This window comes from Lineus longissimus, chromosome 15 (genome assembly GCF_910592395.1).
Source record: "Lineus longissimus chromosome 15, tnLinLong1.2, whole genome shotgun sequence".
Lineage (NCBI taxonomy): Eukaryota > Metazoa > Nemertea > Pilidiophora > Heteronemertea > Lineidae > Lineus > Lineus longissimus.
Genome location: NC_088322.1, coordinates 7,572,518 through 7,695,240, shown reverse-complemented (window position 1 = coordinate 7,695,240; position 122,723 = coordinate 7,572,518). Strand labels below are relative to the sequence as shown.

The following is a 122,723-nucleotide window of genomic DNA, read 5'->3' as shown; positions in this document are numbered from 1 at the left end:
TGGTTTATGTCAGGATGGTCTCAAGCCGATCCGGGTTTAAAGGGACAACTAAGGTATGAAATATGTCAGTTTTTCTTTAATACAAAAATTGCTTACAGCAGGACCGTCCGTCACTTCACCAAACATGATATTCTAAAAAGACATTAAACTGCAATGAATAATGTATTAAAACTGCCCTGACTGACAAACTATGTCCAAAACTGCCTGACAACCCTTGCAAAAATCATCAGCAGAGATAAGAATTAACATAACATAACATAACATAACATAACATAACATAATTTATTTCTCTCCAAAAAACCCTTTCGGGTATAAGAGGTTACATGATTTAACATTTACATATGGTGGACCAAGCTGATGAATTCTTTACAAAAACTATGAATATTGTCTAAGTTTACCCGGGAACATTTAGTCATAAAGCGATGGAAAAATTCATGATAAAAAACCTGAGGTAATTCTTTTAAGTTTGGAAACAACCTTACTCGCATGTGACGGAAATACGGACACGTAATAAAATAATGAAGTTCGTCTCTTACACAAACCTGGTCACAAAGACCACAAATATTTTCTGCAGTTTCATTTCTATACATTCTGGTTACTGTTTCTGGGAATTTTATAGATCCAGTACGAAATTTACAAATACTGACCGTTTGATATAATGGTAATTTTTTAACATAGGGCTCCATATTCAGGTTTTGTTTAAACATTCTATAAATTATACATCTGAAATCGTTATTTACCTCGTTTCTCCATAGTTGTTCACACTGGTCTCTCATTATCTGTTCAACTACAATTTTCAGTTCTCGTAGGGACAAAACCTCGGGAGTATACCAAATTTGAGTGAGGCCACAGCCGTCTAGAACAGTTTTCACACTTTTACACCAGCCTTGGTTTAAATAACCCTTGTCTAAATGCTCCCTAGTTATGTTATAAAAGATATAAGCCCATTTATCTGTTTTTCCAATTCTGAGTCTGTTCCAAAAAGATAACATTCGCACGGCTATGTGAATCTTCAAAGAGTGTCGCCCAAGTTCACCCATTACCATTACTGTAGTTATCGTAATGGAGTAATCGTAGCAAATATTTGCAAAATTTAACTTGTACACGGTCCAGCAACTCGGTGTTTTGGTTACCCCACACCTCACTACCATATAGCAAAACTGGTGTGACTACTTTGTCAAATATGTCTAGACTCAATTCGACCGTAAGAGAAAGTCTTCTACACGCTCTCAGTACACCAAACATGGCTTTCATACCTTTATTATATCTATCTTTTATTGCCCTCGCAAAATTTCCATTATATGAGAATGTTACGCCTAAGTATGTGAAATGGTCTACCAACTCGACCCTACCCCCATTATATCTAAATTCCGGTATATTTACTCTAAGCTTTCCCCGAGAAAAAATCATTGCCTCGGTTTTCTTAATATTTACGATCAGATATGTAATATATTTATAGTATATTTAACCACTGGTTTATGTCAGGATGGTCTCAAGCCGATCCGGGTTTAAAGGGACAACTAAGGTATGAAATATGTCGGTTTTTCTTTACTACAAAAATTGCTTACAGCAGGACCGTCCGTCACTTCACCAAACATGATATTCTAAAAAGACATTAAACTGCAATGAATAATGTATTAAAACTGCCCTGACTGAGTTTCACAAACTATGTCCAAAACTGCGAGGAGGTATCAGATTCTATTTATAAAGATCACATTTGGTTATTTATTAATAAATAAAAGGTTTTATGAGAGAACGTGGCATTAATTCGGCCTCAATAAGATTTAAAGTCTGAACTGGTGACACAGGATTATCAAACATGCCGATATCCAAGATGGCGGCAATTGATCAATTGAAAACAATCATCATGGTCAAAATAAATTACACAGATCTGATGGGGTGTCTATAAACCGAAGATTGAAGACCGAAGACCGAAGACCGAAGATGGAAGATCTATAAAACGAAGATCCCACCAACTATAAAGCGAAGATCCCACCAACTATAAAGCGAAGACCCTACTATAAAACGAAGATCCCACCAACTATAAAGCGAAGACCCTACTATAAAACGAAGATCCCACCAACTATAAAGCGAAGACCCTACTATATAAAACGCTTTTTGTAGTTAATAAAAACGTGTTACGTGCGAAACGGGTTCATTGGCCGATCTGGCCGTCTCTTTCTGCACACAGGGTGTACGCTTTAGTCTAAGGTGCTTGCAAACAGGTCGAGCACGCCGCCATACAGTATACAACCTATTTTTAGCGTACGGTAGCGTAATTGTTAAGGTATGATCTCAATGATCCTATTTATGCAAGCGGAGTGGGTTCGATCCGCGCATAGGTTGCTTTTTGTCTTTCAATTTATAAATTCGTTTTTATTTTTATTTTTTTATATATATTTATAAATACTCTGTGTTTTTACCACAAAATTACGGTGATTCCCCACGGTGGGTTTGTCGGCCTTTTAGGTATTTTTCCGATCAACTGCTGTGACATTGTTTGTTAATTCTCTTCTGATGGGTTGCTGCGTTGTTATAAAAAAGGTGTTCGGGGATACACATAAAGTTGAAAGCAACTTTTTAAAAGAGTGCAAGTTGCTCGATAGCTTATCACACAGAAACGTCTCATCGTTTATAAGTGTGTGCGAAAGGCCGTACTGCTTCATGTCCAACTACGAATGCTTTGACTTTGGCCCTCTGGGCTATGACAAATCTGTCAACAATTTGTCCCAATGGCTTAGTGTGATTGACTTCCTGGACGAGGGTCATAACATGTTTGAGCTTTTCCCATTGATAGCAAGTGATGCTATCACTGGGTTAGCTGATTTGCATGGGAAAGGTGTGGCCCATAGGGACATAAAGCCACAAAACATTCTGATTTCGAACCGACATTACAGTTCCATGGAGGGGTTTAGCACTGAGTTCGCAAAGGCATACGAATTTTGCCCTCTGGTATGCAAACTGACAGACTTTGGTGAAAGTAGGTCTGATGTAATTCAAACTAACACGTTGTGTGATTTCTCTAAGACTGTGACCTTGCATATTAATAGGGTCTTCGCTTTATAGTTAGTGGGGTCTTCGTTTTATAGTAGGGTCTTCGCTTTATAGTAGGTGGGGTCTTCGTTTTATAGTAGGGTCTTCGCTTTATAGTTGGTGGAGTCTTCGTTTTATAGTAGGGTCTTCGCTTTATATCAGGTGGGGTCTTCGTTTTATAGTAGGGTCTTCGCTTTATAGTTGGTGGCAGTCGTTTCCTCCTATAAATGAAAGAAATCATATCAATTCTTCCTCAAAAGCAAAAAAAGGCAGTCGTTTCTTCCTATAAATGAAAGAAATCATTTCAATTCTTTCTCAAAAGCAAAGAAAGGCAGTCGTTTCTTCCTATAAATGAAAGAAATCATGTCAATTCTTTCTCAAAAGCAAAGAAAGGCTGTCGCTTCTTCCTATAAATGAAAGAAATCATATCAATTCTTCCTAAAAAGCAAAGAAAGGCAGTCGTTTCTTCCTATGAATGAAAGAAATTATATCAATTCTTCCTCAAAAGCAAAGAAAGGCAGTCGTTTCTTCCGATGAATGAAAGAAATCATACCAATTCTTCCTCAAAAGCAAAGGAAGGCAGTCGTTTCTTCCTATGAATAAAAGAAATCATGTCAATTCTTCCCCAAAAGCAAAGAAAGGCATTCGGTTCTTCCTATAACCGGAAGAAATCATGCAAATTCTTCCTAAAAAGCAAAGAAAGGCAGTCGTTTCTTCCTATTAATGAAATAAATCATATCAATTCTTCCTCAAAAGGAAAAAAGGCAGTCGTTTCTTCCTATGATTGTAAGAAATAGAGTCAATTCTTCCTCAAAAGCAAAGAAAGGCAGTCGTGTCTTCCTACCAATGAAAGAAATCATCTCAATTCTTCCTTAAAAGCAAAGAAAGGCAGTCGTTTCTTCCTATAAATGAGAGAAATCATTTCAATTCTTCCTCAAAAGCAAAGAAAAGCAGTCGTTTCTTCCTATAAATGAAAGAAATCATGTCAATTCTTCCTCAAAAGCAAAGAAAGGCTGTCGTTTCTTCCTATAAATGAAAGAAATCATATCAATTCTTCCTCAAAAGCAAAGAAAGGCTGTCGTTTCTTCCTATAAATGAAAGAAATCATATCAATTCTTCCTCAAAAGCAAAGAAAGGCTGTCGTTTCTTCCTATAAATGAAACAAATCATATCTCAATTCTTCCTCAAAAGCAAAGAAAGGCATTCGGTTCTTCCTATAAATGGAAGAAATCATGCCAATTCTTCCTAAAAGGCAAAGAAAGGCAGTCGTTTTTTCCTATCAATGAAATAAATCATATCAATTAATTCACAAAAGCTAAGAAAGAAGGAAATCATGTCAATTCTTCCTCAAAAGCTAAGAAAGGCATTCGGTTCTTCCTATAAATGAGAGAAACCATGTCAATTCTTCCTCAAAAGCAAAGAAAGGCATTCGGTTCTTCCTATAAATGAAAGAAACCATGTCAATTCTTCCTCAAATCCAAAGAAAGGCAGTCGTTTCTTCCTGTGAATGAAAGAAATCATATCAATTCTTCCTCAAAAGCAAAGAAAGGCAGTCGTTTCTTCCTGTGAATGAAAGAAATCATGTCAATTCTTCCTCAAAAGCAATGAAAGGCAGTCGTTTCTTCCTATAAATGAAAGTAATGATTTCAATTCTTCCTCAAAAGCAAAGAAAGGCATTCGGTTCTTCCTATAACCGGAAGAAATCATGCCAATTATTCCTAAATAACAAAGAGAGGCTGTCGTTTCTTCCTATAAATGAAAGAAATCATATCAATTCTTCCTCAAAAGCAAAGAAAGGCATTCGGTTCTTCCTATAAATGGAAGAAATCATGCCAATTCTTCCTAAAAAGTAAAGAAAGGCAGTCGTTTCTTCCTATAAATGGAAGAAATCATGCCAGTTCTTCCTAAAAAGGAAAGAAAGGCAGTCGTTTCTTCCTATAAATGAAAGAAACCATGCAAATTCTTCCTAAAAAGCAAAGAAAGGCAGTCGTTTTTTCCTATGAATAAAAGAAATCATGTCAATTCTTCCTCAAAAGCAAAGAAAGGCATTCGGTTCTTCCTATAACCGGAAGAAATCATGCCAATTCTTCCTAAAAAGCAAAGAAAGGTAGTCGTTTTTTCCTATCAATGAAATAAATCATATCAATTAATTCACAAAAGCTAAGAATGAAGGAAATCATGTCAATTCTTCCTCAAAAGCTAAGAAAGGCATTCGGTTCTTCCTATAAATGGAAGAAATCATGCCAATTCTTCCTAAAATGCAAAGAAAGGCAGTCGTTTCTTCCTATTAATGAAATAAATCATATCAATTCTTCTTCAAAAGGAAAAAAAGGCAGTCGTTTCTTCCTATGATTGAAAGAAATCATATCAACTCTTCCTTAAAAGCAAAGAAAGGCAGTCGTTTCTTCCTATAAATGAAAGAAATCATTTCAATTCTTCCTCAAAATCAAAGAAAGGCAGTCGTTTCTTCCTATTAATGAAAGAAATCATATCATTTCTTCCTCAAAAGCAAAGAAAGGCAGTCGTTTCCTTCTGTGAATGAAAGAAATCATGTCAATTCTTCCTAAAAAGCAGAGAAAGGCATTCGGTTCTTCCTATAAATGAAAGAAACCATGTCAATTCTTCCTTAAAAGCAAAGAAAGGCAGTCGTTTCTTCCTATCAATGAAAGAAATCATATCATTTCTTCCTCAAAAGCAAAGAAAGGCAGACGTTTCTTCCTATGATTGAAAGAAATCATATCAATTCTTCCTTAAAAGCAAAGAAAGGCAGTCGTTTCTTCCTATAGATGAAAGAAATCATTTCAATTCTTCCTTAAAAGCAAAGAAAGGCAGTCGTTTCTTCCTATAAATGAAAGAAATCATTTCAATTCTTCCTCAAAAGCAAAGAAAGGCAGTCGTTTCTTCCTATAGATGAAAGAAACCATGTCAATTCTTCCTTAAAAGCAAAGAAAGGCAGTCGTTTCTTCCTATAAATGAAAGAAATCATTTCAATTCTTCCTCAAAAGCAAGGAAAGGCAGTCGTTTCTTCCTATAGATGAAAGAAATCATTTCAATTCTTCCGCAAAAGCAAAGAAAGGCAGTCGTTTCTTCCTGTGAATGAAAGAAATCATGTCAATTCTTCCTCAAAAGCAAAGAAAGGCAGTCGTTTCTTCCTATAAATAAAAGAATTCACTTCAATTCTTCCGCAAAAGCAAGGTAAGGCAGTCGTTTCTTCCTATAAATGAAAGAAATCATGTCAATTCTTCCTCAAAAGCAAAGAAAGGCAGTCGTTTCTTCCTATAAATGAAAGAAATCATGTAAATTCTTCCTCAAAAGCAAAGAAAGGCATTCGGTTCTTCCTATAAATGGTAGAAATCATGCCAATTCTTCCTAAAAAGCAAAGAAAGACAGTCGTTTTTTCCTATGAATGAAAGAAATTATATCAATTCTTCCTCAAAAGCAAAGAAAGGCAGTCGTTTCTTCCTATGAATGAAAGAAATCATATCAATTCTTCCTCATAAGCAAAGAAAGGCAGTCGTTCACTCCTATAAATGAAAGAAATCATATCAATTCTTCCTAAAAAGCAAAGAAAGGCATTCGTTTCTTCCTATGAATAAAAGAAATCATTTCAATTCTTCCTCAAAAGCAAAGAAAGGCATGCGGTTCTTCCTATAACCGGAAGAAATCATGCCAATTCTTCTTAAAAAGCAAAGAAAGGCAGTCGTTTCTTCCTATCAATGAAATAAATCATATCAATTAATACACAAAAGCTAAGAATGAAGGAAATCATGTCAATTCTTCCTCAAAAGCAAAGAAAGCCATTCGATTCTGCCTATAAATGAAAGAAACCATGTCAATTCTTCCTCAACAGCAAAGAAAGGCATTCGGTTCTTCCTATAAATGGAAGAAATCATGCCAAAATTTCCTCAAAAGCAAAGAAAGGCAGTCGTTTCTTCCTATGAATGAAAGAAATCATATCAATTCTTCCTCAAAAGCAAAGAAAGGCAGTCATTCACTCCTATAAATGAAAGAAATCATTTCAATTCTTCCGCAAAAGTAAAAGAAAGGCAGTCGTTTCTTCCTGTGAATGAAAGAAATCATATCAATTCTTTTTCAAAAGCAAAGAAATGCAGTCGTTTCTTCCTATAAATGGAAGAAATCATGCCAATTCTTCCTAAAAAGCAAAGAAAGGCAGTCGTTTTTTCCTATCAATGAAATAAATCATATCAATTAATTCACAAAAGCTGAGAATGAAGGAAATCATGTCAATTCTTCCTCAAAACTAAGAAAGGCATTCGGTTCTTCCTATAAATGAGAGAAACCATGTCAATTCTTCCTCAAAAGCAAAGAGAGGCATTCGGTTCTGCCTATGAATGAAAGAAATCATGCCAATTCTTCCTAAAAAGCAAAGAAAGGCATTCGGTTTTTCCTATAAATGAACGATATCATGCCAAGTCTTCCTCAAAAGCAAAGAAAGGCAGTCGTTTCTTCCTATAAATGAAAGAAATCATTTCCATTCTTCCTCAAAAGCAAAGAAAGGCAGTTTTTTCTTCCTATGAATGAAAGAAATCATGTCAATTCTTCATCAAAAGCAAGGAAAGGCAGTCGTTTCTTCCTATAAATTAAAGAAATCATGTCAATTCTTCCTCAAAAGCAAAGAAAGGCAGTCCTATCTTTCTATGAATGAAAGAAATCATGCCAATTCTTCCTAATACGCTAAGGCAGGCATTCGGTTTTTCCTGTAAATGTAAGAAATCATGCCAATTCTTCCTAAAAAGCAAAGAATAGCAGTCTTTCTTCCCATGAATGAAAGAAATTATGTCAATTCTTCCTTAAAGGCAAAGAAAGTCATTCGGTTCTTCTTATAGATGGAAGAAATCATGCCAATTCTTCCTCAAAAGCAATGAAAGTTAGTCGGTTCTTTCTATCAATGAAAGAAATCATACCAATTCTTCCTCAAAAGCAAAAAAAGACAGTCGTGTCTTCCTATCATTGAAAGAAATCATATCAATTCTTCCTCAAAAGCAAAGAAAGGCAGTCGGTTCTTCCTATCAATGAAAGAAATCATATCATTTCTTCCTCAAAAGCAAAGAAAGGCAGTCGCTTCTTCCTATCATTGAAAGAAATCATATCAATTCTTCCTCAAAAGCAAAGAAAGGCAGTCGGTTCTTCCTATCAACGAAAGAAATCATATCAATTCTTCCTCAAAAGCAAAGAAAGGCAGTCATTTCTTCCTATCATTGAAAGAAATCATATCAATTCTTCCTCAAAAGCAAAGAAAGGCATTCGTTTCTTCCTATAAATGAAAGAAATGATATCAATTCTTCCTCAAAAGCAAAGAAAGGCATTCGGTTCTTCCTATAAATGAAAGAAATCATCTCAATTCTTCCTAAAAAGCAAAGAAAGGCAGTCGTTTCTTCCTATAAATGAAAGAAATCATCCCAATTCTTCCTCAAAAGCAAAGAAAGGCAGTCGTTTCTTCCTATAAATGAAAGAAATCATCCCAATTCTTCCTAAAAAGCAAAGAAAGGCAGTCGTTTCTTCCTATAAATGAAAGAAATAATGCAAATTCTTTTCTCCAAAGCAAAGAAAGGCAGTCGTTTCTTCCTATCAATGAAAGAAATCATATCATCTTCTTCAAAAGCAAAGAAAGGAGTCGTTTCTTGCTATGAATGAAAGAAATCATGTCAATTCTCCCTGAAAAGGAAAGAAAGGGATTCGGTTCTTCCTATAAATACAATACAATACAATACAATTTAATATTTATAACGCGCCTTTCCAGGTCGCCCTGCTCAAAGCGCGGGAAAAAAACCTCCTACTAAATACCGTAGTGTTTTTTGAAAAGCCAGGATTTTAAAGCGGTCTTGAATGAATTGATGGTTGGGATTGATCTTATTTCAGATGGTAAATGAATGAAATCATGCCAATTCTTTCTCAAAAGCAAAGAAAGGCAGTCGGCGTTTCTTCCTGTGAATGAAGGAAATCATGTCAATTCTTCCTCAAAAGCTAAGAAAGGCATTCGGTTCTTCCTATAAATGGAAGAAATCATGCGAATTCTTCCTAAAAAGCAAAGAAAGGCAGTCGTTTCTTGCTATGATTGAAAGAAGCCATGTCAATTCTTCCTCAAAAGCAAAGAAAGGCCGTTTTCACTTCATGTACGGTGACTCGAAACGGATATTACATGATTTTTTTAACATGAAAAAAAATTCCTGGAGTATCTCGAGTGATGGACTAATCATCTTGGTCGCACGAGGTACTATCTCGACCAATCGAGATGATAAGTCCATCGATCAAGATATTTGAGGAAAAAGAACTTTTCTCATGTTAATATAGTAAATCACGTGATGGCCATTCTACGGTGACTGGGACGGACAGTGAAATATCTCGACTGATGGACTTCCGACTGTGATCGATCGAGATAAAAAATAATCACGTAGACCTGATGTATTTTCCAAGCCACAGGTACCGTATGTATCTAACATTGCTTGCCTCTACACTCTAGATCGTCTGAAATTTGCACGCACGGGTTTTACCATACGCTTGTCTGTAAAACTGCCTCGCGACGAAAGTGAAAATCACTTACATGTACAGTAGAACCTCTCTATTAAGGACACCCTTGGGACTGACAAGTGATGTCCTTAATAGAGAGGTGTCCTGATTAGAGAGGTCAAATTGAATGGAAACAACCAGTTTGGGACCAAAACTGGTGTCCTTAATAGAGAGGTTGTCCTTAATAGAGAGGTGTCCGCTAAGACAGGTTCTACTGTATATGCATTATATGAGTCTAGCTTTAAAATGTAGTTGCGTATTGTGGCGAGCAGGTGTATCATCCTCATCAGCAAATCCAACGCCTACATTATCAGCAAGAAATAATCACTCTTGATATAAGTTGTCCCGTAAGCTTGCATGGGTGAACTTTCTGAGACAGCCTGTATTTAAAATGATATATAAAAATAAAAAGTTTTCCAAGTCGATCAATATCAATCATCACCAACATTTTCAATTTCTTATCAATACCAATTTCAATAAGGCCTTTTGATTTTTTTCCAAAGCTATTGACTGCCGGATTTTAGATACAAAATTGACGATCTGAATACGAGTATATTCTGCTTTCTGCTATCATTTATTATCTTAGCATCATTAGTACAGACAACTGTATTGGCGGATGTAACGATGTCGCAAATCCTTCATTGTTTTACCGTGATCAATACCATAACATTCGTAAGATATCATATAATTCGTAGTTGGCATCAACATGTGACGTAAAACTGGCGGCGCATTACCAATCCTGCACACTCTAAGCTGTACTCGTGACTGCCGGAAAGTGGCCTATTTTGCGAGGAAAGACGTCATGACGTCGCTTTAGCTTCGCGGTGATTGGACGGCTGATCGACTGGTATAAGGCATACGTTCCCGCGCAACCCTTACCAAGCTTACGATCGACGAAGTTCAAATGTCTGCGGTGTGATCAAACGCAATATTCGTAAATCGGCTTACGTACTTAGTTGCACGAGGAATCGGGGAATTCTTCCGGAAAACCTTCGTCTCGATAAAATACATTGGCATATACTTCGTATGGGATACTTCCGAGTGGTCGTTCCAGTCGTAGCTATTTGCCATGGTTGCAAAACATGCCTATGATCATACTGAGTTAACATAGAAAATAAAGTATATTGAATTCGACTGACCCAACATTGTTCTGTCCGATATCTAAGAAATCCGTCACACAGATCATCAACAGTTTGAATTTGGACTCGGAAGACCTATCCGTTAGATGCGAAGATCAGGTTTATGCGAGTCCTAGGTTTAGTGTGGCTGTGTATTGGCGGCAGAATGATGGATGTATAGAGCTGGATTTGCATAATGTCTCAACCACCTTCTCGCGACAATCAAGAGAAGAACGAACAGGTTCAAACGAGGATTTCGAACGAATTCTTTGTTATTTTCATTGCAATCCGTACTGATTGACTAACGAGAGTAGCAACGCGTTTTTCACTTTAGTCAGTGTCGTGTTTGGAGTGAGTGCATCAGTGTTGGGAGATGTACGCAAGGTGTGTGAATTTTGATTGTGTTTGTGCATTTACGACTATAACCTGTTTCGGTTGCCATTTCGTCGGTTGACAATGAGGATCGCGAATGGGATTCAAATAAATACACCAGTTGCGGCCACATTAGATTCGTCGGAATAATTCGTCGAAATATGTATGGGTCAAAGGCACTCTTTCAGTTAATTTCTCTCCTTAGTCTTACTAGCCACGGACTTCAGCGAGTGAATTTGTGGTCACTTACCGGTATATCAATTTGAATCACCACCGTTATGATATCGGTGCAGTTGCGGTTCTGTTGGAAGCTGTTTTCACTGGAAAAAAACAACGAATTCTCCTGCTGTGCTGGCTTTAAAACGACATGAGCAATAAATCCCGTTCGCAGGGCTGCCCTTCGCTTGTTGTCTTCATAAATGTGTGACGGTCATCCCTGGGAACGTGGTAAACAGAAACCATGTGATCGACAGACAACATGGCGTTGTTAGAACATCTGTGATGCCCTCAGTTCCTACCGTTGATAAGTGCCTAAAACCGAGAAGGCATCTAAAGATGGCCTGGCGAGATAGGCCTATCTGCATCAAAATTGCAGCCAGCAAGATCAATCTCCCAATAGTTGGACGCCGCTTCATTTGCCCCCCCCCCCCCCCGTGAACCGAAAATGACCAAATGTACATACATGAGTCGACAGCGCTAGTCGATTACTAAGCAACAGTTACCAATAGCGAAGCTTGGAAATTGCCAACACTAGGATGTCAAGTCATGCACAAAAAATGCAGCCGCGCGCACACGCTGCAACATGTGTTGCAGATAGCTGCATGGCAAATTGCAGATGTCCTGCAGCAAAAGTTGCAGCGTGTGCGCCGGGCTTGAAAGTGTGGTCTCGTAGTGATGGACAGGTTCTGGTAGTTTATCCAATCAAGCTGGTGGTCCCTGTTTTCTTTCCAAGATAGTGGCTCACCATCTGGTTGGGTTATACCTCAGCAGCCACAGCGATACTAAGTATACAGGCATCCAGCATCTGATACAGGCTCACCCACATTGGTACAAGAACGGCGTGAGAAAGTAGCTTCAGTCCATTCTTGGTAAAAAAATATCATCACCAAAAAAGAAATAAAATCTCGGAAAGAATGACCGTGGAAGGGATTGGAACCGGCGACGGGTAGTCTGATTTGAGGCTGTTGACGCCGCATAAGATAGTTTGTCCACGTAACCTTTGTATGACCAGAGTCTTTCAAATAAACTCTGATATGACGCAGCCATTTTCAATATCTAGAGAAACTTTGAGAACTCGCCTAAGATAGAAGTGATTTCTCAGGTCTCTTGTAGGTTTTGATACATGCCACAATTTCGCCGAGTTTTTGCGAGGGACTGTAGTTTTCGATATCTTACTGGGTGTGTACATGACTGTGTTGGCGTTGTCAGCAATTTTCAACAGATTTTCCGCTATAATGTTTCGCGTAATCATTCCCAATGCCCTCTCCCCATCAACAATCCTTTATACACCGTAAAAAAGTAAAAATTGACTCCTCTTTGACTTTATGATTGAAAGAGTTTTGACACAAGATAGTGCTGATGTAATGTTAGATACCAGCAGTAGATGCGCTTAGCGGTATATTTTCGAAATGTGATCTTGACCAGACAGTCTCCAGAAACTATTCTCCCAGAAACAAGTGCTATAGGATCAATATATCGGCCATTAAAACTAGAGGTACATAACATGCATAATGATGACGCTAATCGAAAATAAAGATGGCAGCCAAATTCATAATTGCGAGCATTTCAAAAAGGTTATTTTCGACTGGAGCATTTTAGCACCAGACTTTGTCTACCAGCAGGTCTTCTCCGTATTGGCCTGTGCTACCCTTTGCCACCAGAGAAAGAATTGTTCGACGCTCAGTACTGTACCTAATCGGCATCACATCACTTGTCAGCTGAGTAAAAAGGAGGGAACGTGTATGGAGAAGGAGGAGGCTGTAAAACTCCGAGGATCGCGGATCTATCAGAAAAAGGTATTCATATTCTGTCGAGGTACACTCTTAGAAAGAAAGACTTTTAGCTTTTAAAAGCTTTAATTCTTTATCGGCCAACACAAATATGCAGTGAAAAAACCGTAAAAGATTTTTCACAATAACGAAAGCCATTTCGGTTTTTTAGTTTACCTAAAAACCTCTACGGGGTGCATTAGTCCGTCGGCTTATGTTATTTCTATGCGTCTTTCGGGTACAGTAGTTGAAAATGTCAGGAGTTGTCAGAAATGACCTGAGAAGTAAAAAATCGCCCGTTGCCTTATTCTTGTGACGCTATAATGCGGCCATCTTGGATTTCAAAATGGCCGCCAATTATGACACTTTTTCGGCTATATCTCGAATTCTACTGCCGTCACGCACGTGATTCGAACAACTACCCCTAGGTTTTTGGGTCTGCAGAATCGAATGAAACCATCGAAATCGAGGCCAGGTGGACGCCATATTGGATTTCAAGATGGCCGCCCAAAATAAGTTTGGCAGCAGGCGGTTTTTAAATTCTAAGGTAATTTCTAACAACTACTGTACCCGAAAGACGCATTTAAAGCCATTTTGCGAACACAAGCCGGCGGACTACATATTTTGGTATGCCGAAAAAACATTTTAAGCTTATTTAGAAGTTCAAAAACCTTTATTTCCATAATGGTGTAGTGTTTTGATATCAAATTGTGATTAAAAACACTGTCGCGCACTGCATGGAATCATCAAGAAAAGATATCTTTGGACAACTTCAAACTAATTTTCGGCGATAAATGTTGATGTACAGTACCAATGCGAATTACATTTAAATTATAATTCTGTTTTGGAAAATCCACAAAAACAACCTTCTCAGCATTCTGATTCAATTCCTTTTTTTCTTCAAACTGTTTGGAGGAGTCCAAGCAATCTTGATGATGAACTGACAATTTAAACATTTTGTAATTTGGTACCAAAAATGATGAATATTTTCCCATGGTGACGACGTCACGCCCGGTGGTTTGAATTACGAAATCTACGTTTTCGGCAGTAAGATTTGTTATCGTACTGTTTATTTATGTTGTTTATTACAAACCGTTGAAATTGAAAAACATATATTATCAAATTAATCCCACATGTCAAGATTACCGTGTAAGGTTGTTACACTCCTTATTAAAAAAGAGTTTTCACAGAATATTTCTATCACGTCATTACTAATTACTTAGAAACAATCTACCGGTACATGCAATCACATTTTGTACTATATTTTTCCGGTGGTTGTAATTCCCCAGCCCAGTCTGTGGCTAAGTTACCACTCCACTCGAAGGCGTCCTCTCATTCCGGCGTTTAATAAACTGAATAAAAAAAGACTTCGGGTAGAATTTCATCCAGTGTGGTCTCTGATAGTTATAACTTACACGGAACAGCCCGTTCCATGGACTAGAGTACTTGGCTATGGAAACAGGGCTGGTGATCACGCCTGTCGAGTCGTCTATAACTGCAAATACTTTCTGACTTCACGTGTATATCATCTCATCCCGGTGGTAGCAACAAATTATCTTCTCATATTGCATATTGACGAGTCAAAGAAAACATACGTTATTGCCAAAGTAAAACTCCTTGATTTCAGAAAAGGAAAAATAGTTGGAAGAATAGTTATTCCGACGATTGAGAAATGTTTAGCGTGCGCTCATGATGCTAAGGGTAATATAGAGATTCATCTGTTGACTCGGGACATGCTCCTCTTCGCATTTGCGTGCGTCATAAATCAGTTATTTCGAGTGACTTTATATAATTCCATGCATAAATACGTTGATGGTAAACTCGAAATACAGCTGTCAGTGAATTACACAGCAAAACTGAACCGAGATAAAATGTACTGTTTTAAAGTCTTACACAACAATGCTGTATTCCTTCTTGCAAACAACGCCGGCAAGGAAATGAACATCGTGATATACCCCGCGATTAATTACAGGGGATTTAATCATACTTCACAGCGACACATTTCCACTATTTGGCCAGGTAAATTCTATCTCACCAAATGTGGCATTGAATTGGGGACATTTTACTTTTTTGGGCGTTACTCTTGACGCAAAAAGTCACATTTAGGTGGGATTGAAATTAGTTGTTTTCCACAAAATGGGTTTAAAACCAAAACTAAGGAAGCTAGACAAATTCATTTTAATATACCACGGATACAGGGAAAACTTAATGAGCAAAACGTAGCAATTGATGCTATTTGGAATATACAGAGAGTTCATGAGACACACCGCAAATACATTATTGTAGAAGCACATAAAAGGATTTAACTTCATTTTCCCGACATAAAAGCATATCTTATAAGCAAATAAGAGTCACTGATCAACATGCTGCTATCAGTAAACATATTTTGAAATGGTTAAGTACACATTTGTCGCTGTGGAAGCTAAACACCACCCAGGGTACCTGTGGTTCGTATCACTGATATTCCGTAATATGGTGAGCATCTTGTAATGTCAAAATCATAGTCGCCAAGACGCTTGGTTACCATTTGCGGGGCATTTTGTGTTACATGAGATTTAAAATATCACGGGGCTTCAATTGTACCTCGAGTTTGCTTGTAAAAAATCGAACAAGTACATGAAAAGGAAACCGATATAAGGTAACTACTAATAATAATTTTATGAGTAAATAGTAGTTTTCTTTAAAAATCACGCATTTTTATTGCATCAAGGAATGTTCAAGGATGCTTTTCGGGTATTTTATAGGAAAAGAGTAGAATCTTGTATACCAGGTTTCGAGAGAACATAAAATTTATACCACCGCTGGTAACGGAAAAAGGCGATGCGGATTGGAAATTTATTCCAAAATCGGGAAGAATATGGTCACTTCAGAGTCCAAGAACAATGCCTTATTATCGATTACTGGTTTATGCGTTTGATAGGAGGCGCTATAGTATCTTGCACAACACAACGTTTTATCGGAAAGTTTTTGGACTTGTAAAGAGGCTTTATAAACAGTTTGCCCTAATGTACATCTCGACACATCAGCGCCGTGAACGACCTACATGTATCCTTTATGACACTGAACAGGGTCGCTTCCGAGGGAAGCTTGTTGTGCCAAAAATTGATCCCTGCTCTTTATTGAAATCAGTCGTGGATATTGGGATGCGAGAACGTGTTATTGCAATTAGTTGCAAACGCCGAAAAAGCAGTTTTGCTACTGTTTATCATGTCATCGAACTATATATTAACAAAACCGGGTACCTGGAACTGCGTTTGAATAGTTCCGGCATTCTTGTTCTTTTGAGTAGCACCTTGATTGACGTAACTGAGCATTTCATATACCAACCCCAGATTGTTTCTAGACTGATAACAAAGATATACGCGTTTTTTGTAACGAAAATGTTCCACCATGAAGGTCACCAAATTAAGGCGAGCTGGATTGAACATATTAATGATATCCAAGTAAAATTCAATTTGTATCAGGATGTTTTGTTTGTTTTCGGTGCCCCTGGACCCCATGCGATTCAACTAAGAAGGGCATGTCATCCGGTAGAAGGATTTTTCAAGGGCATGGGCGATAAGAATTTCTTTCAAGAGATAAGTACAGTTCTTCCGCTTCGAAATAAAAATATTCGTCTCTGTCATTTACATTTCAACCCTTTTGATGGGTCGTTGATGCACTTTATACTGACACAGAAGAAAACGTCCAGAGTACTGAGTTCAGTAGATATATACAGAATGTGAGAAGAAACGAGGAAGTACGTCTCAACGGAGATCTTTCTCTGAATAATGTCATATTTTGTCTATCAATGCGCCAATGCAAGACGTCACAGCAGTGGAGATACCAGCTCACACCCTACAACTGTCTCATTCACCATGATATTCAGTGCGACAATTCTGGCCCGCATGGCACCGATGTTGAGGAAAAGGGGCTAGGAAGACTGACAACAAGAGTCGAAAACACTAGCCACTCCATCTCCACCACTACACAGTACAGGAATGAAGATATATACATGTATTCTGACTTAGAGGCTACATATATTGGGTCAGCATTCTTTAGACAACGGGTATTCAGAATGACACAAAAGAAAAGGTTTCACAAGTCGATCAATGAATATGATTATTATCACCAATAAAAGTATTTTCAATACTTTACCAATAGGGTTGCTGCTAGGTCGATGCTAATAGGTCAACTTTAGCCCAGGGTCATCGTAATACTACTGACGTCCAGCGTTTAAGCTCCAGCTTCGCGATGTTTGGACGGCTGACTAGTATGGGACATGTTTACGCCTTACGATCGACGAAGAAAGAAGTACAAAGGTCTGTGGTCATCTCGCTGAAGGATTGGTCAAGGGAATGGGCGATAAGAATTTCTTTCAAGAGATAAGTACGACGACACCGTCGTTAGACGGCTTACTGGACTTTGCGCAACGAAACGAAACGAGCGAAATGGGGGAGCGACCATTATGTTTTACCCCGGTACTCTAGCCTTCGATCGAAGAAGGTACGACAAACAATTAATTAATCAAACCCTTATGAGGTTCATTCATTTGAAGTAGAGAGGGTAACGTACATTGCGTACACAAATCAAACACACACGCAGTGCTTGCATGCATTGCAGAGAACGACTTTTGAGTGATGACCCACACCCACCCAGGCAGCTGAGACACATGTCTTGTTGGACATACCTACCGATTTTTACTAAATAAAAGCATAACTTCATCACACTTTTCGGGGTTGAAAATGTACTCACGTAAATTAACAAAATTATTGGAAGCTCAAATGTCTGAATGTAATGTATGCGCGTAATGTATACTCTCAGCAAGCGAATAGTTGTGATCGTCGGTTTTTGATACGAATCATTTCCTGTATGGCCGTTACAAGCCGTTGTCTGAATATGATGTGAACCTGTTTACCGTTCAATGCTGCTCCCTGTGACGCTGTACCCGCAAATGTTCAATGAAAAAATGCTGGATAATGACTTACACGGCTTGTTCGCATCGTAAACATAGTGGTACCCGCGTAAACTGTATTTGCGTTTGGCCTAATTTTACAACGATTACTCCCCATGTAACCACGATCTAGGATGGACAGGCTGTGTATTATGAATAGGAAAAGTCACCTAGGTACCGTTGCGTAGAATAGTTTTTTGGCGAAATATTGCGCAAAGTCCAGTAAGCCTCGTTAGACAATAGCGGCACGCTAGTAAACACTACTCAAAACGCGATTCGCAGCCCCATATCATTCCTCGTTGCAACTTCTTGCTCGATTGCCACAAATTGTATATCATGGGTACATTCAAGTGCTATTACAGCAATTTTTTTACAGTTTTGATTTGACCTACTTTTCAAGGCCACAGGGGTCAAGTCCAAAAAATATTCCTTTTGCTATAATGAATTTGTCTACTGTTTGCTACTGTTTACTGTAAGAATCCAGGTAAGCACATGGCCCACGGGCCATTTCGTTCATGATTACTGTCCTTTGTGGAGTGAATGCCGCAGTTTTGGAGTATGGATATCGCCCAGGACATTTATGTAAAGGGATGTGTGCTTTGACCTTACAACCACGCTATGTTTTGACTGCTTTTCGGCCGATTTACAGTGATGAGCATCAGAGTGTAGTTGCGACTCAACCTAACGAATTCTCCTGCTGTAAGAGAATGACCACCGCCACAGCAACGACATATATATAAGCAGCCAATATTTCTACGGGGTTTTATGGACACGATATTTACTTGGCCAGCAGGATAATGACATTGCTTGCCACCATGCGCAACTACTTGTAGTATCAATCTAATGCAGGTCCATAAAACGATTGTTGCGAGGCAGTTTTGGGCATGGCTTGAGAATTCCAGGCAAGTCTATTGTTACACCCGATTTAAGTGTATTGTATCTTGCATTTCCGAAATTTTTCAATTAACCTGTTTGGAATGGACATGGTCCGACTGGAGGCCATTTTTGTAAGACAAATCAAACATAACTCATGCCCAAGTTGTCCCCCTAAGATAGATGTAATTGTATTTTTCGTTTGGGGCTCTGGCGAAGACCACCTTTCAAAGTGGCTTATTATAAAGCGCGAGTAGCGGAATGCGAAATCGCGAGATGCCAACCTCTGTGAGAGTACCATGCGCCACAGGATGTATTGCAAATATGGAACCTGAAAAGGCGAACATTCATGAGACCGAGGCTGTAGTAGGAGCTATCCTTGTTTTGATTGGCCCATTGAAATAGACACCGCAGTGCGATGTGTGGAATTTAACCTAATCTATAGCCTAGTTTCGATGGTCAGACTATCCCGCGCTATTTTTAGGGACGACCTGACGTTCACCAGGTGCATGCCCTGTGATATCGGTCAATCATGTGTATGGTGACTTGTGCTGCCAGGCGTAACGTGAAAATAAACTATACATGCAGCATCCTGAACCTCGTGGTATTATACTCACAATATATTTGATAAGTTGCAAAAACCTTTGTGGTCAAGATGAACATGCAGTTGCATGTATTGCCTTCGGCCCTACCATCATTGAATGGAGAAGTGGACAGCAGCATTTGAAATGGTAATTGTCATGGTCCGGGGAAGTAGAAAATCTTGTTGCAGAAAATAATGATTACTCATCTCGCGATTTCGCGATTTCTCGTCTCGCGATTTATAATAAGCCGTTCGTGAGGAAAGACTGAATAACTGCTAGAAGATTTACCCTCGACCTCATGCAATTCCACTTAAAAGGCATGCCGATCCATCGTCATCGTTTTGCGTATATACATGTACATCCTTCCTTGATAGGAGGAGATCTTAGGACTGATGTTCGCCGCCGGTAAGTCGGCATGCAAAAAAGGGTAGGTCTTCACGTTTGAAGGATTTGTCAAAAACATTAAAACATAAATAAACAGGGTTATAAAACATCAATAAACAGGTTTATTCAAGAGATACAATGTACGTAATAAAGTGTAAACATGTTTCCCGTTTTGGCTTCGAACTAGAGATATTTGCTTTACATTTTAACCCTTTTTGTCGGTTCGCTGATGCACTTTATGCGGATCATAAGACAGACATGAAAGAAAACTACCAAACTACTGAGTACAGAATATTCCGGTCCAATATCAAGTGCCAGACGACTTGGGCCGCTATGTCCGACTGATACGACTTGCGCGAGTCAATTCATAATTGATGCTAAAATAGGTCAACAGTCAAATTAACATCTGAGAAGGGCAGTGTATCAGGTTAGTGATTGTCGTCGAGCAGTTACATGCGCGTTATCTGTGAACTGTGCAAGGTCAAATGGAGTATCCGAACAGATATTGGAATCTACGAACGGGAATGACAGGTATTCATGCGTGGTCTTCACTGATGAGACGGATTTTTCATACTACGAAGTTGCTAGAAATTGGCAAAGGATAGGGGGTGTACGGTGTGCGAAAAAAGGCTATGTATTCCAAGTTCCCGTCTTTTCCATGAAACCAGCCGTTTTGCTTGAAAGGTTTCGGTCTCTGCGACATTCATTGTTTTGATACAAACAAATCAAAGTGAATTCAGAAAGCTACATTCGTTTACTGGACGATGGATTAATTTCTGTCTGCCGACGTCTCTTTGCAAATAATACATTTTTCAAAAAGATGGGGATACCAACTCACGCACAAGTCATACTTCACAGGCATGCCTAAGGATGAGTGGCCCCCCGCAAAGCCCCGACTACGCAATTTGGGACTCCACGTCCGAAAGCGAAGGTTTACGAAGGCCAGGATGGGGTCATATCGCAAATCAGTTTAAGTAAAATAGGTGAGTGAACATTCATTACATTTTCAAATAAGGTTAATTTTGTTGATGCCGTTTACAGACGGTCGGATAGATTACATTTATACTTGAAACGACCCTGGACTAGGCCCTAAAAAGGCAGGTAGAGCATCCGTGGCTCTACCATTCTTTTTGGCTCGCCGTAGGGGAGTCTATACAACACCGCTGTGTCCGTCGTCCGTCGTCGTCTGATGTCGTCGTCTGTATCCTGTTCCAAAAAGAGGGGCACGTTTCTTAACCGCTACAGCTATGAACTTGAAACTTCTTACACAGGACCCCCCTCCCCCCCTCCCCCCCCCGCCCAGGTCAGGTGGCCTCTGACAATAAATTTCAGTCCGATCTGATTCTTGGCCACCAGGGGGTCAGAAGTAGAAACCTAAAAAGTGTGATATCTCTCTTATGAGTGACTCGTTTTCAATATTTTTTTATGGTAGGTTCTCCTTGCAAGGATGCGTCACATATCTTACGGGTTTTTGATTTGACCTAATTTTCAAGGTCACATAGGTCTCATTAGGGAGTTTTTTTTTTTATTCATTCGCGGCCCCCCCCCCCCCTCACAGTAGTTCCTAAAATCATTGATTTCTCGGTCCCCACAGTATGTCAGTGTTGATTCAGCAGTTGTTTTGGCAAAGACATGTTTTTTTGGAGTTACTGAAACCTAGAGCGCTAATCAATAGGCGGCTAACAAGAAACTACGCATTTTACTGTTGTTTTTGATTTTTTTTGCAGCGTATCCAACTGTCTTTCATGGGAGAATGGTCACTGTAAGAATTATTCAGGAAGAAATGTATAATATTTGGGTTTTTTCGTGATTGTCCGGCCCAATTGGCAATATTGCCATTTGGGATGGTGAACAGAGCTAGGAGCAAATGCGACGCTTATGATTTATTTAAAGAAATAAAATGCCCGATTTAACATCCTGCAGAATCAGGGGAATCGGGCGTTTCCAGTGATATACGACACAAATGGGTTGTCCTCATGCATTCACTTTGGAAACGCATTTTAAAATAGATGTTACGTCCTGTTAATGGGCACGTCATCATCGCGTACATTTGGGAAAAACTCCCTAACGAGACCATAGGTGTAAATTTAATGATTCTTATGCAGATGGTACACCACAGGCACGTGGAAATAAGAGCTCAATAGCCCCCTCTCGACTGACACCCCCCCCCCCCCCCGTTGTGCACTTTCCAAACCGAGCGCTCTGGTATTCCTGATTATTCACTTGGCTCGAGGTTACCCATCTATGTGAAAACACGTGACACGATGGGGAAACCGGAAGCCGACGCCCCAAAATCTAGTTCATGACGAGTGAAATGCCGTCAAGTACAATTGTACCTCTGTAATGAATGAAGGAGACTGGTGAAAGAGTCTAAGCTCTTATTTCCACTCGCCTGTGGTTAGACCCTGCCGTTAGCATGCAAATTAGGCTGAATCATAACTAAGGAATTTATACTGAGCTAGTGGTCCTTGGTTGTAAAATCAAGACCGCTCGGGTAGACTTAAAATACCACAAGACCACAATCCGAGGCCAGTATGCCGCTTTAACATTGAATGCAAAATCAATAATTTCCATAGCGGTAAAAGGGCTTATATATTTGTCACTGTATAAACTTCGCAACTCTGAACTCGAACCCAAAGACTAAACTAAACTAAGATATATATTTACATTATTTATTATCCACGTCACTCTAACTTCTTATCTACAACCGACACTGAAACATTACAAAATGAGGTGCACAACAAAGTATCAACAAGAGTTGATACAAAAGAATCTTACCATGCTATAAGGTCAAGGGTGAAGTCAATTAAAATGCTCTGGCGCTTTTCAAGAGAAATGTCTTATTTAGCTACAGAGTGTGAAGGCTGACTTTCTTGATCTGCCAGGACTTACTCAAAACATCTAAACATCATCATTTATATACCTAATTACACACACCCCTAATAGGTAAATAGCCTAGCCCAAATATCAGGCTCTGAGCCAACTAGCACTCAGTAATTAAAGAAACAACCAATCAGCATACAGCTGTATTAATACAAGATTATCAGACAGGGACAGTTTTTAGTGATGTTGGTTCATTTTGTACGGCAGCAGATTAGTGCCATAAAAAATATAAAAAATAAAATATTATCTCTTTCTTCCTGAATAATTCTTACAGAGACCATTCTCCCATGAAAGACAGTTGCTTACGCTACACAAAAATCAAAAAAAAATCGAGGGTCAACCATTGAACTTTTGAGATATGTTGAATTTTGCACAAATCAGCGAAAAACGCACCAACGTACTGGACGGCATTTCAACACGGGGCCGACGCACATCCCAAGTTCAGTGTACACATACGTCGGCAACAACAGTATAAATGCGTAGTTTCTTGTTAGTCGCCTATTGAGTAGCGCTCTAGGTTTCAGAAGCTCCAAAAAAACATGTCTTTGCCAAAACAACTGCTGAATCAACGCTGACATACTGTAAGGACCGAGAAATCAATGATTTTAGGAACTACGGTTAGGGCTTGGCCGCGCATGAATAAAAAAAACCCTCCCTAATGAGACCTTAATCCTCGATGTTGCGTGCACTTTCGCATCTCGTAATAACGAGAAAAGATCTCGTAATAACGAGATAACATCTCGTAATAACGAGAAAAGATCGCGTAATATCGAGATAACATCTCGTAATAACGAGAAAAGATCGCGTAATAACGAGAAAAGATCTCGTAATAACGAGATAACATCTCGTAATAACGAGAAAAGATCGCGTAATATCGAGATAACATCTCGTAATAACGAGAAAAGATCGCGTAATAACGAGAAAAGATCGCGTAATAACGAGAAAAGATCTCGTAATAACGAGATAACATCGCGTAATAACGAGAAAAGATCTCGTAATAACGAGATAACATCGCGTGATAACGAGAAAAGATCTCGTAATAACGAGATAATATTTTATTTTTTATGGCACTAATCTGCTGCCGTAATTTTGAGCCAAAAAAAAGTGAAAAAAATTGTTTTTCATCACTCAGTCAGTTGAAAATTTTTGAAAATTTTCAAAATCAAAAAAAATTTGGGACATGCAGTTTTTAGTGATGTTGGTTCATTTTGAGAAAAAAAAAAAAAAAATTTTGTACTTTGAAATTTTTTCATCACTCAGTCAGTTGAAAATTTTTCAAAAATTTCAAAATCAAAAATTTTTGGGACTGCAGTTTTTGGTGATGTTGGTTCATTTTGAGGGGAGGAAAAAGTTAAAAGACGACGACGACGACGACGTTGAGTCAGTCAGTTGAAAATTTTTCAAAATTTTCAAAATAAAAAAAAATTTGGGACTGCAATTTTTGGTGATGTTTGGTCATTTTGAGCAAAAAAAGTGAAACATTTTTTTGTAACATTTTACCAACATTTTTACAACAATTTAGCAACAAGCCCTTCAAGACCCTGTGTACACTAGCAAGAAAATAGCAACAAATTAGCAACATTTTACAACATGTTGGTAAATTGTTGCAAACCTTTTAGCGGGAACAAAGGGAAAATAGATATTTGGAGGGAAAATGGATGATTCCAAGGAGAGAAGATGTGTTTTGAGTGCTTCTGCAGCAATTTTAGCTGTCATTGTTGAGAGGTGGAAGAGGCGGCGAAATAAACCAAAGAGAGTATGGACCAGGCCCTGGATCAAAATGAGGGTGGATCATGGGGCATATCACTGCCTGTGGATGATTCCAAGGAGAGAAGATGTGTTTTGAGTGCTTCTGTAGCAATTTTAGCTGTCATTGTTGAGAGGCGGAAGAGGCCGCGAAATAAACCAAAGAGAGTATACTATGTACCAGGCCCTGGATCAAAATGAGGGTGGATCATGGGGCATATCACTGGCTGTTAAAGGAGTTGCGGCTGACTGTCAAGCCATCATACAAAAACTCCCTGCGATTGGATGAAACAGCATTCGAAGAACTTTTTGAAAGGTTTCACCACCCATTGCGAAGCAAGACACTCACTTGAGAGTTGCTATACCAGCCGCTTGTTCAAGTCACATGACCTCAGGTAGATCACATGACGCAAATCCTTTTTCTGATTGGCTGAAGAGTTTGCAACATTTTTACAACATGCAACAAAGAATTGCATTGCATTTAATTTGCAACAATTTTACAACATGTTGTAAGACGCGTTTTGCTCTGTACACACTACGCAACATTTTTGTAACATTTGTTGCAACTGAAAATGTTGTAAAAATGTTGCTAATATTTTACTAGTGTACACAGGCCTTTACTAAAAACATCTAAACATCATCATTTATACCTAATTACACGCACCCCTAATGGGTAAATAGCCTAGCCCAAATATCAGGCTCTGAGCCAACTACCACTCAGTAATTAAAGAAACAACCAATCAGCATACAGCTGTATCAATACAAGATTATCAGACAGGGCCTACGGAAGGGGCCTAGTAACCAGCTGCTAATCAGGAAGATCATAAAAGGGGTCAAACAGCTTAAGAGATAAAGATTATAAAACAAGGGAAAGGAGCAATTAAGAAGGAAGGTGTTGAAACTTATAACGGTTAACGATACTGGGTGTCTGGGTTCACCAGGGCTAGAGAGAAACACAGAAATAATAATTACAGATATAAGTAGGCCTCATTACTAGTTTCGCAAGCCGAACATTCACTGTAGTAAGCCAGTGTATGTGTACATTTTGGTAGGCCCACGACGGGAGTAAGTTTCTTCAGGCCTTTACTTGATTGATCAGCAGCGTCAATGGCAATGCCACGGTAGGCCGTGATCAATATCTAAACCCCATTTACATTCCCCTCACAGCTCTTGCTATTCACATTCAAATTCTAGATGATTATAGAAGGCCTAAAAATTACCCCATTACGGGCCTAGAAATGTGTAGGACGTTAGGAGTGAGAAACTAGAGTACTTGAAAGACTCTGCTAGTCATCCACTGGATGCCATGCTTATAGCGAATGACTCGGTTCGCTTGATTGGCTCTCGTGGCTTGCTTATGATAGTCATTTTGAATTCAGATCAGAAAAATACATTGACTATATTAACAAAGAGCAAAAGGTGATATCTTTTAAACACCGTTTAATGCATACTGAAAAGCATGCTCCACCTTTAAATAAGCCATGATATTGGGCCCTGTGTTAACAAGCAAAGGCTAGTTAACATAATATGCTAGTATTCAAATAATTGCACACCAAAAATACCTTTATTGGGGTGATTGACACCGTCATGTAACTGGACATGTCACTTATTACACTCATACGGCTGTTGGATAGATATGTCATGTAGGATTCATAGTGACATGTAACGGACAAATTGACGGGTCACAGGTCATACTTACCACGTGATCCGGGTGTCCCATGGTACTCTGACGTAGGCGAGTTACCAGGGATTACTGTGCAGCCATTTTGAATAACTAATCAGGTAGTCCCCTGATGACAAGATTGAGGCCTTCTGGCAAACGCCAGCCTCCTGGCAAAATGCCAGGCAGAAGATGATATTGTAATCGATGGTTACTGAACCAGCTAAAAAGCCTTTCATAATCAATGTGTCCATTTTTCATGGATTTCCCAAACTGTACTCGGTCATTTGTAACATAAGTGATGTAAGAAAGGTACCAATGGAAAGGTAACCAAAATAATGTAAATTGTCAAAATCAATAACCTTGGCATATTAACCCTCTGAAATCGGATTACCTTTTTTTGATACGCGCAGTATAAGGTGAGCTAACATTTTTTGTAGCAGGTCGCTTATTAGCCTTGAACTCTTGTCATCAGTGTTAATCCTAACCAATTTTGAAATTTTCGTTTGCTTCCTGACCAGCATCTAAAGAACTGCTGTTTGTCACAGTTTGGGTCACTGTAGGAGTTTATGATATAAGTTTGAATACTTCTATTTTCGTGTCGTACCCCAGGACTAATGTGTTGTCCCTCATACTGATAGACGGGGGGGTTATACGACTCCGTCTCAGGGTATTGTCACTGAAGTTAATTCTGATCATATTCACTGCTTCGTTAGCTTCATCCGAGACATTTTGGCTGCTGTCATTTCCACTCTGCGCGACAGAAGCAGGTTCAGTACCACATTCCTGTTCTTCCCTCCTGTCCTCCGCTTCCAAGACTTGATATATTCTAATCTCATCGTTTGCTTTCATAAGACCAGAAACAAACACCTCGCCGGCACTTCCAGTACAAATATCGACGCAATCAAAACCCTCCACTCCATGTGACAATGATGACAACTGCACGAGCATTGATCCACTCCATCGATACCTCACGATCTTGTTTATTAATGTAGCCGCATACAATTTTTTCCTTGATCTGCTATACGTCGCTCTCATTGCGAAGCCATGAATCTGAACGTTATGGATGAGGTTTCCTTCAGTATTGAAGACAAGAAGATGAGAATTGGTTTCGTAAGGACCGCCATTCAATACAAACATGTTGCCTTCGTCGTCTGTTTCAATGCCCCGATTCTTTCTGACCAATTTATCACCAAAGCATACACGGATGTCCGATAATGTACCAGTGTTAATATCAATGGCCTGAATGGCAGGCTCGGTCCGTCTTAACACCATTACCTCTCCTGTGGATGTGATGGTCATATCTACTGCTGGCTCAATATCTCTCTTGATAGTCACCGAGCTTTTACCTGGCGATGTTGTATCATGCAAGCAAATCGTCCTCCCTTCTCCAGTCTGATACAACGAAACCACACGACCATCATCATAATGTTTTAGGCGACGTACCCTATGACAAGGAAGATCTGGTGGGAAGGACAGGTCAGTAACCTTTTCTACAGATGTGTATTCCGGCATCTGAATTTCCCCACCTAGGTGACCAATCTCCATCTGATCATCACCAAGTACAAATCTCACCATTCTACTCTCTATATGTAAGAATGAATTCACATCATCTCCATGCTCAGCTACAATGGACAGTTTCTGTAGGTCATCACTGACGTGTACCAGATTGGGGACTGTCTTGTCATCAAGCACTCGTTGACGTGATGTCACAGTGTGCGCTAGATCAATCGTTGTTTGTACCTCCGCCATGCCTTTCGCGTGCTGTGCCAATAACGTCTTCAGTTTGGCCAAGTGGATATTTCGTTGGTTTCGAAGGACTAGGCAGTATTCTTCATTCGTGTTTTGGACATCTGTCCTCTTCTTTTCAGTTTCGCTAAGGCTTTCCTCAACTGCGTTTAACTGCTCCTGAAGATTACGACGTTTGATGGAAAGTTCCTCGTGTTTCCTGTCATAAATGGCAATGACCGAATCCGTCTTTTCCGCGAGTTTACCAAGATCGGACTCAATCTTTTCGATTGCTGAATCGTGTATCTGTTGAAGGGCATTTTGGTGTTGTTCCTTCTTCATAAGCTTTCCCTCAAGTGTCACAACCTCGTCTGCCACTCTTGTCGTTGCTTCATCAACAACCTCCTCGTGTGACGTCACATCATGGTTCCCACTGCCAGAATGTGTGGATATACGGCAAACACTGCAAATCGCCTGGTTGCAACCTCTGCAAAACTTACTCAGCGTTTTGCCGTGTTCCTTGCAGATGCCGATCAATTGGTGATCGGCGGTCTCTGGGTTCAGGTCATGCTTCCTCGAGCAGGACGGACACAGATAGATGTTCTCGCACTTCTTGCAGAAGTGGGAGGCAGCATTTCCACATGCGATACATTTGATACCTGCGGTATTTTCTTGTACGTTTCGGTATCTGTCCATGATGGATTTCAAATGGAAGTTATCTTTTAAGTTCTGGACTCCCCCCGCTGGTATGCGACAGTCTTCACGACAAACGGGGCAGGAAAAGACGCCCCTTCTATCACTTGCCCGGACGAGGCCTGAGACACATTCTAGACACGCGGTATGGAAACATGGCCCCATGATCTTGGGGTCAACAAGCTCGTACAGATGGATCGGACATTTGAACTCTTCACTCAGCAAGCTGCTGGCAGACGCCATCTTGATGAGTTGTCTGAAATAAAGAGAAAAGGAAAAATCAGTGATTGGGTCATTTTGCAATCGTCCCTCACCCCAAACAGGTATCTAGCAGGAATACATTGCTTGAATCTCGAAAAGTGCAAGTATTCCTCAGAGGCCCATTTTCGTGTAGGCTGTAAAAACACTTTCTGCTTCCAGTTCCTTGTAATGGAAACACAAAGTAGATCATGTTTATCAGAGTTCATTTACAGGAGAGATATTCCATGGTCTTTGGTTACAAGTACGATTTCATTCATCCCAGGTTGATCTCACAAAGACAAAGCACGACCAGAATAGCAGGATAGACCTAGTTGATTATCCGATGTGTCTCGGTTTGATTTACACTATCTGGAATTGATACAGTGGGTGGCTACGTGTACCTTTAAACTTGCCACAGTTTGTCCTCAACGCTCACCATCCACTGCCTTTCTTCCTCCACTCCAAAACATGGCAACTGATGTCGGAGGAAAATTATAACTGGTCCTTGCACTTGGACGTTCGGAGTGTTTGGGTTGCGAAGTGGGTGTGACATCAACAGCTTTATATATACATAGTCGTCATTGCTATTCATCAAACCAGTTTTGTTAAATCCTATCTTTTCCATCGACTGACGATATTCTATATTTTGTGAACAAATATCATGCTGTTTCTATGAAGGGCTTGACGACCGTACGATTCTAAGCCTGAGCGAATGGTTTCATTTATACGGTTGATTCGTGACCTACTTTATATCAGATTCTCTTACTTTTTGTTAAAATCAAAAGAGTAGGAGAATATGATGATCAATAAATTCAATACACATGATTTCAATATCACGATGTTTTTTTCTTAATGTGGACAGTCTTTTAACTCTAGGCTTTTAGTTAGAGGTGATTTTTGTTGGCACATGTATTTGATCGTGACCTACTTCATATTCATGCCAATCTACTGAAGGAAAAGACTAGCATTGTCATTCACTGCTGGTAAGTCGGCATGCTTCATATTATATAGGCTTACGCATTTTGAATTAAAATTAGCACTTGACATTAAAAGCAGTGCCGTTCGTATTTAGTATGTAGTATCCCATCCCCACCCAAGTAACGGGGTATATGGTGGGATACAACCCCGTCCCTGAGTGATACTTAGTTTTATCCTTGTTCTCCTCAGATCTGATACTTGTGGCATGATGGTCAAATAGGACCATAAAAAGTTGTCGTACATTCTTTGATTCTGAAGCGTTACTTGGGAGCTACCACGGTGCTACTCCATATTGTCCAGTTCTCTACATGCACTCTGACTCTTGAGAATTTGTCTGATAGGGGAATAGCCGTCCCTGGTATTCTGGTTGTGACGCATTATACTTGGGTTCTACGAGGCCTTGTTTTCTTCACGAGATCTGACACTTGTGAAATGGTCAGATAGGGTAATAGCTATCCCAAGTGTTCTTGTTGTGAGGAACCTTACTTCGGAGCTACCTCGGTCGTACTCAGTATTGTTCTAGTCCTCTTTAGGTGATCTTAAACTTGGGAAATGATCAAATAGGTCAATAGTGTCTCAGGAAGGTGTTTTGTAGTTCTCTTTATGTGATCTGACACTTGTGAAATGGTCAGTCCCGAGATGAGGCACTAGCCGTGTCTGGTGTTCAGGTTGTTGTGAAGAGCTACTTGGGAGGTGTGAGGGTGCTACCTCGTATTTTCCTTGTTCTCTTTAGGAGATCTGACACTTGTGAATTGGTCAGATGGAGGACCAGCTGTGTCTGGTGTTCTGGTTGTGAAGCACTACTTGGGAAGTACTGGAGAGTGGAGTGCTAGTTCATATCATTCTCGTTCTCTTTAGGAGATCTGACACTTGTGAAATGGCCAGATAGGGCAATTTGTCAGTCTCTGGTCCTTGCAACTCCTCTTTCAAATAAAACCCAACCAGATCCATTTAATGATATTTACTTTATTTCGATGAACACAATGTTTGTGTCTCACTAGATAAATATGTATAAAACCTTTACAAAATATATCTTGAATATCAAAATCTTATCACAAAAAGATGGACGGTTTCAATAGGGGTAGCTTTCTTTGATAATCTCCCTTCTGGTTAGTAGAAGAGTAGTAACTAGCTAGTAAGTCAGCATAAAGGCCTTCTCCGCATTTTCAAATATTTTAAAATTGAACATGGATGTTAAAATTATTAATTGTGTAAGTACGCACAGGGTGTAAATTTTATCAGTGGACAGATTTACAAATACTATTAAGACAGAGTTTCAGTGAATTTGCATGCATTATATCTGCTTAGGGCATTGTGCATTTATATTTTTAATGAGCCATCTTCAAAAGTGAGGAAAATAAAATGGCGTTCCCCTTCAAGATTTTGACTCTCCCATTTTTCGAATATACGTGTACATACTGAATCTTTCATTGGCAAAACTTGATTTTTGAGAGTGCAGGTTACTGCAAAAGTTTATTCCTAAATTCCTCTGGTACCAGAGGATTACAGATAAATAGTTTTCATGGATTACCGTGGATTCGGAAATAGACAAAAGGAAAAATCAAAATTGATTAATTTAAAAACACCTTCCCAATGTCTGTAATGAGACAAGAGAGCTCATGATAACACTTGTGGTTAACATGCAAATGAGGCTGAGTTATGTTGTCAGCATGCAAATGAAGCTGAGCTGTGTTGTCAGCATACAAATGAAGCTGAACTGTGTGGTCAGCATGCAAATGAAGCTGAACTGTGTTGTCAGCATGCAAATGAAGCTGAGTTGTGTGGTCAGCATGCAAATGAAGCTAAACTGTGTTGTCAGCATGCAAATATGATAACAATTGAAAACGTCTTCCATCTTGACCAGACCTTTTATCACTATCATCTCCAAGGCCGTTGTGACATCACCCGTCCCCGTGCAGAAAAATCTACGGGGTTCACTGCAAGATGGTGATATCAGAGGATATTCTATCTGAGCCAGAGAAACCACAAAATTTGGACTAAAACTTCTAAAATCGAATTAAAATTATCAGATACTTGTATCATCAAATATTAAGCACAGCAGAAGCCTTTGTAGTTAAGAAAACAGCTGCTGCACATTAATGCACATTAATGCACAGTAATGTACACATAAGCATTTATTTCATAAGGTCTTTATTTGTACCACTGTACCTTAGGTGACCATCTTTAATCCAATCATATGCTATAAGTTGTCACAAAAAATATTCGTACATTGCATAATTCTTGAACATTCGCATAACAAAATATCACAGATATAAAAAGTTCCTCAGCAGTATTAAGCTACATAAATACATAAATACATGTATCACATTCATGCTTTGGAGTTGATCCCTTGACATGCTGTAATCCCCTTGATTTTTGCCTACCATTTTCATGATTATCATGAGAGGGTGTACAATCGCAAATGTCAGGGGTGCAAATATTTTAAAAACGTAATAATTTTTTCATTGCTAAATCACCCATTTGCAGGAATAAATGGCTGCAAAATCTGCATTGTGTGTACTACTAGCCCTTGCTGGTTTAAGCTTATCAACCACCCTGAAAGGTGTTTCTTGAGAGTTGGTGTCATAAAGGTATGCCCTGATAACCCTTTGATATGTCAGGAAAACAATGGGAATTTAGGCCTAGGGGAGTGCAGGCTTTGCTTGGAGACAATCCATAATTTATTTGGTAAGGCCAAAATTGTTTTAACTGCAAGGTATGGGGCAAAATAACGTGATGTGAAAATAAAATTTTGCAAACATCTAGGGGTTTACAGTATCAAGCTGGCCTCTCCATCAGCATTTTACCTTCAAGGGGGCTATACACAGGAGCTTGGGACCCCTTTGGTGGTCTCCAGGTAGCATATGACATGATACACCATAAGGGAACGGGTCTGGTTTGACTTGGTGATAAAAAATTTCTGACCAAAGCGTGTATAGCGCCGATGTACTAGTACAAAGTAGAGACACATATCAACAACTTCTTGTGAAACTGGCTCAATCTAGCTCAGTCCAGCCATGCCCAAGTAGGGCCACACAGACACTATCATTACATTTTGCTAAAGACTGCACCTTCAAAGCCCAAAAAGCTTTCATAGTAATCTAAGGCCCCAGAAATGGCTCCTTTGGCAAATCCAGGCCTAGCCACTGCAGCAGTTCAAAGTAGGACCATACAAAGGCCCGGTTAATGTCTTGCGTATGATCCATTCCTTTTGCCTCCACCATTAGGCCCCGAGCGAATTTCAATCTGCGTTCAAATTCCTTCTTTTTGCGTTCCAGTTCCTCGGCGAGGCGTCGCGCCTCTTCCATTTGTCGCCGGGCTTCTTCTTCTTGGCGTTGTCTGGAAGCAAAACATTTTTGAAAATTCAAACTGAACTTAGCCACTTCTGAGAAAATTATGAAAATTCAAAATGCCATTGCAAATTATGTCGATTATGATACCACTGACCATCAGGAATTGCCCATCAAGAGCTTTCTATCGAATGGTCATGTATGTGATGAAGAATTCAGATGCAAGGGCCACTAAATCTCAAGGGTTCTTCCAGTCAGTTTCAAAGGGATTTTATAGGTTTGCAATGAAACGCTTTGGTATTTAGATCTGGGCTACTGTCAAATTCATTTTACAATAATCATCTCAATTTCTTTCAGAATGGTGTTAAGCGGCATTTGTAGATATTATGGAGTTTCAGACAAGATTTTTAGACAAATCTGTGTCCAGAACTACAACTATTAACTGCTAAGATATTACAGAGTTTGAGGGGAGTGAGTCCGCACAAATTTGTCTGAGATGCTTTTTGATTGTTCCAAAATGGCTATTACGATTCTGGATAGAGAGAGAGGGTGGATAAGCAGGTTTCTTGGTTTGGCTAAAACAGCTATCAGAAATTGACAATGGCAGACAATTAAAAGGCAAAATGAGGAAAGAAATCTGACCCCCACCTTTCTAATTCCGCCTCCTGTCTCTTCCGTTCTTCTTCTTCTTGCTTCCGTCGCTCATATTCTGCTCGCTCAGCCACCTCCATCTGTGCCAGCATCTCCTCTTCAACGCGCCGGCGCTCAGCCTCCTCTAGTTCCCGTTCTCGTTGCAGCTCTGAAACCAGTCAAATAAAGCCCGTATAGCAACAATAATGACACAAATATAAGTAAATAGTTCTTGACTCTATAACATGTATACATGTACTTGGATTTGTTGACCTGGTTCTCCTTTCCAGAGACTCAACAGGGCTTCCTGCACAATACTCCCAGGCCAGCGACCATGACAATTCGACGTTGTGGCCAATTTTGAAGTGAGTTCTCTCCAGTCTGACATCACAGAATTAGCCCCCACACCTGGCACCTTCTTCTCTGTTTGACTCAACATAGTTCCTTCCATCGTTCTGCCATAATGTCCTGGGAGTCTTATTTTTCATCTGGGACAATCCTGTATCCCGCAAAAGACCATCCCTTTACCTTTTCTGATTCTTTCCTCCTCCATCTGTTTTCTCTTCAACTCCTCCAGGCGGCGCTGGTGCTCCTCCATTAGTTTCCTCTCTCGTTCCAGTTCACGCATGCGTCGTTTCTCCTCAGCTATAAGTGCTGCTTCTTCACTCTGTCTTTCCAGAGCCTCTTTTTCTTTGTTGAGCCTAAAAGGGTCAGGGGTCAAGGGTCAAGGTGACATTGAGTTTATGGTTTAACTATGGGTAAGGATCAATATTTTATGCATGAGATAACGCTGTCCTTGGAACTGCCGCAACAAAATATGCTTCTAAAATGGCTATTTTTGTCTGATTTTGAAGATTCAAAGTTTTACGGGGAGCAGAGGCATATGTCTTCATTTTTCTTCTGTCATACTAGGCATTTTTGAAGGTAAAACCCCTGCATTACCTTCTCTCCTCCTCCTTCCTACGCCTTTCTTCCTCCAGCTCCTGCCTCAAACGCTCCTGCCGTTCGTGCTCCTCCTTTTCCCGGCGAATCTGCTCTTCTCGTTCCCGCCGCTTTCTCTCGACGTCCTGGCGACGTTTCTCTGCCTGTGCATTCCTTTTGGCCGCCCGCAGCGCTTTGTTATTCATCTGACGGAGAAGGGCGCTTTCGTCCTGAAGGGAAAGATGGGTTGAGATGCTAACTTATTGATGCTGTCACACCTGTAAGGAGAGACTGGTGGGCTGCTTCAAAATTAACCCTGCACAACTTCTTGTCTACGTTTAGAATTATTTATTCAATGCAATAGGTGAATACCGCATGTACTATGTGACACAAAAAAGATTTCTTACTTTTGGTTTTGAATAACGTCCAAAATATTCAACAACAACTTACTCATTGATCTCGGCTGCATGTAGCCGAGATCAATACTTTTTGTATGATCTCACTACCAGCATTAGTAATTGTGTATTATCAAAAATTTATAAGGGTCGCTTGTATATTTTTGGTATTATGCATTATGCATTGCTGGCCCCGAATGAATCAAGCAGAGTTTCTGTATGTGGCAAGGGCGTGTCTGTTGTGTTTGGTTCCCAGATACAATAATTTTTTGAACACTTCCAAGAATCAATTCAAATCTATCCTTGATATTCTCATGTTTCCATGGCATACACATGCAGGATTTAGATGGCAGAGGGGATGATAGTCACCTTCTCACCACCAAGTGCCAAAAAAGCCAGGGCAATAGCAAGAGGGGGCACTGATGGGGGAGATTTTCAGAATCATGGAGGGCAGAAGAGGTATTTTGCTTTGCCCCCCCCCCCCCGCCCACCCCCTGCATGTAGCATCACACAAAACTGACTCCTATATAAATGATGTTATGAGGCATTTTTGGACAATGCCTTGCAAATTCCTGGTAAGCCTATATGGTAGCATACTGCATTTTAGTGCTCCATGGTTATAACAGTTGAAGTAGAACAAATAGGTTAAAAGGATTTCGTTAAATGCTATCACCGTTTGAATGATTAATTTGTGCAAGTTATCAATGAATAGCCACAGTATGTTATAAACAAAATGACAGCCATATATTACAAAATACACCTGTATTAAAACGTGAAATAGCAATTTCCTGTGTGCAACATGATAAAATCTGTCGGGAGTCTACACCACTTTATTTTGAAGTTCGAACTGCCAGCCATGTCCAAAAAGTTAAATTAAAGCCATTGAAAGTTGATTTATTCGTCATCAACAAATTGAGCTGCGGGTCACTCGAAGAAAGACCAGCAAGCGGTAGTCTAAAGATAGAAGAGTCCAGTAGATCAAGTGGCGACCGTCATAAATATGACTTGGGAGGGAAATGATAGGGATTCCCATTACTGGACGCTTATGGCTTCAGACAACATCTCACTAACTTTTCACCCAAATGACACAAAATCCGTAGAAAACACGTAAAAGGGGCTGCTTGTTGGATTATTAGGAACTTTACACCTCACTGGATGCTACCCGATGCACAACTGAATGCTGTTTAGTAGGTAGACTACCAAATCTGATTGAAGCAGAAATGGTTTTCAAATGTTGAAAATGTAGACTCCCGAACAGTCCTGACAAGTTTCACATTACCAGTGGTTAACAGAAATTATAGTCCCTGAAATCATGTGCAATTAAGAATAACAACAATTATTCATTATCCCACTCGAATATGATTAGAATTAGGCATGACAAAACATCCAAATTCCCAAATCCAGTTTACCTTCGCCGGTTTCAAACTACCGGATTCGGATTCTAGAGTTGTTTCATCAGCATCGTTATCCGTCTGCAAATATCATATATGACCTTTCAAAATCTGGGATCCATCAAACGGACGGTGATTTATCTTTACAGCAGAGACACACAAAGAGCTTTTACACGAACAGTGATGAGAGACATTGCATGTAAAAAGAAGATTTTTAGATGCACCACAAATCAGAAAAACCTAATCTGGGTTGGTTTGTCTACACCTGCATCTGGGTGTGGTCACCCAGAACCTGCATGCGGGTGTGGTCATCCAGAACCTGCTATCAGCATCCGGGTGTGGTCGTCCAGAACCTGTTTCCGGGCGAACAGGGTCTATACTATGACAGACCACAGCACTACTAAAACAAAATAGTCCATGTGAGAAGGTAGAAGAAGAAGAAGTGTCACAAAATGACAAAACTCATACTCAATGAATTCTACTTCTGAGGAAATCTACTTTGAAATCTGTATACACTAGACCTATGTTAATGACAAATCATATCAAAAGGATTTCTCATTCGGAAGAAATCTGCGCTGAAATTTGTATAAACTAGACCTATACGGTGCAGGGTGGCAAAAAGACTCCAGGACGATTATACTTCCACCACCCAGAGATCCAAAGCACCAGTACCATTGGATGGAGAATCTCTATAGAAGAAAAATTAGATCGAGATGTCTTGATGCGGTTTAGTTGTTTTAGCTCCAGAGCCAATTATGTGAGGCAAAGTCGGGAATGATTTGAGCCGAAAGACGAACTGAATTGGAATAACTACAAAAATTACTCTCAACCGTGGTTCACATTAAAAAAATATTGAGTTGAGAGAGCGGAGCGTCAACTGGGACATTTTAGCTCCAGAAACAATAGTGGGGGATTGTAATGTAAGTAGGAGGAAACCAGATAACCCAGAGGAAACCTTCACTGTCAAAGAGAGTCCCGCTCTCTATCCCATTAATAGAATTGAACACCGGACCACAGAGGTTACAGGCACTGACGTTTCCAATGCACCAATCAAGAAGACTTTGCTTCACAAAACAGGACCTGAAGCTAAATCTACATAACCGAATTACGATATCTTCATCTCATTTTACCAGAAAGATTCTCCATCCACCCATAAACGCACATTTTGTTTCCTGGGGAATGGTATGCTCGTCCATTTTTTGGGTCATCCTGCATCTTTGTGACTAGACTGTTAACAGCTCGCACAGACAGAATCTTACAATGACAAAGCTGACTCCTAATTAAATCAAAGAAATTCTAACTTTGCACTTTTAAAAACTAGACGATTACACCTGATTGTAGCATAACTAGTGGTACCACGATATTTTAGAAGCAGAACTGACTTAAATACAAACATCACTAGCAAGGGCACGTACATGTAACAACAAAAAATATTACACCGTACAAAGCAACCTTGGTCCCAGGTTCTCTACATTCCTATACACATATACCAGCACCCTGGGAACAAGGTTGACGCTGAAATCCTTAAAATTAAATGCGATAAAAGTATTCAAATGGATGTGGTTTAAAATGTGTTCAGAAAGATTACAGACACATCATGTGGCTTAATCAAGGTCAAATTCTAAGGTCAAGGTCAAAGGTAAATATAGTCACTGGGTAAAGTGCAAGATGGGATGTTGTGCCAAAAGTGGACAAGATTAAGCAAATGTACAGGGTGTTCCAAAAAACAAGCATCATTAGTGAATCATATTTAAGCCATTATTGAGACTTTGGAAAGATAAGACTGAAAATTTTAGTTCCAGTGACTCATCCGTAGTGACAATTTTTTGACACGAAGCATGTGGCAAATGGCAATTCTTCGAGGAAACGCACAAGACTGCCTTGCGATTGCGTGAAAGTCAACTGACATAAACTTTCATGCAAATCCCTTCAAAATACTGATATTTCATACTTTTTCACGGCCTAACATGCGCTGAATTGATTTTTCAAGATCACAGGAACCCATACCAAGGGAACTCTGGGCCTCTTTAGCGTTTTAAATCAACGAAGATAGACTTCAAAGTATTCTTAAAGGTCCTCTGAACTGGACCCCTGGATAAAGTTAGCCAAATAAATATGAATTAAGTCTGTCACTGCAGCTTCCAGCATGGTACCTACTAGGCCAATTGGGTTTTACTTCCGAGTTGATTTTAGCCTTTTATCCAATTTCAGTTTTTTTTGGGACACCCCATACATAGCAGAACAGGGCTATTATAAGCTTCACAATAATAGAACGATTATACAAGACTAAGATAACAAGGTCAAGGTCACACCGGCTGATAACATACCTCCTTCTGTTTCTGAAAATTATTCGGAAAAGAAATTCTAGGGATGAAGAGTGAGAACGCACGCTTAGCACCCTCACCCCCAGGTGTTTGAACTCCCTGGGGATGAGGTTGCTCTAACATCCTATACGGAGGGAGTGTAGGGAATAGGAGCTAAAACTTGAAATTTGCACTTATTTTAATATGTCATTTCCTGAATAATGTCCTCGGTGACATATTTTTAGGGTTAGTTCAACACTAAAATACATATTGCTGTCTTGAAGATTTTATCCAATCTATGCTTTAATTCTCTTTTTTGATGTCCATGTCTAGTATTTCCTTATGCCACACTTAACATGGTATTAACCCCTTTACCCCAACATTAAACACACATGATTTTCAATAGTGACTTCTTATTTATCAGTATTTCAAATTATAAAATTTATTAGTAAAATTTTTCTGAGACTTTCATTGATTTTATATGCAACTCAAGCGCAGCTAAAGGGCCTATACCGACATACGTGACTTAGAAATAACAAAGGTCTTGGGGTTTAAACGCTCTCTAAAACACGTTTGTAGGCATAGACCCAGGAAACAGTATTGAGTCTGTTACAAAATGTCGCGAAGAAAATGTGCCATTTCTAACAAAATCTTTAACATGTTTGAAGCACCCCACAAAGAAACGATTTGAATCGCTGCTTCCTGCAATTTGAAATGCATGCAACAATAATCACTTCTTTGCAGTGGTCGTGTTACACATAGGTGTGAATATATTTGCATGTAGATGTGATTCAAATCGCACGATTGTAAAGCGTGACTTCAATAATCTAGTTTAAGTTGCAACTGGCCTACCTAATCAAGGGATTACGAAAAGGACGAGGAAGAATGAATTCCTAACATCGCAAACAAATTACAAACAGGATTCAAACATAGAAGGAACCAAAGGAACTAAAGCAGGTTACTTCAGACTGACCCTGAAGAGGGAACATTCTAAAGGTATTTGTTCAATGCCGCAGCAAAAGAGGGCGCTAAGATGGAATGCTCGACTTACAGAATCTGAGAAATCTTCCGTCTCCGTTTTTAAGAGCGATGTTGCGCCCGATTTTCTGTCCGTGGTTTCGTCGTCGCTGAATTCGTCGCGTACTATGATGATGGAGGATCCCTCGGATTCGGGTGATGGCGTCCGCCATGACGGTGTCGCAGAGTGCTGGAAATATATGCGGTAATTCAGTAATAATGAGGAACGTTCTTTAAATATTTTTACGATTTTGAAATATTATTAAGATTTCGAAAATTGGCAGCACAACATGGTAGCATTGCCACAGATGTGCTCCACATGTGCTACAAAAGTGCTGCTTTCCATAACAAGCTCACTAATATGCGTGAAACACTAATGCAGCACTGGTCTAGCACTGATGTAGCCCTGTTGCGGCACCTTCATTTCTAGTGTTGAAATGAGTACTCGGTGAGTACTCGGTATGAGTACTCCAATAGTATGAGTACTCCAATACAATAATGAGTGTGCTGCGTTGGTGCTCAAATTTGAATGTGTGTGCTGCATTGTGTGCTCTATCCAAGCAGCAGCTTTCATAACAAAATATTACTGCGGATAATCACACATACAGAGTCCTCCTAAGAAACTCGGGGCAAAAACAGTGGGCATGCCTTTCCATAAATGTTTCCATATCAAAAACCTACCCTTGAAGAATGTTCTGTAGGCGGCCTAGGGGTTGGCTCTGCTGGTGGGGGTGGGGTGGGCTCCTTGGGTGGTGGTGGTGGAGTGGGTTCCCTTGGTGGTGGAGTTGCTGGTTTCTTCTTCTTTACCACCTTTTTCTTTGGTTCTTTCTTTGGTTTGGAGACTTTTGGCTTAGCCACTTTGCCTGTTGTCGGAAAGGAGGCAGGGATAGGTAAACAAGCAAGAGAATTTGCATACATCTGATTAGCAAGATAACTACAAAAGGAGAATGTAGACCATATACAGTGGAACCTCCCTTAGCGGACACTTCTCTATTAAGGACACTAGTTTTGGTCCTAAATTGGTTGTTTCCATTCAATTTAACCTCTCTAATAAGGACACCACTCGTCAGTCCCAAGGGTGTCCTCAATAGAGAGGTTCTACTGTATATATTTAAAGGGGTACGCCGTTCATAATTACTTGTGGTCCAGTTAAATAGAAATCCACTAATACACAATGCCGTAGTGCAGTTATTGTGAATACAAATTTGTTTAAAACTTGGTATTCATAGTATTTGTATATCAGCCTATACAACGGCAATGTTGAAATTAGTTTAAACTTGGTTTTCATAGTATTTGTATATCAATCTACACAACGGTAATTTTGAAATTTGTTTAAACTTGGTATTCATAGTATTTGTATATCAATCTCCACAACGGCAATGTTGAAATTTGTTTAAATTTGGTATTCATAGTATTTGTATATTAATCTACACAACGGTAATTTTGAAATTTGTTTAAACTTGGTATTCATAGTATTTGTATATCAGTCTACACAACGGCAATTTATATTCAGTATGCATTTTCGCACTTGGAATTTTTTAATTCAATTACAAATTCCAAATTTTTAATGAACGGCATAGGCCTTTAAGGTCTAGTCTGGTCTTATTGTGTAGCACAGATATGGAATTCCATAAGGCTGAGGGTACAAAGAAGTCACGTGTCCATAAATCATGTGACTTAATGTAACATCTAACAGAATCGTTGTTTTCATTTATTTTTCATTTTTGCTTTTTTATCCATCTACAGTTAAATGAGAACGATCAGACATTTGTTATCCTAACAACAAAAGAACTTCATTACATTCATATACATGTATCTCACAAAATCCATAATACCCAATCACATTGTCAACAAAATGTTTAAAATTGGTTGAAAATAATCTCATGAGGATATGATTCAGTTTGGCATCAGATTTTGCCTTAACTGAGACTTTTGAAAAGCATTATATGCAGCACTCATATAAATCTGATGCAAGTTTCATAAGACCTCACACTCGTTACCAGTTACAAGCAACATAAGAAGAAAAGAAAAAAATGTTAGATTCTACTGAAATATTAATATGTCATTTCTCTGCAAGCAATGCAAGATATTTCATGTTTCAAGAAAGGGTCTTTCCATCATAACACTATGAACAAACACTGTGTTGGCTAAATTATTCATTTTCTAGATGTCACCAGAAAGGTGTTACGTTGACTGTTACAATCCCTCAAAAACACACGTTATCAAAATACTCAAAATGATGAAAACGGCAAAATTATTGTTATTGTCACAACCACGTCACTCTCATCAAGTTCTAACCAAAGACGCGTGGTGTCGCCACTGGTGGTGTCAGTGAGGGCGGAGGAGGGGGTGGTGAGAAAAACTGCACTCCTGGTGATTCATCTGGTAGAAATAAAAGACTGCTCAAAGCTCCTTTTCCCGATCAGCGCCCCTCATTGTGGAGCATTGTTGCCGGGGAACAAATCGCCAGGTTCCGGGGTCAGCTTTTGATGTTTCTGACATTAGGCCAGCCATGACGTTGAAATCAACGGAGGCAGACCCCACAACTAGGCGAGTTTGGCCACTCCACTGCGAGAGGCGCTTATCTTGAAAGAGTGGAAATGTTGTTAGTTTAAAAGATAGGCCTACTCTAGCCACCGAATAAAATTCTGCTGAAAAAATGCAGAAGAGCACCATAATGCGCTGAAGCCTGTTAGACCTACCTACGAACAAATAGCATTTAATTTTATGTAAGCTTTCAACCTAAGAACAAATTTGTTCATGATGGCGCGAACAAATTCATATTACACTATTTTGTCAAAAACCGACATAAAAGTCAGCCAAAAGTATTGACTAATTAAAGAAGCATACAAGATGGTTTCTAAACCTATTTTCCAAATATAAACATTACCATATTATTTTCTTCAGCCTGGATAGAGCGTGCCTGCTAATACTGCAGTTCCTGGTCATTTATTAAAACCTTGTACAAGCAAGCAAGTTTATTCCTTTCTGAACATGCTGAAGAGTGTTGTAATGGACCAATTAGTTAATTGCCATAGCAAACTCTGTGCAAAAACCAAAAGCATAAAACGTGACCTAAAACCTGTGAAATTTATCAGCATGATGAAAATAAAGATTGGTTTATGATCAATTCGCGATTAAGTGTTGTCAAAAAGGTACCTAATTTTCATTACAAAGAGTTTGGAAAGCCGACATAATCACGCATCATCCCATAATACTCTGGAATGGTCTGATGAAACTACATCTGCGGCAATCGTAAACCAATCTTTGTATTAGTAGGGTGGGGTGCTGTACTCTTATTGGAATGACTCCAACCTTTCTGCTTTTTTGTTTTATCAGGGACCACCGAAGTGGAGGCTTTTGAAGGGGGTTCGGCAACTGATGACTCTGAAAAAGGGGTGTCAGCATCTTATACAGGGTGCATCAAAATAGGGAACCTCATACCTTAAGATAGTATGCATTGAATGGGTCAAAACGTTACAGGCATATCGAACATGTTTGAAGTATGCAAGAGTTGCAATTGAAATCACAATAACCACTCTTTGAAATGGCTGCGAATATTTCAGGTTTTATTTCAGGGTTGCTTGCCCTGTATTGAATTTTCGCATACCTACAGATACTACTTCAGTCAAAGTCAAATAAAGGTTACTGCAATTGGGACCAATCACACAGCATGAGCATTTCATATCAATCAACAGAGACAAATGGACATTTTTGACTTCTATAGTTGTGAACAACTCTCATTCACAAAAAAATAATAATGACTTTAAAAAAAATACACAAAATACTATGTTACAATCATTTTAGCTTAAAATAAACAAGAAGTTGTTCCTTTTTCACACAGTCCATATCACAGAACATGCATTTTCAACACAATACTACAGCCACTCTGTGAAAAGTGAGTAAAAAATAAGAAAACTTTGAGGAAGACGAATATTTTTAAGTGTGTCTTCGATATACAGTGGACAGATCTGTGAGCTGCATTGATCATGTGTGGGCCTGATCTAGGCCACCCATTGAATAATTTGTAAACTGATCACAAACAAAGATATCACTGGATGTACTACGTCGACGCTAGCAATCCTGCTGAGTCCCGTCTATTACGATAAAAGGCAATTACATGTAAAAATGCATGTGCTCATTAAGAGGTGCCCTTCAGCAGACTTCAATGCATCGACACAGTATTTTGAAAGTTTGTGCTCAAAAATAGATTTAGATCAGCTTTAAGAGAGAAAACAAGTGTGTGTGATCTTTGAATTTAATTGATAGCATGCGTGTTAAAGATGTATATTTAGTTGAAGAATCAATAAACAACTACTCTTTATTGATTCTTGAAGAACTTCAAAGAACATCTGTTCAACATCTATTGGATGGTGATAGAACTAGAGCAACAAGTACATGTACGTGTTTGGCAATGAAGAGCAATGTTCTCTGACAAGTACACATACACATACATGTTTGGCAGAGAACGATTGAACTGAAATGAACTGTGTATTATATTTAAAGTCAGTGGATAATAGTAGTACAAAATATCATGCATTTCAAATAGTTTGTGTGTAAGTATAGACATTTGCATCAAATCGAAAGTCTTAACAAATATGTTTTAACCTGAATAATTTATTGACGCAAATGGTCGGACTTCTTTCAATTGGTCAACAATTAGGAAATCGTTGTCCCCTGTAAAGAAGTGGTTATGGTTTGATTACATCAAAAAGATGCAAGGTGATGCATTGATTAGAATCTGAGAATTGATTTTTTTTCAAACGGGGGGGGGGGGGGGATTTTACCTCTTCCTTAATCGAGGATGGTCTGACATGCGGAAATTTTTACTGGACACCGAGTTCAAGACACAATGTCGCGAATGACATTAGGTTTCAATACAGCGCAGCACATTTTTATGCTACTCATTGGAGCATGTATCATCTCTGGTTGGAAGAAAGCATTCTCACAAGCCATGACCAGTAACCTCGGTTTCCAACTTGCACAAGATCAGCAGAGGAGAACTTAAAGATTTATAGAGAAGAATTCTAGCAACTCCAACTACATGTAAGTAAAGTCTGGACTAGCCAAAGCTAGGATATGTAAGTATTTGTCAAGTTTTTATGATTTTCGTTTATTCCAAAAGTATACTTAGAAAAAATTGCCGTTATTACAAAATATGGTTCCTTATAGATATCATGGTCCACAAGTTTTGTTTAATTTGGACAAACCCAGTAGGCCTGAAGTTCCTTTAAGTTTATGTACTACTAAGTATTTTGGTATCCTACCTTCTCGTTTTGCTGGTTGATCGTAAGGTCCATAAAGACCGGGCAGTGTCTTCTCCTCCTTCACTTTTCCTGAAATACAAAGTGAAAATACGCATATTCATGAGTAAATCAATAATGGTATCAAAACCTTTAGGAATACTTACTATAAGCGGAATTTTGATGACAATTCCAAAAACCACCCTTCTGTTAAAACCTCAAATTGTGGTAATAAGTTTATGTAGTTACAATTTGTTTTGCTTCTTCTCAGCAAAGAACAGGGAGTACACCAATAGCCAATAGGATTCAAAATTGGCACGGTAGTTGGTTGGGACATGCGTAACGAATGCTGCCAGGCACACTCCCAAGGACATCACTCCGATGGACGGCCGACAGGAAAGAAACCAATGATGGCCAAACATGCCAAAAGAGACCTGGTCAGGTAGAGGAGATGAAGCAGCTTGGCCCAACATTTACAGACAAGGCACGAAGAAGACTGAGTAAGTATCAAGGTAAGTTCTTCATTGTCTGCAATTCTCTCTGAATGCCTTAATGCCTGACTCCACTAGGATATCTCCAGCTTTGGCTAAAATAGGATGGCTCCTGATGGCTACATGGTAATTCAAATTATCCGCTAGCTGAGTTGACGAGAAACTGCACCATCAGGTTATTTAAATATTATACAAAATACATGTACATCTGGAGACGAGGATAGTTTTTTCCAGAGTAGGAAAACAGCCCAACAAAAACGGGCCTTTATTCTTCTCTTGAGTGATCTGCTCATACGCTCATCCGTGTTCCAACCAATCCGAACTCGCTCATCAACAACAACAGCAACAACTTACCAACTTTAAACTCTGGCTTCTCGTCCTTCTTGTCCGCTGAGGCCTTACTCTTCAAACTCTTCACACTCTGACCCTTCCCTTCTGACGCACTCTCCGAGGCTCCGCTCTTTCGTCTTCCCTGTAAAATAATAAATGTGTTAACATTTTCAGCTCCATCTGACGTCAATCAACGTCAATCAACGTCACTTTTTTGTGCCAAAAATACCCCCCATCCAGTTGCTTATTAGTTAACTAAAGGCCTCAATGATAAAACAAAACAAACACCATCTCCAGGGTGATGAAGGAACTGACTTATACAATGCGTAAGAATCAGTTGTAAAGCGATTCTGTCTTTTAATTTTTCCGTATACAGTACCTGTGAGGTGACGCTAGACTCCCTCATGATCTCATCACCAGGTGGCGCTGTCGTCCCAGTCTCCCGCCCGTCTTTCCATGCATCTGCACCATCTACGGCATCCTCGGGGCCAGCAGACTTCTTCGATCTAATCGTCACGGACATCGCCCGAGTACCCTTCTCTGACCCATTTTCCTCTTCACCGGGTAGCTGGGCATAGTTTATAATGTCTAGTTCACCAACATCACCGACGAGAGACTGTCTGGGGATAGATGGTGCTCTTTTACCTGGAAAGTATAAACATTTTTGAGAGTTTGAGCGACAATTGAGAAAGGGATTGGAGCCGGGTATCAAGGAAAAGAAACCCCTAACACTAAAACAGGATCCCTCACAAAGGCTGCGGTCGGGCAAGAATGCCTGTTTTCGCGAGTTGTTGCCAATTCAGGGAGTTTTGCCGTTCACAACCGCAGAATCAACTGCACCCCCTTCTCAAAAACCTTAGGGGAAATCCCACTATCTATATAATTCCCAAGTCCTCACAAAGAAGAAAAAAACCGTGGTATGCTCTGCCACCTCTAGATTTGAGACAAGTCCTGTATAAACAACATGTGCCAACTGTACAAAGTAGAGTTAGCCCTCCGACATCAGTCTGAATACTGACCTCCTTTCTGGTATGTATGCCCCTCCTCCACATCGCCCATCGCTCTCATCATCTGACTCTTTGACCTGATAATGCTCTTCCCCGTCGCGGTGTCCGTGAAAACCTCGATGTCGTCCGGTGCAAGGTCCTCGTTCAGCAACGCTTTGACGAGGTCGTCATCGATCTCAGCATCGGGTGGTATTGTGATGGCACTGCCAGATGTGTTAGAAACTAGAAATTGAAAATGACGTTTGGGGTTCAAGGTGTCAAAAGACATTTGGTTCTAACCACAGTAAAATGCCATACAAATTACAGTCATCATTTTTGATTCATCGTTTGTGTAAATACCTGATTGTTAAGCTGATGTGAGTTTAATTCCAATATGCAATACGCCGCCTGCTTCCATATACATGTAGCTTAATATCTTTGTTTACAAAAAAGTACATCGCAAAACTTAATTGTTATCGCAGGTCACCATGTAAAAAATTACTTGTGTGTAGGGCGCTTTACCTATATTTGTAAGCGTTGTCTTCAGTAAGTCCTTATATTCATTCATCGACGGCTCACTCTGTGACCCTTTCCTGGCATTCATCAAATCCTGGAGTGCTTCCTGTAGAAGGATGAAATAGATTTCGAAATAAGGAAGAAAGCGTAACCCAAAAAAGATTTGGAGTAAATTGTTTTGGTATTCAGTAGGCATTCCCCTGGTGACCGTCAGTTTGCACCACTGTCTGCATTTAGAAATAAGCTACAAGGGGTGTCATCAGATAGAACCGCCATCGGAGTTTGGGAATTCGTACCACTGGTCAGATGGAAAAACTATCTCAATTTTCACTCCAAAAACACACCTAGCCTGTCACCGATGGCCTTCTCACTGCATAAATGAAAATATCATATCGTGTTGGTGACCCTGAGTGCTAGCTTCCAAACACATATCATCGCAACGCTATGTATATTATCACCAGCTAGGCATATTATCACCATTTACGTCAGGTCGTTATTCCCCCAATAAAAATGTTGATGATAATAGGCATGATGTCCGACGAGATAATACCTTAATAACACGATTCTAGACGGTAATTTACCACTGCTAAGATATACAAGAAAATACACTGTGCCTGTTCTTATGTGACTGCAAATTAATCCTTGCAGGCCATTCATACGTGAGAGTCCGTTGCACCCGCCCAGTCACGAAAAATGTGACTTAGCAAATTCCATTGGCAGTTGTCAAATGTCTCGTACAAACCTTGAAGAACCTCCTAGCCAGTTGCTTATGCTGCATGAACATATATATAAACAAACTATCAGATGTCGACCTCATCATACTGACCCACATTTAGAATTTATTTTGTACTCATGAGAACAAAATCGCACCCAGTATGTATAACCATTTACTATACGAAAGACTCCCCAAATATCTGCCTCAACGAGAGTTAAAACAATCATCCTGAGGACCCACTGAAGACGTAAGGGGTCAATGTTTACTTTTCCCAGCCCTGCGCATGAACCCCTGAGACATTTCCACTTATTTGCAAAATATAGTCAATCCCTTTAAGTCAACTTAACAACCTCGCCTACTACGACTGTGAGATCATTAGACACGTGATCAGGAAATGTTATCTAGGATCTTGACCCCGCTGTTGCTGTCGTGACCACACCAAGGTTGGGAAACCAGGCAAGTAGCTAGCTTTTCTTGTATATTGTAATATGAGTTCTGATTGGGTTGCATTTGATTTGGCGCCAGATATTAAGCCGATGAGGGGAAAGACTCCGGCGTTTTTTAACATTAACTCATTATTGCCTCCGGCTCAACAGGCAGGCGGTATTTGCACCACGCCACCACGGGCACCACGCGACCACCACGCCACCACGCGAACAGGCGGAGCGATCATAATGACGATATCAAAATAGCGGTCGATTCATTGGATCATGGTTTCTTGGAACAATTATAGATGGCGTTGGCTGCTATCCTAGCTTCTCTGATGCCCGTTCTTGGGATTATTGGAATAAAGGCGTACGCCAACTACGGAAATACGTACTGAATTACCGTTGAGTAACTAGACCTACTCCAACTGACGACTGACCTGCAAAAACCATACGAGTACGAGTGGGTTATATAGTCTCCCTTTAAAGGGGTGGCCGTTCGTTTGGGTGGGGTGGGTTGGGGGGGGGGGGAGGAGTTAGATTTATCACTCACTCGAACACGTGTGCATAGTTTCAACATACTGTTGTGTGAGAGACCCTTATTGGCGACTTTGTGTAACTTTATCTTGCCTACCTAGCTGTTGCCTATAGTTTCCCATTAAAGAGGGACTATGTAGGAGCAGGGGGTCAAATTGGCCAACTTTAGCCGACTTATAAACAGAGTAAGGGCATTAGGTCTTATTTGATTCATCACTGAATGTATCCCTGTTACAGGCGTGACTAGGTTAGGACAAACTGTGAGAGGTGAGAGACTCACTGGCTACTTTGTGTAACTTTATGTTGCCTACCAAGATGCTGCCTATAGTGCCCCTTTAATGGACATGTCTCGAATCTTATGCATTCTTTAGGGAAGGTGAATCACTAGGCTTCCCAAGCCAACAAGCTTGGGAATTCTTCTTCTTATCTTCAATATTGTGATCATTATTATACATTGTATATTATTATTATAATCGACGCGCCCGCCTGACCTTTGAAGACCTTTGTTCAATGGACACCAAAGCCTAAGTTGCATTATGTCATCTGTAGCTGTGACTAATGACACATCTACAAAATAAGTCAGTTTGATGAGAAAGTAAAGGTTTCAAACCAAAACAGGTGCCCTCTGTAATGGAACTCATTTGAACGCAATATGTTGCGTAATGACTTTGGTTATAATCATGCTGAGTATGAAAGGCTGGGCTGTATCCGTCAGTACCTGACTGACGATTGGACCCATCGTTTGCATTTGGTAACCCCCCGTTTTTTTAATGGTGTGATAAGATCTCTCATGACAAACGGTTGGACACGGATGTATAGCGGCTTAATAATAGCCCTGCTTTTTGCGAATGCCATTAACAAGTAATAAATACTCGTAAATCCCGTCAGGCAACAACGCAGTATACCAACATGCCATCTATAATTGGTAGGTGTAACCACAACTCTCAAGTGTCTGTGGTCTGATGGTCTGTTTTGATATCGTCATTATGATCGCTCCGCCTGTTCGCGTGGTGGCGTGGTGGTCGCGTGGTGCCCGTGGTGGCGTGGTGCAAATACCGCCTGCCGGCTCAACATGATCTAATACACATGTTACCAATTAAGAATAACGATAACATCGTCAATGCACTAAAAGCATGTGAATCTCTCATGATAAAGGTTGGGTCAGCAAGTAAACATGCAGATTAGCGATAGACCTTTAAGGCTAGCTTCACAGCCGCATTAAGCCCCAGTCATCACTAATTTTGGGCAGGAAAGGATATACGTAAGAACAGGAGTTTCAAAATGTGAGGATATTGTGGTCCCTAAACCGGCTGCAGTGGTGAAAGATTAGGTGGGATGTGGTGGTGGTGGTGGGGTTTCCTCGGAGAAAAGCAGCATTGCTTTAGGACCGATTCAAATTGCTGGAGTGCATAGAGGGAGGGGGATGCGTTGGGTAAAAGCATCATCGACAATCCATGACTGGTGCCAATGAGTATCAGTAGTACAAAACAATTTTTAAATAACACAAACATAACCTGAAAGGCCGAATAGAAAAAAGTCAACAATTTTGACAGAAACATGAAAGGAATGATTTCAATGCAATATTAGAGTGCCAGTATTATTCTCACAGTTCTGTTCATAAGTAATTTTGCCACGCGACATCTGCCCCGTAGCTTATGAAGCGGGACTGCCCTTAGCTATCACCTCTTTAAAAAGGACACCCTCTCTTTTAAGGAGCCCAGCATTTGGTCCCAACTTGGTAATTTCCACTGTATTTGACCTCTGTAATCAGGACACCTCTCAAATAAGGATGGCATTTGTCAGTTCTAAGGTGTCTTTATTAGAGAGATCCTGGTGTATATATTCTAGAAACTCATCTGCAGTGATGTAGACAAAAATTGTGGTGTTGTTCGTGAATATGACTCACGACATATTCCTTATGATCAGTACTGTAGAATGATGCAAACTGTGTAATATCTGTTTAACCCTTGAGGGCTGAAGGTGACAGGCTGTCAAATTCAGTTGTTATCATACACATATTTGGAAATTTGCTCCACAATCCTTGAATGGTATTTGCTTAGAATTTCTTTAGCCGAGTCGACTGAATACACCAACAAATAATGCACAGTTTGCTTTGAAAAAAAGCATAACCAAAGCCATAGAGAGTTACATAAATAAAAGGTATAGCTGCATGCTGATCGGCTGAAGTGTTGCTAAATGTGTTGCTATGACAACATTTTATCTTACTCTTTCAGAAACCTCTCGAACAGATTGACTGCGAGAAATATCGGAGGCAGGACCATACTGGTCAGTCCAGAGAAGGGCTGCGTCCTGTACGACAGAAAATAGACAAGAAGGGGTTAATTATTAAATTACGAAGATTTTGTACAACAACTACATTTACAAGAGTTGATATTGACTATAATAGAAAAACAAGAACAAGGGGTTAATTTCAACAGTTGACAAAATACTTGTGCTGCGTCGACATGTGGATGCACCATAAACTCTATTCGGAGACAGCATCGTGCAATGCACACCAAGAATGATAGGGGGCGCTACCAGCACTCCAAATGGCGTGACGTTGAGCTGCTAATGGTTTAAAGCGAACTGGAACCGCCGAGCGATTTATTCAACTTTTCGACTTTCACCGCCCGAGAAAGTCAAACTTCCAACTTCCTATTCGAGTTCAGATTTGTAACTCCGCCCCCAGTGCCCGAGCATGCGCAGTTCAATTTGTTATTATTGAGAATCATGTGAGAATCACGTGAGTCATGCGATCTTTCATTCCTGAATTTTCGTAGTAAATTCCATAGTAGTGACGTCACTGAATGATGGACAGCTAGGCGCCATGTTTCATTCATGCCTCGTTCTGATCACCCGATACGCGGGAAATGAAAACGAGGTCATACGAACTGGCTTGGCGGTTCCAGTTCGCTTTAAGTATTGAATTTAGATTCAGAACTTAAAACAACACACTTTTAAACTTCCCATAAATTGGTAATCTCAAACTTTCTTCATCCAAACCCTGATATTCAATCCATAAATAGATTCATGTTTCTGTATTTCGATGATAATTTGTGTGAAACACCTTGCATTTTATGGCAGATAATTGCATTTTCATATAGCTGAGGTTATAAGCTTCATTTTGATATCAATCCCATCTTTGTATTTTTTGTGGTGTCTGTGATATATTCATGAACATTTTCAGAGAAAGCAACAAGCTTTTACCATCAATGTTTTGAGAAAATCAATAGATTACCCATTTCAGTCCATTCGGAGGACTTCCTACAAAAAATGCTTTTAAATGTATTCAAAATCAGAATACTCGGATATGGTGTGAGGCTTATCACGTCAAAATATGTAAGTGGGTCAGAACAGGCATATTTTATTTTGATTGTGCAACACTACCCCTCGTTTAGATGTAGCCGGGGTATATATTGAATCTTGATAAAATGCAAAAACCTTGCGGTCAAGATACTAACTATCCAATTCTGTATGATATGTCACATTTTTGCACACTTTCAAATCTCTATTGTACTTTTTTGCAGGAACTGCGTAACAATGCAATAGTGATGGCTGGCATAATATCGCGCTCTTTTAGGGATAGCTTTTTTTTAATTATCGAGTGAAGAGCTGAGCGTCAACAAAGACATTGTTAGCTCAATGAAGAATATTGGGTGATTGTAATGTAGGGGGAAACCGGAGACCCTGGAGAAAGCCTATATTGTGGAAGAGAGTCTACATCTACGTCTACTGCTACGTGGTAAGTGAAACGGCACCCTTTACCACATGAGTATATATCGATCGAGGCAAACCGGGAATCAAATCTGGGACATCAGAGTTGCAGATCTTGCTGATGATTTCGCCTCTCCGACAGCCCAGAATCAGGATTGAGTATACTGTAAACCAGGAAATATTCATCGGCCTTTTCCCCATTTTTCGCGTTTTTCGTTACGTGAAAATATATGTATATATATTTATGACCATGAAAAAAAAAATATTGAAAATACAGTTACCGGATTGTCAAAGAGCTAAATTATAAGTTGCAATTCTTAAAACCCCAAAATAAATTGGCTCTCAATATGTCTGTGTTTACAGTATAAAGACTACAGTTAAAAACATTATTCTGACGCCAATTATAGGACGAAAGAAATATTTTAGTAGCACACAAGAATCAAAAACTTTTCCCAAACAGATAATTTGATGTAGCTTGACTGACCTTGGCATCCTTTGCTAAGTCTAGCCCGGCTGCGTTGCTCGATAAAACACCCGCAGCAATCTTTGACGCGTGCTCCGCTAACTGACCGAGGACTTCTTCCTCTAACGACTTCTGACTGGCTGATCCTAAAAAAGAGGGTACCACGTCTATCATCAAACACTATCAAATATTTGATATAATGATAACCAATAATGGAAATAATGTCAAAATATGATTTATCATTGAAATCTGAATAATTATCAATATTATGGGTGAAAAAATATTCCAAATATTTTATACAAATCCAGATGGTGTGAGCGGGCTTTAAAGACAATGTACCCAATTGGGCTAGGCCTGAGTTCTTTTGAGTGAAAGGCAAGGGGAAAAAACGTAACGTTTCTGTGTTTGTTTTTCTGTTCTGATGGATGAGAGCTACTCTCTCTGAAATGATAACTTGAACTCTTCTGCTGTGTCCATTTGGGACTGAATAAACGTCAGCACTTAACTTTTTTCAAAACCTGAAATTAATCTCATGTGAATTTATCAGGTTTTTTACACATGCAGTATGAAAAAAAACGTATGATTAAAATTACATATGGAGTTGTTATGACCTATCAATATCCAGTTAGAACAAAACGCATGCAAACAAGTTAGACTAAAAAAGATTATCGTTATGAAAACATTACAAAATGAAATGGCCAGGGCCATTGTGCTCACCTCATGTGGAGGAAAGATGGATAAAGAGCATGGTATTGTGTCATGTAGTGTTAGGTTTGATGTAGGTCCAAGCAATTACAATTTCCCCAAAATGGCCAATTTACAGTACATTCGACCTCTGTGACCTTGAAAAGTAGGTCAAATCAAAGAAGACCCGGGTGACACATTGAATGGTTGTTAGAATTAGATGTACCTATGATATAAAATTGGTGCCAATCGGGCAAGTCATTACTAGGAATAATGGCATTTTGAAGAATTTAGGATTTGGCCCCCTCCCTGGAGGCCAAACGGCAAATCAGATCGCACCAAACTTCGGTACCTGAGATCACCTGACCAAGGGGTACATGTGTACTTAATTTGTGATCAATAGTCATTGCAGTTAAGAAACGTGCCATAGTTACGGCCTGACAGCGAATTTACGCCATTTGACCTCTGTGACCTTGACAAGAAGGTCAATTTAAAAACCTGTGTGACATATACTGTATGGTGGTTAGATGTACCCATGATATCAAATTGGTGGCAATCAGGCAAGAAGTTAAGGAATAATCACATTTTTAAGGTTTTTGGATTTTGCCCCCTGGTGGTCAAGTGGTGAATCATATTGGACCAAACTTCGGTCCCTGAGATCACCTGACTAAGGGGTAAATGTGTACCAAATTTGGTATCAATAGTCATTGCAGTTTAGAAACGTGCCATCGTTACATCCTAACGGCCAATTTACACCATTTGACCTCTGTGACCTTGAAAAGGAGGTCAAATCAAAAACCCGGAGGATATATGATGCACCTTTGCTAGAAGTACCTACCATATTTTTTTCAAAATTTCCCGACTACTATTAAGGGAGATATTGCATATTTTCACTTTTAACGTTTGGCCCCCTGGTGGCCAAACCATGAAACGAATCGGACCGAAACTTGGTCTCCAAGGTGTCATTACATAAGGGTACATGTCTACTAAGTTTCAACTCAATAGCTCTAACAGTTACGAAACGTGCCCTGCTAACGGACGACGGACGACGACGACGACGACGACGACGACGACGACGACGACGACGACGACGACGACGGACGACGGACGCCACGGTATGGGATAAGCTCACCTCTGCTAAGAGGTGAGCTAATGAAAAAAAGTGTTAATTACATGTTAACTTAAATTGCCTTGTAAACATGCAAAAAAGAAAATTGTGGATCAGATACATAAACATGATAAGCACACACCTGCAATGAAAAAGACCCATTGATTAAAACATGAAGTTAGTAATCTGCAACCAATAAATAATTAAGACTAGGCACCTCATAACTTTAGAAAAATCACCAAAAAGGGGTTATAGACTCGTAATGTAATGCGGACAAAACATGACCTCCCATTCCCGCATTTCAGGAAAGGGACCCGATGCAAATAAATTATAGGATGTCATCGGATTGGTTATTTGCGCATGACGTCATGAAATCATTGCCTCATGACACACATGTTTTTGCGTCAGACGTCTTGACTGAATTTGCGTGATGTCATGTAGAGAAGTTGATCTCCACTGTCAAGTCCTGTGCATGCACCAACTAAACATGCTGCTGGCAAAAAGGGACCAAAGTGTGACAACAAATGTTACACGCTTTATAAGACAATCTTTTGGAATTTCCAGTTCAGTTTCAATTAAAAGTTATGATGCTAAAAATGACCCTGTCCATCAGACTTTTTCAAATTGATTCCAATATCGGTATCCTTAATGTCAGAATATTTTTGCTAAAAATTAATGACGTCATGCGCAAATAACCAATCCGATGATATAACATAAAAATTAATTTGCAGATGAACTATTTCAGTGTTGCATCTTGAATAAAATTCATTATTAATAATTAGTATTACATGTACACCACATCATAAATACCAAATTTATCACAAAATACCATGACAAAGTTAGGGTTAGAATGAACATGAACTTTGACACAAAACGTAAAACTCTCCAAAAATACCTATGTCGCTCATTCCTGCTAATATCTCCGGGTCCACACTGCCTGAATCCAGAGAATCATGCACAGACTGTGCTACAGTTAACCTTGACCTGTCTGACCTTGCCGACCTCGGTGATCTATCCGAACGTACAGCTCCCGGTAATATTTCCCTGACATTGGCCGAGTGTGGATGGGGAGAAATCCTAGCAGAACCAGCACGGAAGAAGCCCTCATTTTGTAACAAATTATGTGACTTCGTTGATCTTGCGGAAGTCGTTCTTCGTGTCCTGGCACTAGCTGAGCGCCGTTTTTCGAAAGGTTGAAAATTTGGCATGATGGGGAAATGAATATTATTAACGGATGACGGCCTTCTGATTGTCAGTACAGGGGCATTTCGATCAATCTCGTCTGCGTCGAAGCGCTTTTCAAATAACGGTTCGTTTTCGTCCTGGACCACTTGGATGTAGTAATTTGCTCCAGACGCATCTGGGTCAATATTGTCAGAATTCCATTCCATTTTGGTGTGACCATCTTCAGTTTCCTCTCCACCACGTAGTTTGCCACGAGCAATATCATCCTCTCTGCCAAGAGTAACACCCTCTTTACCATGAGTAACACCCTCTCTGCCATCAGTGGGAATACCCTCCCTGTCGTTTGCGATGGTGCCCTCTGCCGTCCGAGCTGCATCGACCCAGTCTCCATCTGCTCCGTCATCAGTTTCCTCCTCATCTTCATCTTCATCATCATCAGATGACTCATCAACATCAGCAGCGCGATTCACCTCATCATCATTCTCTGTAGCGCCATCTTTCACCAAAGTCGATCCGTAGGTTGCTGCATGTACCGATGGTGTCTTTCTGCCCTCCTCCTCTGTAACCGACTGAAGATTTCCATCAGTTACAATACTTCCTGGTTTCTTCTTCTTCTTGTTCCTCCGTTTTATATTGATTACATCAGATTCCACATCCTCCGAACTCCTCCGTCTACCTGCTGTTATATTTTCTCCGCCTGCTCCAAACTCATTCACTGTTTGGCCAATAGGAGGTACTGCTGGCAATTCAGAACCAAACATCAACTTCTGCGGCTGCAAAGATTTTCTTTCTTGCCCACTTTTCAAGATGGCCGCACCACCCTCTGTTGTCATGGCAACTCCACTTGCTCCTGAAGTTATTCCAGGAAGGACTGGGTAATGTCCATCAGATAAATAAGACGGTGCCAGAGGCGACGACCTTTGAAGATGACTCATGTCAATATCGGAGGGAATGGTAAGGTCAGACTCATAATGACCTTGACCTTCACTTTCCTGAAGTTCAAGGTCAGTATCAGAATGAGATGATTCGTGAGAGTCATCTTCAGTTGTTTGTTGATAGGTGGCGCTAAGGTCTATTGAAAGCTGCGTGGGTTCTTGGGGTATAGTCTCGAGATGATGAGGTAGGTTGGGCTTGCCTGGAAGTGTACAGAAAGGAGGACCATGCATGAAAAAGTGAGGTATTTTGAAGACTGTTCAGTAATGTCTCAAAGTTGTAAAAGGTAAAGTGGTACAATAACTATAGCCCTAGTGCAGTTAGAGCCCCTACAGTGTAGAAAACAGCAGGCAGTACAGACTAATGCACACAGAGGCTATAATTGTACTGGGGCACTGCACCACTTTACCTTACATGATCTTTATATTATCTTGGCTTGTTTTGCTCCGCAAACCAGACATTCGCTTTAAATTTAGTACAATAGTTGCCCATATGCATGTTATTCTTTATATATTTTGAAGAATATCATTTATTCTCTTTACCACTCGTCTCAACACAGTGGAACCTTTCTAAACAAACACCCCTGTTAGCCGGACATCTTCTAATAGGGAGTGTCATTTTGGTCCCAAACGTGTCATTTCAATACAATTTGGCCACTGTGATCGGACACTTCCCAATTGAAGACAATTGAGTAAGTCCCAAGGGTGTCCTAATTGAGTGGTTTTCCTGTAGTTTCATTTTATTTCTCACAGTTGATTTTATCACGGAGAAAACATTATGAGACAATGTGTCTGATTGGTTGGTAATTGGTGGCGAGTGCTTCAGTGTCGGGAGGAGGAAAGGATGTGCTGTATGTGAATTTCCGTCAAGAAATTGCACCCTGCTTTTGTCTTTACTAAAAGCTCAACTTGGTGCAAAAAGAGTAAAGTGTAAGTGCTGCACTCAGGCGACTTAGCAGAGAGTGCAAGAAAATATCTTTGCCCTAGTCAGTGTGATTTGTTAAGAGGAATCAACAGTGTGAATGTTCCACTACTCAGGTTCAGATTTGGTTGTCGGCTGATAAGGCAACTAAAAGTTATTGTTCCCTTGGATATGTAAGCTGTCGTTAGTAAAGAAAGATGAACACAGATAAGTATAACCACGGGAAGGTGGGAAAAGAACACAGAGAATGGAGATAGTCATGCGAGATGAAATTCAAAATATGTCAGAAAGATCTGATTTAACCTGCAAATAATAGAAATGTTATCTTAAATCATTTAGGAAAGTTTTCAGAAAATCAATCCCAATCGAAAAAATATCCAGTTAGAGAATGAGTGAGTTAATTTCTTTTCCGCTTGTACCTAGATCAGAATTTGTGTATCGATGGCTCTTGGGGCTCGACCGACTCTTCCTGCTTGATCGACTCTTTGTGCTCGATTGGCCACTCTGTGGTCTGGAGTGGCGACTCTCGCTGCTGACATGAGCTTCGGATTCTGTGTCACCATTTGTCGGTGTGCAGGCCAAACTGTGAGTGCTTAACGACAATGATGCGTTGATATCACCTGCTGTTATGTCAACCGCTGGAAACAAGGGAAGGTACAACAAATAAGTCTACGAACACTAGAAAACCTGACCACCAGGGGCATATTGCATCTATGCCCGATCATGCTGTAACAAGGAAAATAACGTCACTGGGAATGAGGTTTCGGTTAAAAATTTAGTTTTGATATAGATCAACATACCATAAACCGCAAAAATTCTGTGCTTTTTTATATTTGCAATTTGCAAAGTTTTATGAAGGGAAAAACACTTCCAACATTTTTATTTGGTGGTTACGAAATCAAATCAAAAAATCTATCAAAACATATCATTTTCTCATTTCTAATAACGTGAATCTCAGTTATTAGAAAATCCGCAAAAATGAAACGCCCGTGAAAGTTTTTGGTTAACCACACCTCCAGCTGAAACGAAATGATGCATAATACTGGCAGTGGATATACTAGGCTCATTGGGCTTATATTATGGAAGGGATCAATAGATCATTTGAGGGAATTAGGAGGCTCAGCAAAGTGTTCTCCACAAGGGCTGTTCAGGTCATTATGTAAACATTTGATTAAAAATATTCAAGTTCCGTTGAGTATATTAGTTTCTTCAGGCAATCACTATTTGAAATGCAGTGGTATAAAATTGTAAAAGCAAATAAGCTTTTTTTGTAAATATGTTTTGACGTGTAAGGTAAAGTGGTACACTTATAACCATGATTCAATTATAGCCCAAACAGCAAAAAACCAGCTGGCAGAACATGTCTATCTATGTACACCGAGGCTATGATTGTACCACCTTGATAAAAAGTTAATGACTGTGGAGAACACTATTACATCTGCATTTTAAAACCAGGCCCCATGCGGATAACCAGCGTAGAAAGTCCCACCTTGTAGAAATACATCCAAGTCCTCTGAATGGAGGCTTGGAGGTAACGAGTTGGAAAACACGAATATCTCACTGTACCCGGAGATAACTGATGCATCATCTTCAAAGTCTTAGAAATCAATGAAAGATTATCAGGAAATTTCACAAAGTGATAAGATTTAAAGGAAATCTTGAGAATGCATGAAATGATATCATAAAATTTAACGAAGTGATAGGATTCAAAGGAAATCCTGGGAATCAATGAAATAATATCAGAAAATTTAACACAATGATAGGATTCAAAGGAAATCCTGGGAATAAATGAAATAATATCAGAAATTTAACGAAGAAATGGGGTTTAAAGAAAATATTGGGAATAAATGAAATAATATCAGAAAATTTACGCAGTGATAGGATTCAGAGGAAATCTTGGGAATCAATGAAATAATATCAGAAAATTTAACGCAGTGATAGGATTCAAAGGAAATCCTGGGAATCAATGAAATAATATCAGAAAAATTAACACAATGATGGGATTCAAAGGAAATCCTGGGAATAAATGAAATAATATCAGAAAATTTAACGCAGTGATAGGATTCAAAGGAAATCCTGGGAATCAATGAAATAATATCAGAAAATTTAACGCAGTGATAGGATTCAAAGGAAATCCTGGGAATCAATGAAATAATATCAGAAAATTTAACACAATGATGGGATTCAAAGGAAATCCTGGGAATAAATGAAATAATATCAGAAATTTAACGAAGAAATGGGGTTTAAAGAAAATATTGGGAATAAATGAAATAATATCAGAAAATTTAACGCAATGATAGGATTCAAAGGAAATCCTGGGAATCAATGAAATAATATCAGAAAATTTAACACAATGATAGGATTCAAATGAAATCCTGGGAATAAATGAAATAATATTAGAAATTTAACGAAGAAATGGGGTTTAAAGAAAATCTTGGGAATGAATGAAATAATATCAGAAATTTAACGAAGAAATAGCGTTTATAGAAAATCTTGGGAATAAAGGAAATAATATCAGAAAATATAACGAAGTGATAGGATTCAAAGGAAATCTTGGGAATCAGTGAAATAATATCAGAAAGTTTATCAAAGTGATAGGATTTAAAGGAAATCTTGGGAATAAATGTAATGATATCAGAAAATTTAACAAAGTGATGGGATTCAAAGGAAATCTTGGGAATCAATGAAATAATATCAGAAAATTTAACGCAGTGATAGGATTCAAAGGAAACTTGAGAATAAATGAAATAATATCAGAAATTTAACGAAGAAATAGCGTTTATATAGAAAATCTTGGGAATAAAGGAAATAATATCAGAAAATTTTACGAAGTGTTAGGATTCAAAGGAAATCTTGGGAATCAAATAATATCAGAAAATTTAACAAAGTGATAGGATTTAAAGGAAATCTTGGGAATAAATGTAAAGATATCAGAAAATTTCACAACGTGGTAGGAATCAAAGGGGAAATAAAGACAGGAGCTGAAGTGGGCCAGATTAAAATTGCACAAATTAAGCTCCCCTTCAAACAAACAACACATATGTGATCTGTTTTAAGGCAAACCAGTTGCATATCGCCAGAAATAAATAAACGAGCCAAGAGAATACACTTATCGAAGCAGTAGCTAGATCATCACTGTAAAACAGGCATAAGGACATTTACATTGTAATCATGGCTGGGTCACAAACAAACACTTGTGATCTCGAATAATTTGCCTTAAAAAATCAGTTATTTTTGAGAAAAAGATTACCTCGTGGTCCGTAGCGTGTTTCCGACTCCTTGATGTGCTCCGGCAGGCTACGGCTAGAGCTTCGCCAGCCGGCTGTTTCGGTCTCCTCAGAGTATACCGATTCACCATCTGTAACACACATAGAGGGCGCTACTAGAAGAACGAACTAAAAGCAACACAGCAGAAACCAATGCACACCTAGATGAAGACTGTAAAATCACTTTTTTAGTCTTATATTGTATATTTCTTTATAATTTTTTTGCCGGGTTTTTCAATGTTATTTCAAGAAATAAAAACCCAAAAGAATTTTGAATAGGATTTTCAAAAAAGACTTTGAGCAGTTGGACCCAATTAGTTGATTTGTCAGTCAGAGTGGCGCAGTAGAAACATCAGTGTCATCTCTGAGGTTCCAGGTTTGATTCCCGGTCGGTCCTGGTATAATCATGTGATGAGGACAATTCTCTTAATAGTGTTTTTCATCCAGGTCCCCAGTTTTCTCCTACTAACTTTACATTTTGAATTACCCAATTATGTTTATAGAGCTTTTTATGTCCCAGTTGACGCTCGGCTCTCAACTTAATTTTTTTTCAACACATCAAAATGACACCAAAAAAGTGATTCTATAGCACTTGCTGAGTGTAAGAAAAGTAATTCTGCTAAAGATGACGAATTAACACAAGCCTTGAGAAGAAAACTACAAAAGCCACTAAGGCAGAGTAAAGTTGACCCAGGTGGCCAATGTTGAGCACAAGCACCAATAGATAATTGTGCTTGAATGAGACACACTACATGTACATGTGCTAAGGCTGCACCATGTTGGCAGAGCGCCTTCATCAAACAGTGCAATTTTCAGCAAAAGAAGTCTACCGACAGAAAAGCTAAGAAGAGAGCCACGTGGGAAAAAAGCCAAATAGTGAACTTCTCAAAACTTCACCAAGCACAGATTAATGCTAAGCAAAAGAACCCTTAGCAAAAACTTGATAGAATTATTGTGTATTCTCTTTTACCTCTTGGCTCCGGTCTCTCCGCCATTTGTGCAGCGCCCCCTATCGGTATGACATCTCCTCCTGGTCCCATTATTAGACTACCTTTTCTGCGACTAGTATCTGATCCTTGTTTACTGCTCGCTGAAACACGGAGGCAAAACATACATACAATACTGTAAACCCATAAACATGCATGTGCCTTTTGTTTTTGCATTCGCTGCGAAAAAGAAAGTCTGAGTGAAATAATACTGTTACAGGTTGTCAAAAGCCTAAATTAAAAGTAGGCCTTTACAAACGTTGCAATTTCACAAAACTGCAAAATAAAATGGCGGCTAACTTTTTCTGGTTAACAGTACTGCCACCCAGGCGTCTTTTGAGTATTCTCTGTTCGTGATTAGCGTCAAATAATGAACACAGATAAAAGAAATCTTTCACTCTTCAAAGTTTTACCCTGGAGAATCAAAATCTGCGGCAAAGCAGGTTCCAAGTTATCTCGCATTCCTGAAGTCCCCTGATCATGTGTCTAGGAACATAGTGCTCCCTTCTTTGGAAGACATGATAGAGTCTGACGCAGCACGACTGATTGTTGATTGGCGGTCAAGGGGGCTGACCACTCTACCATTATGCACAGACAAAAAAGACAGAGCCATCAAACAAATATCATACTTTCTGTTCTAGCAGGTGACGTTGACGGCGACTTGGACTTCGACCTTGAGCGCTGAGATTGTTGACCCCGTTGTGACGATCGGTCCGTGCGCAACCCGTCGTCTAAATTCATCTGGAAGGATTTGATGCTGGAAGACTGGCTGAGACTTTCCGTGCTGCTGTGAACAGCATGGCCTACAAGGGTGAAGCCACCACCTAGAAATGGTTAGGAATGATAACTTAAACGAGGAGTCTCTGGATGTTAACTTCATAAGGCTGTCAATTCCTCAGTCACAAGTTACTCAACGTGACATACATTACGTAACGTAATATTATGCACGCAGAACAAAAGGCTTGCAGAGTAAGACAAACTGGAGGACATGGATTAATTCAGTTGAAGCTGACGGGGCTTTGTTGTCTTCTCTGGGTAGACCGAAAATGCAGACTGAAACTCGGGTTGCAAGTTGAGATTTTTTTCTTGAAAACATAATTTGAGGTCTACCAGACTGGTCTTGATTAAACAAGGACCACAACGAGGTATTAATTTCTGTTCCAAAAGGGCTCCTATTAAATATTTGCCATCAAATTTAGACTTGGCAGTACTTGTGACACCAACAGCAACTGCCAACAAAACGAGGCTTAACATTTTTTTTAATTGATATGCTATGGTCGAGTCATTTATTACTCAAATTTCACCCAATGACTCACTTCTATCTGAGACTGGTAGACTGTGTGTTGACCCCTTCTTACTCCCCGTGTGTCTTTTTCCTCTATCCTCATCATCCGATGTCTGTCCCCAGGGTGCCTCCGAAACATCAGTCCCTGGAAAAATCCCAAAGACCCCATTAAAGCTTTCGATATAAAAAAAGGAGGTAGGGAAATCCAGGTGGTGATTTTCGGCTACGTCACGTTTTTTCTATCCCCAGGTACGCTACCAGGGACCTACAATCCTTGAAATGTACGCTATTACAAGACCACTTATTTATGAAGACGTAGGGATTTTTTTCACCAATCATTTAGTTTATGTATCATTTATTATCTATCTATCTGCAAACGTACCAAAGAATACGATTTAAATATGATTTTAATGGGAACACCTGACCTTTGACAGGCTGTGTGGGGCAAAGGAAGAGTATGAGTTGAGATCTGTACAACATGTTTGTGCATAGCGAAGCTAAAGCCTACCACAACATAGAAAGAGCCTTGAAGAAATGGTGAGACAACACCGGCACTTGAATATTGATGAGGTTGGAGGAAACCAGCTCTCAATTAGGGAAAGTATCTTTTTTTAGCTGAGGATATTTTATTTGAACTTGTGTTGAAAAAATAATCACTCGGGGGCTTATCCTGAGATCAATCCAACACTACCAAACAGTTTAGAGATTGAAATCTTTAAAAATCATGTCTATGCTTTCTGGTGGCAGTTTACGAGTTGAAGCAAGCAGAAAAGTTCTGAAAGTTCAGGCTCTTTTTACTCAACATCTTGGTGGCGATGACCTACATAACTTTCTGTTTCTGAATGGCGTAGATCAAGCACAAAAAAACCCAGACCCCAACTGAGACCTAGAGTTTGGGGAGTGTGATTTGCGTCTGAAAAAAAACGAGTTTAAAATTTGTTTGTGTCCCATCTTCAAACAGAAGTGATATAGGATATACATGTAATATATTTAGAACTAATTTTGACATGGCTGATCGAACTTCTTTGGTATCTTAATTGTTTGGACACTTTGGACTCCAGACGAGATACCATAATGCTACACTTACTGTACTTAGAGGAAATGCTTGAATCTTTCAACTGCATGTGAAAACTCGAGAACTCCTTATTTATGGAAAGTTTCACATAGTGTTGGGAAATCTCCAACACATTAAGTGTGGAAAACCTTCTCATGGTGTGGGGAAACTGACTTCTTGGGTGTGTAATCTAAAGGCTTTGATATCTAGTGCACCTTCTCCGTTCTTACCTGCCCAGGACTGGTCATCATCATCGTGGGCCTCGGACGTGGGGCTTGGCACTCCATCCCCCCTCGCCAGTTGGGTCCCTGAAAGGGTAGTAGCTTGGGGGGTAGGGGGCTCAATTTGAATGGGTGGTGCATCAAGTTGGTACATCCCTGGGAGAAAAATTGTCAAGATTTTATGCCAAATGTGCATGATATAAAAAACAAGCAAAAATGTGCAAAAAAATGTAAAATCTGGTTATTGGTAGGTATTCCAACAATTCTTTAACGGAAAGAAAACCTCTTCACTCAGGGAACATGGTTAATGTGGGAAGAAGGCAAAATATTCAGATGGGGAAGAAGATTTCTGGACCAGCCAAAATGTTTATAGTGAGTATGGCGGGCTGTTGAATTAACTGGATGTCACTTGTCTTGAATTTTCGACAAAATTCCAGCAGAGGCAAAATTCAAAGCCGAGAATTATTTGTTCAGGGGATGGAAATAAATGTGTGGATAAAACAGCTAGATTAGAAGAAAAACATTTAGAAGTATAAACACAACACTTGGAGGGTTTGAGAATTGCTCAACTAAAGCGATGAGATCATAAAAATGTCGAGAGAAAATGTTTCTATTTTTACGCCATCAAATTTGCACAATGAGCCATAATTTATATTCACCCTCAATAGGTGGCAGCACTGGTACACCAGATTCCCTCGTTGGCGGAACGTCAACATCCTTAATTGGCGAAAGACCATGTGTCGAGGCCACTGGTGGAAGGGAATGGGTTGACCGCGTGATCTCCGGACTGAACTGATCTTTGTCTATGGCCCAACTCTGGTAAGAATCTGAAAGGTTAAGGTCATGAACACTGGGTCAGGAGATGCATTAATAGTAAACCTAGTGACGTCAAGGTCAGACCCTTGAGAGCTTTATGGTGTGAAAAAGGTGATTCTACACCTATGTTAACATTATCTGAGGTTTAAAGGGTTCAATTTAATCAAATTGAACATCGTTAAGGGTCATTCATTCATAATCCTAAGACAAGAAAACATATCCGTGTTGAGCTGAGGTAACACTGAAAGAGCAATCACTAGAGGGGAGCACTCACCTTTAGACTTATCCGACACGGTGCTCCTTTTATCCAAGGGCACGCTCCCCCTCAATGCGGCACCCTTAAATGATCCACCATATCGTGAACTCCTTGAATCATTTCCAGTCTCGGGAATCGAGCCAACATCCAATTTCCTAGGTTTTGTAGTCGCCCTCTCTTTGTGAACAGGGGCGTCGGTATTTGTTGTGTTCAGAAGACTCTGGAGACAAAAATATTGGAGATGATGAGTGGAGAACTTGAATACGAGGGGGGGGGGGGGGTGATATAAGAGCGGGGAAAGGGTTACCTGTCTCAACATTCCATTATAACAACATTTTAACCAAGTGTTTATACTTCATCTATTTCAAACTCCAAAGTCCAAGGAATATAAAAATGCTTATTTTGACAGGACAAAGCATGACAAAGTACGAAGCAAAATATTAATAACTTTTCCCAGTCATTTCAGGCTTGTTAATGTTTGGCGTGCCGTGCCATTCCGTGAAATTTGAATATGGTATGGAAATGTGCCACAATTCCCCTTTTTCAAGTTGGAAGGGAACTAAATTATCGATCCCTATACATGTACCTGAAATAATTGGATGAAAGCACACAAAAGTGCACCACAAACACCAACACAAGCGTGTGATATGACCATTCTCATCATGCTATTAAAACAAACAACACACAACACCCTGGAGAACAAAATGGCGTGTCATAATCTGTGGTGTTATTTAAATTAGTGGCTGACATATTGCTGAGGCATTTTGTTAAAGCCGATGGCCTGTCATACTGCCGTGGCATTCTATTGAAATGGATGGCTCGCCATTCTGCTGTGGTATTTTGTCGAAATGACTACCCTGCCACATGGCTGTGGCATTCCGTCGAAATGAATGGTCTGTCATACTGCTGTTGCATTCTACCAAAACAAATTGCTGGCCACATTACTGTGGCATTCAGTCAAAAAAATGTCTGCCATCGTATTTTGTCAGACATTTTTCACACCTCATGGCGTGCAATACATATTGACTTCATCGCATTTCATGATTCTAAAGTGCCCCGCAAGCCTGATTTTTTTTTCTAATTTGCAACGGTTAGTGATATGATGATAAATAAGGACTACCAAACTTTATCGCTGGCACCTGCAACAGCCACTAGAAACTTTTGTCTGATGTCAGATGTAATATTGTATGTTGCATGCTGCAACAAAAAAATTCTCATTTTCAAAATTGGGCAACATGATTTTATTCCCCAGGGCGATTCAGGCAGTAGGATTGGAAACCATTGAAAATAATGCCTGGAAATTTAAGAGAGCTGGCAAAGAGTTGAGCTGAAACATCGTAATGAAAACAAGCAGTTCTTAGAATAAGACTAGCCAAAATTATCATAGAAAATGATGTATAATCAATTCAGGGCAAGCAAGTTGAGATTTAGAAAATGATCACAGGAAAGAAGATCGGAAATATAGAATTTCCAGAGATACAACAGGAATTACATACCGTTAGTGTTACCCTGGACCCAAAGAGGGCGAGAAAAGCTGCACACTTAAGCTGTAATTGGAATGGCTATTATAGAAGCTTGTTCTATAAACCAATTTCAAGTTGTTCTCAAAACCAGTTTACACTTGTTCTCTAAACCAGTTTAAACTTTTTCTCCAAACCAGTTCTCTGTAAACATGTTAAAGCATTAGCCAGTGACCTACCTTCCATTTCCTGTAGAGATTGACCTGTATTACAGAGTAACTATTTAAAGGAATTCCCTCAATTTAAACAGTTCAGTTAAATATTGTATGGAGGGCTTAATCTTTGAGGAGTATTGAGCTGTTTTAAGCAGTGTAGTAAACTTTATCCCTAAAATTCCATTGAAGCTTCAGCTTTAAGTTGTCAATTCATAACGTGTACCTTGAAGAAATATTTAGATTCTAAATAATCAGTGTTTGGGCCTACATGATTTATATGATTGGCTACTTGATGGCCCATATTGAGCATCTTCATAGTGATACAGTGTTTCATGCCATCAATGAACAACATATCATAAGAAACTAATTTCAATTTTTTTTGGGGGGGGGCTGAAGTCATGGTGACCATTAAAATGAGGCATATGAATGAAGAGGCCTTCATTGGAAATCAGAACATCTGCCAGAATTGACAGATTTGTCTACAAAATTGATATTAAAAAATATCAATGGTCATCTTTTGCAAATCCATAAAAGTGATTTAAGTGTCTTGCCCAAGCTTACCTGAGGATCATAATCAGGCCGAGACTTGTCCGCTTTCATTTCTCGCCACCTCATCTTTTGGACGAGATCCAACATGTTTAGTTTCTTCTTTTTCGGTTTCGACATCATTTTGATTGGTTATAGCTCTCAGCCAATCAAATAATCGCACAAAATAAATCCAGGCAGTGTGATTGGATGGCGCACTCATCCAATGAAATTAGTTAAACATTCTCATTGGTTCACTATTCTATCCAATGAAATATATCGAAATACTATCAGATAATGTATTCTGATTAGTCATCTATTCTGATTAGTCCTCAATCAAATGTTCTGAACGAAGCATTGGTTCTTGATCCTATACAGTCAGTATTGTCTCCAAATGCAATCCAGACACTCCGTCATTGAAAGTAATCACCAGTCCATTTTCAGAAAGGAAATTGTTCCAAAGGCGATTATTTACTTCTATTTTTCTATTTTCAAGCAAATACTTTGACGGTGTTTGGCGGATTGTTATGTTGTTGTTAACCTTTCATAATCTCTCTCTCTTTCACAGTTACAGAATTCGGACATGAAAACTCTGTTATGGTTTGCAACAAATTGCACTGAGCACCAAATTCCAGTCCAGCAAAGACTACAGTCATCTCTGATAGAAGTCATATAGCACCGTTAGATTCTGCGATCCCACTAAGAGTCACATCATCAATTCTTGTACTCGTGATCAAAACTCACAAACCTAAAATCAGGCAGTGGAATCCTTGCGTGGGGAAGATATTCATACAAAACACATGAAAGTTCCAGCAATATTGTACGCTCTTTATTTATGTCCTATCCGAAATCCATTTGTATTTGTTCTTACTGCTGGCAAAAAAGTGCAGAACATGTCTTAGAGATAACTTTCAGCTTATATCTTCGAGAGGTTTTCCAAATTATTGTAAGTTAGCCACTGTTGGCTACTATCAACATAAACACAGTCATTTAGTGTCTATATTCTCCATTTCCAAAAAGGTTTCATCTGCTGAAAAAGCATGCCATCAAACTGAGGAAAAGTTCCAAGCCAAAACTAAAATATTTGAAGTCTTAGCTTTTAAATCAAAATAGTGTCGGAATCCTGGCATAAATAGCCATCTTATTTCCAGTGAAGCAAACAGTTTTAAAAAGGAACACTCCGTTCGAAAGTGACCAGTAGAAATTAAATTGTTTCATGGCGAGACGTTCACTGTTTTATCGTTAGTCAATATCTGATCGTGACTCCACACGTAAACACGATAATTTCGTGTTCCATACTATTCCACTTGTTACGCTACCATGCCAACTACCATCATAAAACCCAACGTGATTTACTAAAAGCACTAATTAATCGACAACAGGACGGCACCTCGTTATGGAAGAATAGTAATTAGCACTAACACCTGACAATGTGGTAGAAAATATGATAGTCTGTAAATGGAATTGTCACATATAAAATCAATAGAGAATATATTACATTCTCTATGTCTCAACTCCCATCCTGAGAATAGACGTCCCGACTCCAGCCGGGAGTGGGCATAGGAGTCGAGATGTCAATAAAGCAGGTTGCGTTCAACCCAAGAGAACCAACATGAAATGACCTGATATCAGCACACAGACCTGGTAGTTCAAAAACATGAAATTTACGTTATCCCAAACGGCAGAAATTCATCCTTTGTGTTAACAGTTACGTGAAGCATTCAAGACGTTATCTCTTTCAGTAAATCCCATTAAATCTTTTCACGTTGAGACTAACGACTGTGTTAAAGTTAACATTGTTTTCAACAACCTGGCCCTAATGCAGATAACCTTCAAATATAACATAACACTGATTACCTCAAAATGACATTTACTTGACCAATCAAAAATTTAACATTCATCCAACCGACCAATCCAGAGATGACATCCAACTGACCATTCCAAATACAACATCCAACTGACCAATCTAAATATAGCAATCTGAAAAATCCAAAATATAACATCCAAATGATCAATCCAAATATAACATCCACATGACCACTGCAAATATAACATTCACCCGCCAAAGCCAAAATATAATATCAAACTGACTGATCCAAAATAAAACATCCACATTACCACTACAAATATAACATCCGACTGACCAACCCAAATAACATCAAATTGACTAATCGATTTTAGATATAACATCCAACTGACCAATCTTAAGTGTAACATCTCGCTGATCACCTCCAAAATACAGCATTCACCTAACAAATCCAAACTATAACATCCAACTGATCAATCCAAAATACATAGCATCCAACCAAAGAATCTGGAGTACAGCATCTCACTGACCGTCTCTGGAATATAACATCCATCCAACTGACCAATCAGAAATATAACATCCAACTGACCATGCCAAAATATCACCATTCACACAATATCAAAAGAGGTCTGCGCTTTGGTGGTGTAAAGTATTACAATATAAATATTGCCATTTGAAAGGATCACTAAATTATGCATAATTACTGGTATATATTGAAATTAGCAAACGATAACCTTGAAGGCTACTTAAAGGCGTAAACTGTTAGTAATTAATAGTGGTCCAGGAAAATAGAAATGCCTTTTCAGTTATTTTGCATACAAATTTGCTGAAACTACACAATGGCAATGCTCAAATTCACATTTTGTACGTTTTTACGAATTTGGAGATTATGAAAAATTTCATAAAAAATCTATATTTAACGAACCCATAGGCCTTTAACATGAAAGACACCGCAAAAGAGAGGGAAGTTTGAAAATTGGGTCCAGAGATTATCTTTTCAGAAAAAGCATAAGCTTTCCAGCAGAGATATATAGGTTTGCTATAAATAGAGATTTATGGAAAATGAATTGTAGAAGGTGAGCTTCAAGTGAGATCTAGTTCAAGTGCTTTGTAAATCAGTAAATTCTCAATTGAAGGGTAAGGTTACACAACTGGAAATTTCAAATTCAAATTCGGTTGATGAACTTAATAGAGAAAACCATTAAGATAAGGTAGGCTACAATATTTTGCTCAGTCTGCCTGGAGCTGTGAGTCTCAGCATTAATCTCCATAAATGGATGAGTCGAATTATTATTCAGTTTATGAATGATAGAAGATTATTAATCGGCATCAACGTACCAAATCCTTGGCCATTCGAAGCAAATAGGCCCAATTGATCTTATACATTTATAGACAGGATGAAGCAGGAATGTATTGCACATGGTACAGTCTACCACAAGGAACAAATGCTTAAAAAAGAAAGAGATACGTATATATCATAATCCATTGCAAGTTGATGGCTGATCAAGCAACCCCAATTCGTACCTACACCAATACACTCGTCAAAATAGATGTCTTCGAGCGTTAGAAGAACCTTTCAGGGGTTTTCAGTTTTCCAGCCAACAAAGATAAGCACCCCGTAGATGCTTTTCAGGGAAATGAAAACACCTTTTTCAAAAAATTAAAAGCTTTGTAATTTCTCTGAAAACCTCTACAATGTAGTTATCTGTGTTGGCTGAAAGAAAAAAAACAGTTTTACAGAAACTCAAAAAACTAGATTTTTGATAGTGAACTGTTTTTTTCCCCACTGTATGGCTGCCGACATTAAAATCCTTCCTCTGTATGGCTTTTGATACTAAAATCCTTATTGAAAGCATATCCCAAATCTCTAAATCGAATCAATTCACTGTAAAATCCTTCCCATATCTTAATTTCACACACCATTAAAATACAATACATTCCATTTACCAGAAAGGTGTACTTGTAGGGGACAGGTTTGTCAACAATACCCACAACAAATATCTTATAATCACAGACCTAAACCTAGGGGCAAGGTTCACGATAGGCCTACTTTTCCTGTTAAAAAGCCTAGGCCCATAATCGAAGCTTGATTTTAACTTAAAGCAAATAAGGTTTGGCAAACATTGTTGGCAAACACCAATTCAAAAGTTAACGTCCTACATTATAAAAGTCATCGGAACACCAACCTTATAAATAGTAAAATCTTGGGTTTCAATATCAAAAACAAATTTGTTTAGGTCTTTAATTTTCCGTCAAGTCTTTAGAGTTTAATTGCCTTAAGGAAAGGTTGTATAAAAACAGGGAACGTTAAAAAATAAGTATCATATTGGCAAATACACATCAATGCTAAACTCAGCGGTACAGTGCCCACTATAGGCTACTATCCAACTTTGTTAGATTTTTTTACATGCCCTGGCATACACTCAGGTACAAGGGACCACGTATTTAAGTCTCATCTGACAGACCCTCATTTATTCATCTCATATTGACCCTCTAATTTGTTACGAAGAGCCAGAAATTTTAGTTCCTTGAAAGCCACACTGGTACATCCAGATATAACCATGGGTTGACCGCATGATCTATTCTGAGCTCTATATCATGGTAGCTAGCAGTGTTAGGCTATGAGGCACATTTGCCTGTCACAGCACAAATATCCGAATATTCACCAAAAACAATATTACCCGATTGATGAAGCGGAAAAAGATAAGCTACCTACACCAAGATATCCAGATACCTCAGAATCTGCAGTGCAGAAACAAATAACAACAAATTGTGAAGTGAACACACCAACCAGACAAGAATTACCACTCATCCCAAAACTTCTATAAAATCTTGCATCCTAGAAACTAGAAGTTGTCATCAAACCAATCCGTTACTTACAACCCTGATTTGCTCAAAGCGTTTTTTCCATCTCACATAATGTCCAGGATAGTACGCAACAATATCGTCCACTTTATAATCCTCTGAGGTCAAGGTTGCCAGCCGTGGGCTATAACCAATTAAGCGCGGCGTACTCTCGGCACTTGACTCCCCGGAAAAAACAACATCATGCTGACGAAGTTTCGGCAAGCGGAACCGTCGCCCAAATCGCAAATCATACTCGGAAGACTCTCTTTCAACAGATCTGACCTTAGGTAGGTGAACATCTTGAAATGCGTTTACGTTCACAGATACTTTGGCTGCAGTGTGAAGATGTTCTAATTTCTCCGCGTTCGTTTTTGTTGGGACCTGTTTAGGAGACAAAGCGTTTGATAAACTGCCGGGAGACTTCCGTGCCGAGCTGCGGTCGGTTTGAATCACTGGTAAGACCAGTTCGTCGTTTGCTCTTTTTTGACGACTTTTCTCCTTTTCCTTTAGGACTTGTATCTCTGGACAGAATAGAACATGACTTGAGTGAACAAGGGCGGGGAGCCAGAAGAGTTGTTTTTGAGTCGGCAACATAGTTCCTCATCCAGGCGGCAAGGCTTGGGAAAGAAATTGTTGATATCCAACAAGCTAAGTCTGTTGACGTTTCAGGTGTGGGCTAAAACCCAACTGTTCTGATGAGGCTTTGAGCAAATTTAATTTTGCGGTAATAGAAATACCAGGCCTTCGCATCACCTCATTTTCCACACTTCTAGTCTAGAACACAGTGCTGAAGTTCTCAGACAGTCTGCAAGCAGTGATCCTTGTGAGGAAGGTCAAAATACATGAATGTCCATCCAAGTGCTATCCAAAGTGTATTCTCACAGTGAGTGATTATAGTTTAAAAAATTAACGGCACAAGTCATAATTTAATATTTCGCAAGATGCAGTGGTCCCACAGGCTAGAATTTAATGCAAAATAGTCTTCACCATAAGAGATAGATATGCTTTTGAACTTGTTATCCTCTGCGGAGTTATAGGAGAGATGAGCTGCAAGAGTTGCCACAGATAGAGATTGTCACGGAACAGTGTGTTTCTGTGCTCAGGCAAATGACTGGAATTATGACTCAATTTTGTTCATAATACGTGCGAGCATATTCCCCAAATAACAACAGCCAGCCACAAATTGTGGAGAAACAGATAAAACCCACCAAAGAAAAATAAGATAAAGATATATTTTACATTAATGTGTATGATTTCTTTAATAATTTAAAGCACAAACGTAGCCTAATTCATCTTAAGTAGTGCTAGTATTGCAGATCTGGATACTTAATCTTGAAAGTGGGACAATAATCATGGAAAGTGCTGCGAAATTAAAAGCTGCAAAAAAATATAATCGTGACAAATATGAGTGCATGCTGTCTGCCTAATAGAAAGATCGTCTCATTTCTAAGCAACTACGATAAGCCTGTGAATGACCCATCAAAAGGTGGAGCAAAATATATTCAGTTTAACCCAGCCTGTTAAAACCACGCACCCCACTGCGAGATCTCGTGATATTTGGGTGGTCGATCGCTCTGGTCATTGAAAACGTAGCTACATACCAAGTGGATCAGCTCAGTCGTTTTGTGGGATGTAACAGTGCATCACTTCCAAAATCCCCCACCCAAAGACAAATCAAATCACATCCCGTCAACTTCCTCCTAAAGACAAATCAATTCACATCCATACATCTCCCCCTCAAAGACAAACAATTCACATCCCTGCATCCCCCTCCCAAAGATAACTCAATTCACAGCAACTTCCTCCCAAAGAAATCAAATCACATCCTGACAACTCCCTCTCAAAGACAAAGTCAGTTCACATCCCTGTAACTTCCTCTCAAAGACAAATCAAATCGCATCCCGGCAACTCCCTCTCAAAGACAAATCAAATCACATCCTGGCAACTCCCACTCAAAGACAAACAATTCAAATCCCGGCAACTCCCTCCCAAAGACAAGTCAATTCACATCATCACCTCTCCCCTCAAAAACAAAGCAATTCACATGCCAGCAACACCCTCACAAAGACAAATCAATTCATATCCAACTCTGGCAAACTGGACGTAACATAAGAAGGAGAAAAACAGAACAATCCAAAGAATCATGAGAAGAATTACGATAATGACAAATTTCATGGCTTTTCACTGTTAAATTGGCATAAGTTTCCTATTCGTTGTCTGAGTCTGTCCTCAAAATCGATATAGCAAAAGCAAAACACTGAAACAAATTATAGAAATCACAAAATATTATACCATTCAAAATACAGCTGAAGGTCAGCGTGCCTAAAAGCGACCAACTGAATAAATTGCTTCACCGGCTGAATTTTCATACATCAACAGTAGAGCACTCACAAGATCTAACTTCAAACTGCAATGCAGCTGTAGGTTTCTATCCTTATTTGAAAATGATTCCTTATTCGAAAACAATTTTTGATGAAAAATCCAACACCACCACGGGTCAACTCTAGGTCTCAACGTGAAAATTAGAAAATTATAACACAAAGAATTTCATAACCTTGACAAACATAGGCACAGCATGGACTTAACCACACTTAACCGGACTTATGAATTAATCCCAATATCCAAATAGCACATTTTAATAGTAGACTCGCTTTTAGTAATAACAATTTAATAATCTTTTGCACGACTATCAATTTTACATTATGGTATTCATTGCAAGGTATTATATGATAAGAAGTTGAAGTACGAGTTATAATCTCACTTCTTCTTTTAACCCTTTGTTCATTAAGCCACATTTTCTCGGTAACTACATGTATCTTATTAATGTTATGATTTTCATTTTTTTTTGTTAACCCTTTGGTAATTAAAGCCATGTTTTCTCAGTAAACATCATATTAATGACGACACAGAGGGAGGCCCCAAGGAGGAAAATCCGGCATTTGATACGTCAGTTATTACGCAGACAAATTTGATGAAACTTGGTATTTATAGTATTTGTATAGCTGTATACACGACGACATTGTTAAAATGTATGGTTAGTGCGTACTTTCAAATTCAACAACAAATTTCAAATTATAAAAGAACGGCGTAGGCCTTTAATGAGATTTTTGCTTATGACTTGCACCAAGACAATATTCCACACTTTATCAGAACATATCGGAGAGGCATCCAAAGGAGAGAAATTTACAAATTTGTGCCTAAAATTCCTGAACAAAAATCACAAACACCTCAAATCCAATGTTAAGTCTTACTCCATATGAATATCACAGCGAATTCCAAACCATCTTTCACAAGAAAACAAATCTGCAACTCTGCCTCAAAATGAAAGCATGTCCAAAACCACTGGATAACAGTTAGCAATAACGAACTGAATAATTCACAAACCCTCAAAGTAACTACAACAGCATGACAAGTTTTCAGGTAACGATATACGTTCGACATATGATACGTGATCATGGGTTTATTATTTCACTGAAAGGACCGATTTGCTTTGATGCACATGAGCAATGCCTTTTGAGATTTATCTAAAGTAGTAAATGTGACTTCGATATAAAGTGCATTGATATAATTGATACACTCACCGACAATGACTATACTGGTACCTAATATAGTGCTATTTAATGCACGAAATCTGTTATTCATAACTAACTGTATACATATCAGACCTGTATTAACCCTTTGGAGCCAGAGTTTCCACAGAAATACCACCCCATGAAGCACATTTTTCGAGACGCTCTTCCCATAAGATCAAAGCAGAGTCCCCTGTGTCAAGACAAGCAAGCAAATTACCCATCATCCGGGCACGCTGGTCCATCTCTTGCATTGCAAGGGCAAACCGTATGATGTGTCACTATCTTTACACACTTATGATGTTCTTTTGTCAGCATTTAAAACTGAGATCACAGTAAAGAATAAACTCCTATGACAAACCTGACCTAAAGAGTTAAACCTTTCTCTTTTGATTGACGTCAATTAGCAAGGCAAATCAATTGTTTACTGACCCATATTGATTCAAGAAAATTTGATTGACAGGTCATTAAGTTTAATGGTTTATTTTTCAAATGATAGATGTCTCTTCAATATTCAAACATTTTGTACAAACACCAGAAAATCGTGTCAGGATATGTCGAGATTGCCTGTCAGGAATCAAGATTGGGCCTTTATAAACGGGACATTGTGGCAGGTACAGCCCTTTCCCTCCTCTATTTAACAGCCTCAGCATAATGCCGAGCAAAAATAAATATTTCCCTCTTTGTCTACAATCATAATATTAACACCAACAAAACTGCAGCCAACAAAACCCTTAATGTCCACAAACAAACTTTATTTACCTAATACAACAAATTACTTAATAATTCAGCTTTACCATTTGTTGTGTGTTTTCATAACGAGATATTCAGTGTCACGAATCAGGCAGCGGCGTCTTGTGGTCAATCTCACTGTTATTTATGACCATTCATAATTAATCATATCAGGAATAATGTTGGCGGTCATGGTCTTTGGCCATTTAGTGCCGAGTAACATGCTGAGTCCCCTGCTGTGTTAAAGACACTAACGTCAGACAACATAATATCGTCACGTTGTCGAAACGTTGTGTGTATCAGCGCCGCTTTTTATTGGAATGAACGTCATGATGTAAGTGGCAAGAATACGAACAACGTGGTGAAATTATATCGTCTGATGTTGGACCTCACATTAATTATACAACGTATGAGGAATAACTGACCAGAATCATGGTTTTGGCCATTTTTCTGTCAACTTACATTTTCTGCTGTGTCAAATGCACCAGATAACCTTTCAACAACTCTGGCTATTTCGAGCCAATTTTTTCAACGATTGCTAATTTCTTGCAACAAATGGTGCCTTGCACTGCACTGATGGCCGCCTGGTGAGGCAATGAGATCTTTTTAAATGGGGTTGTTCACCTCCCCCTTCTACCCCCCCCCCCTCCGGGACCCGCCTATCCCAATGTATATTACATATAATTCTTGGCTTTATTTAGTAATGTCAACTCCCTCAATAGTTCAAATGAATAATTGATGTTCTGCTTGCGTAGCCTTTCAGCAAACTTTTACCAATAAATTGATCATTTCTTGCAATATCTTGATTGAGGAATGATATTTGCTCGTGCATTGTGGAAGGCAAAATAGAAACAAAACTGTCGGAGACAGTTTGTCAACAAGTCGGGCAAACATGAAGTGCAAATGTGACCCGTCATGATGGCATACCAGCAAGGCTGAAAATGGAGGCCAACCTTCAGACTGACTTCCTTTCCTCAGTGTTGGGGTGCAGGTCAAATATTTCTTCTTCTTCTGCATTTGGAATTTTCGATTTACATGTACATAGTCAGTCTGTTTTCGGTAACAAAGTCAGCTGTCCTTGAGAGTCCCACCACAGAGCCCGCAGAGTTTTGTTGACAGGATGGTATCCTTTGGATGTCCTTTATATTCTTCATTAGAGAGCTGGTCTGAAGCATATGAGCTGGAGTCGGGTCTCAAGCTCCACATTCTAGTTGAGCAGATTCTCAGTTCAACTATTTACACGTATTACTTCAAAGTGCCGTGTCAAAAAATTCTTTTACTTTTATGAAATTCGTGACCACACTATTGGGGACGGGTACAAACCGCCCACCAATCCACATTCTACCAAAACTTAATGAACACTATCAACAATGTATATTTATTTAATAAACACCCGCTAGGTGTCATCAATAAGTAGTGATCCGCCGCAGATGGAGATGAGCGTAAAATAATTCGGATCAATCACGATCACCCGAAGGCGATAACCGATCAAATAAGAGTATGAATATAATTCAAAACCACATCCTCGAGAGTTAACAGTGTATGATGTTAGAAATGGATGAGCTCTTTAGAAGTAAAACATGAACAGTACAGTACAGTTGCAGTTTATTGCTTTGATAAAATTTGTGATTTGAGTCTCTGAAGAGTTTCATTTTGTTTCATTTCTTTGTGAGATTAATAATTGTGTTTACGGTCCAATTTTCATACTAATAATGGGCGTTGCCACTTTTGATCAAGTTTTGACCATCCCCACCAATTAACACGAAATATTGGTTGTTTAATGATGCTGACAGAAATGAAAAGCACTGTCTCCTCGAAGGTGTTCACTACAACCTCGATTCTAAGATTTTTCTGAGTTTGATTTCCTGGCATGTCCTCAGGATACTCCATCTTTAAAGTGGTACGCCATTCGTATTTAGTCGTGGTCCAAGAAAATAGAAATGCAGTTCTACACAATGACATAGTGCAACTGTGCTGCAACTTGGTACAAATAGTATTTGTATATCTGCCTACACAACGGCAATTTTGAAATTTGTTTAAACTTGGTATTCATACTATTTGTATATCAGTCTACACAACGGCAATGTTGAAATTTGTTTAAACTTGGTATTCATAGTATTTGTATATCAGACTACACAACGGCAATGTTGAAATTTATATTCAGTTTATATCAAAGCATTTGTAAATGTTCAAATTCAGTTACAGAATTAAAATTTTTAACAATCGACGTAGGTATTTAGAGTACACCTGCCATCTCTACTGCCATTTTGTTATCAAATTAATTTGCTTTGAGCCAATATTAGTTTTTCATTTTATTTGAATATTTTATGAACCAACGCTTGGGGACAATGAATTATTATTCCATTTGGGTTTTTTGCTTAGCAACTAGAAATTATTGGAGGAATGATATATGCTGGAGAAAATTTGAGAGCAACTACGCCAGCTCTTTGTATCTAACCAGACTATTTCCGAGAGCATTCTTTTGAGATTGTCATGTTGTGGTGTCAATTATTGCTTAAATAAATAACGCAAAAAAGTCAATCCGAAATTAAAAATGGTGAAAATATGAAATCCACCCAGAACAGGAAATATGATAAAATTGTGTTTACCCAAATATGAATCAGGTTATTATTTCCACCCACCGTGTTGACTATTGTTGACCATGCGTGGTAATAGGTTCTTCATTTGATTAAAATATTTCCTGAACCAACACTCGAGTGATAATAAATGATTCCTCCCATACGCCTATCGCCTAGCAACTTCGCTACGCTTATTGGAATGATGATATACGATCCAGCGATCATAAAACATTGCTAATGGTAGCTAAGCCTAGCTTATTGAATTAACTCTTTCCAAACAAAGATTGTTAGTCATTTATGGTAATTTCAGCAACGAAATTTTTTTCCAAGACCACCGTGCCATCTAGTCGAAAACGTCATTTTAATGTATCCGTGGCATGGGAATAGGATTGTAAGTATGGCGGATCCTACATACAGGAGAGGTTAAAACGGAGAGAATCATACCTTCTCGGTGGAGAGTGCAATGCATGCCACTTCATTGTTTTAAAGTAGAGGGCCCAATGTACAATTAGACTGAATGCTGGTGATACAAGGTGCACTTTTCAAAATCTTATAATGGCTCAAAGGCTATCAACGGAAAAATGCACGTTACATGTTAGTGCACTTGCCAAGATCTACTAGCACTACAACTTACCTTCGGATAAATCAGGGTTATGGACCAAAATGTGGTTAGAGATGATGAGAAATCTTCGATATTGCTCTCATTTCAATAATTGATGTGTATTTTTTTAGGCAACCTCAAATGAATGACATTGAATGGATTAAAGCTATAAAGTGACCTTGATATCAAGATTCATTAAAAGTAGGTATCAAAAAATTTATGAAAGGGGAGCAATATGAAAGGTGTCATAACATTGCTGACTGAACTACATGTATACTGTAAACCAGGAAATATTTGCATGCCTTTTATTTTCAAGTATACATATAATCACAAAATATATGAACACGAAAATTAAAACGGGGGTCTGTCAAACCCAAAATCAAATGTATGACAAAGTTTCAATTTCCCAAAATCACAAAATAAAATTGCCATGAGTGTTTCTTGGTTTACACATGTTACAGTAGTTCCTGACATGAAAGTAGGGAGATTGAAAGATCATAAAGACAGAATACAGAACATAGGTACACATACATATATATACACAGGTATTTATGTTACATATCAAAAGGTGCAGGAAAATTCTTCAAGATCGAGGACAACATTTTTCTTTGAATTTTTAGCTAATTTTTTACAAAAAGATCATCCCAAAGACAGATTAGGTTTAGCAAAATCATGTTCGACGGAAAACTTTTGAAACTTTTGGCCAAATTCAACAAAACGTAGGGGTCCACATACAAAAAATCTGCCAAACTTGGAAAAAAAAATTGATGTATTTTTCTGACGATGGAAAAAATTTTTCACATCATTCACAGATCTGACACACCCAGTTTGTGAAAAATAACAAAATCAGAAGTTCACAAAATCCTCAAGAAAACATTGTTACCGATCTTGAAGTTCAAAGGTCAATATGCAAATGACTTACTTCCACCGCCTCGACCATGTCAAAGTCTGGGACTGGTGGTGCACTGATGCCGCTGTCTCTGCCATCATGACTGGCGGACATTATACTCTCGGACGACTTGGAGAGTTCTTCCATGACCTCCTGGAAAGAAGGAGGATTGCATTCATAATGGAAAAAGCGTTCTGGCAGAGATGAATTGGGCGACGCTGGATAATGAATATCTGATACTAGTAATATCAAGGTTTAGCAACAATAACAAGTTCGATTCCAAGTCCAACTTCTTCTCGGTGGTTCATTTACCTCAAAATTCAGTGTATATGATGACATATCACACATGCTACCAGATGGATACCTAGTATTTCTGTAAGTATACCAATGAGCGCATGTTCTGGCCGTTTATCTTGTGACACAAAGATTTTCCAAGAACCCATCCAAGGACAAACTGCTCAGTAAGATGGAAGGCCTGAATCAAATACACAAGATTGAGATGATTCTTGGCAATCTGGGGAACTAATTCTCCAGGGTGTACGAGGGTTGCAATCACAGCCTTATTTCTTTTTTTGTCGGAATTGACCCGTTCATCATGCGGACAACCATTTTCCAGCTCTTATGAGATTATAAAATTCTGCCGCCTTTACCTGTTGCTTCATCAAAGCATGACTGATGGCGCTCTTTACCAACAATTCCGTTAAAACGTTCTGCTGCGTCTGTTTGTCCAGCTCCCCATAATGCACCTCCTTGAAATTACCCTCGTCGTCCTGTTGGAGGACTTTTATCGAGCCGTCCTGAACGTTCCATTTGCTGTCAGCGCCCTCTGTTGGCGCTTTTTTCTTGTCTTCGTCTTCTTCATAAAGGCCGGACATCGCTGGAATTGAAAAGGTCCAATGATGAACATTGAGGTGCGTCTTCCAAGGTTAAAGGAATATGGCCCGGTCCCTAAAAAATTGCCCTTGGGATTATTCTCTAAGATTACTCATCCCTGAAGATGAATTGCCCAAGAAAAATGTGAAGTGCAAAAAAATTATCTCGTGTGAGGTCAAGTTATCGCTGGATTGTCATGGCATGCAGTCTAATTGCAAAATGAAATAACGGTTTAAATCGCACGTTAAATCATGAAGATGTATTCACCAAAGACTTGTCATGAGATAGAGCTGTGATTAAGTGATAAAGCAGCCGATAGCAGGCATTCTGCATTAATGCAAGAAATTACACAGCAGCCAAACATTTTGGGGGGAAAAGTTTTAAAATAAACTTGCATATAAATTACTGTAACCAGTATTACCTATTTTTAAATGTGAAGGGTGAGCACATAACACATGTGGAGGTAAATATTATTCTGACATCAAACGAGGTCACGACAACTGTGATTATCATGTGCCAATTTATATTGACATGCAAACATTCTCGAAACGATATCAAAATGACATCAACAGGCCTCTCAATTACACCAAATACACACTTCCAAAATTAGGGGGCACCCAAATTAGAAGGGGTCAAAACGAGAAAAGAAAATTTACTTTTGTTTTTGTACTCCCTGAAGTGTATTCTAGAGGTTACAATAGTCAAATCTGCTCCTATATGCCTTTAAATGACAAAAAAAAACATCAAGCTGGCCTCATGCTTAAGCAAAAAATGCCTTTTTTGCGCGAAAAACCGATGTTCAGCACGAACGCGATGAAATCAGAGTAAAATAAGCCCAAATTGGGGAAAGCAGGGTGTGTCCCAAAAGGTGTAATTGAGAGGCCCGGCCTAATCGAGAAGTTGTCAACAAATTATACAAGCTGCAAAACTAGCATGCAAAAACATTCAAAGTCGTTGCAAACGGACAAAGACAATACTTGTATATATGATAAAATTACAAGGACAATAAAATTACAGTCTACCTTTTCAATTCAAAATATTTTCATTTTTGATACGATGAAAAAATCACACAAATTACAAAGAGACAGGGTTCAAGTCATTTTATTCAAGTGGGTGCCTCCTCTAAATATTGCTGACGTCTATTTTGTGTATCTACCATGTATAAACTGCATATAGCGGGTGTCCCAGAAAAATGTCACACGTATTGGTTTAAGTACACGTAGTACTCGGGCATTCATAGAGGGTTGCTCTGATATTTTCCAGCTCTTGATATCCTAAAATTGATCGCCGTTAAAAAGAGTGACATCTTTTCCGGGACACCCAATATTTTCTGAAGTAGGAAAGGTAAATAAAAACATGAAAATTATCAAACTCATCCGCTATACTCCTTTGAGGACTTTGAACGAGTGCCACGACCAGCTGAAATTTTAACAAAATGTTCCGATTTCGGATACTGTTATATTCGCCTGAATGAGTAGGCTACCGTAGCAGGGTCAGTCGTGCAAAATGCACAGATTTTGTTCCACCTTTTACCAACTGGGACACTGATTTGAGGTCCTCAAAGAGTATTGGCCTTACGATACATGTATAAAGGGTTCTAAATCTCTCAAGACTGCCTTGTTCCTAGGGGTTTTAGTATTACTACGTGCCATCATTTCTCGTAGCTTCTGCCCATCTTGAGTCAGAATATTGTAAACTCAGAACTATTCATGGCTATTTTTTATTTTGGGAGTTTGTGAAATTGAACTTTGGCATACTGATAATTTAACGTACAGGCAACCCCGCAACAGTAATTTGAATTAAGATTATCTTTTTCACAGCCTTTTACTTTTGCGAATATCTATAAATGTGTAAAGCAAAAATAAACGGCACACAAAAATGTCCTGGTTTACAGTACATTTCACCACTCAAACTCAGCAGTGGTTTCTTGGTTTGTGATAGAAATAACCCTGGGAACAAGGTTGCTACAGTCATGGTCAAGAGTAACTTTTTTCCCTGCGTATCTTCATGCATTCTGGCATCTTATTCACAAGTGAGGAATCCCACAACACTGGAGTCTTTATTTGTAAGACTCTGCACAACATTCAACCAAATTCGTCCTATAAATGCATTCGACCAAGTCAGACTGGCCAAGTCATGCACGAAACTATACTGCTGAGACATACTCAAGTCGCACCGATTTAAGATCAGTTGATAAATTACTCCGAAATGAATACAAAGGCCAGGACGAAAGATGACCTCATAACCATCGGACATCTTGATGTCACCAACACAATATCTATAGAAATGGAACATGTTGAATGGCATCGAACGACCATGTGCAAACAACCTGTCTTAGATTAGTCAATCTTGAGTGTTTCAAAACCATGTGTTGTGTAAATTAATGGAAGTTACTCTTGACCAGTCGAGTAACGAACGTGTGACATGCAATCCACTCTTTTTTATAACAAAATATGTACAAACGGTTACCTTCACTCAATAATGTTAGCAAATGATCATGAGGCAAAACTAGCCGCGTTTCTCGGGGGCAAGCATGAAAAGGGGCTAAAACAGGAAGGAAGAGGTTAGAGATCGAACGTCAAAGGTCAAAGGTGCCATGCTTTCTCAACCATCAATGATTCAGACAAATTCTAACAGGGTTTTTTACATCAGCCAAAACTACATCGAGGACGTGATTAACATTGTGTGAACAAAATTTCCAGATTTTGTATTTGGTTACGCATGCACATGAATATATAATATATAACTTAAATGTTGGAAGGATGGCATCTTCGACACTCTCAAAGGGTTACAACAAGCAGCAGAACTTACGGGATATAATAGGGACCATGCGATAGGGATCAAATAATTTGACTAAAACACAAAAAGATTGACTACCATCAATAATACGGTAACCTTCCTAAAAGGAGGCTGATAGCAGGTAAACTTGTGTCCATATTGAAAAAAAAATACTAGCTCCATTATTGGATTCTGGATGGACTAGTCGGGATATGTAAAAACAGATACAGAAAAAGACAGAAGGGACTGAAGCACTTTTATGGCAATTCTCGAGAGTTCTCTACAGTCCTTCAAAATTCTGGCGTAAACTATCGACTGCCACTAAAAAAAGATTCGATTTAGCTAATTTACAGATCTCCTACACGTAGGATCAATACACAGTTGGAGTAGGTTACTGCTTTAGGTGACAAAGCTTATCTTTGATATTTATCGAAAAATGCTTGTCAGTGGAGGTCATGACAGATGCCTCCAACCTGCTATTATTAAAGAAACATGATTAAACCTATGAAGTTTTTTAATCAAATGACACTTTTATTGAGTGTTTACTTGGCAATAGCAGGTCATTACGAGCCTATTTTATGGATATTCCAAAGCTTTTTTTTAATTTTGATATCATTGATCATACAGGAACCAACTCCGACCTTTTTTTCTTCAAAAGATAATGTACATATTCACGACAGTGTTCTACTCGGCGATTTTTCTACCTTGGTCATTGAGAGCAAAGGCAATATCAGTTATTTCTTTCTTATCGTCCCCAAGTTCTAACGATTGAGAAGCTGTGAAAAAATAAGGTTAGCACATAGAAAGGCAGAACTTTTTAGAACGTTTGAAACACTTTCAGCGCCAGAGGTTTATTAAGCGAATTAATTCAGGGCCTTATACCCCCCCCCCCCCGAGAACAAATCTATCAGAGATGACCGTCATCTTGTTTCACCCATAAGTATCCAGGTGCAGAAACAGGGGGGGGGGGCAGAAAACAGACGTATATCTACGTCGGCTGGTGTTGAACATGTCACACTGATTGTCAGACGTACATCTACGTTGCTTGGCACTGAAAGTGTTAATCACTTGAAGAGGGTAGGTTGATGAACATTTAATTTGTCCTGTTATATAAGACCGCAAAATGATGACATCATGTCGGTTCAACTCTGCCGACACATTACATTACATCATTTTGGTATATGACGTCATTTGGCATATGACATCGCAAAGTACAGAGTCGCACTTAAAATTAACTGAAATTAGCCTACCTGAGTCAGCTGACCTTGGCCTCGCCCAAAAAAATGTGTACCCGGATAAACTGCCCGGGGACATCAGCATGTGGCGCATTATGCGGTACGGCGCCGGATATCGGGATAAATCCTCGTTGATGTGAGATTTGACATGCGGCAGAAAGACGTTGGATTGCTGCAGACTCTTTTCGTTCAAATAACCTAGCAACGACATCAGATTGAGGAAGAAATTATAATTAAATCAAGACAATCATGACAATAGGAACACACAAGGCTATTATGAAAGTGCTTGTTAAAATTCCCTCTACTTTATTTTTTAAAACTATCATCATTAAACTCTACTAAACCTCAGAGTAGATCCCCTAACTCTGAAAACCCCCTGCATGCAACTAAGCAATGTTAATTTTCACGGACGGGGTTAGCAAAACATCTAAAGACTGAATGATGACATTATAAACGTTTTGTATTCCCTAGAGTATGAACAAATTCCCTAGAGTATAAACATTACGAAGAGCGTTTTTTAAAACTGAAGAGAGGCGCTTTATCCAGGAACAGAAGGAGATGGACCAGCTAATGGAGGAGAAGTTCGAGGCCCTTCAGGCGGAGGTGCGTCGTAAGGAAAGTTCTATCCAGGAGTGAGTGAGAAATTATTAACTCCGGATGGAATTCAGGGCGTGGAGTGGTGTTGAAGCCAGATTTTTCGGTGCCACCGACGGGCTTCAGACCAACACTTACACATCAACCTCCGGATTTTTATGCTTCGAGAGGAATTAAATTGGAGGATGGACAGCGGAGCCAGGTTGAGACTCCTGGTGGAGGGGCTAGGAACCGTGAGGAAAATTGGGAGCGCAAGCTAACCATGAGGAGCTATGGCCCAACTCCATTGCCAGGACAAGGCAGCCTAGGACCTCCCATCATTAACCAACCGGTGGCTTACAGTTTATATCAGCGCTGGGGACAGCACCAGTCTCCACAGTCGGGATACGGCCAGGAACCTCACAGAGTACCCAGCTGGCAAGGGGAGAATGGAAACCGTCAGTATAGTCAACAGAGCTACAGCTCGAATCAAGCTGGGGAACGTCACCAGACTCCACAGCCTAGGTACAATCGGGTTCCAAGTCGGGATACTCCCAGCCGACAAGGGGAGAATGACAGGAGGAGAGATTTTCCAGATCGGGGTGGCAACTCAACCTATATAGCTCGGGGCCGCCAGCTCATTGCTGAGGATGACCTCAGACGGGAAAGCAACCCACGGCGTCGACCGAGTAACCATGGGAATTCTGAGTCAGAGGATTCCGATTCAGACAGAAGGTCCTTACCAAGTCACTCCCGCGCTCAAAGGGGGAGCAAGTCACCCGCCAACGTCATCAACTGGATCGCATCAGTGGAAACTGGGGGTATCGGGGGGGGGGGGGGGAGGGGGGATTCAGACTCAGGAGAAGATGATGAGATGGTCCCTAGGCGACAGAGTTCGCGGAGTCGTAGGAAGACTCCGGCACGCGGGGAAGAGGTAAAGGACAACGTCGGGGGGACCCGGCAGATTCCCGTTCAGATGAAGATGGAGAGTATGCACCTCGGCGCCATCGTCCGCGAAACTGCAGTTAGTCGTCAAGCAGACTGAAAATGATCACGTTTTCGGGGAAGGAAAGAACTCGGAAGGGTTCATCTTTCAATTTGAAAGAACTGCAGCTCGCCATGGATGGTCTAGCACCAAAAAAGGTTCGAGGTTGATTGATTGTTTGACAAACCGAGCCCTAGTGTATGCGGTGAAGTTGAACCTCACGGAGTATCGCGACCTTGTCCGCTGCCTCGAGAGACGTTTTGATGTGAAGGACCCGCCATCCGTCGCCCGGAGGAAAGTGATGACAGTGAGACAGAAAGAGGAGGAATCGCTGGAGGAATTCTCGCAGCGAGTTTATTTCCTGGCTGTGGACGCTCACCCAGAGGCGAGACAAAGGAGAGTAGACAGTAGAAGCGTTTTTACGAGGTTGCAAGGAAAAACATGCAGCGGAGGTTTTCTTGGATAAAGAGCCTCAGAACGTTGAACAGGCGTTGAAATGTATGAAGTCCGCCATTGCAAATCGCAAAGCCCTGTTTGATTCCGCCTCAAAACCTGTAATGACCAGCAGACGAGTTCGCTTCCCGGAGGAATCTGAGGAGGACGACCAGGTTGGAATACGACAAGTCAGAGCTGTTACGCCGAAGGTTTTTTTCGGTCAACACAAATGTGACCAAAAATGTTCAGAAGGTCAAAACCTTTATTTCTAAGAGTGTGCATTACCTTTGGCAGTTAGCTTTGAAAGGAAGTTCTCATCAACAGATCGTGACCAGTTTGCCAAGTATCGTTTGGGTGAATAGCCAGGGCGGATGAACCTGTAGCGATCTCGATGACGGTCGTGGACAAATTTGAGGTAGACTCGGTCAGAATCGTCGGAGGACTGGAATAAGAAAAATATCAGTCATTTTCAGAGTAGCACCAAGTTGGTCTGTGCTTAAACTTTCCTATGCCCGTACCTTGCCTGAAACCGTTTTTCGGGACACTAACTATACAGACAAATTTCTGTTAGTAGCATATGCTAAGAAGAGGCCAAGGGCTACGTTTATGCACAAGAGTTTCATCTGGAAAGGACAACGATATCAGTTGGACGCCAAAATCAATAGGCCTACACCTCTGCGCTTGTAAACTTACATGGCTCCCATATGATAGAATCTTCTTGGCGAAATCTTCAACAGTGTTTAGATCCAGATCGTCCAATGACGTCGACATCTTGGATTGTGTGCCCGTGTACGCTTTATTCTTCCGTCGTTTCTGCGCCATATCTTCTGAGAACAGTAATAGTGCCCCCTTTCGGGTGGTGAATGTCTTCGGTAGGTGTGCTTCTTGGACATTTTTTGGGCTGCCCCTGAAGCTGCGGGGAGTTTCGCTGAATGCAACTTTTGTGGCTGGAAGAATGGGAGGGAGGTAGAGGCGGGTTGGATCATCGACCCAGTTGAAGTAGTCCTGAAAAGAAAGATGGATGACCAAATAATAACCTTTTTTTTAAATCTCGAGAGAAGATTCATCATAAACCCTTAGCTAAAGTAACTTCAGACAGAAGAGGTACCATCAGAAAGTGCTGATCGTGCGTTTTCTAACGACCGGTTTTGTTTGTAAGTTTGGACCCGTCATTTCCAGACAATATCATATGTGGCCTGTAAATTTTCCACAGAAGAGTTCAGATTAAAAGCCAGTCTGAAAGAATTGAGATAGCTATGGTTAAATGAAGCTGACCTTGCTCCGGATCTGAAGACCAAATTAAGTGTGTCATTGCAAACCGGCAAAATCCTACTAAAACTTCAGTAATAAGACATCACTTTTGAATGCATAAACCACTGGAGTCTCAGCAGAAAACTCAGGAAAAGACCTGAAGTTGATTCAGTAGCTCTTGCATTTGACTTTTATAATATTATCCAATAAACTTGAGAAAGTTCAGTAGAACCTCACCCTCGGAAAATAGAGAGGTCTCCTGATTATAGAGAGGTCAAATTGAATAACAACAACCGGTTTGTGTCCAAAGCTAGTGTCCTAGATAGGGAGGATGTCCTTAATAGAGTTGTCCGTTAAGGGAGGTTCACTGTAATTAGCTAGCTTTCAAAACATCTCTGGGTTTATCTTCTATAATTTTGCCCTTGTAAAAAACGCTGCCTAACATACATGATATACTGCCTATTTTAACTCATCAGAAACAAACGTCGATAATACCATTAGTCTGAGACTGCTTTTCATACCACCGCCAAACACAACGCAAGCTCTTTATCTACAGTTTATTGTAAACCAATAATACCGGATCTACATTAACGAATTTCCTGAACGGAATATTAACCGCCTGTTGTCAAGGCAGCCGCCACTTTATTAACGGAGGACACATGTTGCTAAATTGCCAGTGGTGACGATTTACGACAAAGAAGGGGTTCCGTAAATTGCTTTGATTTTTGCACCTTGAAATTGCGTCCAATTATTCATTACCGTGGTCATGTTTACTTCAAGAAAGCGGTCGTTTTATGCGTTATAGAATATGGTCTGATTGGGTTTGGTACGAATTATATTCATGAAAACGATACTAAACTGCTGAATTGTAAGACATTGCTTTTATATTAGTTCCCAGTCGTTATAATACGGTTGAATATGTAGTGAAAATCTGGCTTATCGACACGTGTCATCTGGTAGGTATAATGATACTTACATGATTAGGAATTCGAGGGCTATAAAATTCTGTTGACTGGACAGATTGGGAAATTTCCCTATTGTCTACGTTACTACTTGATACAGATTGGGAAATTACCCTAGATTTTTTTATCTGTCTACATTGCCATTATACAAATTTGGAAATTTCCCTATCTGTCTACATTGCCATTATACAGATTTGGAAATTTCCCTATCTGTCTACATTGACATTATACAGATTTGGAAATTTCCCTATCTGTCTACATTGCCATTATACAGATTTGGAAATTTCCGTCTACATTGACATTATAGAGATTTGGAAATTTCCCTATCTGTCTACATTGCCGTTATACAGATTTGGAAATTTCCCTATCTGTCTACATTGACATTATAGAGATTTGGAAAGTTCCCTATCTGTCTACATTGACATTATAGAGATTTGGAAAGTTCCCTATCTGTCTACATTGCCATTATACAGATTTGGAAAGTTCCCTATCTGTCTACATTGACCTTATTGGGTTAATCATCTCAATTCCAAAACACTTTTGTGTAGATCGTTTTGTATTTCCTTGCATACACGATTCGTCAACATCAAGTTTACATGAGAAAGTCACTGAAGGATAACTAATATATATATTTGAGTAAAAACCATGCAGTTATGGCAGGAGGTCATCCCTAGCATGGACCAATAAGCCCATTTAATTTCAATCAACTGGCGCAAGTGTCTGCGATCTACTTGAACGGTACTGAAAGAAATTCTCAGCTCAGTGACCACCAGATTATCTCAAGAAACCCTGAAGAGATATGACAGAATTTACAGAATTACGTGTGCAAACTGTAGGAAATCAGGGTGTCCTTTGGGGAGGTTACGTAGTAAAAGCTTATCATATATGTCATACATGCTGGAAGGTCAGATTCTATAGGTATGTTATTTTAGGCTGCGCTCTACGTAAAGTTAACAATCTTTCTCTTTACTCCTGTGTTTAGTTATTTGAGCATTAAAATAGGGCCTAGTTATTAAGACTGGCGTTAACCACACATGTGGGTGCCATTGGTGGCAGTGGGGGGTGTAAAAAATAATCGTGGTATTACTTTGTTTTGGCTATGGAATTGTCTGCATCTCTCTTCATGCGGTCTGGCCTCCCATGGAGTAAGGAATTCAGTACCTTGCCCCAGTAAGGCATATTATTTCATATGGTTCAAGTTTGAAGTTTTCTTCTTAAAGGCCTACGCCATTTGAAATTTTTTTGAATGAAGATCAAGCTCAGTGAAGCGTTGAGGTGAAGCGTTTCAGCCAACCTTTTACATTTTCTAGGGCGGAGAAACCGACATCAAGACAATTTTCACATCGATCCAATTTAAAACTTATAACTTGAAAAAGTGCTTACCGCTGGTTCTAACTTGACTTCCACCTTTTCATGTCCATTCCTTTGTACCTCTCCAACCCCTCGGCTCAGCAACGACAGATTTAACGTTCCAGATCCAGCCATAGTTTAGTCGAACAGATAATCCACCAGAGAGTATTCCAGAGTTAATTTTGGGAGGTCGACAAACTAAGGCACTTTTACAAATCAACTTCCAAATTCCCAACTTTGAAAAATTCAATAAAGTACCAATTTTGGAATTGTGTAGTAAAAAGTCGGGGGAACTTACAGGAGTAACGTACGCTGCAGCGTAACTTACACAGACATGTAAATACACATTTAGATAATCCTGTGTATACACTTCCATACACTAAGTGTTAGATTCCTATGCATTTAAATTGTATACCAATCATGAAAAAGGCCTATAAGCTAATACAATGTATACCACTACCATTGGCCTACCAGCAGAAGCAGTAGTGTGTAGTAGGCCTAAACGGTACGAATAATTCTTGGTGAAAAGAACTTTGCGACTGGCGAAAATAAAATGAGTGGTCAATCACATTACTTTAAGAAACATCGATCCGATGATAAAGTTACATTCAGAAAGTTGATAATGTTAACCCATTTCGTTCCGAGAAAGAAAGAAATCCCCGGCCACTATCTTCTCCAAATAACTAACTGTCATTAGCTCTCAAATAACGCGATAACGATCAAGTGACACTCAGAAATGATCACAACAGGTTTTGAAAATCCTTCAATACGAGAGAAAAATCAATCAAAGTTGTTGAAGCTATCCTACGGTTTCGTTTTAATACAAAGCGTTCCACTTATTGATTTATAGTATGAAGTGAACTTTCCCCTGCTGCGGCCGCCATGTTGTTTACGTGTTGCTAGCGCAGAATGACGTCACTGGCTTCCGCGGGAAATCAGGAGGCGGGTATGGATGCCTATAGAGTCCCTTTAAAAGGGAACTGCATTGATTGAGTTTGTAAGTGTTCACCATCATAAATAGCAGTGATTAGAGAGGCAAAGTGACAGGACTCGTGTGTTTAGATTGTATGGCCTACCGTGGTAGAATTTGGACTAAAGTTTGGTTTCAGTCTCTGGGAAATTAGCATCCTACTGTTATCAGGTGTGTTTGTTACCCATGGTTCACTTTCCATACAATACACAGTAAGCTTGTGTGACCATGGTTTTTCGATAGGGGGAAAGACAAACATAGGAAAAAATTTTAATCTGTCTCTCAGTGTTCCCAAACAATGAAGGGAAACACTCAAAAAACCATTACACCAGTGTTGGTGTACTTAAGTGCCCGTACAGGGTGAGTGTTTGGCTGGTGTACCAATCTTAGAAACGTGAGGACAATATTACAACTAATTTCAGTTTTCTATGCGGCAAATATCAGAGCTCTTACTAATGTCCCCTGACGGAAAAAAAAGAGTCTTACCGGAAATTAATACACCATTGCCAAATTCAGACAGAGGGCACAACCATCCCAAACTGCATGGTTCTAGGTGCTTTATTGCAAAAGATCACAGAAAAATCTTTGCTTTAAGGTAAATTTCCGGGGAAGAAGAATGCGGAATCGTCCTTCAGAGGCTCAGACACTGAAGGACAATGTCACAACCATCCCAAAACTCATGGTTAAAGGTACATCGGAAAAGATCAAAGAATTGTCTTCAGAGGTTCATACACCAACGGACAATGTCACAACCATCCCAAAAACTCATGGTTTAAGGAACCTCAGAAAAGATCACAGAATTGTTATCAGGGGTTCATAAACAAACGGACAATGTCACAACCATCCCAAAACTGATGGTTTAAGGAACCTCAGAAAAGATCACAGAATTGTCTTCAGGGGTTCATAAACAAACGGACAATGTCACAACCATCCCAAAACTGATGGTTTAAGGAACCTCAGAAAAGATCACAGAATTGTTATCAGGGGTTCATAAACAAACGGACAATGTCACAACCATCCCAAAACTGATGGTTTAAGGTACCTCAGAAAAGATCACAGAATTGTTATCAGGGGTTCATACACCAACGGACAATGTCACAACCATCCCAAAACTCATGGTTTAAGGTACCTCAGAAAAGATCACAGAATTGACTTCAGTGGTTCATAAGCCAACGGACAATGTCACAACCATCCCAAAATTCATGGTTTTAGGTACATCAGAAATTACAATGTATATCCTTCAGGTCTTCAATTTCCTTTCCATCATCTTTTTAAAGTTTTGGTATTGCTTTTTCGGTAGTGTCTTTTTTCTAATTGACAAAAATAGTTTGTGTTCCTTTCGCCCTGTAAGTGCCACTTTGCTTTTGCTCTCATTGGCCCTTAGCCTTGGGCCTTATTTTCCCCGAAAGATTTTAATTCATTTTGTGCTTTTTCCAGTTTGTTCCAGTTCTCTGCACTTTGGTCAGTAGTGAAAGCATCATACAATTTGTTAATTGTTTTCTCTAAAGTAATCTCTACTTTCTCGCCATCTTTTTTCTTTGACGAGGAATTGGCTATGCTTTTACCTCTTATTTGTAGTTTTAATACATCAAGGAATAGTTGGTAATCAATTGTTAGTTCAACATCTTCGTCTTGTTGTACATGGTTTTTGTTTCTAGTGTATTGTTTTACAGTATCTTTTATCAACTCCTTATTTCCTGCACATATTTTTCGTCTTTTAGCAGTGCAGAAAAATTGGGAAATATTTTGATACATACCAGGGGAGAGTCACCAGGGACCATTGTTAGGACATACCGATGGATGTTGAAGTATTGCAAATTCTTTCGTTAGAATAGGGACAATGACTGAAATCTATCTTTAGACACACCAAGTGTAGATGCTATGGAAGGATGTTTGCAATGGGCCATTGATAAATTAAACATAAGACAGATTTCTGATTCAAATGCAATTTTTATATTCTTGTAAAATAATGATTGACTGATACAAAACACCAACTGCCTCACGATTCTCTTGTATTCTATTAATCGTAGTTGCAAATGAGATTCAAAGCAAAGCAGTCCTCTTTCCTTGCAACTGTGTGCCACAAAAGTCATCCTAGATATTGATTCTCAGGCTTGTAATACAGAAGTACTTCAAAAGTCCTTTTTCATGTCTGAAAAAAAGAAAACAGGCATTTTACAATCACAAGTTCATCATAAAATTAGTGACTTGACTCATCCTATCAGAGCTTAAAGGGACTGAATGGTTAAGCCACTTTCTTGGCCAACGAAAAATGTCTATTGGAAAAACTTGGTGGCACCACCAACCTTTTTTGACGATACTGACATTTTTTTGGCAGAAATTGGTAAAAAGTCTAAAAATTATGAATAAAATACAAATGTAGAAAAAAACAGTACTAATTTTCAAACCACTGTCTTTTGTGTATATCTATGAATTGTGAGCTTTTTGGGGGGAAAAAGATCTAAAACTTCAATAACAAATCCCAAATTAAACTGATGATTTTTTTTGTTTATTTACTGCACTCACCACTCTCATGTATAAGCTTCCCTTTCCAACTGGCTTCAAGATTCTGAACAAATGCCTCGAATACCTGTACCGGCTGGTGCATGGATGTTCGTCGGTAATCTAAAAAAAAAAGATACAATTCAATCTTGACAAGGAAGATGCGACCACTACAGAGTGTATCAATGAAAATGATGCACTTTAAAAAAGTGGCTGTGAATTCTTTATTTTTGGACACTTTGTAAATCTGGTGCAAGATTTCAGCAACGCCATCTCACTAACTAAGCCTGCAAAGTCAATCATCTGTGACCATGACCAAATGGAATAATCATTTTTAACATCTTCACGGCCGGAGTCCTTTGCCCTGATTTCCATTGGAGGCCTGAGTTTCACCCCCAACACCCCACAGACCCCCAGAGAGAAATGAGAAGAAATTGCTGCACAAGGTCTTTTGTAGTAGTGTCTCCAAGACAAGGTCTTTTTGAAACAATAGAGTTATCTACACTCATTTACCCCCCTTTCCAACACCCCAACCCCCCAAAAATATTCCCAAAATCAGAATAGCTTTATCATGATATTTAATGGTTTTTACAGCTAGAGCTACGTGGTTCAGCCCTGAAGGGGTTAATATAGAAAGCGTGAAGATTACTTGCGCCGGATTTGATGTTTCATTACCCTGCAGAAAATGAAATGAATGGGCCTTCTAATTTTCCTCAAAATCCTTTCAGGTGTAAATGACGAGAAGAAGTTGGAAAGTAGCCTGATAAAGCCTGGTCATCATAAGAGAGATGTCGCCAAGAGTCAATATTTACCTTTTCCTTTTTTGCCTTGGTCTTGTTCTCCTTCTGTTTTGTTCTCCGTCTTATTGAGTTCGTCAACAAGTTGGCTGAAAATGTCAAGGTAAGAATTAAAGGGAGTCAAAAGGTAGGAGCCAGGTAGGCCAGATTTAGTTACACTAAGTTGCCAATAGGGATTGTCTTCCATCTCACAGCTCATCGAAACTATTTATGCTTGTACGGGAATATATTTTTGGCTGATTCAACCACGACACAGTGCCTTGTGTGCCCTGGTGGTATATGACACCCAACCCTCAAAGGTCATCCGCGAAATCCCTGTCACCAAGGCACGCCTACAGCCCCTATTCAGGGAACAACTTCATGCTACATCATACCAACTGTAATTAAACTCTTCCAGACAACAATCATTATAATCATACAATTTCTATATCGTAAAACAATTACCTTATGGTAGGAACTGCCAACGGATCAAACTTGTCGATATTTTTCACATCGATGGGAACACAGACACGGCCAGTCTTGGGATGGATGCAGAAGGGACTCTTGAGAAGATGGTTGACGCCCTTGGAGACGTTGACATCAAGGCGGGGGTACGCGTACTGCAGCATGATCTCCTCGACGCAACTGTGACAGTTCCTTTTCTCCGACTTAAATAACAACAGTAGTGGGGTGAAAATTCCTACATGTATGCTGCGTGCAGAAAATATTTTGAGTAAAAAGCTTTTAAAAATTGTCCTGAAAAAATACAAAAGCCAGCATAAAAACACAAAGAATATCTCCCAGAGCATTTCAGCAATTTTCTACCAAAAAGACCGACCAAAGCATCCCTGTACAAGTTGGCCACTATTAATGTTTATAATACTACTTCATTAATATCCCTAACCGGCCGAAACCCGGCCTTTATTTCATTGCTCAAATAGAGATGGCGATGGTGTCGCTAGAGAATAGGTAGGTACTGCCAGGCAGTTAGCAGCCGGTCGGGGATATATAGACGAAAGTCAGTGGCCAGATATCGGCCGGTTGGGATCTAAAGGGTTAACGTCGAAAGCTGGCGTGATGTACCCGGCAGTCACCACATGGAGCCGAGATGGTATCATTGCAATGGCAGTGGCAGCGTGCTTTTCTATAGCGCTGAGTTGTATTATAATGGAAATAGAAGTTTTTGGGCAAAGGGAATTGAAGAAAACTGCCTTACTTTTCCCCTGAGGTCTCCAATCGCCTCCTTGATGGCCTTCCAACGTGTTGCAACACCTTTGGCATTGTCGTCATTCAGGAGGACCTCCTCTAACATCGTTCTCGTAGCTGGTTGGGTTAAGGAAAATAACAGAAAGCATGGTGGGTGCATCCGAGAAGTGTACTATTTGGTGTGGAAATGGGCTTTCCAACTTCTCCTGAGAGCAGGTTGTCGCTGAAGGTCTCTAATGCAGAGATAATGCTAAAAAAAATGCACGACGACCCCAAACACACTTTTTGGGATTGATTTAATGCATTATTTAGGCCGAATAAGAAAGAAATATACTTTTTTATACTCATTTGCCATGTGTTAGTTGGTTAAAATGTGATAGGGGAGTCAAAAACAATTTTTTGGTGCCCCCTGGTTCAGCATGTCGCCCAAACAACCTGCTTATAGTAATTAGAAAGCCCTTTTGCTATCAGAGAGTTGTAGTCAATAATTGTGAGGAAAGTTCGCTTGGAGTTGAAGTAACTGTCAAAACCAGCAACCTCAGAAGTGATACTAGGCACTGGTGTTTGAATGATTTCCTCCTGGAATTGACACATTTTTTTCAGGTGTTTCAGATGGTTCTTTCACAGAGGTCATTTTCACCTTTAATGGCATTAGACATGTTCACACTATTCCGATGACGTACTTAGCCAATGCCACCTTCATTCTGTCATATAACACCCCGAGTTATATGACAGCCTGCCACCGGGGGTTGGGGGTGTGTGGTTAATTTGGCCACTACATACTGTACAAGTGTACCGCAAAGCGGCAACATATGCCTATGGCTCCGTACTGCGAAAATAACCTCCAGCATTGTACAAAAACTGGCAGTTTATGGTTGCTCGGAATACTTTTTTTGCAATATATAATAGTCTATTTCTATCACTGAAGATTTTGGCTTGTAGGCAATGCTGCTGCATTCCGTTAAGAATGGATACTCTCATCAGGAATCAGCGCCAAGACTTTTAAACATTTTTCATCCGTATCGAGGAACTTCTGTTTTTTCACGGCGTAATCTTGGAAATGGCTCTCCACGATGTCCAATGCAAGCCTGAAAAAAAGAGATATTGCATACATAAAAACTTCTGTGAAATTGGTCATCAAAAAAACATTTAAAACATTAACTCAAATTAAAAACCCATGCATTGTTGCCCTACCCCCCTCCCGTCATCTATGTACACCTAGGCTATTTCCTAAATTTCAAAAAAGACCCTCCTCTCAGGAACGACCATACATTTTGACCCTCTTTTCACAGGCTTTTTTGACTTTTCTGTACCCACTATCTTTGGGACTCTTGGATGCCAATATCCTTATCTAAACTTTCACTGGGCCGGCGGGAAAAGATACCTTAAATTTGTTGAATAAATCAGCAAAAAATACCACCTCGGTCCGGAAATGGCTAGTCAAAAACTATTCCTTTTTTGGAGATGTCAGGAAACCACGTACCCTGAATTGGGGGGTGGGATTGTAGGCGTCATTGAGTCAATCACAGTTAGCATTCTTCAGACCCCCCCAAGGCATTGACACCTCCATGCCCTCTGTACGTTCGGTCATCGGTCTGAACTGGTTGCGTTTGTGTTGTCATAAAACCCAGGGTGATGAAAATAAACACAGCCCGATCCACTTAGTATTCCACCCATCCTCTTGCAAACAGGGCCTACAACACGACTTCTCCTTACGCATGTTCCGAGGGAGGGAGTAAGTATGTATCGAGGGAAATGGCCTGATATAGTCAGGATGTGTTCCACCTAGTCAGAAGATGGAGAAAAGTCTCCAATCTTCCAGAAAATCCATCATATTCATGTGGAGTGTGACACATGTCTTCTTGCTGTAAACACATGAACATGGCCAAAACATATCAACTTGGGGGTGCTAATCATCCCCCACAAAGTTTGACAAGAATAAATGTCAAGAAAATACGAAGAGTCGAGATATTGCATGGCAAAGGAAAGTTCGAAACTAAATAAGCACGGCACCAAAGCAATAGCAGGGCTAAATTTATGGTGACGAGACATCAATTTCGTCGGCAAGTTGGTAAAAAATATTGAGACAATTTGCGTGTCGGAATTAGGACCAAGATTATACTACACAACGTGAGACAATTAGGCACAAAGATTGACAGAAGCAGTTGTCAGCAGAACCTGGAGTTAAATTCGAAGTGAGGCATTTTGGAATCTTAAAAGGATTGTGATATTGACAACAAGTGGTAATCATGATCAACAGGAGTAATTTGTCAACAAAATCTGGACTAAAACTCGAAGTGAAGCATTCTGAAATCTTAACGGTATTGTGGAACTAACGTGTTGATTCTGGAAACTTGACCTGAAGTTCTATATTAACCACAGGATTGTGAAACACATCGGTTTTTTGAAGAAGTGACGAATGAAATCGCTTCAGGAACACTACTCCAGGCGGACTGAAGCTTAGCCCTAGTTCTGGCAACAATTCAGACTCGAGTTTGTTTGTTTGTAGACATCAGAGAAGTAGAGGCTCTGGATAACTCACTGGCCCGTCTCCCTCCATCAGCACCACCAGTCCCCTCCGTGTCATGGCTCCTGTCTTCAGACGTGTGGCCAACTGTCTACGGGTCCCTCGCAGGTGACACTTGGCACCGTAACTCGAGTGAAAGTGAATTACGTTAAAAACCACCAAGAACTATTAAGGGTATCTTTCACCAGCTGGTGCAAGTCTGTCCTGAATAGTGGATACTGAAGAAAACACTCCACCATACATGCGTATTCTCGCCTCAAATTGGACTTATATTACGGAGCGGTGTCACATGAAATCAAGACAGGATTGTGAAAATCACAGAGGTGATACTCAGTCAATTTGAATTCCTTAACCAATCTTCTCCAATGCATCATGGAGTAAGCCATTGAACAAATGTTCCAGAACATGAGTTGTGCATGGCTAGACTCCCCGGACTTCAGGACAGAAAGGGGGATAACCATTGTAGCCACCATATTGTTGATTATCGTTATGATAATAGGGGGTACTGCCAATGTCACCGCTCTTCACAAGATGTTGAAACAAAAGAAACTGTGGGCGTTTCATAAATCGGTCATGAGTCTACTGGTCATGGATGTGCTTGTTTGTCTTGTTGTGTTACCCCTCAACATTGCTGTGCATATCCTGAGGTTTTTCAACGAAAAAAACAGACCACTTTGTCTAGCACTCTATTTGACTCTTCAGTACTGTGAGATAAAAATGTTCTCACTTTTGACAGTCATCGCAGCAGAACGACTGGGTAAGATTAGAACGAGTTTTGTCAAAATTGGTAGAACGTCCACTTCACTTGTTCCAATTGTCGCATGCTGGGTCATCCCGTTGCCGTTCGTGATCTATGGTGGATACTTTGAAGCAACGGCAAATAACCCAACAGTGATGTTCCAACTATGTAGTGGATGTACACCAGTATCAACATTTGAAATTGACCCATACGGCCAATTTCTCCATTACAGTCTACTTTTGGGGACGCTCTGTATATCAATCGTTCTTTTGATTTTGTATGGTAACGGTATAACGTTCATTGTGCAAAAGACTTATCTAGCAAATCAGCAGCCAATGACACGCAGCATGCCAGAAAGTAGTATCAAAAGTGGTGAAGTAGGCAAGGAAGGGGCCGCTGCAAATGTGCCGAATGAATTGACGGTGCGAAAAGAGGAACAGACGGTGGAATTGGATGAGATGAATCTGAACAGGAGATTCGAACTGGTGCCACCGGATATTGACAACATGACAATGGCGTTATCAAATAGAAGTTCAAGAAGTATAGTTGAATTGGTACGAGAAAGTGAAAATGAGGATTGGGCTGTCAAAATCGTGGATAGGAGTAAGGACAGGGTGGTCCAATCAGTCCCGGAAAATAAGGATAGGACAGTTGCATTGATGGATAAAAGAAGGAGTGCAGTTCAGTCAGTCCCAGAAAATATGGACGGGACGTTAGTAAACAGAGGTAACGTAAGTAGGGCTGAGCTATTACCAGAAAACGAGGGTAGACGAAGTTTGAGAAAAGACTCTTTAAAAGAATTTCTTGTCAGAAATAGGATCAATAGTTGGAGTTCCCTTTCTGACTATCCAGGTAGGCCTTTATCTGATGCCTGTAACTATACAGACATGAATAAAGAAAGTCCCTGTAATCTTTTTCCAAAGACTGCATATGGCACCATGGGAAACAAGACCCCAACAAATTCAGAGGGCATCATGCCAAATTTCCCTGAAACGTTTAGACATATGAGCAAGTTGTCTTGTTCCAGTTTAGATGCCATTCTTCCAACTTTCTCTCCAGTACCTGTAGGGGGCTTCCAGCCCTCTGGCTTGTCTGTACATGATGGCACCCTCCGAGCACTCTCACCAATGTCTATTTGTGATGGCACCACGCGAGCTCCCTCACCAATGTCTATTTGTGATGGTACCTATCAAGCTCTCTCACCAATGCCAGTATCTGTATATAGTCACTGTGAAGCTACCATGAGAGCTTCTTCACCAATGTCGATTTGTGATGGTACCATGCAATCTCTCTCACCAATGCCTGTAACTGCATATAGTTTTGGTGAAGCTAACATGAGAGCTCTGTCCTCAATCCCTAGCCCTGGGGGCAATAATACTACTCGAGCTCTCTCACCAATGTCTATTTGTGATTGTACCACACGAGCTCTCTCACCATTGTCTATATGTGATGGTACCACACGAGCTCTCTCACCAATGCCCACAGGCGATGGTACTATGCGAGCACTGTCACCAATGCCTGTATATAGTGCCGGTGATGGTACCAGGCAAGCTCTCTCAGACTCACAAAAGGCTCTTGGTGATGGTAACATCTCGATTCTCTCACCAAGGCTTGCAGGCAACGGTACCGTGCAAGCTTTCTCACCCATTCCAAAAAGAAACTTTGAATCTTCCAACTACAATGTTATCAAGAAAGGTTTATCTCCATTTTTCTTAAACACCTCCCAGTCTAGCTCTGATCTGAGCATGCACATGCTTGAAAAAGCGTTCCCTTCCCACCGCAAGGCAATCATGCCAAGTAACAATCCATTTGTGGAAAGGAACTATCATCCTCATGTATGTGATGCAACTGTATCAAAGTACACTCCCTCAACCAATTTCATCTGCCTCCCGGTATCTAGCGATGAAACTCTGTTTCAAACAGGCACCAAAGAACTGCCCAAGAAAAAGGTATTAATTACCGATAACACTCATGATGAACTGGTCATTCTTAAACCTTTAAGGCACACACGATCGACCGTTGGGAACTCGTGGACCGATAGTTCCAGCACTAAGACAAGTGGGAGTACTCGAAATGAGGAGAACATGTCAAAGCGCAGAGGAAAGAAGCAGAGAAAACGTAAGAAAAATGAGAAAGCTGCACCATTGCAGCAAACTGAAACAGAATTTTCTGATATGTCCACAACAAGTCTCCATTCTACATGTATGCCAAGACTGCATGAGACGGTTGATGTAATGGAACCATCATCATCGGGACTTTATTCGAAAGAATCCGTGGCTTGGATGCCCGCCAACATCAATACAATGATGCGACCCAACAGTCACAATGTAGGTCAAGTTATAAGTCCAGCTGACAACAACCAAGGTCAAGCGCTGACACCACAAGACGACCTTCATGGTACAACGAGACCAGCAGGCATCAGTCGAGGTCAAGGACAAGCTATGGGGCCAGCAGAGGACCTTCAAGGTCATGGTCAAGTCAAGATTCAGAAAATGAACAGTACGTCAGATTCAAACGATGTCAAACAGTTGATGAACCGAACATTGTCAGTGGCTCCGACATGTTTGAGAAGGAATTCGTGGCTTTCAGAAGAGGACAGTGCAATGTGTTCGACATCGATACAAACAGCGCATTGGAAGAATGAAGATTCGACAAAAAGACTGAATGGAAAGCATGAGGAGTCTGTCCAAAGACCAAACAAAAAATGTGAATCATTCAACATAAATGTACGGCCCACACTACACCAGGGGAGCAGACAACAGACTCGGAAGGTTTCAAGGTCGAAGAATTCCCCGAGAATCTGCCGCAAAATATCTAGAGTGCATAAGGTCAGTTCATATGACCTTGACACGTTGGAATACGAGAGGAGATACTCGGACTTGAGTATTTTCGACAATCAGAAACACACGAGACCAGATATCAAAGTCACAAGAGCATCGATTACATCGGGTACCGGTATAACAAATACTGAAATGTCGACTCCATTCCAGGAGAGCACCAACGGAATTCTTTTCAAAAGCGGTGCGGACTCACGAGAGTCTTCACCTGTCCAACAGGGAGTGTCTACATCAGAGCTGGATTCACAACCGCAAGTCGTTGATGTCCTGCAAACTCCCAAATATCTATCTCCTTCCCTATTAACACTGTCTGAGACTGTTCCCGCTGATTACAAAACAAAAACATTTTGTTTAAGAACCGTTCTACTCCGCGCTGCAATAATCATTTTGGTTTTTTTCCTCACGTCCTTTCCGATCTCCATTCTGCAGGCCTGTTACCGCGTCATACCTACTGGCATTTTCAAGCAGGTTCACCCAATACTCCTTGTGGTTCAATATTTCAGCTTCATGCTTAACCCATTTGTCTATGTGTACGGCAATAAGATGATCATGAAAGAAATCAAGAGACCAGAACAAACGAATCCGGCGTAGACTCTTCACACAATCTCGCCCAAAGCCTTCTCTTCCAGGCCGCACTAAAGACGTCAACACTAAAAGGACACGCACCGTCTTCTTTCAAGAAACCCAAGCAGAATACGCAGACTTATCCTTGTCTGGTTGGCATTAAGTTATCAGTCGCCACCCATCAGGGCACATTCACCCAATCTCGCCTCCAATTGACTTCCCTTCTCGATAGCACCCCGCCCTGTACACAAGCACCTGAAATTGCTGCAACCTTTAAGTGTGGAGAAATTCTACCAACTCACTTTATTGATGGATGAACACTGTCGTGAAGAACCACTTTCTTGGTCTGGTTTTCGCCACCCTAGAAAATAAAAGTCGAAACATTCTGCGAGTTCTGAAAGCAAAAAGTGGGGCTATAGTTCCGGTTATCGAGAATTGACTGTCCAATCAGAACTGCCAAATTCTGCATACCTGGCGCGCTTATTAAAAATGAGCCAATCAGAAAGCTCTCTAGTGCAGTTGATTTGCGACGGAAATGGGTGAATTGAAACATTCAAATTAGGGCAAAGGGTTGTCCGACAAATACACGTATGGTCACTGACACTTCATGAAGGGTTTCCACCGAAGGGTGGAAAGGGGAAAATCACATAAATGTACCTAACAATAACTTTGGGGTAAAGATACGAATTTGGTATGCAAAGTAATTCTTGTTGTAAAATGATGCTTTGTTCATATTTATAATAGACTTTTCTTGTGCTACATGTATATCTTCATTTTTAGACATGATAATGTGTATTCCATTATCATGACAACCCCTCCGAAAAAAATTCTAGTGGAAACACTGTCCCGGATGGTTAATTTTTGCCAAATATTACTCATCAGAAGATTGTGAATACATGAATATTGCAGAAGGATAAATAAATACTTTTATTAGAAACAACATCTCTTTATTTCTTTTATCTGGAGCAAAAGATGCCACGAGGTGAAAAACATGAGCAGGTTGCGTGGACTCCTCAACTCAGGCCAAAGACTGAGTCACTAGGCTAAACCCAATTGCCTCACAACCGTGGTGGCATGTAAAAACGCTCATCCCGCCTTGGAGGAAACAACACGTACTCCTCGGAGAAGAATTCCCGGGACATACATGTAGTCTTAGGGACCATCCATTAGGTACATACGCACGAAATCGACGATTTTCAGACCCCCCCTCGCCCTTCTGTACGAGCGTACACCTAGAGACCACTTTATTACTCGATGAATTGCCTATTTTCCTTCTTGTGGTGCCACAGTCGGCGGACTGCGTATTGATGCCGACATGGCACACACGTGGAAAATGGCGCGGGAAACAGCTATATACCTCGTAGTGGGGTGACATCAGAACCCAGTCAAGTTTATCGCGTGTAAGTTCCGGCCTCGTGAAGTATGACCAGTATGATTCCCTTTATGACACCGACATTGACGATGACTCTGACGAAATGACCCCCTCCCCTCTCTCAGTGCGTACGTACTTAATTGATGCTCCCTTACCTTCACAACGCTCAAATATTCTGCAATGGCGGATCTAGCATTCTGTGACAGTTTCCGGGCAGCCTCATCACACACCCAACAATGGACACCTCGACGACCCGAATATACCCACAGGAGATGTTCGAAACCAAAATCATCTGAAAAATGTAAATACATCATATTTTTGATAAACAGTGGAACCTCCCATAGAAGACACCTCTCTATTATTATTAAGGACACCCTCCCTATTATTAAGGACACTAGTTTTGGTCCAGAATTGGTTATTTACATTCAATTTGACCTCTCTAATCAGGACACCTCCTAACAAGGACAGCACTTGCTGTCCCGAGGGTGTCCTTAATAGAGAGGTTCTACTATACCTGAAATGGCAACATTCTATGGAGTCCTTTGTAAGTTTGACATAACCTGAATGAGGATTGGCTTTGCTAACAGATTCTTTTATTATTTTTTGGTGGTTCTTTTGTTGGCGCACAATGTTTCCTCAACAGATTGCAACTTTTCAAATTCAGTTCAAGCAGAAATACAAGTTATATAAATTCACACCTTCAAAATAGTTTATTGGGGACAAAGCTACGGGTTACGGGCAGCCCAGGGGTTAAAACTTTCCAACAAACGTATCAGTATGAACTTGTGTGATCATCAATTAATTAAGACTAGATCTAGAACAGATAATTCACAGGAGGTGAACTCATGACTCCAGGAGACAACACGTTAAACTGTGTATGTGGGGGGGATGGGGGTGGGGGATTGGCCTGCCTTGTTACCTATGTTGCAACTACGTTATTAGTGACATTTTGCAATGCTCACCTCATCTAGTCATGAATCTTGAGATCGAATTGCAGTAAAAGAACCATATTTCACCCAAATTCTGTGAGGAGCCATGTTCTCAGTAGATCCAATTACAACTACAGTAGAACCTCTCTATTAAGGACACCCATTGGACTGACAAGTGCTGTCAGTTATAGAGAGGCGTCTTGCTTAGAGAGGTCAAATTTAATGGAAACACCCAATTTGAGACCAAAACTAGTATCCCTAATAGAGGAAGTCCTTAATAGAGAGGTGTCCGCTAAGGGAGGTTCTACTGTACTTCTGAGCCTGGTCAAAGGCGGAGTTACCAGGCCAACAACCTCAACCTTACGAGGGTGGAATTGTCTTTTCAAGGAAGAAGAAATTGGCAAAAAACTTACATCACCTTTGGTTTGAAGTGTGATTTTGGGGAGAAAAAACTGATGTCATAATAATAATATTCACCTTTATTGTACAATGTGATTTAAGTGGGATTTGGGAAGAGCATTCGATTGCGTAAAGATTGAACCGAAATTGCTTTTCAGGATCAGGACAGGGTGTTTCCTTGTTGAGGCAGTACCCCTTTTTTTTAAATTACCTCTTAAAGATCTGTCAATTATTTTTATTGCAATGGTCATCAGAGGCCAACACAGATGGCAGATATCAGCACCCCTAGAAAACAAGATCAGGAAAAAGTCAAACAGACGTGGTTTCAATTAACTTATGATGCCATCATAAGTCCATCAGTGAGTACCTGAATATATGCCATTACAAAGGAAATTAGCATAGAGATTGATGGGTTCATGATAGCCATAAAGGAACCAAGATTAATCCATAGGAAATGAAAAGAAGCCATCCAGATCTGTCATATCGATGTCAAAAAGAAACTCACTGGCAACATGATCTGATGTCATCATAATCTGTCACATCAATGTCAAAAAGAAACTTACTGGTGACATGATCTGACGTCGTCATAATCTGTCCCATCATCAATGTCAAAAAGAAACCCACTGGCAACATGATCTGATGTCATCATAATCTGTCACATCAATGTCAAAAAGAAACTTACTGGCGACATGATCTGACGTCGTCATAATCTGTCACATCATCAATGTCAAAAAGAAACTCACTGGCGACATGATCTGACGTCGTCATAATCTGTCACATCATCAATGTCAAAAAGAAACTCACTGGCGACATGATCTGACGTCGTCATAATCTGTCACATCATCAATGTCAAAAAGAAACTCACTGGCAACATGATCTGACGTCGTCATAATCTGTCACATCATCAATGTCAAAAAGAAACTTACTGGCGACATGATCTGACGTCGTCATAATCTGTCACATCAATGTCAAAAAGAAACTCACTGGCAACATGATCTGACGTCGTCATAATCTGTCACATCATCAATGTCAAAAAGAAACTTACTGGCGACATGATCTGACGTCGTCATAATCTGTCACATCAATGTCAAAAAGAAACTTACTGGTGACATGATCTGACGTCGTCATAATCTGTCACATCATCAATGTCAAAAAGAAACTCACTGGCGACATGATCTGACGTCGTCATCATCTGTCGCATCAATGTCAAGAAGAAACTTACTGGCGACATGATCTGACGTCGTCATAATCAGTCATGTCAATGTCAAGAAGAAACTTACTGGCAACATGATCTGACATCATCATAATCAGTCATGTCAATGTCAAACACTAGTTCCTTCTCTTTGGCTTGAAATGCAGCTGCTTTGACTGTTTTGTGGTCTTTAGGCTGAAAAAAAATGTGCAAGCCTTCCTATCACAGAGTTTGGGTTTATAGTCGGATATCAACTGCGGCAGAGGCGTCATCCGAATTCACTCTTAAAAACCTGGTCTATTCTATCCTGAAATTCTTCCGGTAGAACTCTCATGAGGTGTTTATTCAGCGCTGAGGCCTAGGCTAAGCAGTTCTGCCCGGTGCCCGTTTATTCACCTGGTTGGTATAACTATAAGGCAAGTAAGACAAAGACTGCAATACAAACAGTGAGACCTGCCTGAAGTTGATCAAGCCGACTGAAGGGTTCGAACCAGGGACTATACACTTTTACGTATCTACACATCCTTTTTCTATAAACTACCCTAGTGTCTGGCATCCTATTTTTCACAACCTGATGAGGCTAGACAGATAACTGGAAGAAGATCTGACACACACATTACAAGCTTGTTTAGCGCATTTTGGCTGAGGTGTACACAGACAACAAATCTAACACCTGTGGCAAAGTCTGAAGACAAACCATACCCTATGAGTATATACAGCACCAATATCTATTTTGTAAGGACATCGCTTCTGCATTTCTTTCTCCAGCTCCTGTTGGTCGGAGAAACTTTGGTAGCGGATATAAATGTCATCTTTCAAGGTGAACGAAAATTCGCGTTGTGTGAAGTAGGTTTTCGGAACTAAAATAGAGAAAACAAATTAGATGGTGAATTGAGATGTCGAATTTTCACGTCCAAAGGCGCCAGACAATGGCTCGCATTGTCTGGCGCCGTCGCAATGAGATTACCGACACTCGAGAGATCTATTCCACATAAATCAAAATGAAACATTAAAAAATGGTTTGTTTGCCCGACCAGGCATATTTCAAAAGGCAGGTAGGCCAGTTTCACAGTCACATCCTCCAAAACCAGTTTGAAATTTCCTTCCTTCGCATTGTAATCTTGCTATGACTGGCTTCCATTTTTTCGGGGACACCCTGACTGCCCGAGTCAAGAAACCAACTCTTTACACACCTCCACCATAATTCAGCCATCTGTAATACGGCCAGTAGGGAAACAAGCGTTTGTAGTAAATAGGTAGGAAATCTGGTAAAGTTTCTGGGTCATATTTCGCGGAACATTCTTTATTTGCAGTCATTTTTGCGAAATAAAATTCTCGAAAAAATAAAAATTCCCGCGATTGTCGTGCGGCAGTCGTTCAACCTTTACGACAGAAATAAGAATTACTAATAATAGATAAATATAAAGAAACTATATAACAATGTACTGAAATGTTAGAAAAGGGTGGGTAAAAGATTATAATTTGATTGATTATTTCGTTAGTAATCAGAGATTTTGAATTTATGTCAATTTTTGGCAGTCTCCCAGGAAGAAAAAAATTAAGATATTTTTCAAGATCGAATTTACTGTTTTCTTCCAAACGTTCCCTCAGAACACGGTAAATGTCACTACCTTAATTAACATTACTACTCCTTATTATTTGAACAGTCAGAAAACTTCATTTATTGTCGAAATAAACGTCAATAATGCGTTTAAATCCCGTCCGACAACTGGCTGTAAAATAAGTAATGCAATATGGACGGTGTGAAAATCTATTGTCAGACAGGATGTTGGGCATCAGTTGTCCTTTATATTTTGTGTTGCAAGCTGCTACGAATAGCCAAGAGGCCTTAGTGGAACGAGTTTACAATCCCCGATCACACCCCAAAAAAAGGTCATCGGTTGACTAACCAAGCACCAGTGCTGTTCAATGGATTTATAGTTGAATGTGATCAAACTACGTCATTTCCGATCGGGGATTCTAAAGTTTAGCCGCCTTGGTCTCACTAGCCAGTGTGGTGGACCCCTCGGGGCATGATGTCAAACCTGCTGAGTGCCCCTGCCGTGAGACGCATGGTTATGGTAATACTCCAATGACGTAGTCCAATCCAAGGCAAGGGTTTTTTTACAAACAGGTGTACAATACTGGCCATCCTAAACAGCGTCCACCAGCGCCCACCAGTGACCACCAGGTTTAAAGTCAGGTACAGAGTCATCAAAATAAAATTAATAAGTACGCCATAAAACACATTTCCTGAAAATTTCATGACATTTGGGTGTAAGATAAGGGAGATGTTGTCTAAAGTCACAGGGCTCCTGTTGTATTGGGAGCATATCATCACGTATGACGCCCAACAGAGGGTGGTGACTTGGTCCAAAACTCACAGAAGAGGATCTCGTGAAACCACTAAAGCATCCTCTGTACAAGGAAACTAAGATCATGACGTTAAAGTAAATAGTATTTGGAACAGGACAGGCCTTTTCATATCCATGGAATCGGCACGCGTTTGAAGAACTATATTTTTGGGGAGGACAAAACGGACCCTGTACGCACTGCATAGTGAGACCCTTGTTTATGAGGCAACTGAAATCCAACAGCATAAGCAGTAAGCTATTGCCCTCGGGCTCAGTTCAATCACTCGCGTTGTTGTCAAAGAAATAAGAACTGTTCAAATAAATACACTCCACTGTGAGCTAGTCAAAAAAAGTTTCACTTGCATTTTTCAGTTGTGAGTTTGCACCATCAGAAGTGCATGAAGTGAGTGGTCGCGGCTGACTTCAAGACACATCTGATTATGAATAGATGACCAAAATGGAAGATGTGAAACCAGAAGGTTTTCCTCCAAATGATTTGAATAAGGTATGTGATTAATTGTCTCTACCGAGACTCAGTTCCCCAGCTTGCGGGATTCTGGTCATAGCAGTGTCGGATTTGGGATATCTTGCATCCGTGTTGAATGGTGGAATCGGTTAGCAAGGACATACATGTAACAAGCATGCTTAACTTTTATCAAGTTTAGTCTCCCGGAAAATGACCCCCAGTAATCCAACAAATAAAAAAATGTGGCCTAAGTGCTAATATAAGAAGCAATTAGCACTACTACCGTGGTAACGAAAATGACCTTCATCAAGACAATCAACACTTATATTTAATGTATTATGTAGAAATAAAGATAATTATTTATATTATAAATTCTTTCCTGTATATTGCACGATGGTGTCTGGTCAATTCTTTCATTTATGTATATTATGATATCATCGTTATTGTCACACAAACACAACCCCAATTGATGAATGGACTGGCCCATTGACACTAATTATTCTTAAGAAAAGCTCACACCATTTTGTTTTGGCCTCAGATTTGGGGGTGGTGGATAGAGATGATATTTTATTAAACTGGATTTCTGCTAGATATTTGTTATTCTCCCTCTGACAGGGCAATAGTCAAACTCAATATTTGTCGCAATCAATACAAATATTGACTTGTGTGTTTTCGGTCGGATTTCGGTTTGATAACTTGACCGAAAATCTGCGGAAGCTTAGCTTTTGGATTCAGTTGTTTTCAGGCTTTAAAACGGAAGGCGAGTGACTTGTTTTATATTGACCAAAATATGAGTGTGTGTCCTGGATTTCATTGTTCTCGTGCATGGGATGATAGTCTGGATGTAACAGACTTGGATGAAAACACGACAGGATCCATTGCAGTTGTCTTCACAACTGCAGTTATACAGTAATGAGGAACCGGCGCGATTTATCCGCCGCGTGGCGCTGCAATCGATCATACCAAAACTCTCCATTTCCAATGCATTATCATGTTATTTCTGAGCCCGAAAACGATCGATTTCGGCGACGTTTGCATCTTCCTGTTTTAAATCTATTGAGCTATCAGTTTCTTAAGATAATTTTGCGGAAAATATGCGCGATGCCAGTTATTGGGCACGTTTTCTGTTGTTGAAATCCTGTGCAAAAATGTACGCAATGGTTTCCCGTGATTGACCTCCTGCGACGTCAACAGACCAGAAAATGACGTCATGGCGTCAGAAGGTACGATCGAGTGTGGCGCCGCCACTGGCATTTATCTTAACGCCGGTTCCTCATTGTCCTCACAATAGCAATATAACATGTCATCGATAACTGATGTAATCAGATCACCATGCTTTTAAAGTTCTGGCAACATATGTTTGTTGCTAAAAATACGTAGTTGATCGAATTTCAGTTATTTCCTTCAAATTTCCTGACTCGCACAGAAATTTATGCACCTTTCAAGTCAAGTTTGACAAAAAACTACTCTCTGTTGTCTGGCTCCCTGTTCTATTGCACAATGGAGTTAATACTCGTCAAGACGATGGCTACACCAGATCATACAAATTTCCAAATTTTTAGTTAAAAACTTAGTTCACGCCCTTGGAGGCGGAAGGCGGGAGTCCTCTGGTTGTATTGTAGTTGTGTCATCCTAGCTGCATGCCCGCCCAATGCTGACCAACCATTGTCTGCCCGGGTTCGTATTTCAGAGTTTTCCATCTCCTGATCAAAGATCAAGGCTGATCAATGGTGGAAAGAAATTTCAAAATGTCGTACTTTTTTGTCTTTAGCAATGGGGTGTGCCTTTAGCACGCCTCACACCGGTGACAGAAACATCATTGGACTCTCCTATCTGCGGAGCGTTGAAAAATTAACCGATACACGCCGACAGTTCTCGAATGGTCACACAACCAGCTATGAGGTCAGCCGAAGTGAGGTAACCATGAGTCCCAACTTGAACAACAGGAGTCGCCACAACCAACAGAGGAAAAATGACAACTTCACGTGGACTTGCAAAAGCACGCGGAGCAAATATGTGGTGCAGAAAAGAAGATCGTGTGATCATGTGATGTTTCCAAAAGTCGACGGATTCCCCGATGTGACGAGTTTGACGAATTGCGAGTCATGTGAAAAGCAGATCGCAGATGACATTGGTGCTGATGGGAAGTATCCTGGAAAGAATTTGTTATCTGCTATTGAAAATCGTGATCACCATGAGTGTGAACGATGTACGATTCTCAAGGGACTCCAAAACAAAATGGCGGATACTTTGTCGGCAACGTCTCTGATGTTGGCGAATATGTTAGCATTGGTCAGTAGATCTGTTTGGCGGTCATCCTAAAATGCATCCAGTAAAATGCCTGGTTGTCCAGTAAAGTTCAATAAGGCTCGTAATATTACTAGGTGTAAAAATACAATATGATGTGCTTCATGGAGGTGGAAATAGATCGAATAAAGTGCCGTGCAAAATGTGAAAAATAACTTGCCAGTTCATCAGGGTACCCAGTTCATCACCATGTTTATTAATGCTTATAATTAAGTACATGTATTTTGTACTGAATGTTACTGGATACATTTTAATAAGATGACCCATGTGATGTTGTAATTCTAGTTTAATAAATGATGTTGTTCGTAAATGATGTTGTGTAAATGTCTTTATGTTTAATGTTTTAAAAACTTGCGGTCTGTTGTCTTTTCTTATTTCAAAGTATAATTGAACATCCCTTAGCGGATACCTCTCTATTAAGGACACCTCTCTAATAAGGGCACTAGTTTTGGTCCCAAATTGGTTCTTTCCTTTCATTTTGACCTCTCTAATTAGGACACCTCTCTATAAAGGACAGCACTTGTCAGTCCCGAGGATGATAAATAACTATGTATATTCGTGTACATGATTGCTGGGAGTGCATCAATTTTGACATTGTCTCCTCTGTACTGCTTATTTCTGAAGGAATTTTGCTGCAAATGGTTGCAAAGGATTCCGTTAGACATAATAGAATCAGTAGACCAGTTAGAGCCAGAGGCATAACAAAATTAATTTCCCGATATTTTCCTGGAAAATCACCGATATTTTGCGGCATAATATCTCGCGAGCTTGATCTACTGTGTACTTTACTTACACCGAGAAAACTGTGCATATAAGCTGGCTCTAAAAACAGATTGAAATAAGGCTGGTGAAAAAGACTCAGTTTACACAGGCGTTTTAGGTCAGATGTGAACTTCATGCAGTTTGGGGGGATGTGTGTGTAAATGGCACTTTCTATGACCTTACGTGAGGTGTTGATGTTTGTGCTTTCAGAATGCCTTAGATTTCTCGTTACCAGCCAGTGATGCCCTGCTGAAGATTCGAAATAACTCATGGATCCAGTTAGCTGGCCACCAAGGTATGTACTTAAAGCGATACACCGTTCGTGTTTTATTGTGGTCAGGAAAAAAGAAATGCAGTTGTACACAATGCCGTTTTCATGCAACGCGATGACACAGTGGCATGTATGGTATTAGTATCTGTCTACACAACGGCAATGTTCAAATTCATATTCAGTATGTACATGTATTTACAAAATTAATTTTCAAATTCAATTTGGTGGATTTCTTTCTATTTGTTTAATCTAAAAAACTACTTAATAATTTTTATCTTCGGGAATCAAGATTATGTGCAAAATCTACAGGATTACCACAATAATAATCAAGAAAACTTTGCGTTTCACAGTATGTTCCACTGTCCTCTGTATTGCTGTTGGTTGCTGATAAGAGATTTTTTGTTTGTTTCAGGTTTGTTTGCGCCTGCCGGTCCGATTACTATCTGGAAGAAATGCATAGGAAATAATCCAAGCGAGGCAAATGCATACAAAGGGTTAATGGCTGACCCGTGCCGTGATATTGTGCCAAAGTTTTATCGACAAGTGGAATATAATGGAGACTGTATCCTTTTGCTGTTGACGTACTCTCTTTCTCGATTTATTACTCAATTTCATCATTAGAAGAAGGGGAAAAGGTCTTTTTTTGGTGCTCAGATGGGCAAATTCACTAATTCTTAGCTGTACTGGTTGGATATCATGTCACCTTCTATTTTGTCAGCTACCTTCCTTAACAATGTAGTTTTTATTGAAATCGACAACCTGATGTCACACTTCCAGCAGCCGTCGATGATGGACGTCAAAATGGGATATCGTACTTTCCAAGAAGCGGAAGTTAAGAATGCCGCGTTCCGGAAAGATCTGTACGAACGTATGATCAAGTTGGACCCGCTGTCGGTGACGGAAAATGAACAAAAAGTGAAGGCAGTGACAAAGTTACGTTACATGCAGGTGAGGTTTCACAATTAGATACAGAAATTAGAAATTTTGAAAGAAACCTCATAACCTATTGGTTAACACTTCTGCACGCAATAGGGAAAGGGGGAACCACGGATTGGATTTCTGGGTGAACTGGCGTGGCTTTCAAGGAACTTAAATTCCAGGCTCTTTACAGTCCTTCGAACGAGATGTAAAAACTGAGGTTCCTTGTATCTCGTGTCTATGCCAAGGCAAAAAAAAGATCCCACCAAGTGAGAAACATGAGTAGCTTGCGTGGACTCTACCTCTAGCCAAAGTTGGAGTCACTATAAACAAGGCCAATTGAGCCGATTTGGGCCTAAAGGTAGTGGCATAAAAAAAAACCGCTCATCCCACCTTGGAGGAGGAATTTTCCCTCGCTAGTGCAGAGCAAAGGCTGAAGAAGTGGAAGAGGACATTTTGAAAAAGTATGTTAAATACAACCTAATTTATGATCCTGTACAAGTAAAAAACTGACCCCAGCACTAGAAAGTGTTTGCCTGATTATTTGTTTGAACTTCATAGGTACCTCACGAATTGTATATTTGCTGTTGCAGTTTCGAGAAAAAGAGAGTTCGACATCTGAGCTTGGTTTTCGTCTTGAGGCAATTAAGGTGAGCAGCTTGCGTATCGCTCCGTGTGCCAACTCGTGCTTTAAATTACTGAGTCCACATCATAGTCTCTCCAGGACACCCTGTTTTATAACTCTGTTTCGTGCAACAGTCACTCTACTAAGCCAACTTTCACAACACCCTCATCATCTATGGGCGGAGGGGTCAATCATGCACACTTTGCGATGCTATTTTTTATGCAATAGGTTCATTATCCAAATGGATGGCTGTCTCCAGACACCTTGATTCCATGAAGTGAGAATAATCAGCTGCTGTGCGCCTATAGTGCAACATACAGCTCATCATCTTCAGCTGGGTTGTGACACCACTATTACATAACTTAATCATTGTCTCATCACAGTTGCACAAGAGTATAATTTTCTTTCAAATGTTGCCGAGAATAATGGTCTGTTATGAAACAATTCTTGAGAAATCTGTCCTCTAATAATTCGTTGTGATGTTGTGTATATGTTAGATAACAAATGGTTGTTATTGGGATTGCAACCATCATGATTGTGTGAAGGATTACACCGAGTTCTTAACCTACCAAAGGAGGTCAATTTTCTTTATATCAACATTTTGTAATTTTATATCATGATGAAAAGAAAAGCAGTACAATACAAAATACCACTGCAGAAATTACGGAATTCGTAAATCATGCAAGTGGCCCAGCCTGACATCCGCACCTGAGCAAAATTATGTCTTGCCAAGAACTACTAGATCACTTCCCCTCAATTTTTGTGACAGCATTTTTGTAGTGTTTATGTGTCTTTAAAGGGGTACACCATTCGTTATTACTGGTTGTCCAGTTGAATAGAAATCCACTAATACACAATGCTGTAGTGCAGTTATTGTGAATACAAATTTCTTTAAACTTGGTATTCATAGTATTTGTATATCAGTCTACACAACGGCAATGTTGAAATTTGTTTGAACTTGGTGTTCATGGTATTTGTATATCAGTCTACACAACGGCAATGTTGAAATTTGTGTAAACTTGGTATTCATAGTATTTGTATATCAGTCTACACAACGGCAATGTTGAAATTTGTTTAAACTTGGTATTCATGGTATTTGTATATCAGTCTACACAACGGCAATGTTGAAAATTATATTTAGAATGTATTTTTGCAATTGGACATTTTTAAATTCAATTACAAATTCAAAATTTTTAACGAATGGTGTAGGCCTTTAATGTTCTGTTCATGCCATTGAAATACTGTGTAGGCGTGGGGCACTGTTCAGCTGGATAAAGGGCAGCTGTACTGAACGTCTGTACATATTACGTGTAATCGGCCAATGTGAAACAGATGCACAAAAACCCGGCTTAATAGCATCTACACAATATTTCCATTTTTGCATATTTATATGTCTTTAAACTTCTGTCTGTGTCATTGAAATACATCAAATCATGTTTTATAAACTATAGATCCATGCACTTGATTGGGACCAACGTTTATGAAAACGTCGCGTCATGTCACGTTACACTAATGTAAAATGCATGGTGACGTGACGACGGCCAACACTACGTCATGTAAACGTTGTTCCTAATCAAGTGCATGAATCTATAGTGTACTCATCAATGGGTCTTTTAGTTTGCTCTGCGGTGTCTTTGCAGCTATCTGGTGAACAGCTGATGAAATCTTGTCTTCGGAAAGTTAAGGAGCACGACCAGGTGTGTATACTGTTACATTGTACTTCTAAACAACTGGTACTTCTAAACTTCTGGTACATTTACCTTTGAACTACCAATACTTCTAAACTACCAGAGCCGACCGAATCGAAACACCGATAGCGCTAACAGGGCCTAACAGAGAATAGTGTAAAGCATTTAACCATTTCACTATACTCTGTTAGGTCCTGTCAGCACTATCGGAGTTTCAATTCGGTCGGCCCTGTACTTTAAAAATACTAATTCTTCTAAACTGCCTGTGCTTCTGAACTGCCAGTGCTTCTAAACTGCTTGTGCTTCTAAACTACTGTAACTTCTAAATTGCTGGTACCGGGGTACTTCAAAAATACTTTAAACTACCGCTACTTCTAAACCCTCTCTAATCAGGACACCACTCTATTAAGGACAGCACTCGTCAGTCCTGAGGGTGTCCTTAATAGAGAGGTTCTACTATACTTCAAAACTACTGGTACCCTTGAACTACCGGAACTTCTAAATTACTTGTGCTTCCAAACTACCTGTATTTCTACTACATGTAACTGCTACATGTAATTTTTCAAACAACAGTAATTAAAAACTACCTGCACTTTTAAACTGTCGCTACTTTTAAACTACCAGTAGTTCTTAAATGTTGGTGTATAGCTTTAGAGATCACGTACGATTGAAGTAAAATTTGAGAGAGATTCATCAGATTCACCTGAAACATATCCTTTTTACTAAAGTTTTAAACCTTTCTTTGATCAGGGTTAACATCACTCTAAGCGCTGTTAATTGCTTGGTGCGTTTCTTGTTACATTTTTTGTGCTGATAATCATAAATTCTTTCTTTTAGGTCCTCTCCTATCTAGAGACATTCTTAAATTGCAATAAAGAAGTTCACAGGAAAATTTTGTCGCGATTACGATATATTCGAGAATCGATTGCGTCATCTGACTTCTTTAAAAATCATGAGGTGATTCTTCGTCTAATTTCTTTTTTGACAGGGGGTGAGTGGGATGGGCTTGGGAGGAAATCATTCCTAAATCAATGAGGTTCCCTGACTTGTTCACAATTTCAGTGAACATGGAACTATTTTGGTGGAATGGACAATTTAGACTTAAGAATCGGAAATTGCCTGCGTCAAGGGGTAAAGTTTTTGGCTGGGTGGCTGAGATGGTCCCAGGGAAGTCCTTCCTCTCTGTACCGGGTAGTATGATCAATTGCCATCTTCCTGAGTATGATATAGCCAGTGGGTGAACACTGGAAGAGTTAACGAGATTTCAAGGGAACTTGGCCTGAAAGCGTCCTGCAAACAAGCGATTTATATTGCTGCAAGCGTCGATTATAATTGCTGCCATGTGAAACAAAAGAGATCTTTCATTTGCAGGTGAAACCAGTATTCACTGGCTTTGATAATGATTGCATATTGCTCATCACTGACTCTTGTCACAGCTGCCAGCGGTGGTCACAACAAATGAGCGATTATAATTGCAAGCGATTAAAATCGCAGGGAACCAGATTATAATTCAGAAGACAAATAAAACAGAAAAGAGCACTTGGGGACCAAATCAGTATCCATATTAGAGAGGCTCCCCTCAATGCAGAGTTGTCAGTTTTCAGGTTCTTTGAGTTTAAATGTTCACCCTTAAAGGCCTACGCCGTTCGTTAATAATTTTGAATTTGTCATTGAATTAAAAAATTTCCAATCGCGGAAATACGTACTTAATATAAATTTCAGCATTGCCGTTGTGTAGTCTGATATACAAATACTATGAATACCAAGTTTAAACAAATTTCAACATTGCCGTTGTGTAGACTGATATACAAATACTATGAATACCAAGTTTAAACAAATTTCAGCATTGCCGTTGTGTAGACGATATACAAATACTATGAATACCAAGTTTAAACAAATTTCAACATTGCCATTGTGTGGACTGATATACAAATACTATGAATACCATGTTTAAACAAATTTCAACAGTGCCGTTGTGTAGACTGATATACAAATACTATGAATACCAAGTTGAAACAAATTTCAACATTGCTGTTGTGTAGTCTGATATACAAATACTATGAATACCAAGTTTAAACAAATTCGTATTCATAATAACTGCACTACAGCATTGTGTATTAGTGGATTTCAATTTAACTTGACCACAAGTAATTACGAACGGTGTACCCCTCTAACCCTTTACAGGTTATAGGCAGCTCATTATTGTTCCTGTATGACGACTCGGGCGCCGCTGGGGTGTGGTTGATTGACTTTGCCAAGACGATCACGGTCGAGAACCGGCTCCTGGACCACACATCAAAATGGGAGATGGGGAACCATGAGGATGGATGTCTCACTGGTTTGGACAACCTGATAAAGGTAAGTAAGATGTTGACCTGAATTTAGAAGCGTTCCCACAGAATAAAAAAAGTCATGAAAAGTCATTTTGCACTTCAAAATGCTAAATCCCATTATTTGATGGCTGAAACCCCTAAATACTGTGTAGACGCCATGTAGCCAGTTTTGTTACGTCTGTTGATCATAGGCCAAACACGTCATGTAGGCGTTTTGTGCAGGCGTCCTTCAACCGGCTAAATAGTGTCTACACAGTATGACATTTTCTGATGTAGATAGCAATCGGGGACCTGAATAACTACACAAGCTTGCCATCAATACAGTATGTCCACAAATCAGGCTGAATAGCAAAAAAATGTCCCCAAAATAGGCTAACAAAGTGCAAGGTGTAAAGGTGTAAAGGTGAACATGAACATGAAATGCCTGCTCCTACCTTGGGTCACTTGGGCATGGCTGGTGCAAACGACTTGGCTTCGACTTGGTTTTGCATTTGCTTTGCTCAACTTGAGCCGATTAGGTCAGACTGATACCTGATATGTTGCCCTAAAAAAAGTTTATAATGGAATCTCGGAAAGTTTGGTTGTGCATCACCATAGCCAGGAATGTGACGAAGACAAACAATTTAATTAGCTGGTGATAAAAGTAGCACCTGACCGCTTCTGAACTCAGGTCAACTGTCAGGTTGGTGAAAAACTGTATCAATCACTTTCTCAGTCACTGCAAATACAAGTGGTCTGGTGCTAAAAACCATAAAATTCACCAACAGACGGATAGCGTTTTTATAAATTTTCATCTTTGATTTATTTTCAGATGTTCCAGTCAATTCAATAGACACGAGAATCATGATCTGGAGCCAAAAATCAAAATTGACCTATTCAGTATTGGATTTATACTGAAAACCGGAATTGCCTTTATTTTTACGATTTTTGCAAAAATATATTGCGGGAACCTCTTTTCTCTTTTTTAAATCACCCTGTATACTATATAGAAGCAGTGAAAGAAAGGTTTTCTATGCTTGTATTACATTGTGATAAATTGTTTAATTTCTGCACAAATTGTGTGTGAACTGCTACTTGGTAAATACTGCTGGGTCACACTAAAATCATATCATGTGTACTTGTTGAAAATGAAGGGCTAAGAGCACGAATGTCAAAAGTGCTATTTTGAAAAAAGACTCTATATGGGGTGGGGGAGAAATGACCCTTTTTCAAAGTTTTCAGCCAAAATCATGGTTGAAAACAAATTAATTGTTGACCTTTGCCAGGCTTTGGGGGGGAGGGGCATGTGCCCCCTGCTGCCTACGTCCCTGTATTTGTGCATGGTTCCTATGATAACAGCATTACTGTTTATTTGTACTCCTCTGCAACTCATTTTAATGTTTTCTTCAAAATTGCACTTTGGTCCCTTGTGCTCTAATGCTGTAAGCCCCTAAAGGGTCTTCAGAGAATGGTTAAAATATGCATATTGTGTTTTTTTGGCAACTGGAAATATCTCCTTTCCATTAAGGGTGCTCATAGGGGCATCCATTTTGTAGCTTTGCAGCCGTGGTTGGGGGGGGGGGTCTTTTGGGCCTATGTATCTGTACATTTTGGGCCTATCTGTACATTGTGACATTTTGAGGTGAGAGGGATCTGAAAATCTAGACTCTTATGCGCAGGTACCCTAAAGTGGATCGCCCCCTAGACTTACACAGGCCAGTTAGAAATATATAAATATATGTTAACCCTGAGAAAATATGTTATATTTGGCAGCTAGTAGTATGGTATTAGTGGTACACTTATTGCCCCTACAGGGTTTAAAGAAGCTTTAGTGCACACAGTGCAGCTAATCTGTAATTTTACCATGGCTATAATTGTACAACCTTATACCCTATATGTTAATTTTTTGGATATTTTAGTATAGCGTTCTTGGATAGGTGCCGTAGAGATTAGTTTTATCGTAAAACTCAAAAATTATGTTATTATGGGATGTGATAAAACAAAGGTGGTACTTTTTATCCTAAATATCTCCCAAAATATGTATTCAATTCTACCAAATTTCTACCAACAAAGTCAAGAATCATTTATAACATTTTTCCTGGCCTACTGGTTTAGTGTTGAAACGGTTTGTAATAAGTGGGTGGACTGGATGTGGTAAGGAAATGGGACAATAATAAACTTGATAATCGGGATGAAATACATATAGATGTATCAGTCATATTTACACCTTTGAGATGATGAAAATACTCTGTTATTTGTTGCCGTGGCAACTAGTCGGTATTAAATTGCACGCATTGTGGGGAAGGTGTAAATGCTGGTCGCAGAAGTAAAGCGCTACAAAAAATACGATCTAATTGAAATTACATGTACTGTTACTGTTTCTCAAAAAGTTAAGTTTAAAGTATGTCATAGATGCAATTTGGCAAAACCCCGAACTATAGCCGCGAATATTTATGTTTTTATGTTTATGAATATTTTTTATTATATGTATTGTGCACAGTGCTAGTGAATATTTTTTATTCAATGTAATGTGCACAGTGCTTGTGAATATTTTTTATTCAATGTAATGTGCACAATGCTTGTCAATACTACTTTCTCTCGTAATCATTCTTGATACATGCAAAAATTTGAAATTCCAATTAATTATTAATGTGTTATTGATCATTATGTAAGCCTACATGAAGAAAGCAAGATAGTAATAAATCAATTATGAAATTCTTTTTCAAAATGACTTTCAGGGAACATAGCAATGTCTTCACTTTGAAATTATCATTCCATACCATAGCGAGCATTTAGTTTATGAAATACTTTTTCAGATGTCCATAGTTATATAAAGAACTGACAATGTATTTTTCAATGCATTTTAGCTCTCTTGGAGCTTACATTGTACATGTATATTCTGAATAAAAATTATGACTCATTTTATTATAAAGGGTACTTTAAAATAAAGATATCTTTCTATAAGTTTTTATAACCCAGTCCACAAAAGGCCCCAGTCCGATGACGTTGTCTATGAAGCAAGAGGGAAGGGTTGTGATTATGTCTCCATGGATCACGCTCCTTGGATGCATGGGGAGTGTGCCTGGGACATCATCTTGACCATTCTTCTTTTGATGGAGCTTCCATCGCACTGTTAAAGAATGGCCAAAGTACTCGACTTGGTAACCCAAGTAGCTGACTTGAAGGACCTCATGTATCTTAGGTAGCCCATGCACCTGAAGAAACTGGTACCTGGGGACAATGACGAGACTGCCCGACTGCTTTGATTGAGGTTGAGGTTCCATCTCGTGAAGTACCCTACTTGGCATCTTCACCCTCGATGTGTTGAAATTGCTATGCTTACAGACAATGCGGACGGAGGCAATACCGCTGGAAGTTCAGTATGCCTACTTGGTAACTCAAGTAGCCTACCAAACTAGCTGATGTACCTTATGCTCAAGTAGGCCACCCCACTTGGTAACTCAAGTAGCCTACCAAACTAGCTGATGTACCTTATGCCCAAGTAGGCCACCCCCTTG

The 122,723-nt window shown here is 39.7% G+C and overlaps 4 protein-coding genes across 18 annotated transcripts; 1 reads left to right on the top strand and 3 right to left on the bottom strand.

The window, feature by feature from the left end:
* Window positions 1-25,912: 25,912 nt before the first annotated feature.
* Window positions 25,913-29,250, bottom strand: LOC135499733 (uncharacterized). Its single transcript, XM_064790673.1, has 2 exons — window positions 29,165-29,250; window positions 25,913-28,779 (listed from the first exon to the last, which is right to left on the bottom strand). Exon 2 carries the CDS (start codon window positions 28,764-28,766, stop codon window positions 26,670-26,672), a length of 2,097 nt encoding a protein of 698 aa, XP_064646743.1. The 5' UTR covers window positions 28,767-28,779; window positions 29,165-29,250; the 3' UTR covers window positions 25,913-26,669.
* Window positions 29,251-30,691: 1,441 nt separating this feature from the next.
* Window positions 30,692-92,352, bottom strand: LOC135499975 (uncharacterized protein KIAA2012 homolog). Of its 13 annotated transcripts, none has more exons than XM_064791054.1 (29): window positions 91,523-92,352; window positions 88,620-88,931; window positions 88,212-88,368; window positions 85,949-86,131; window positions 85,403-85,474; window positions 81,698-81,924; window positions 81,081-81,200; window positions 65,842-66,043; window positions 65,411-65,578; window positions 64,761-64,907; window positions 63,508-63,621; window positions 62,821-63,015; window positions 62,176-62,295; window positions 61,190-61,297; window positions 53,130-53,254; window positions 51,158-51,241; window positions 47,997-48,026; window positions 47,261-47,360; window positions 46,772-46,981; window positions 46,132-46,397; window positions 45,777-45,894; window positions 44,956-45,024; window positions 44,297-44,365; window positions 40,370-40,551; window positions 39,723-39,878; window positions 34,604-34,812; window positions 34,190-34,362; window positions 33,680-33,830; window positions 30,692-33,080 (listed from the first exon to the last, which is right to left on the bottom strand). In XM_064791054.1, exons 1-29 carry the CDS (start codon window positions 91,622-91,624, stop codon window positions 32,843-32,845), a joined length of 4,407 nt encoding a protein of 1,468 aa, XP_064647124.1. In that variant the 5' UTR covers window positions 91,625-92,352; the 3' UTR covers window positions 30,692-32,842. The 13 variants fall into 13 exon arrangements, with proteins under 13 accessions (XP_064647124.1, XP_064647123.1, XP_064647127.1 ...); XM_064791053.1 differs by lacking the exon at window positions 44,297-44,365 and adding an exon at window positions 43,004-43,075; XM_064791057.1 differs by lacking the exon at window positions 44,297-44,365.
* A 2,069-nt stretch (window positions 92,353-94,421) lies between these two features.
* LOC135500031 (DNA primase small subunit-like) lies at window positions 94,422-108,850 on the bottom strand. The gene is made up of 12 exons (XM_064791194.1): window positions 108,696-108,850; window positions 108,205-108,362; window positions 107,591-107,697; window positions 106,522-106,595; window positions 105,138-105,274; window positions 103,913-103,971; window positions 97,919-98,031; window positions 96,954-97,060; window positions 96,203-96,405; window positions 95,774-95,847; window positions 94,986-95,084; window positions 94,422-94,611 (listed from the first exon to the last, which is right to left on the bottom strand). The coding sequence occupies exons 1-12, from the start codon at window positions 108,817-108,819 to the stop codon at window positions 94,592-94,594; spliced, it is 1,275 nt and encodes a 424-aa protein (XP_064647264.1). The 5' UTR covers window positions 108,820-108,850; the 3' UTR covers window positions 94,422-94,591.
* Window positions 108,851-109,042: 192 nt separating this feature from the next.
* On the top strand, window positions 109,043-122,135 carry LOC135500030 (inositol-trisphosphate 3-kinase homolog). 3 transcript variants are annotated; one of them, XM_064791193.1, is made up of 10 exons: window positions 109,043-109,119; window positions 110,229-110,361; window positions 113,602-113,686; window positions 114,075-114,224; window positions 114,402-114,610; window positions 115,174-115,230; window positions 116,846-116,902; window positions 117,731-117,850; window positions 119,078-119,251; window positions 120,038-122,135. In XM_064791193.1, the coding sequence occupies exons 2-10, from the start codon at window positions 110,305-110,307 to the stop codon at window positions 120,056-120,058; spliced, it is 930 nt and encodes a 309-aa protein (XP_064647263.1). In that variant the 5' UTR covers window positions 109,043-109,119; window positions 110,229-110,304; the 3' UTR covers window positions 120,059-122,135. The 3 variants fall into 3 exon arrangements, with proteins under 3 accessions (XP_064647263.1, XP_064647261.1, XP_064647262.1); XM_064791191.1 differs by lacking the exons at window positions 109,043-109,119; window positions 110,229-110,361 and adding an exon at window positions 111,153-112,614; XM_064791192.1 differs by lacking the exons at window positions 109,043-109,119; window positions 110,229-110,361; window positions 117,731-117,850 and adding an exon at window positions 111,153-112,614.
* The last annotated feature ends 588 nt before the right edge of the window (window positions 122,136-122,723 follow it).

Bases quoted from the DNA above. Each gene is read 5' to 3' on its own strand.
- LOC135499733 (XM_064790673.1), bottom strand. From the start codon at position 28,766: ATGGCGTCTGCCAGCAGCTTGCTGAGTGAAGAGTTCAAATGTCCGATC.
- LOC135500030 (XM_064791191.1), top strand. From the start codon at position 112,096: ATGGGGTGTGCCTTTAGCACGCCTCACACCGGTGACAGAAACATCATT. The intron at 113,687-114,074 runs GTATGTACTTAA...TGTTTGTTTCAG, and splicing joins CCAGTTAGCTGGCCACCAAG to GTTTGTTTGCGCCTGCCGGT. The intron at 114,225-114,401 runs GTATCCTTTTGC...TTAACAATGTAG, and splicing joins AGTGGAATATAATGGAGACT to TTTTTATTGAAATCGACAAC.
- LOC135499975 (XM_064791053.1), bottom strand. From the start codon at position 91,624: ATGGCTGGATCTGGAACGTTAAATCTGTCGTTGCTGAGCCGAGGGGTT. The intron at 48,027-51,157 runs GTAAGATAAAAT...ATGTTCATGCAG, and splicing joins TTCGAGAGGTTTCTGAAAGA to CATAAGCAACTGGCTAGGAG. The intron at 45,025-45,776 runs GTAAGTTGTTGC...TTTGTATTTCAG, and splicing joins GAAGCCAGAGTTTAAAGTTG to GAAAAGTGAAGGAGGAGAAG.
- LOC135500031 (XM_064791194.1), bottom strand. From the start codon at position 108,819: ATGACTGCAAATAAAGAATGTTCCGCGAAATATGACCCAGAAACTTTA. The intron at 105,275-106,521 runs GTAATTTAAAAA...TACATTTTTCAG, and splicing joins AATTGACAGATCTTTAAGAG to ATGATTTTGGTTTCGAACAT. The intron at 98,032-103,912 runs GTGAGTTGGTAG...TCTTTTTTTCAG, and splicing joins AGTGTTCATCCATCAATAAA to GCTTGCATTGGACATCGTGG.